Below are 110,859 nucleotides of genomic sequence, written 5' to 3'. Positions count from 1 at the left end.
AGCGCCTCTTCTTTCTTTGATATCCCGCCTTCACGGAAGCCAGGCAGGAAAATAAATTGCTTCCCCTTGGAAGGGCTGGCTATCTAGATGGCTACAGTAAGAGGAAAAAGCTGGACAAGCCTTAGTCTTAATTATTTATTACCCGGGCTGCTGGTGCTTGTGGTTGAAACTGTCAAGACGGCAGCGAAACAATCCCTGGAAACAGATCCTGCTTGCGTTAAAGGGACTCTCCCGCCCTCAAGGACTCATCCGACCAACCTACGGGTTGCCCGCGGGCGAGTTTCAGGTGTTTGGGTCACACAGAGAGACAAAGGCGCTTCTCTTCGCATCTCAGCCTCTTGGGTGCCTTCGCGCCCCGCCCCCGAATTTGGCCTGGAAGAAAGCGCTCGGCCAATGGAGCCGGAGCGGGGCGAAGGCGCACCTCCCCTCCCTTTGCTCAGGTATGTAGGTATTGCGCATGCCCTCTCCGGGCTTGGGTGTGGCGCGCGCGCGATAGCCTGCCTGGGCTGCCGAAGGAGGCGATGCGCCTCTTAAAGAAGTGCGAAACCTCAACAGGTGGCTGGAGCTCCGTGAAGGCGAGGTAAGGTTGCCTTTCAGCGGAGCTGGTGGTCAGGGCTGAGCAGCAATAGAGGCGCTCAGAGGTGAGCGCGTAAAGGGGAGCCCGAGAGGAATTCTTTCCCTGATTGTTTTTGCTCTGAATTGACTCTGGTCTGAGATAAGCGCCCCTGTGCCTGTCGCAGTCGCGCTGACTTTAAGGTTTGGAAAAGTACGTCGGTCCCACCGCCTCTGAGCCGCATAGCTCTGATCTCTCTGGATCAAACTAGTTCGTTCAGGCTTCTCCTAAAGTTGAGCAATAGTGGCCGGAGGATTGGGGGGAGGGGGGAGCCGAAAGGAACGCAGGAATGGAGGGTGGGTGGGTGGAATGTGCCTCGGTTTTCTCTTTTATTTTTCTCCCTAAGTTTCAAGGGATATTTGTTTATCCCTTGATCAGGATCCCTCGGGGATATTTATACCAAGTGACAATCAACTTTATACTTTTGAACTTGGAGGGTACGTTTCAAACAAGCAAACTGCATTCATGATTTAGATTGATATGTGTACTAAGCCTCAGTCTGTCTACTTTTCCTCTGGAAAGAATTTCGGTTAAAGATCCATTTGTGAAGACTTACCCTGTTTCCAAATACCAGCTAGCTACCTTTCTTAGCAAATATAGCTGCATTTCGCAGGTGGCAGAGATGGTTTTTCAAAGTTGGCAAATAAACATCTCTGTAGTTATTCTACTGCTCTCTGTTATTTATTTTCAATGTAAGGCGGGGGGGGGGAGCCAAATAATGAGATATCATGAGAAGTGACAAAAAATCTTACATGTTCCATAGCATTTTATGGTTGAGAAGATTATGCCACATGAAAACCTTGTCAGGAAACATCCAAAATTGTATGCTACCTTAACTTTTGTACTATACCTACTCTACATAAATTTCTTGATAGCAGTTTAAGCATTTGATAAACATAGTACATACAAACTGATTCCATAGCCAGTTTTTAAAGTGCCACTGTTCTCTTCTACTGATACATCTTCTAGTAAAGTTAATGTCTATGTTCCTTTACTATTAATTTGAGTTGTATGTGTGTCCAAATTAAATATATCTTGCAGGTACTTGGATCTTTCTGCTCTTTGCAAATGAAATCATTTTGTATTTTACATTGTACTGTGTTTTGCAGTATATGGTTGTGAACATCTTTAAGTTTACTCTTAAAGTACCAAAGACAAACCTTCAAGAAATTTGCTTTAAAAATGAAGTCTTTACTATTAGGCTGTGTTAACTATAACAACAGCCCCAGCTTCTTGCAGTGTTGCCATTCTGTCCATTAATGTGATTCTTTTAATAATCTTCCTTTAATTTATTCAGATATGTTTTAAGTAAGCACATTTATGGTATTAATACTTTGGTGTATTAATGTAATATAGCAATTTATATGTTATTATCATCCTAGTTCTGGTTCATAGTTGCAAAACATTCTGCGCAGCATTGTTTTTTACTATATTTCATTATTAAAAAAACAACAGGTGTTTTGAGAGCAAGAATATTTTTAAATATTAAACTATTTTTCTATTCTTGAGGTACCCTTAGTAAAAAAAAGTGCATACCTTGTCTGTAGTTTTTTTTTGATTATTACTTTTCTTGAAAGAGGTGAAAATTCGTTTCATTAACAAAAGGAGCATTATGAATGGAGCTTCTTTGTCATTTCCTGCAACTTCCTTACTTATAAAATATGTTCAGAATGTAAAAGTGCAGTTTTTATCTAGACTAAAAAGACTACTTACTATAAAAGCTTTGAGGAAGCGGGATCTGTGATGCATATTTCAGTGGAAGTCTACATATGTTTGAAATAAATGCCAGAGAATGCAGAAGAATTAATCTCCAAATTATACCTCATTTAGGGAACTACCTCATTTAGTGACCATTACAAATGTTGATGAAAAAGTAACCTTGCAACCTATCCTTGCATTTATGGTACAACCTTGGCAGGTGCATAAAGCAAAGGAAGTAAGCTCATGAGCAGAGTTCAGTTTCACTTAGAGACCACTTCACTTATGAAGTGCTGGAATAATTGGTCTCAATTGTGGTCACTGAGTGAGGAGTGCCTGTATTTCTGTAGATTGCATAGTGAATCTAAATAGTTGTCTGTGAATTACCAGAGTAAATTATACAATTAAAAATAGGTAACTCAAAATAGCTGATTGCAATATAGAAAATTAATAATTCACCATGAACTTAATCTTGAAAATTAGCATTTCACATAGTTATTAGTATTTTGTTTCAATTAAGTTAAAATATTAAATAACTTACTGGAATATTTTTCTTTATAGGTAAAAACGTCACAACCCAAGTTCCACTATGTCACCCAGACCTTTTGAGAGTCCTCCACCCTATCGCACAGATGAATTGTAAATATCTATTTCATTTACTATACATAAGTAAAGTACACTACTGTGTTTCCCCCAAAATAAGACAGGGTCTTTTTTCTTTTGACCCCCAAAATAAGCACTTGGCCTTATTTTCAGGGAGGTCTTATTATTTTTGAGGTGCAGGAGATGGCGAGTGTGGTCATCTCATGGCTTCTGCTATGTTGCAATATTTGGGAGGGGGTTATTTTCAGGGGAGGACTTATTTTAGCGCATGTGTTCAAGAGTCCGATTGGGCTTATTATCCGGAGAGGTCTTATTTTCGGGGAAACAGGTATATATATGGATTCTGGCAGTTTTTCCATTGTTGATATAATGTCTTAATTCTTCATAATGACAAAGCTATTAAAATGTATGTATAGTGATTAGTGTATTATATTATGACTAAAGCTAAGATGCACTGTAGCATCTGCTCATTTTGTTAAAAACTTTTATATATTTCCAAAATAGATGAATATTTCACAGCAGGCACACAAATGTTTGGGAGTTTTGAATCTCATGAAATACAAATTTGAGTTGAAAGGGAGGTAAAATGTACTTCCCCGGTGACAGAAATATCACAATAATTGGCCATAGCTTCATTTAACCAAGGTATTTATTTTGATGAAGCAATATTAATAGCTGATCCAAACTGACAGCTCAATTTAATGAATATGTTAATAAAATATATTTTCTGATGCATTTTCTAATTTTCTTCCATATTTCTAAAAAGTACCATTTATGGAAATGACTTCCATCTCACCACAGCTTAATGAGTATTGCACATAATTCCCTACTTCATTAAACCTTTGGTCAGACATTAGCAGCTAAACACCACTTAATGATAAACATTTTTGGGAAGCAGCAAGGAATCTTATGGACTTTCTACATGCATATTGTATTTGATCATGGCAGATTATACATGTGAATATGTAGCATATATAAATATGTTTTGGAGCAGTATAAAGAAGTAAACTTGATGTTTAAATGTATTTGCTTTGATAAAATAGTGTCTAATCGTTCCTTTAATCTTTGTAGCGTACCTTCACACTGTTTACCAAGCAACAATACATTTAGTGGTGAATTCCATTCTCAGCCTATTCACTCTCAACCAGCATATTCTTATTATCCGGAAGATGAAGTGCAACGTTTCTACAAATGGTCCTCCCCACCAGGAATAATCAAGATCATGTCAATTCTCATACTAGTCATGTCTATTGGGGTCTTTGCTTGCGTTGCTTCTACTCTGGCTTGGGATATGGACATGTATGGAACTGGTTTCGGGTATCCTGGCTATGGAGGTTATGGAAGCAGCTATGGAGGTTATGGAAGCAGCTATGGTGGATACCTTGGCGGCAGTAGTTTTGGAAATTATGGTGGCTATAATAGTGGATATGGCCTTGGAGGAAATTATATTGATCCACGAGGAGCAAAAGGCTTTATACTTGCAATGGCAGCTTTTTGCTTTATTTCTGGATTGATAGTTTTTGTGATTGGTGTTACAAAGACTAAGATGGCCAGGACCAGGAAATATTATCTCTTGGTGATAATAGGAAGCGCTATATTGCTCTTCTTGATGTTCATTGCGGCAATCGTATATACACTAGCAGTCAACCCAACTGCACAGTCTTCTGGATCAGCGATGTACAATCAGATTTATATGTTGTGCAGCCAGTTTTACACACCCACAACTACTGGGCTCTACGTGAATCAATACTTATATCACTACTGTGTGGTGGAACCTCAGGAGGTATGTAAATAAATTAGTATCATCCCCAATGCAAACTATTAGTTGTATTTGAAGTAAAAATAGAATTAAAACTTAGTTTTATGCAGAAATGATTTCACTCGTCTGTCCAGGACACAGAATGTTAGCCACCCATTTTTGCAGCAGTATGATTTTTTAAAATTCTTACTATAGGGAAACAACCAAAAAAATGGAAATGTCTTGGTTCTCATTCCTTATAAACAGATTCTCACACAATGCTCACCAGATGTTTGATGTTTTTTGGGGGGGAGGGGGGATATTGGTGCTCTGTAAGCTTGTTTGTTTTCTTGCAGACATTCCATGACCCAAACTAGATAGCATCATCAATGCTCCAACACTGTCGATGTTTTGGGCTACAACACCCATAAAACCTGCCATTATCTATGGGATTATTGAAATTCCAGTACAGTTCATTAGGAGAATACCACCTCCATAGCTACCCAGTTTAGCTAAAAATTAAACTACAAAATGAGATGGAAACTAAAACTTGGTTTATTCTATCATATAAGTGCAGGAAATTCTGTAGATGGATAAGAATTTTAGATATATCTAATGCATTTGTAAGGGCTCAGTGACTAAGTGTAAGTGGCTCAGTGACTAAGACACTGAGCTTGTCAATCAGAAAGGTTGGCAGTTCGGCGGTTCGAATCCCTAGCACTGCGTAATGGAGTGAGCTCCCATTACTTGTCCCAGCTTCTGCCAACCTAGCAGTTCGAAAGCACATAAAAATGCAGGTAAAAAAATAGGAACCACCTTTGGTGGGAAGGTAACAGTGTTCCGTGTGCATTCGTCACTTAGTCATGCCAACTACATGACCACGGAAACATCTTTGGACAGCACTGGCTCTTCAGCTTTGAACTGGAGATGAGCACCGCCCCCTAGAGTTGGGAACGACTAGCAAATATGTGCAAGGGGAACCTTTACCATTAATGCATTTGTGAAGCTTAATTCTTTGTAAGCAAACAAATATGAGTGGGGAATCTGGAATTTTCTGATCATTAAATGGCTTTTTATAATTTTATTGAAAAAAAATAACTTTATTAATATTTTGATACTATATTTAAAATGTATGTATTTGCCTAGAAAAATATACTATAGATTAAACATGGAGAAGATTAGATTCTTCTTTCCAAAAAGCAGTGTTCCACCAGACTGAGTTCAATAAAATAAATATGAGGAACATATTTATTTAGTGCATAAATATTATTGTTAAAATAATTCATGCTGTGGGCATGTAAATAATAATGCTTATTTCTATGTTTAAGAAGCTCTTTCCTAATTTGTTTAGTTTTCCATATAAATCAAAATTTAGTGGCAATTTAGTTTCCAATATAGTGGAAACAGCAGGTTGAATATATTTTTGAATCTTGCATTTTTCAGTTACCATATAATTCCATTTTGTTTATTTGTAATTTGAAAAGACAGACATTCTATTTAAGATTATTTGTGGTTGTAAAAGCAGTAGTCTAAACATACTAATCTGCTTTTTCCCCAGGCTATTGCCATTGTGTTAGGCTTCCTGATTGCTGCAGCTTTGGCTATAATAATATTTTTCGCAGTAAAGACCCGAAGTAAAATAGGTTACTATGGCAAAATGAGTATACTCTGGGATAACACAAAAGGTTATGATGAAACTCCTAATGTAGAAGAATGGGTAAGTTAACTATTTAATGTTTATTTGGGACTGTTGCAGCATTTGTGATTGTTTTATAAATACGTGCCATGCTGAAATATGCTTTGCGGTAATGTGCAGGTGTTGATGCCACTTAAAATCAGGCAGAAATATTTTTATCCCTACTGGCATTACATTATAGCCAATTGTGAATAGCCATCAATTTCAGTGTTTCTTAACCTCAACAACTGTAAGAAGTGTGAACTTCAAGTGCCAGATGGCTGGGGAATGCTGAGATTTAGTCCAGACTGATCTACGTGATAGTTATATAATTGTTGAATTGTTGGAGGAGGTTTGTAGAGAAATAAATGAGAGTGAAAAGAAGAGAATGAGTAAATATGTAAAGAGCTGCAAAGATTGCTGCAGAAAAATGTAGTTGTCTTTAGGATTTGTCTCAGGATCAGCTGTTGCTTTGTGGGAGCATATATGCTGGCTGCCTCCATACTGATTTTGTTAATGGCTAAGTCAAGGCTCTCTCCTTCTCTGCCAATTATATCTTAATGCATCTCTGTTTTTCTCTGCTGGAAGGCAGTTGAGAATGTATCTACATCAATCGGTTTCTATGAGAGAAAGATGAATTGTATATGAATGAATGAATTTTTATTACAGCCTCTGGCCAATCAGGATAATATATGCAAATAAACAATTGCTTTTATAAGTAGAAGTTATGTTATTTTATAGGTAATTCATTTTAATAAGTAGCTATTTAATTTATATTGCATCTTGGCTTTGCCTCTATTGAGAGGAGGAATGTAGGTTTGGGCAAATGTCGACCTATTTATACGTCCATCCAACTGCATGCAAATGTTTCAGCATATCTGGTCAAATTGTCTGTTTCAATGGATTCCTGAGTGAAAAGAAGTTGATACAATTCCACATGACACGAAGTTAAACAGCCCATTTTTTATTGTTTATGTACAGTTTACCTAAATAAGAATAATTAATATGAGAGAACACTTTATCCACTTCATTATTTTATTAAAAAGATAACAGTTATAGAGAATGCTGCTTATTTGGTTGTTTCATATGGAAAGCCACATTTTCAGTTTAAAACATACTGACTTGGTGGCTGAGGGTTTTCAATAATCCACCTGTGAAGTTCTTAAAGGGAAAAAAAATTCAAGGGGCACAAAGGACTAGGAATGCCTCTCACCCTAACCTGTGGTAGCACAGAGGGTGTTGACCACAGGTTAGAGGGTGAGGGCATTCCTGGCACTTTGTGCTGCAACGAATAAAATAATGAAGTTAGCCTTGAACAACTCAAGTATACCAACCAAATGGACTATAGCAATTGAAGCAACATTGGCCTGGCCTGTTAATTTTATCTAATTTTTAAAATGTTAGTGTTATATTAATTGGGTTTGTTTTTTGGATTGTTTCTAATTTCCTTTTAACTTTTGTAATATGTGTTTTTTATGTGTTTTTTAATGCTGTACGCCGCCCTGGGTCCTTTGGGAGAAGGGCGGCATATAAATCCAATAAAACAAACAATAAAACAAAACAAACATTGGCAGGAAAATGTGCCTGGATGTTGTGTTCATGATACCCTGGGCAGTCGGATTTAACAGAGTTGGAAGGGAACTTGCAGGTCATCTAATCCAATCCGCTGCCTAAGCAGGAAACCCTACATCAGGTGTGTCAAATTCAAGGGCAGGGGCTGGATCTGCCCATGGGGTACTTAGATCTGGCCAAAGGGCCCCCCCTGGAAACAGCAAAGGACTGGCCTACGGTGCTTCTGACAGCGAAAACGAGCTCCCAAGCTCCGTTTTCAGCTGCCACAGGCCCCTTCAACTCTGGCAGTGAAAACGGAGCTCAGGAGGGCCACATGTGTCCCTCCCAAGCAACATTTTCACTGGCAGAGGGTTACAGAGGCTGTTGCAGCCGAAAACTGAGCTCAGGAACCTGTTTTTGCTGGAAGAGCGTTTGAGCCACCACATGCACCCCCGACAGGAGTGACGCCGAGCTGGCCATGCCCACCCTGGCCCCTCCACCCCAACCTCCCCCAAGGTCAAATACAACCCTGATGCGGCCCTCAATGAAATAGTTTGACATCCCTGCCCTCCACCATTTCTGCATTTCAGTGCAGTCTCTTCTTGAAAGCTTCCAGTGGTGAAGCTCCCACAACTTCTGAAGGCAAGCTGTTCCATTGGTTGATTGCTGTCACTGTCACAAAATTGCTCCTTATTTCCAGGTTGAATCTCTCCTTGATCAATTTCCATTTATTATTTCTTGTCTGGCCTTCAGGTGCTTTGGAAAATAGCTTGACCCCCTCCTCTCTATAGCAGCCCTGGTATCCAAAACTGATTATTGGCTTAAATAAGGCAAGGTGCCACTGTAGACAAGCTCTTAGGTAAATCCAATTTTTCTTCCATTCCCATGTTATGTCCTGTGCTGCCTCACAACGTCAAAATATAAGAGGCTTCCCTCCCTGGACTTAAAAGATTGCCATTACAACTTTTTCATCTGAAAAGAAATAGGCATTATAGGTTGAAATCAACATTTTTATAGTATTAGAAATAATGAGGTAATTTACTTTCTTAGTTGTCCATTATGTAGAGGACTTGGACACTAAAAATAGTAGCATAAATATATATAAATTGCCTGTTTGTGTTTGTACTATTCACTGCATCCTGGCACCTTATGATTTAACCGGGACGTTGCTTTTGCATTGACCTTTATCAAGAAGCTGATTGTAAAGAGACTGATTACTTCATCTAGAGCTTTAAATGAGACAAAGTGAATGTTTCGGTGAGACAGTTTCAGGGCGTGTACTTTATTAGCTAATGAACTTGTTTACTCATATTTCACCTGATAGAGGAGAGAGTAAAACTGAACAGCAAATCAAATCCTAGTGAATACCTTGTAGCTGTGGTTTTTGTGTTTATCACGGAGCAGTAATTTGTATTTGTGCGTAAGTGTAGACTCTTGAATAGTTCCTCCCTCATATTATGATTTTGGTCTTGGTTGTAGTTTTCTTTCAATTCTGTTGACATTTTTGTTCTTGTTTTGCTTTTTGCTTTACAAAATAAGTAGAGAAGAAAACCACATTCCGGTGATTAACTTTTACTTAAGGTTTATGTGTTTGTCATGGACTAACAATATTTTGTGGAAGTCATAGCAAAGGCTGTGTAAAGAAATGTTTTGGAGAAAATCTGTCCACACAGGAGGCTTGGTGGGAGGAGCACTACGGCTTACAATACAATACAATAGCAGAGTTGGAAGGGACCTTGGAGGTCTTCTAGTCCACCCCCTGCCTAGGCAGGAAACCCTATACCGTTTCAGACAAATGGCTATCCAACATCTTCTTAAAGACTTCCAGTGTTGGGGCATTCACAACTTCTGGAGGCAACTGATTAGTTGTTCTAACTGTCAGGAAATTTCTCCTCAGTTCTAAGTTGCTTCTCTCCTTGATAAGTTTCCACCCATTGCTTCTTGTTCTACCCTCAGGTGCCTTGGGAAATAGTTTACTCCCTCTTCTTTGTGGCAACCCCTGAGATATTGAAACACTGCTATCATGTCTCCCCTAGTCCATCTTTCTATTAAACTAGACATATCCAGTTCCTGCAACCGTTCTTCATATGTTTAGCCTCCAGTCCCCTAATCATCTTGGTTGCCCTTCCCTGCACTCTTTCTAGAGTCTCCACATCTTTTCTACATCGTGGCGACCAAAATTGAATGCAGTATTCCAAGTGTGGCCTTACCAAGGCATTATAAAGTGGTATTAACACTTCTCCTGATCTTGATTCTATCCCTCTGTTGATGCAGCCTAGAACTGTGTTGGCTTTTTTGGCAGCTGCTGCACACTGCTGGCTCATATTTAAATGGTTGTCCACTAGGACTCCAAGATCCCTTTCACAGTTACTACTATTGAGCACGGTACCACCTATACTGTACCTGTGCGTTTCGTTTTTCTTGCCTAAATGTAGAACCTTACTCTTTTCACCATAGAATATCATTTTATTAGATAGTCCCCAATGTTCAAGTTTGTCAAGATCCTTCTGTATCTTTAGCCTGTCTTCTGGAGTGTGGGCTATTCCTGCCACGAATAGCACACAAGTGCTTCTTTGCACTTGTGTTGTCATTTTTTTCCTCTGTTTCTCAGAGGACTTTGAAATGTACATAACAACTTACTCAGAATTACTCAGTATGCAGAGCCATTTATAGGACATTAATCCATTTCTCTTAGATTATAATTGCTAACCAAAATTGCCTGAGGACTAAGCAGAAAACCGCAAGATTGATGTTGTCTTCTTTCTGTCCACTAAATGGCCTTGGTTACAGAGACTAAATACAGTTATTGTAACTGATCAAAACAATAAATGGCTTCAGCAGTGCCGAGTGTGTTGAGCTGTAAAACCTGGGAAGGTGAGCTGTCACAGGATTTGCAGTAGAGATGGTCAAACCCTATAAAGTGCTTTATGTGCATTGCACAAAAGTCATTTCCCACAGTTTGGAGCTGATTATGCCCTTACAGCTTTTGAGCCCCAAAGCAATTGAGGCAGAGCCATGATTTTCAGGTCAATCTGGGTGTTGTGAAGCTGCTGGAAGTTGCTTCTGAAATGTCCCAAATCATTCTGAGCCCCTTAGGCAGGCTGGGTTTTTTGGACATTGTAATTTCTCTATAGCATTTTCAAAGCAGAATGGAGTATCAAAAACAACAACAGAACACTCTCTCATTGAGAGTTGCCAAGCACTGTTGTTTGCCTTAGTTCAAATAAGAATGAGTAGTTTTTACTTGGAAAGGGAAAAAGTTTCTTTGAGGATAAGAGCAAACAATATATTCTTCTATTTTTTTCCTTGCATCCAGTAATGGTAATGCCTTAGTTTATCTAATGCATTCCCTTGGTGCTGAAAAATACCATATGAAACTGAGACTGTTATCTTTACTTGGATTTAGTGAGTCCACAGAGATATAATAATGTATCTATATTTTATGAAGAAGGTACATCCCCCTATCCCAGTGGTTCTCAATCTGTGGGTGGGGATCCCTTGGGGGGGAGGTCAAACGATCCTTTCACAGGGGTCGGCTAAGACCATCTGAGAACACATATTTTCGATGGTCTTAGGAACCGAGACACCAATTTTATGGTTGGGGGTCACCACAACATGAGGAACTGTATTAAAGGGTCGCGGCATTGGGAAGGTTGAGAACCACTGCCCTATCCCCAAATCAAATCTATGTGACCTTATGTTATTTCTTATATATTGTTCTGTCTGTAGCTAATGCCAGAATTAGTGAATCACTATAATGCTAAATTATACAGGGCCAGGTGATGTTGTATGTAAGGCGTGTCCAACTTGTGGCCCAACTTGGGTCGCATGCAGTTCTGGACAGCTAGTAATGTGGCCCCATAAGATCATAATGTATATGAATGGTGTTATTTATATACATTAACTATATTAGATATTTTATGCACGGCCCGAGACAATTTCTTTTAATTCATTGTGGCCCAGGCAAATCATAAAGCTGGACACACCTGAAATAAAAGGATTAGATTAAACCAGGGAGATTTAGATTGAAATTCAGTCTCAAGCATGCTCCTGTGGAGGCAACGTATCTTACAAGGATGTCATTGTTGAACTACCATATACACCATCTTTAAGTTCCAGGGGGGAAGGGTAAGATTTAAATGTAAAAATAGTAGTCTAGCAGTATTTATTCTAATACTACTTATTGACTTAAGTAGTCAATAAGTAGACTACACTAGTAGTCTAGCATTATAAGAAAAAGTCTAGTATTAAACTGAGATATTTTCCTTATTGTACTAAATTAATGCACCACAATTAATTAATGCTTCCTGGTTTGTGACCATCTATAGTTGGTGGTTGTATATTTAACAGAAAAATGTCATTCACCATGTGACAGGATATGTTATTAGAAGCTCTGAGTGGGTGTCCATACAATGATTCCCAGATTGCTAAACCATTGCTTAGTTTATACTATATATGAATGGGCCTTATGTTATTTGGGAACAATCAGAAACATCCACAATTCTTGATTCAGTGTTCCATAAACACCTCCCAAACAATTTAGTTAGAATTCTTTCATGTTATGACAGATAAACTCAGCATAAATTTACACCTAAGCATATAGATAGATCTACCAAGAATAGTTATATGATACTGTGTTCACATTCAGATTTTATATTTTTAAAGTCTAAGTGTTAAAAGGTAATCTACCACATTCTTTCTTTACATGTCTATTCTATCTTTTTCATAATTTGGAGTTTGGGCTATTTGCTTATAGTAACAGTACTCCCACCATAAAGATCAACAACAAAAACACTTATGTATTCTTTTTTTAATTCAGTGTAGAATGCTGGGAACATGGGAAAGACTTATTGCTAGAGAATTCTTTACAATAAAGTAGTTTCCCCCAGCACTATATAGTTAAGGTTTTTTTGTTTTTTTTGAATAATTTCATTTTCACAGAGCAAAAAAGATAAAGCTACCATATTTTTTGGAGTATAAAACGCACCAAGGTTTTGAAGAGAGAAAATTTTTTTAAAAAAGCTTTTGCACTCTGCAAACCTCCCAAAAATGGCCCTTTTTTTGCAAAAACAGGCCCGCTCCCCCCCCCCCAAAAAAGGGCATGAATAGCTCTTAGGAGACTTGTAGAGTGCTCCTGGGGGATGGGCCTCTCAAAAACGAGCAAAAAATGATCCATTTTTTTGCAAAAATGGGTCCACTTTTTTGTCAAAAAAAGGTCATGGACATCCATTAGGAGGCTTATAGAGTGCTCCTAGTGGCTGGTGGGGGAAAATTGAGCGAAAAACGGCCCGTTTTTTGCTCATTTCTGGCCTCCCCAGCCCCCAGGAGCTCTCTGAAAGCTGCCTAAAGGCTATACATGGCCATTTTGGTGAAGGGGGCGGGGTTTCAGGAGTCAAAAAATGCTGTATTCAGTGTACAAGACCCACCCACATTTTCAGCCTCTTTTTTGAGGGGAAAAATGTGTCTTATACTCTGAAAAATACGGTATGTAGTGTGACTTTTCTTCCTCTCACCCCAGTTGAATGTACTTACCTTGTTAATATATTGTTTAACTATAGTTTATTGAAACATTGTGAGCTGCCTCACATATAATGTAATCTATAAAGTACAATTTACAGATCGCATAGTTCATTTTATATATCGCACTAACCCAGAAGCAAACCAAACTTGGAATGCTTTAGCATAATACAAGACCACACCAGAGCTGGCTGCTTCTATCGCTGTGCTCTGGAAATCTGAAATGCTATCCTGTGTATGTGAAACTTGTAGGCTATTAGCAATTCCTTCTCAATTTAAATTTGTCTCAAATCTTTTTGAGATGGCAATGTCACGAAACAAATCAGAGAAGAATGTCAAGCACTTAAAAATACCTTCCCCTTTTTCTTTGAAAAAAACATTTCTAGAAAGCTGCTTAAAAAGCTTGAAAAACCAGTTACACTATCTTTTTTGTTTTCCCTTTCTGTTAGCGGAAATCCTAAAGTGAATCTAGACTGATACTAGTTTGAGAGTTAAGTCTATATAACACTGAATATTAGCTGCAGTTTGGAAATATGCTTTTGTGGTATGTGGTTATGCTTATAACATATACTAGCTTATAAAATATAGTAGGTTAAAGCCATATTCTTAGTGGTCTCTTAGGTCCATGTACATATTAAGCAGGTGTTGAATAATCTTAACCTAACTACTGTTGTCAGCAAGAAATATTTTGCCCTGTTTATAATGTGAGAACACAGTTAACCTTGGTTAGCAAATCTAACTCAGTATACAGTGGTGCTTAAAAGTTTTTGAACTCTATTGAATTTTTAATATTTTTGTATAAGGATGACCTAAAATGTGATCTATTCTCCACACAAGTACTAAAACTAATTAAAGAGACCCCAATTAAACAAACTTGTCAAAATCATTATACTTATTCACTGATTTTAGAGGGAAATGGTCCAAAGCCACATAATTGTGTTTGGTAATGCTCAGTACTGGTTTGCCCACCCATCCCTCCTCTCCTCCCCTGGGTCAGCAATAACAGCAACTAAATGTTTCTGACAACTTGATCAGCCTTGCACATCAGCTTGGAGGCATTTTAGCCTTTACAGAACAGGTCCAACTCAAGGATGTTGATAGGCTTCCTGAAGAACTCAGGCCATTCCACAACATTTTTATAGGTTTAAGGTCAGGACATTGCCTTGGCCATTCCAAAACATTAACTTTCTTCTGCTTGAACCATTTTTTTTTTTTTTGGCCATACAACTTGTGTGGTTTGGGTTGTATGACACATTTTCTCTTGAGCTTCAGTTCATGGATAGATACCGTGACATTCTGCTATAGAATTTGCAGGTACAATGTTTTTAACTCATTTGCTTAATTGGGTTCTCTTTATCTAGTTTTAAGATCGTTCTTAGGCCATATTTATGCAAAAATATTGAGCATTCAAAAGGATTCACAAAATTTTAAGCACCGCTGTACCTTGAAGGAATATATGGATTGCTGTCTTTAGATAGCAGATATTGCTTCAGCCACATTGCCTTCTTAGCTTGCAGTTACAGCACATTATTTATCTGACCATATGTATTTCTGTGATATCTTGCCTTGCAATTAGCATTGTTAATGATTCTTTTAACAAATTCTAATATTTTAGGCTGAACCTTCCTGAATATATAAATGTGTCATTCTTATTTGCTTGGAAATTCTTTTCAAGTATGACTTACTGATCTATCAGTCTATCCAGTCCCCATAAATACTGGAATTGAATCTGTTAAATGGATCCTTAAGTGAAAGGGAAATGTCCTTAAGTTCTGTTTTGAACAATGAGTTAAATAGGTGCAGAATTAGTCTTCTCTGTTTAATGCATTTCAACAGAGTGCATTTCCTGCTGACTCCCTTTTTGTTAGAAAATGTGGCAGCTCTTAAAACCTTTTTTTTCCTCTTCAATTGGCTGATTGGTATATGCGTTAAGCTTTTAAACAAATGACTGTAAGACAAACACTACCTGTGATCCTGGAAAATGTATGCTACCTTAAAAAAACCAGGCAACCATATTTTATCCAAGTACTTGTGTAATTTGCTTCTTTGTTCAAAGCTTTGTATGAACTCAGAGCTTGGGTAACTAATGCACTGTGTAAATTAATCATGTGTAAGTACCTCATACTGATACACAATAGTTCCCATGCTTGTGCAAAGTTAGGAAATCTGTTCTCTAGACATTAATGAATCATAGTGACAAGCCACTGTAAACAGTATGACCAATGGTGAGGACTGAGCGAGTTTTGTTTCAGCAATATGTGTCACTGAATCCCAATCTTTCAGTAATAATCCTTGCATGCAGCTGCTCACACTAAAAACAGAAGTTTTACTAGAAAGTTTTCTTCCTATCAGGTAAAAAAGGAGCAAAACCAAACATTTAGTCTCATTCTTTACCACATAACAGCATGTGAAGCAACAACATCTCAATTAAATCAGTGTAAACAATTAGGGTAAGAAAGCAGCAATCCAACAAAAGCTCAGTCCTCCAGGACACATATGCTAATTAAAAGCATTGTTTAATGTCACTTTAAAGCTATAGCAGCCTCAGAAAAAGTGATTTACAATCACTTGTTTTTTATTTGCACTTACAACTATTGTATCACCCTCATAGTCACATGATCACAATTTGGGCACTTCATAGCCAGCTTGTATGTATGATCAGTTCAGTGTCTAGTTAAATGATCATGATTTATTATCTTTTTGACCAATTTCTGGCAAAAAAAGCCCTTTAAGGAAGCTGGATTCACTTAATGACTGGCAAAAGAACTGTTGTAAAATTGAGTCTGACTCAAGTTATGAGTCCAACAATTTACAGCAGAAATTGTGGTCACAATTGTGATCATAAGTCAAGAATTACTACATGCATTTTTCTAACTAAAGCCCATATGAAAATTCCTCAGATGATATCAGTAAGTACTGCTTCTCCTAGAATAGAGTCTCTAACCCCTTGGCTGCGGCACGCTACTGAGCTGTGTCCTGTTCAAATCAGGGCTGTACAAGTGGAAGGCAAGTGCGCATGCCTGCAGCTTCACTTGCACGAGTGCAGGTACTTGCGATCATGCGTGCCTGCCACTCATGCACAACTACTGCCCCCCCCCCCTGCTGGGCCACCAGTCTGTTCTAGAACAGAGGGGTCAAACTCTATTTCATTCAGGGCCGCATCAGGGTTGTGTTTGACCTCAGGGGGCCAGAGTGGGAATGGCCAGGGAGAACGTCACTCCTGTCAATGGTGTCTGGGGGCCCCCGAATGCTCTGCTGCCGAAAACAGGCTCTCGAGCTTCATTTTCACTGGCAGAGGGTTGCAAGAGGCCATGGCAGCTGAAAACTGAGCCTGAGGGCCTGTTTTTGCTGGCAGAAGCATCGCGGGCCAGTCCTTCACTGTTTCCAGGTAACCCTCTGGATAGGATCCGCCCCCCCCGGGTCTTGAGTTTGACACCCCTGTCCTAGAAGAAATTGTCATGATGGAGGGAAAGCCCATCCAATCCAGTTTGTCACATCATCTCATCAGATGAAAAGTAGAAGTAGACAAGGAGGTTATAGAGATGGCAGTCCAGTGTTCTCCTGTGGCTAGTATTCAGAGCAGTGCTACTTCTGATTCTAGAGATAGTATGTATAGTCATTATGACTGAAGCCATTGTGAATCTTATTCTCCACGAATGTTGAAACTCCATTGGTGGCCAATCCTATCTAGAGTCACATAAAACTGGCTATATTAAACAAACAAACATTCTTTTTTTGTTTATTTCTTCTGCTAAATTGCAGTGATTCCTGTTTATTCTGTTGTACCAAAGAAAACTTAGTGAAAAATTACATTTGGAGCACAGTGGCCTATTACTGGAACCCCATGTTTTTGTTAATGGTGTGCTTCTATTGCAGAAGCTAATACCATATCTGCATTCCAATAAGTTATTTTTATTTGTTTGTTTCCTGATAGTGTTATGTAATATTTAAACATACAAAATCTAACCAATTAAAACCTGAAGTACTAGATTAACAGTATCCCTTTCAATGTTAAACATTTATCTCATGTGTGCTCTTCCAGGTTAAGAATGTAAGCCCAGCAGCAGTTTCCCCAGGGGCTGGCTATCCAGATCGAGTTGCCAGTTCTATGGGATACTCCATTTCTGATACTCCTGCACATCAGATTCCCAAGGACAACTACACAGCTAGTCCGTGAGTAATCATTCACATCTTTCTGCTTGCTTGCTTGCTTGAATGAATGCAGTGTATTTGAAAGACAGGGCAAAAACATGGGTGCAAGCTATATGAGAATTTTCTCCTTCCTAGAGCAATTTATCCTTATTATATTGCTGTTGGTGAAACTTTTAAAATCAGTGTTATTCATTCTAGCTTTATTCAGAGATTTTTTCTGCTACTAATTGATTTACAATTTATCAAATTTACTTTTGCTCTTTTTTCTAATTTTGTAAATCATCCTATTCTTCCTTTATAAGAGCAGCAAATACAGGTAGTCTTCGAGTTGCAATAGTTCGTTTACTGTCCATTCGAAATTACAGTGGCACTGAAAAAAAGCGACTAATGACTGTTTTTCACATTTACAACCATTGCAGCATCCCCATGGTCACATGATCAAAATTCAAGACACTTGGCAACTGTCTCGGATTTATGACAGTGTCCCAGGGTCATATGATCACCTTTTGTGACCTTTTGAAAGCAAAGCCAATGGGGAAGCCAGATTCACACAGCAACCTTGTTACTAACTTAACAACTGTAGTGATTCACTTAACAACAGTGGTAGCAGGGGTGAGTTGCTGCCGGCATTACTGCCGGTTCGGAGCACAAAACATTTTGCTCCACATGCATGCGCAAAATGTTAGAAAAGGGGAAAAAATTAAATTTCTGCAATGACGATTGTTGTGCGTATGCGCAGAACCAAAAATCAAGATAGCGCCGCCGCCAATAGAACCGGTTCGCGGGTGTGGCAGGCCGAGTTACTACCTATTCAGCCGAACTGGTAGGAACTCACCTCTGAGTGGTAGGTCATAAAATGGGGCAAAACTCACTTAATACTTGTCTCATTTAATGATAGAACTTTTGGGCCCCGTGTGGTAGTAAATTAAGGACTACCTGTATTCCACTAAATATTAATATACTTGCACGTGATCAACCCAAATACTTTAACAATCTTAATAACTGGTGCTAATAAAAATACTTTATTTTTTGGAGTATAAGACACTCCGGAGTATAAGACGCACCTTAGTTTTTGGAGAGGAAAACATGAAACAAAATTCTGCCTCTACCTACCAGCATCCATTGGTATTCATCTGGCTATCGTCCTTGCAACAAATATAGAACAGCCAGGTCAGCTTCAGCACATTATTGCGACTGATTCAACATGAGCAGCTAATACCCTCAATCAGCTCTTCCAGGCTGCAGGGATTGCCACAGACCATCGCCACCTCCGTACCCCATGTTTTTGGCCTCTGCGCCTCGCATTTTCAGCCCCCGAACGCTCTGCTTCAGACCCGTTCAAGGCTGCAGAGATCGACAGAGCACATTGCTACCAATCGCCACCTCCACACATTGTGTTTTGGGCCTCCACATGCCCCGTTTTTGGCCTCTGCGCATTTTCGGGTGGTTCCAGGCAGTGGGGAGCGGCTGCAGCGATGTGCTCTGGCAATCCGCACAGCCTTGAATGGGTCTGAAGCGGAGCATTTGGAGGCTGAAAACACGAGGCACAGAGGCCAAAAATGTGAGGCATGGAGGCGGCGATGTTCTGTGATAATCCCTGCACCCTGGAATAGGTCTAAAATGCGATGCACAGAGGCCGAAAATGGCCAAAGCGTGGGGGCAGGTGGGCGGAGCTACATTTGGTGTATAAGATGCACCAAATTTTCACTCTCTTTTAGGGGGGAAAGTGCGACTTTTACTCTGAAAAATACTGTAAATGTGAGGTATTAATTGGCCCCAATTATTTCTAGAATGAGAGGCTTCCAAGATTTGCCAGACTGTAGTTAGACTGGAAAGTCTAAAACCAACCCCAAAATTATGAATTTTGTAATGTTTTCTAAGGAGAAAACATGGGCATCTCCACATTCACCCGGAATCAAGTTTGCCCTGAAGACTCGTCTTTTTTGTTTGCTTGTTTAAATCAAACACTTGTGCTTGATTTATTAACTGTAGTAAGTCCATAAATTGAGTTTATACATGGTATTCTACAAGCATATTCAATACACTGAAAAGTTATAGGTTATGCAGACCTAATGACCAAGAATTTTTTAAAAGTTCTAAAGAGGGGCTGGGGGTACTGCAGTCTGTTCAAATGTAGTTTTGTATTAATGAAATGATTGTCTTATATGTATGTTCCAGTTCTAATCTTTATTTGTATAAGATAGCCATTGTTTGGATAAGAATAGTCAATTTGCCTTTTGATAACGTAGTATATAAATACACAATTACAGCGAACCCTGTGCTCTGTGAGTCTCCCAGGGCTAGGTAACAAAGTAGAGCTGAGACAGGCAGCCTTGCGATCTGGGATCACATAAGCTCTTTTGGAAGTCTTGGGTGCAGCAGCTAGAACTTCCCAGAGTTTGTCACACAGTGGTAAATGATTAAATTTCATGTTTCCCCCCTGGCTTTAATTTTTGCTTAAGTTGCTTTCTGGAACCCCAGTCTTTCCATAAGTTATGCCGTCATGATATTGTCTTTGTTTCTTGTAGTATTTTCTACTACAACATCGCCTTTGTGTTGCAGTTTAGATGGAATAATATGATTAAAGGAAGCTATGCTGAAAGTTACAATGAGAAGAAGGCATGAAGCCAATATTTCTGGGCAATTAATCTACTTTGGCTTCCTGATTGGCAGTAATATTAACTTTTCCTTCATTTGTCTATACTTAATGGAAAGATTATCTGTGAATTGAGAATGTCGTCCTGATTTGTTGTTTGCAACTATATGCTTGCCAGATTTGACTTGCTCTTTAATCCTTAACAAGATGTTCTATCTTACAGTATTTTTTTCCTGTCCGGTTATATCTTCCCATCTCGTCCCATCATTTCCACTCAATTTTGTCTCCTCCCTTTGCACTGCTTTCCTTCCAAATACAGCAACCTTTACTTCTCCCAGCTCTACCCTGTTTTTTACCTCCTTTATACTGTTTCTGCTGGAAAGAGGAGAGAAGGATGTCAGAGAGTGTGTGCTTGTGTATTTTTGCAGAGGAGGCTGATTTGTATGTGAGAGAGGCAGAGGTTCTTTGGTGCAGAGGCCAATTAGTTTTCTAAATGAGATCATTTGAATCACCAGTAGTTAATACAAGTTAACCCTTGAGTTAACAGCCCTGTTTAGTGGACTTTGGATACTATGAATAAAATCTGTAGCTTTCTTTCAAATATGTAGAATCCTATTTGCCATTTTATGCATGCATTAAAACCTATTTCCTACTGTATGCATATATAACTGCTTGAAATATTCATGCTTAAAATGAATAAAGTATGCATGTGTAAAATCGTATTCCCATGCATAAAACATTCACGTTTAAAGTATTATTTGGATTTAACGGTCATTCTTATCTTGGATACTATTTTCTCATGTTACTACCGTGTTTCCCCGAAAATATGACATGTCCTGAAAATAAGGCCATACCACATTTTTTGGGTGGACAAAAATGTAAGCCCTCCCCTGAAAATAAGCCCCCCTGGACAGCCACCCTCCCCCTCTGTCCAGGCAGAGTGCCGCTCACTGACCTAGCGGTGTCCTGAAGGCACCAAGCTGTAGGAACGAGGTGGGGGGCAAAGGCTCACGTTGCTTGATGCCTTTGGGATGCTGCTACGTCGGTGAGCGGTGCTGTGCCCAGCTGGAGAGGGGGGTTGCCGGGCAGCTGCTCTCTTGCGAGCGGGCTCCTGAAGAGCCAGGCACAGCCTCACAATCGAACAGCTGTGTTGCGCTGGCGCAGCAGCACTACACAGCAACCATGAGGTGACCATGCTCACGAGCAGCCGCCCAGCAACCATGAGGTGACCATGCTCACGAGCAGCCGCCCAGCAACCATGAGGTGACCATGCTCACGAGCAGCCGCCCAGCAACCCTCCTTTCCAGCCGGGCACAGCACCATTCACTGACCTAGGGGTATCGCCAAGCCACGTGAGCGCCTTTGGAATGCCCATAGGTCAGTGAATGGGGCTCTGCATGGCTGGAGAGGAGGGTTGCGTTCCCCACTCGCATGACTCCTAGGCTCACAATGCCCTTGCCTAACTCTCCCTGCAGAGCCAGGGTGTCTCTGCTGCCGCCGCCGCATGGCTTTTTCTGCAGCTTTCAAAGCACGGAGGTAGGATGCCGAGTCTTCTGGCACTTGCCGCTGTGGGAGTACGCTCTATGGTGGTAGGTGGCTGCCGGCGGAGCGTACTCCCAGAGCAGCTGCCCAGCAACCCCAAAACAAGAAGCCTTTCCCTGATAATAAGGCCCAAGCCATATTTTGTGGGTCAAAAGAAAATAAGACCCTGTCTGATTTTCGGGGAAACATGGTATGCTAAATCCAGGATTTAGTTGTAATTCAATTTATGCTCCCCCCCCCCACTAGCTCTTCTTTTTGGGGTGATAGGCTTTTGACAAGTGTGTGAGTGTGTGCATGCATGCAATATATAAATGCATGCATGTATATATGTTTAAACACATACACACACATGCATTGTGCAGATGCAAGTGTTTCACTTCATTTTTTACAGAAAAAGATTCCAGAATTGGTTTCAGTGGGACGTGGTGACCCTAAATTAGTAAAGGGGAGCAAAACCGATAATGCACAGTATTTTTAATCTAAATAAATATTTCTTTCTGTTTACTTTTCCATTAGATAGGGAGGTGAATTTGTTGTCCTTTGGTATAAATATGATAATGTTAGAAAGATTCTTTCAGTTCATTTTCTCCCATGTTTTTAACAAAATAATATTTTTGCAAGAGCGCTATATGAGAAACATCCGTAATTTAGATTATTGGAGAGACACAGGGCATTTCAAAGAGGTATATTGAGATATTTCCTTTTGTTTACAAGCCTGGTTTGCTTTTTATTACTTCCATTATTGGCTTCCCAGTTCCCATGCTATACGGCCAAGAGGCATCTATACAAGTTTGCTTTCTGATAAAGAAGTATTTCGAGAGTACCATGGAGCTATTTTGTAAACAGAAAGCCCTGCTACTTGTCCTACCAGTTTTTAGAGTGCCCTTCAACACTTTAAAATTTTCAGATTTGCATACTGATCTTGAAGATTCCTGGTTTGTTGCACCATTTTCATCAGGGATGTGCAATTTAGATATATGTTTGATAGAGTTGTCAGGTCTTGTCATGTGCTACACTGTAGCTGGTGTAGCTGATGTGTCAAGGTTCCAAGTAAAATGTCCCCAGAATGAAAGTCCAACTTTCTTCAAAGTCTGTTTATTAGGAACATATCATGTTGGCAAGGTCTTGGTGCAATTCCGACTCTGGCCAGACTTCGGAATTACACCCAGGAAAAAGCAAAAGTTTTAAACTCCCCCCCCCCTCCCGCACATAGTCACAATCCCCAACCAATTCTCAGTCCATAGTCCATAGTCCGATGACTCCAAACTCCACCCTCCTCCAGCTGCAGGCACCATCTCAGTTCCTACGAGGAGGAATACCACCTAGCCGTAACATTCCCGCTTTATCTCTGCAACCCTCCTTCCTGCTGCTAGAATGTAGAACCTGAAGCACCGCTAAATTCCTTTGCAGAAAACCTGAAAAAGCTAAGAAAAGACTAGACAGAAAAGAATAGACAAAGGCTACCACTAAAATACGGCTACACATATGTCAGCTTCGGGGTCGACACAATGTCCATTTTGAGAAGGTTTTAAGGGATGAAATAGGTAACTGAAGAATTTTAAAAACTTAAAGCACCGAATTTGCTTTTTTCAAACCCACGTACTATAGATGCTCCAAATTTTTGATGCACATGGGGGGGAGGGCATGGTCACATTTTGTCTCCCTTGATCTACATCAGTGTTTCTCAAACTTGGCGACTTTAAGTCCTGTGGACTTCAACTCCCAGAATTCCCCAGCCAGCTATGCTGGCTGGGGGATTCTGGGAGTTGAAGTCCACAGGACTTAAAGTTGCCAAGTTTGAGAAACACTGATCTACATGATACAGGGGAAGATTGAGATTTGCTTTTCAGATGGTAGGTTGTCCAAAACACTTGGACAGGGTGACTTGAATAGTAGAAAATAAGCAATTCCTTAGCTTTTACAGTGTGTAGCTAGATAAAGAAGCATTATTGTTGTTTCTCTAGAGAAGAGAAAAAGACCAGAGTCTAACTAACCGGGGTTTACAATTAAACCATTTTTCAAGTAAGGATTAAGTTGTACTTCAAAGGATTGTAACTTGGAGACCGTTCCTTGGTTCATGTCATTCATTAGCTTATAAATAATTCACAAAGAAAGACAACAAAGAAAAGTGAGAGAAGTAGTAATGGGGAGAGTAGGCAATAATTTATTAGCTTCAGAAAGTGGTCATTGTATGCCAGTTTTTTCAAACTTGACAACTTTATGATGGTGGGCTTAAACTTCCAGAATTCTGGGAGTTGAAGTTTATACTATATATCTTAAAGTCACCAAGTTTGACAACTGTAGGCTTTGTAGACTGGCCATTGTGTAATGGGCAACAATTGTATTTAGCCATTCAGATTCTGGAAGTGACTTACCCAGTCATTAATGCCAAGTAATTACGCTTCAATTTTGTAGAAGCCTATAATAATCAGTTAGTTATAATAATCACCTAGTGTTTTTTCATTCTATTTCAGTGTTCCAAAATATAAATATTTCCAATACAAATATAATTCATATTCACAATTCAATACATTGTTTTGCTTTTCTTTTTATTATTAGGTAATTACAGAGGAATAATTTAAACTATGGGCTAATGTATAATTGCAGTTCTAATTATTAGATATACAACTAATAATTTATTTATTATTTGTGCCTTTGGAAAAGGATATCAGCTTATACCCGTGATGGTGAACCTGTGCCCCGCAGAGTCATTTGTTAGGGCATACGAGGCGTTGCCCTGTCAGCTCCAGCACACATACACGCGCTGGCTAGCTGACTTTGGCCTTCTTTTGAGGACGTTTTTCACCCTCTGGAGCCTTCCTTGAAGCCTCTGGAGCGCAAAAAACTGGCCCTACAGGCAAACCGTAAGTTCAGGAGCAGACTTTCTGTTTGCTCATAGAGCCATTTTTTGCCCTCCTGAGCCTTCAGAGGGCAAAAAATGGCTTCCCTGAAGGCTCCAGAGGGCAAAAAATGGCTCTATGGCCAAACCAGAAGTCACCATTCTCGAACTTCCGGGTTCCCCATAGGTCCGTTTTTTCATCCTCCAGAGGCTTCAGGGAAGCTCCCAGGGCCTCCGAGGGGGGGCTGTTTTCACCCTCCCCAGATTCCCAGAAAGCCTGGGGAGGATGAAAAAACCACGCCAAAAGCGGGGTGCGCACATGGCATTATGGGTGTGGCATGCCCATGCACGACCCCCCTGCGCTCCCCTCGCTTTTGGCACGGGAGCCAAAAAAAGGTTAGACATCAGTGGCTTATACCAGTGATGGTGAACCTTTTTTGGCTCGCGTGCCACAAGTGGGGGAAGCGCAGGGGGGTCGAGTGCTGGCGTGCCGCACCCATAATGCAACGCACGACCCCCCCAGTGCGCATGCGTGCACAATGCGCGACCCCCCCATTTTTACATTTTTTTTGCCCTCCCCTGGCTCCAGGGGCTTTATAGGAGCCTGGGGAGGGCGAAAAGAGCCTCCCCCACCCCCCCGGAGGCTTCAGGGACCGTCCCTGAAGCCTTCGGAACACTTAAAACGACCCTCCGAGCAAACCGGACTTCCGGTTTGCTCGGAGGGTGGTTTTAAGCGTTCCGAAGGCTTCAGGGACGGTCCCTGAAGCCTCTGGGGGGGGCGGGGGGGGCTCTTTTCGCCCTCCCCAGGCTCCTATAAAGCCTCTGGAGCCTGGGGAAGGCGAAAAATAGCTTTTAAAAAGGTGAACTCAGCTGGCCAGCGCACGCATGCCCTCTTGCCAGCTGACAGGGCAGCGCCCCGCGTGCCCTGACAAATGGCTCGGCGTGCCACAGGTTCGCCATCACGGGCTTATACCATAAAATGGAATATAAACAATACAGATAACAAGACTATTACAATAAATTACAATACAATACAATACAATAGCAGAGTTGGAAGGGACCTTGGAGGTCTTCTAGTCCAACCCCCTGCCTAGGCAGGAAACCCTATACCGTTTCAGACAGATGGCTATCCAACATCTTCTTAAAGACTTCCAGTGTTGGGGCATTCACAACTTCTGGAGGCAAGCTGTTCCACTGATTAATTGTTCTAACTGTCAGGAAATTTCTCCTCAGTTCTAAGTTGCTTCTTTCCTTGATTAGTTTCCACCCATTGCTTCTTGTTCTACCCTCAGGTGCCTTGGAAAATAGTTTGACTCCCTCTTCTTTGTGGCAACCCCTGAGATATTGGAACACTGCTATCATGTCTCCCCTAGTCCTTCTTTCTCTTAAGCTAAATATACCCAGTTCCTGCAACCGTTCTTCATATGTTTTAGCCTCCAGTCCCCTAATCATCTTTGTTGCTCTTCTCTGCACTCTTTCTAGAGTCTCCACATCTTTTTTACATTGTGGCGACCAGAACTGAATGCAGTATTCCAAGTGTGGCCTTACCAAGGCATTACAAAGTGGTATTAACACTTCACCTGATCTTGATTCTATCCCTCTGTTGATGCAGCCTAGAACTGTGTTGGCTTTTTTGTCAGCTGCTGCACACTGCCGGCTCATTTTTAAATGGTTGTCCACTAGGACTCCAAGATCCCTTTCACAGTTACTACTGTTGAGCAAGGTACCGCCTGTACCAGCGATGGCGAACCTTTTTTGGCTCACATGCCACAAGTGGGGGGAGCGCAGGGGGGTCGTGTGCGGGTGTGCCGCACCCATAATGCAATGTGCGACACCCCCCCAGTGCACATGCACGCACAACAGGCGCGACCCCCCCATTTTACTTGCTTTTTTCCCCAGGCTCCAGAGGCTTTATAGGAGCCTGGGGAGGGCGAGCCTGGGGAGGGCGAAAAGAGCCTCCCACGACCCCCCCGGAGGCCCTCCGGAGGCTTCAGGATCATCCCGAGGCTTCCCTGACGCATTTGGAGCGCTCAAAACGACCCTCCGAGCAAACCGGAAGTCACTTCCAGATTGCTTGGAGGGTCGTTTTAAGCGTTCCAAAGGCTTCAGGGACCGGCCGGAGGCTTCCCTGACGCATTCGGAGAGCTTAATACAAGCATCTGAGCAAACTGGAAGTCACTTCCGGATTGCTAGGAGGGTCGTTTTAAGTGTTCCGAAGGCTTCAGGGACCGTCCGGAGGCTTCCCTGATGCATTCGGAGCGCTTAAAATGACTCTCCGAGCAAACCGGAAGTCACTTCCGGTTTGCTCGGAGGGTCGTTTTAAACGTTCCGAAGGCTTCAGGGAAGCCTCCGGACAGTCCCTGAAGCCTCCGGAGGGCCTCCGGTGGGGGGCGGGGGGGCTCTTTTCGCCCTCCCCAGGCTCCTATAAAGCCTCTGGAGCCTGGGGAGGGCGAAAAATGGCTTTTAAAACGGGTGAAATCAGCTGGCCAGCGCATGCATGCGCTCTGGCCAGCTGACAGGGCAGCGCCTCGCGTGCCGTGACAAATGGTGGCACGCGTGCCATAGGTTCGCCATCACTGGCCTATACTGTACCTGTGCATTTCGTTTTTGTTGCCTAAATGTAGAACCTTACCGTTTTCACCATTGAATTTCATTTCATTAGATAGTGCCCAATGTTCAAGTTTGTCAAGATTCTTCTGTATCTTAAGCCTATCTTCTGGAGTGTTGGCTAATCCTGCCAGCTTGGTGTCATCTGCAAATTTGATGAGTTCCCCAAAACAGAGCCTTGGGATACCCCACTGCATACTTCCCTCCATGTAGATGCAGTTCCATCGAGGACTACAGGTTGAATGCGGTTGGTCAACTAGTTACGAATCCAAATGGCGTAATGCATAATTCGCATTATGCCATTTGCCATTGAAAAATTTCATGTTGTCCATCTATAAATCCATGTAACATAGTTCTTTTATACCATTTTTCACTGCATAATCCAATTAGCCCCCTGTATTGATGATGTTTTTGGCATGAACCTGAGAACTAATTATCTTTACTTTTTAACAGGGTACCTGAAGTTGTGGCTCCCTTAACAAAAGACCTAAAACAGTCCCAGTATCTGAACGCCAGCAGTAACAATGGATCCGCTAAGGAGTCCCAACAGAAAAAGAAAAGAGGAAGAACAAGAAGAGCCAACAATGATAATTATGATGCTGATTATACCACAGGTGGCGAATCTTGTGATGAACTGGATGAGAACTGGGACAGGTATTGGCTACTCCACCTATTTGGCTGTTGTTATAGCACTAATAGCCAGTGAGGTCTATAGGGTAGTACAAGATTTTAGTTCTAGCAATATCTGTAACTGTATCACAGTTGATGATGATGATGTTGATTTAAAGGTATATGCTGCCTGTTTCCCAGCAACTCTGGGAGATGTTTATGTACTATGGAAAGAAGGAATACAAATCGGGGCTCAGTCTCACATTAGGAATCATCAGCTAATATTTTGACAAAAATGGATGAAATACCTTTCCTGTTACTAAGAAAAATACTAATCCTATCTACGATTGAAATGAAGCTCATGCATTTTATGAAAGCAGGTGCACAATAATTTAAGGTTTTGGAATTCAGTAGAAGTGAGATATGGTAAGTGTAGCTGCTGTATTAATAGTGTGTCAGAGTGTGCACAGTGTGACTATTTTGAGACGGAGCAAAATACAGTAAACAGAAGTTTGTCTTTCAAACAGTGATTTATCTACAAGGAATATATACATACATGTACTAGGCAAAGTCAGACAATCAGGAATCAACTGTAGCATGGAAGCACACACGGAGAGAGAGAGAGACACCCTCACAGGACCTCTCTTAGATATACAGCCTCTTAAAGTAGTGTCAGCCCAAAAATCTTGTTGACTCATTCCCTGCCTTATATCATTGTAGCAGCTGATCAGCACTTAAAGTATTTCCCTGACATAGTGTCATTTGATATCAACCTATAACTATTTGTGTGTAAGTGTAAAACAGTGAAGAGAAATGCAGCCAAATATTATATACTGAAGCGCATATAAGACCATCAACTTTATCTTGAGATGTTACTTGTATGTATCAATATTATAACATTATGATAATTCCCTCCCTTGAAGTTTCAGTCTGCCCCTTCGGCACTTTTTTTAAAATCTAAATTTTAAAAATTCAACCACAGAATCTGCATTTTAAAAAAATCTATTACACTATGTCTTTATAATTATTATAATTAAGTGATTTTTCTTTTTTACTATATAATTTTTTGAAATGATGTTTGACAGATTATATCTGGAGTTTGTTTCTGGTTGAGCTTTATGAGAAATCAGTCTGGGTTAACTGGGAGTGTTTAGTGTATGAATATAGTAAATAAATAAAAGAAGTGGACCAAATTGTTTAAGCCAAAATATAACAACATCAGTTTTTTTAAAGGAAAGCCATAACTGCTCTACATTTTAGAAATATATCTGTTCACATTTTAATATTTGTTTAGTTTTGCAGTTACCTGAAACAGTATGTTCATTCGTACTAAGTATTTATCTAGTTCATTATCTTTCCATACATTTTTTTTTAAATCACCCACACAAAATGTGACTATAAAAATAGAAACTTAAGGAAACCTTTCATCAGCATTAACTAGCCCACATGTCAACATTTTTAAAAATAGGTTTGCTGGGTTGGGTTAAGAAAGAGTGCAATCTGAGTATAAAATGTTGCTTTATTTTGTAGAAATCATTTTCAACCACAAATGTCTAAGCCAAGATGAGAATTTCCTGTAGAAAATCAAATTAATCATTATATTTTGCTGTTTGGTCACCATGCTACTCATTGTGTATAGTACATTGAAAAAAGGATGCAAAGAATATAGCCTGTCAAGTACATTTCAAGAATTGGTGGAATTTGGGGCAAATTTGGAGTGTTTTAGGAACAAATGCAAATGTCTTCCTTTAAAACCCAGACATTTTTTGTTTAGATACATTTTGCGTAATTTCAGTGTAGCTCTCCAGCTAATGGAAGCTTTGCCTCCATTATAATATGTGGAATTGCAAATTGTTATTATAAAACGCCATGTTTGTACTTATGTGAGTACTAATACAAAAGAGTATTCAATTAAGTGTAAGTGTTATACATATATTGAAGAGCAAAGATGAAAGGTGAATTTAACTCATATGTTAATATACTCTTTTTTTTGCAAACGTAAATCGGTTTATTTTGAGTATAATCTGACCAGTTATGGATCCAAATCATTTTACAAAATCCATTTTAAATTACTTGTCATCTAGAGAGTATCCATCTGTATCATCAGACCAGCAAAGACAAGCGTACAAGCGAGATTTTGATGCAGGATTACAAGAATACAAACAATTGCAAGCAGAACTCGATGAGATCAGTAAAGAACTCTCTCGCCTTGACAAAGACCTGGATGACTACATCGAAGGCAGTGAAGAATATAAGGTAGCCTCTTTATTTAAACCAGTGTTTCTCATCCTTCCCAATGCTGCGACCCTTTAATACAGTTCCTCATGTTGTGGTGACCCCCAACCATAAAATGGGTGTCTCGGTTCCTAAGACCATTGAAAATATGTGTTTTCCGATGGTCTTATGCGACCCCTGCGAAAGGGTCGTTCAACCCTCAAAGGGGTCCCGACCCACAGGTTGAGAACCACTGATTTAAACTGATGTAAACGGATAATTTATGTATTTTCCAGTTTAAATTATATGAAAAAGATTATTATGTTTGTAGTTCATGTTGGTCCTAAAGTTATCCAAAACGTTAGTAGTAGAGTTGATCCTAGACTTAAGGGTGTTGCAACTGCTTTTTATTTAGGTCATATCCAGAAAATAGGTTGAAGTAATTTGCAATAATTACTCAAACCTTTTTCAGCTGTCTCACTGAGTGAATCACCTTCAGACTCATTTAACATGACCAGGATTGCTTCACAGTTTCCTATTTTTGTTTTTTGAAATGTTCTAAAACATGAAGCAATATATACTTTTGCAAAATCAATAATAGAGTTAAAGACTATTACCTTATTTTGTTTTCAGATGTTTATAGGATACTGAAGAATTAAGATGAAAAAAATCATTTATAAACAGGATCCAGGGAAAAAGCACATTATCATTTATAATCACTATACATTTGTTTCCTAGAAATTAGACTTATCATACTTTAAAAGGCTTACAAGCATTTTTCTGTTTACGAATTTCACAGAACAGTGGAGTTTATCTAACCAATAAGTCTGCCTGTGATTGAAAGCCTTTCCTTTTTGAGCAGTGGAATGGGTAGCAATCTCTGAACAAGTTAGCAATTGCTGATTGAAGCTGATGGGAGTTGGAGTCTGTCAGCATTTGATATAAACTCTGCTTTGCTGATTTAGAGGAAATGGCATTTTGAGGAAACTTTTAAAACTTAAACTGTTCAGACAATAAGGTCCATTTGCTATGATAATTAAAAAAGTAAAAAGTATTCAGTAGTTCAGCTTTCACGTGAGGAAGGTTTGTTTTTCAATACTCATTGCTTTTTCCTCCCTGACACATTAAAATCTTAACCTTCTTAAAGACCAACTTTATATTCTGAAGTTAGTCTGAGAATATTGAAGTCTCTTTTCACTATTTGTTTAGTTTAGACATCTTTCCATTCTATTTAACAATGGTTAAGAAAAATGCTTTGGGCTCCTTTTAAAAGTGTAGTTTTTCTAGTTCCCTCTCTGCTAATCATCTTTTTGGTGTTCCTCCCCATACAAACACAACTGAGATGAGAATTTCATTTGTAAGTCATTGTAGTTGTTAAGCGAGACAGCCACATGACTCCTTCAATCATTGACTACAATTTCAGCGCTCATAGTAGTGGTTTAAGCAATTGCATGAGTGGTTAAGTGGAGTGCCGGAGTGCTTCAAGTACAGTGTAAGAACACAGTAAAGCAGTAGGAAGAAGCACTGGGTCAAGCTTGAAGTAGTGGCCTAGGGCCTTCAGCAGTTTCAGCCAGCTGAAAGTGATTTCTTCAGGCTTGCAAGAAAGCTAGGCTTGCAAAAAAAAGGCATGCTTGCTCTAAAGAGTTCTGCATGTTTTAACGTATTTGTACATATTTCAAATATTTTAAATGTAAACAGCTATCAGTAATTTGCCTTTAAATGCATTGGGTTTCAACTCGGTGGGTAAACTACCTGAAATTAGGTAAAAGTGGTTTTTCTTTGGCTAATGACAAACTCCTTACCCAATTTAAAGAAGGATTTTCTTATTAGTTTTAAACAGGATTGTTTGATAAGCTATTTGGGTAATGAAAGAAAAGGATTGGGAAGTCATGAATTATTACATGATTGTCTAATTTGACACTGGGTCTTTCTCCCCCCCTCTTCCCCCATAGGCTGCAGCTGATGAATACAACAGATTGAAGGATATCAAATCAGTAAGTGGTTTTAAGAACTAGGGTGGCAAGACTCGGTTATAACTTTAAATGTTCATTGTTCTTTTCAGGTCCCTCATTTACATTTCAAATTGTTTAATTTATTTTCTTTTTTCCTTACTCATTCTTCATCTCCAGGCTGCTATGTGAGCTGCTCATCATAACTCTTGTTTAATAGCAGCTGCCCATTTCCCAAACACTCCAGATAGATAGGACCATTGAAATGTCTTTGAATATTGTAGCTCAGGTTGGTAGTTACGTTGTTAGTTTGAACTCGGCAATTTGATTGCAAACGTTTTGTCCCCATTCAAGGAGACATCTTCAGTGCACTTTGAATTGTACTTGTCTGGGGGAACATTGGCCTTTAAATACCTTTCTGAGTCCTGATCTGATTTTGGGTTGTGTTGGCTGGTTGTAGTTGCTGAGTTGCTGCTACCACCAACACTAATTTACATCACACAGATGGTACTTAAAACCAAGGACTGTGACTCAGTTACTACAGCCAGTCAATAACACAACCCAAAATCAGACCAGGACTCAGAAAGATATTTAAAGGCCATTGCTCCCCCCAGACAAGCACAATCCAAAGCGCATTAAGATGTCTCCTTGAATGGAGATGAAATTTTTGCAACCAAATTGCCAGACTTGGAGTTCAAACCAACAACAGATAGGACCATCTTGTGGGAACAGTCTTTGGACTGGCCAAAGAAGGCAGAGACCCCAGAGCCAATCCTCTGTCTATTAGGGCTTTATGACATTAAATCTTAAGAAATAAGTCAGTGAAGAAAGAGGTATATAGTAGTCAAATTTACAATAATCACAGTGATTCAAGATCTAAGAGTGCATAGACTGATCACAGCAAATCTTATATAGGTTCAGAGAGAAAGGGCACCAGAACAATTTGCTCTTCTCATAGAAAGAATTTGCAACTACCAGTAGTAGGAAATGTAGATGGGTTGCCTTAGGAATCCTGACTGTTGGGGGAAAGAATATTCTTATTTCTAGAGCACTTTGCTTAACAATAATACAATTGTCATGCTAATTGCTCTGTGTTGTTATTTTAAGAATTGACCCTCAATCCATCTTAGATAGGGAAAGCTGGAAGGCATTCGCTATCTGCATCCTTAAGGGGACAGTAGTTGTAAAGACCATCAAAGCCTTTATAGCTAAGGGAGGACATGCCTAAGGTAGATTATTTAAATGTATAGAAAAAGCTGCCACAGTTAAAGCAATTGTGATAGAACTTGTAACACCAGAAACAGAAGACAGGACATAAATTCAAAGGTTCAAGTGATGGTACTAATTCTAATAAAGGATAGAAATATAGGATCAATATGTGTACCAACTTATAAAATTAAAAAGGGGCCAACTTTGCCTGTGTATAATGCTAAACATAAAATTAGCTCCATATTCAGTACAATAGTTAACAGTATAGTCTTTCTTGAAGATACCAGCATATCAGCACAGCTTGGTCTTTTCAATTTCTGATATCAGAACCACAGCACACAGATACTTCTCTTTTTTGTTTATCTATGTCCCTAATAAATGTTGAGATTTCTTAATGCCTGGCCTGGCTGACAAAACACAAATTAGTCACAAGAAAACACAAGTTCATACAGATCTGTAATAGTAGTAAGCAGATTTTTGGTTTGTAAGATCTATCAGAACCAGATTTCAGGGACATAAATTAGAATTAAAAGATGAGAAATTATCAGAACTAGATGGCACTGCAAGTATTTTAAACACAAATTCAATTCTGTTTACTCTAAGTCTTTCTGATTTCGGTAATGTAATATGAGTCAATTTCTAAATCTAATAGAACCTGGCCTGGCTTCATCCCACTGTTGATTTATAAATCCCAGAGAGCATATTTGGTCCATTGTGATGGAGTGCTATCCCATTAATAAAAGAGCACTGTGCTTTATTTAATATAGCTGCTCAGTTTGATTTTTAAACTGCAATTCTGGATCTGTTTACTTAATAATTCCATAAAAACAAGCAGGAATTACTTATCAGGTTGTAATGTGTAAGACTGTAAAATTCTAAAAATTGTAATGACTCTTCCTGGACGATGCAAATTACTCACGCAAATTGTAATGACTCTTTAGATGATGCAAATTAACTCACACATTTTGTAAGAACTGAGCATAGTTAGAGATATTTTTTTGCTTTTTTAAAGGCAGTAAATTGTTTGGATTCAATTTGGAAAAAGTGTTTCACAATGCTCAAGAGCACAAATAAGACTTATTAAAATAACTGAAGTGGGATTGCCCAGATCTAGAAATAGACCCAAATTGCTTCAATAATTCACAGCACATGCTGCTTTCAGGTTTCTCTGCATTCTGAAGCATCTAAGCCAAATGTAAAGACAAACAGTTTTAGTTTGTTCAGCACATTGTCATCTAAGTACCTTTTGTGCTATTATGGCTGTAGGAACTATAATTTCTTAATTTTGAAATATAGAACAATTTAATTTTATTACTATTCATTACTCTTGTGAAATAAATAGCCTTTTTCAAGTCAAACTTCATTCCTGGCAATTTGTTGGGTGCATAAATGTTGTTTTCTTGACCTCAAAATAGTGATTTTTCATTGTGTTCTTTGGGATGTTTTATGATTTCCCAGAAGCCCTGGGATGTCTCGGTTGTTTCTTTCTTTTTCCCCATGTTTTATTTACTTTATTTGAATAACATATAAAAATTCCATTTCAATTAAACTGTGTTTTCTGGGTACAGTTGTTTTTAGGTAATCGTAATCAAAATGTTTACAATTACATTCATCACAATAACATTGATACTATAATAATAATATTTTGTTTATCTATTTTATCACATTTCCTTTTTAACATTTATCCTTTTTATGTTCCTGCATTTCTAACTTCTGTTTTTATTTTCTAACCATTGGTAAAACAAGTTCCATTTCAAAAAGTATTCAGTTTCTTCTTTGTCCTTACTAGTAAGTCCTCGTGGTCTCTTAAATCAGGTCCCGCTTCGCTTCTTTACAATCAGCTAAAATTGGCTAGCTACTGCCATCTGCTGTGATTATTTTTATGGATTAAAATAGGAGTATTAGTTACATTAGCATTGTATTCTTAACATTAACTTTTAATAAGTTTGACATTAATACTGCTTTGTACGTTGTCCTTAGTCCGCAGATTATAAGAACCGAAAAGCACACTGCAAGATGCTGAAGAGTAAACTGTCCCACATCAAAAGGATGGTCAGTGATTATGACAGTCGGAAGTCATAACAAGAAGGAAACAAATCAGGTTGCATAAGAATGCCAATTTTCATTCAGCTGGAATACCTTTGTGTTGGACAATAGTGGGAGAGATGCTTTGTATACTTTTATATACTTCATAATATTTGTGCCATCTTTACCATGAAATAAGAATTCAATATATGGGATCTTTTACAGTTTCCCTGAGTCAAGGAATTTTACCACCTATGTTTTCAGGATCAACAATGGACATCTTGAGCTATTGCTTTCCTTGTTTTTGCTAATTCATTCCATTTTTCTCAGTAAATTGCAATCTTAATTTCCGAAAAAAATGCTAAATGTTTTTCATTACATCCTATATAAGCTATTTTATCCAAAACGCCTGTCTTCCTCTTATTGTTAACCAATTTTATATATATAGGTGACTTGTAAATAAAAAAAATAGCAGGCTTTACTTTTAAATGGCATCTACATGGACCCATTGTTGATCAGCCAGTATAATATATTTTTATTGACAATATGAAACTGATGTAAATTTATTCTGTTAAAATCTCAACTTGTACTTTAAATATCATTTTATTACAGAATTATAATTTTTAGTACTAGTGTTTTTGACTTGACCGTCCAATTTGTAACTCTTCTAAAAATGCCTGTATATTTTATTTGACTATATACTATATACTATACTATATACAGCTACAATTCTATACAAACTTAATGGGAGGTCCCAAATCAATGGAGTTTATTTCTGATATTGTATGCACAATAACCAATCCTTTTAAATTGCCAAAAAAAATCTAGACTATTCTGTAAAGACATATGATACCATGGCAAATGACAAAACAGAAGTAAAAGCAAATGTATTCACATTATGCGTAATCCTTGTGTAACAGCCACTCATTCAACAACTGCTTGACGTTACAGTGGTGCTGAACAAGTGATACTTTTGACCAGTCCTTGAAGTTTTGGCTGTCCCAACACCCCTATAGTCATGTGATTGCAATCTGAGTGATTGCCAAATGGCTCACCCACTTAAATGGTTGCAGTATCTTGCAGTCATGGGATCACCATTTGAAACCTTCCCTGCCAGTTTCCCACAGGCAAGTCAATGGGGAAGCCAACAGAGAAGGTTACAAGTTTTCCTGGTAGGTTGCTCATGTCCTCCCCCACCCGGCAGAAACTACCTCTGGCCCTGCCATGTTCAAACCATATGCCCTCCCTGTCTGCTTTCAAACTGTCTGGAACTTACTTAATGACTCTTCATCCTCGCTTATCAACACCAATGGGGGAGTGTTGTAAGGAAGTGATGTGGTCACATGACATTGCGCTTTACAACTACAGTGGTTAGCAATAAGAATTCTGGTCCGAATCCTCATTGTTAACCAATGACTACCTGTAACATATTTAATGTCGTAATGCAATAATAATATTGAAACATTAAATAATATTAAATAATATAAATTTTACATGAAAACAAGTACCATAAAGCAAGAGAACTTAACTTTTATACTAATTCTAATTCTCTGTTAGTTTATCTCTGTTAGTGGGCACTCATGTGACAATTATCTCTGGTGATAATTGATTGAACACTGGTGCTGATATCAAACCTTGCAGGTGATGGAAAAATTATAAGCACTGAATTGAAAAAAACAGATGCATTCATTTTGGACGTGTTCCAGTGTTGTACCTCATGAATGGAACCACAGAATTTGTTTTCTTTGGTGGTTCCCCTGAAACTGCCCGATTTTAGGTTTCTGACAGTGGCTGCATCCAGAATTAGAGGTGGGGAGAGATGATGGGGAATAAAAGGAATGCATGCCATACAATTAGCAGAGGTATATGATGAGTCTAAACTATGGGATTGCAAACAAGTTTGATTGTAGAGCCATAGAGTTGGAAAGGACACCAGAAGTTATGCAGTCCGAGAGTCTGTTGGACTCTGTTGTGGGATCTGTTGAACCATGTTTTTAAAACTCAATTAAGACCAGTAGGATTCTGTCATGACTAATAAGTCCCACACATCAAAATGTGACTGTTTGGATCCATCTACTGTACATTTATGTAAACACTGTAATAATTTTTGTTTTTAAAAAATCACTTTTTTTAAATAATGGAAAGTGTGTTTAAAATATGTACCTAGAATGCAATATCTACATATTGAAAGACTGGATTTCATTTGGTAATTTGTGATATAGTGTCAATAAAATTCAACTTTGTCAATGTATAAACAATCAAATCAACTGTTTTGCTTCATATATGTGTAGGAACATTAGATTTAGTTTCATTTCTGGACTATCTCGAGTTTCTTCATGAATGATCAAATTAGAGAGTTAGAAAAATTCATCAATCCTTTTCTCTGTGAAAAATAACCAAGAGTGTGTTCAGAACCATTATCTTGGGGAACAAATACCGTAAATTGTAGGAGATGATAAGGTTGAGCCCAAGGGAAGGGTCAGGCACATAATCACTTTCTTTCATACCCACAAGAGATCTAAGTCCAGCCTTCCTTGAATGTTGTTGACTCTTATCTACTGCCAATTTGCCTTGACCATTAGTAGCTCAGATTTTTGTACAACGATACCATGGAGTAAACTTGTAATCATTTGGACAACCTGGGTTTCCGATTTCTTGCACTTGCAGAAATGTCCTTGAAATATTTACCTGCCAAATTGGAAATGCAATACTCAGACAAATTTGGTAGCACAGCTTGGGATTCTATTATTGGTAACCCTAATATGTATATTAATCTACTCATTTGATAATCAATAGGTATTGAAGTTGATCCCTGGAGATAAAATTGAATTAAAGAACTATTTAAAAGAATTTTAAAAAAGATACTGCATTAGATGCCACTTGCCAATGTGTTTAGATGTAATAAAGTATGGACACATGTCATATATCAGTGCCTTCCTTGTAGCATCACCTACTCTCTGGTTTGTTCCCCTTCAAGATCAAGGTGGCCTCTATTTTGTTATTGTTTAAAATGGTCTAGAAGACCTGACACCCAGGCCTTTAGTGAGATAAAGAGATCCCTCACTTCATTTTCTCTGGTCACTTGCAATCTTTTCTTGATTTTATTGTAATTTCTGAGTTAATAAAATTTAGTAGTTGTCTACTGTACAAAGATGGTTTTTAAAATTGTATGTATATTGCACAAGGAGGGAAGAAAAAAACTTCTAAGTATATATCTTGTATGCATTAAATGTAAGCCAAGAGATTGTTTGTTTCAGTTTCAGTCCGTTGATACAGTCAGCAATATAAATGAACTGAATATTGTTATTTCATTTTTTGTAAGTTGTTTGCAACTTATATATAACTTGATAGCAGTCTACCATCTCTTTAAAACTAATGGGAACAGGCTATATAAGGAGAATAAAGCTCAGTAACTCAAGCTTAAATTTACACTAATCACATGCACCATAACAAATATTTTAGTATTTTGTATATCCAGTCCATTTCTTTTTTTTTATTAAAAGTTTTAGTAAATTTTACAAATGTTTCCCCTTCCCTCCCTCCACCTCCAACCATACCCCCCCTCCAACCCTCCCTCCCCCCAACCTCCCGGAGCAAAATACAGGGTATAAACATTTAACAATCATACGCTAACATAAGCTAACTGACTTTAACATCCTACCTCCTCTTGTGCTTTAATTCCCCTTTTGTTAAACTAACTTTAGATAAATTGTAACATTCCTTGTGCCTTCACTCATAAGCTAATTGAAATTTTTTAGTCCGATATTTATTTTGAATATAGTCAATCCATCTTCTCCATTCCAACTCATTTCTATTAAGCATTTGAGTGTCGGCAATAAGATACTTACCTTAATGCAAATCTAGTTATTTTTAAAGATCTACCATATTGCATGTCAAATAGTTTATTTCTGCTCTTGTGGAGTCTTGGGATCTGCACATTTATCCATGATGTATATTTGTGTATTTCCATTAGCTCAAAAAGGTGTCTTTAAGATTTCCTGAACAAACGAAGTAAATGAGAAATACGTTAGAAGTCTAAACATTAGAATCACAAGCTATTCTGATTCACAAACTCATCCAAACGTGTCCCTTCAGGTGTTGCAAGAAATTATCTCCTGCTAGAAGAATGTTTTGTTAAAAGCATTAAGTTGGAAACTTATCTGATTAAGAGTAATGTTTGATGCTCCTGTTTTGAATTGAGATATGTAAATACCTGGATCTGCCCTTTACCACAGGGAAGGAATTTCCAAAGCAGCAAAAAAGGAACATAAACGGTTCACACCAAGTTACAATTTTAGTTAAGAAAAAAAAGCTGTGGGTGTGGAACCATGGATTGCAATCAAATGTTTCATATGCCATTTTCATTAACATTTTATAGATTCTATTAATTGACTCAAAATAAATAGATGAAAATATCTGTATTCTTTCTGAAGAGTAATGCAAGAACCATGGAATCTGAAGGGCAATCTCATTAAAATTATGAAACAACTTCAGGGTGTTGATCTTAAAATATATGTGTAATTGCATGTATTTGTTTCATATGGGAGTGTACTACTTACAAGAACACATTGTGAAGTTTGTGAAGTATATGTAAATTATAAGCTATTAATAGAACTAAACGTATCTTAAGCTTTAAACATAAAATATATATCCAATACTGTTCTTTGACTGAAGTATTACAGCTAATCCTCAATTTATAACCACTCATTTAGCGACGTTCAAGGTTGCAAGGCACTAAAAAAAGAACTTGTGTCTGGTCCTCACACCTACAACTGTTGCAGCATTCCCATGGCCATGTGATTAAAATTTGGCAACTGGCATATATTTACAATGGTTGCAGCATCCTAGGGTCACATGATCATTTGCAACATTCCCAGCTGGTTTCCAGCATGCAAAGTCAATATGGAACAACTGCAGTGATTCACTTAATAAAACTGACAAAAAGCACAAAAGAATTGGGCATGAGTCACTTAACAGTTGCCATGGAAATTATGGTCCCAATTGTGATTGGGATTACAATCTACCTGTATTGAGAACTACCTGTATTGAAATAAAAAAAAAATTAAATTGCTTCAGTTTTGTACTTGGAATCCTACATTTTTTCTTCCCTTCCTCCATCTCTTAAATTTTTATGCTACTTCAACTGACAAAAACCTAGATATCTTACAAATAAAACAGCATAACAAACAGATATCATAATATAAATTAACCTATCCATTCATGCATAAATTCTGACTCATAAAACCACAATAGTATCATGCACATGCAAAGCACCTTTTTACCACTATCCTAATCCCTGAATGTGCACTTTAATAGCAATGTTTTCAACAGCTTTGTGAATGCTAATAATGTTGCAATTATTTCTAAAAATAACTGGCTTCACGGGAGTATGAACAGAGAATATTAATCTCCGAGTATCCTTTTGCCATAACTCATGGCAAGAAATAGGATATAGCCTTTCCTACAAGTGCTATCAGAAGGGGAGATGTTACCCAAAGCAAGCAATCTTGTTTTTTTAAAATAGTATGCTTTTATAAAAGCTATGAATAGTTGTTAAAAATGTGCAGGTTTGGTAGCAATATTTAGAGGGTATCCAGATATTCCTACATGTTTGTAGTATAATGGTCACCATTTCAAAAGTGTAAAATCATAGTGGAAAAAGTATTTTCTTGTCAGATTAATATCCCTTGATGAGAGCACCTGATCATGTTGCTTGAAATCAATATTGCATTTCATAGGCAATTTGGTATACACTGAGCAACAGTTGTTTTTAAGCATGCCTAGTGGAATTTTATCTCAGAAAATGGCAGGATTTTATGTAGCTCCCTTAAAAAAATCTGTTACCCCTTTCCCTATGCAAATATATATATATTAAAACAGCATTACTTATGAAAGTCCAACTATAGTGTAGCTTATGTTTCCAAACTGCAAGTTGCAGGTGCAAAGTTGAGCAAGCTAAGGCTGAGAAAGTGTGATTTATTACGATTTTCCAGTGTTAATGGTACAGATCATAGTAAGAAGCAAATAGTATCTTTTGAACCAAACCCTTCCTATGCATACCCATATAAATGTATGCAGGGGCGTGCATAAGTGCACCAGTGTGCCCAACGTCCCTGTCCTACTGTCCCCATTTATTTGTATCCATTTCCTGTGTTCTTATTCATGTTTATTCTTACTCCTGTTATCTTGTACGAGTGACAAAATAATAAATAAGTAAATAAATAAATAAATCTATCATCTATCAATCATCTATCTATCTATCTATCTATCTATCTATCTATCTATCTATCTATCATCTATCTATCTATCTATCTATCTTAAATTGGCCCCTCTGTGTCAGGACAATTCAATCCAACAATCAGTTGCATCTGCAGAAACCAGCGGTGCTCTTGATGTAAAATGTCCATTTTTACACAAACTACATGTGGGTATATTATATACTCTGATGATGTCTTTTCCCCCTAACTAATAGAAAGGATTCAAATTGAGCCCTTCCTCCTCTTTTGCTATAACTTGTACCTGTGTAGCAAGTTGGAGCGGGGATACACTGATATTCAATCATAATTGCACTGCAATCTATGATCTGCATCTTCTCCCATCCTTTTTATAGATTGCTCTCACCCAAGGTCTAATGATACCGTACGCCTAACTATTGCACATAAAAACGATACAGAGAATGATGTGGTTGTTAGGGTGTGAATTTCGCCCTGAATTAAGGAGGTGTGGATCTTGGCATCCCTTGTAACATACTTTTGAATAAGCGAAAATAAACCCGAAACAAGATCTAATAAAAACATTTTTAATATAAAATAAAATAAAAATACAAAAGTGCTAACTCAATTAACTACATTTTGGCAAGAGCTATGTGCCTGCCTCCTGGCAAGCGAATGGAAGATCAGAAGAGAAAGTAAAGGAATGTGAAGGAGTATGCGTACTAAATCACTTGCAGATAAGAACTGGAGCATCTTCAATAAATTTCAGCACAGCTAAGGAAACCAATTAACACAGTGACACCCCTTCTTTTGCTAGTTGAGCTGATGTCATCAAATCATCAAATAAGGCACATCTTCTTCCGCAGATACTCTGGAAGCGGTTTGTTGAGCATGTCAGCAATTTGATCATGTGTAGATACATATTGCAATTTAACAAAACCTTGTTTAATTAATTGCTTTGTGTTTTGATAACGAATGGCAATGTGTCTGGACCTAGAACCTGTGAAATGTGACTCAGAAATATAAACCACCGATTCATTATCTTCCATCACGGTGATTGGTCGAATCGGACATGTCCAGATATCTGCGATCAAAGCATCAAACCATGTTAGAGAATTACATGCATCCGAAACACAAGCATATTGAGCTTCAGCAGATGAACACGAAACAAAACTCTGTTTTCACACTTGTCAGTAAACAGGACATCCATTCAGGAACATCATGTAACCTGAAGTACTTTTGCGTGATTTCTTATCATTTGCCCAATCAGAATCTGCATAACAACATAATTCTGCATAATCAGTATGTGTTGGTTCTAGCAATAACTTCGTGTGTTTAGTGTGTTTCAGGTATTTCAATAACTTCTTAACGCATGTCCAATGAAATTGTGTTGCCTTACCTATGTGTCGTGATAAGAGATTAACACTAAGTGCAATGTCGGGTCTGGTCCAACTACTAATGTACAACAGTGACCCAATGACTGGACGATAAAGTGTTTGATCCTCGAACTCAGGACTTGGTTCATGTGTTAAGTTGTGAAAATCTGTTTGCATGGGTGTCTTTGTTGTGCTAGCATCTTTCATGTTGCAATGATGCAAAATGTGGTCAATTTTCTCCTCTTGTGAAAGACTAAACCCCTTCTGTGTTTTGTCAATCTGAACACCTAAATAAGTGCTAATATGACCTAAAGATTTCAATGTGAAGTATCTCTGCAAACTTTTAGCAAAAAACTCACTCATTTTCTTATTTGGACCAATATAAACAATATCATCAACATAAACAAGAATTATCTCATATGCATTGTTAGATCTTTTTGTGAACACGCATTCATCAGTTTCGGACTTAATAAAGCCCATTGAATTTAGTTTGTCAGTAAGACATAAGTACCACATCAAACCTGACTGTTTCAGACCATAAAGACTTTTGTTTCTACCCAATATCAAGTTCACATCGCCAGAATCCAGAGTGACCGTGGTGCAGAATTCATGTCTCAGCGTTTCCAGGACTGGATGCGTAAGAATGGAATTCTTCATCAGACATCCGCTCCATACACACCGGCTCATAATGGAGTCGCAGAACAAAGACAAGGGGTTCTACAAACCATGATCCGTTGTCTCCTAGAAGATGCCAATCTCAGTAACATATACTGGGGTGAAGCTATCAAATATGCAAATTACATTGTCAACCGTACTTGGAGCAGTGTAATAAATCAAACCCCTTTCTTCATGATGTATGGCTACAAGCCTGATCTCAAGAACCTCCACATTTTTGGTTCATACGCTATGGTGAACATTCCCTTAGCTCAAAGAAGAAAAGGAGATCCAATAGCAGTAAATTTTCAGCGCAGCTAGCAAACCAATTAACGCAGTGACAGTGGTGTTGATCCGGAAGGGAATAAAATCCAAAGCTCAAGAATTGGGTTTTATCTTTGATATACTCAAAACAACTTGTTTTCGATTCAGCAGAACTCTTCCTCTATCAAGAAGAAGGTACCTTAGAAAGTCTCCTCCAGAAGGGAGGAGCACAAGGGCGTACATAAGCGCACCAGCCTGCTTACTGTCCCTGTCCTAAATGGAGATGCATTTATTCGTACTCATTTACTGTGTTTACGTTTATAGTGGTACCTGTTGTTGTTGTTTTTTAACATATTTGACTAAATAAATAAATAAAGTCCCCTTTCAAGGAGGAAGCCTCTCTAAGCCATTGCCTAATAACAAGAATAATATTTATTCTGCATTTATGGCATTCCGCCCCCCCCCCCCCGCCTCGATCTCGAGCTTTTTCTTCGTCGGAACTATGCTGCACCGCTTTCGCGCTGCGCCCGGAGTGTTTAAAGAAGGGAACGCAATAAGAGAGGAGGCGGTGTTTGGTTGGGTTGCTGCCGGTTCTTTCAGGGAAGGGGTGGGTGGGTGGGTGTACTTTTGTTTGTCTCCTGGTTTTTCCAGACAGATTTTTGACGAAGAAAAAGGAGAGTTGATAAATCCCTCCCGTTCCGAGTTTTTTTTTAAAAAAACTCTTTCTGTCAGCTGAGAAACGCTGTGAGTGCGAAATGCTTTTCTCTTACAATTTCTTCTGCTGCTCCAGGATCCACATCAGACATGATAGAGGCTGGCTGTTCTTCGACTGTAGCAGTCAAAGTTTGGTCGAAGTTTTGGGTCTCGTGTTTTTGTGTTACTGTTTTCCGTTTCTGAAGTTAATCTTACAGCCTGCTGTACGATTGTCATGTCTTTACCTCTCTAATCAATCATATTTTCAGATTACTGGCTATATATTACTGGTTATATATTCTTTATTTTTTGCGTTATATTTTACCAACTTATCTGAATAAATAGATGTGTCAAAAAACGTATAGCACATTACTCTAAGTTACATAAATTCCAAGGATATACTTGTAAAAAGTATTTTTGCCCTTATGTACACAGTAAAGATTTAGGGACAACAGCTTAAAAATGAGGCTGAAATTTATGATTATTCACAAATTGGTCCCTTTGATAGTGAATTAAATCAAATGTCCAAGATGCATAATAATAGTGATGTTAACCTAAGTGGATCAGAATGTAATTTAGAAAACAAGGAAATGGGCTGATTTCCCACAGAAGGAATAGAAAAAGGATGTGGAAGTGCCTTGGAATAATTACCGGTAACAGATTTGCAGAATTCTAAAGAAAGGATATGAAAGCTGATGGTGAACTTTGTGGCCTCAATTAAATCTTAGCTGGATGTTTTTTTCATGTAGCAGATATACACTAAACTGTTTTTCAGAATTGAGGGGAGCACAGATACATAAATTTAGTCTGAACACAATTCAGGGATGTGATTATATTGGGTTTCTACTGTTTCATGTATGCATTGTGTGTAAATATGTGCATCTGTGTGGCTACTAGAACAGTGTTTTAAAATATTTTATTAGATTGTGATAATTATTTTTGTTACTTAACTAGGAAAACATTGACTCAAAGAAATGGATGATGAACCTGAAAGAACCAAACGGTGGGAAGGGGGTTATGAGAGAACATGGTAAGCTTGCTTTTTCAGCACTTAAGTTTCCCTCATTTTTTAAAAAATGTGACATTCTGCTGTAAGTACATTACAGAATGCTTACTCTTTTTTGTTTCTTTTGTTTCTAGGGAAGTTCTTAAAGAAGATGAATCTGGATCATTAAAAGCGAGTATAGAAGATATTCTCTTTAAGGCCAAGAGAAAAAGGTAAGTGTTTATTGAGTATGGTGTAGAGTACATTATATTGATATAATTTTATAAGAAATGGGTAAATTTAAAGGTAATTAATTCAATTCCATTTGGATGTGGATATTCAGCTCTCCCTTGTTTGAAGTTATATTCAGTCAGATAAGTGAAATATAGCACTGTTCTTATCTTTAGTCCTTTATTATAAAATTCCAAAATATGCCCTAGTAATATTTGTTTATTTATTTAAATATTTTACTTCATTGTTCAGCTGAAAATACTGAGAGTGGTTTTAAAATTAAGCAGGTACGATATTTAATGCTAATATTAAATAAGTAGGAAGTCACATGTCAAAAAAGGAAAAAGATTTAGACTGAGAAGGTAAAAATGGAATTCAAGCAAACTTTGTAGATAGCATAATCATATAACAACCAGTTAAAATGACATGTTAATATTAGTTAACAAATATTTGTGATTTGTTTAACAATTGTGATTCAAATGTCAGTTGAATGTGATAGGATTTATATCTCAGTAAACATAAAACTATAGATGTAATGTGATGTTCTTAAGATAGATAAAATAACATTTATTGTCATTTTTGTGTGAGCACACTGGCACATTAAAAATAAAATGCTCTCAAGAGAAAGTATATATCTATCTAAACACATACATAATACACATATACACATGGTACATACTTATACCTGCACTCACACACACACACACACACACACACGTATTAATTACTGTCCATTTTGAATACATAATGGAAAGAGGAAACTTGTGAGTTCACAAGGTTGATGCTGTATGTTCTTGATTTCATTATAATTGAAAATTAAGGTACAATTTGTTTATACATTTTTATATAAATATAGTAGTACAAATAATGGAACACAGCCTGATAGAGTTATTCAATTTGTTTTTACTATCATAAAAGTTTAACTATTCATGTAAATTGTGTAATAATTTTTTTCTGCAAATTAATTTTATAGATTTCTAGATTCTGCTTTAACTCTCAACGTTTATTTTTAACAATTTCTAATTTTGCTGTTCATTTGGTTTAGAATTCCAGTTTATTAAACCTTGTGTCTTTTCCTAGAATAGGAAGCTTTTCTCACAATAATTTATATGCTAGACACCAGGTGACTAGATACTGAAATGTGTCTGGCCTTGAAGACTACTCAGAAGCTATAACTAGTTCAGAATGCTGTGGTGTGAGTAGGTATGGGTGCACATCAGTACAGCAATATAACGTTATGTCATGAGATGCACTATTTTATCAGTATGCTTCAAGGAGCTTCTGGTCATCGATAAAGTCCTTCATAGTACTTGGGCTGGATATTTGCAAGATTGCTTCTCCAGATACCAGGAAAGCTTGGTATCCTCCAGGTCCAATCACTTAAACAATGGCACTTTATAGGACCCAGGGGACATGCCTTCTCTGTTGCCATATGTGTCCTATAAAGCAATATATAGCTTCTGAGATTTTGTGGCTCTCACCTTGCTGATCTTTAGGAAGGAATATGTCCTGTGAATTACTTTTATACTATATAATGTTCTCCTAAGCACCATAAATGTAATATATCTGATTTGTTCCTCAGGTATGGTTGGTTTTTTATTGTTTTAATCCTTTGTAAATTGCTCAGAATCATCAATGAGTAGGCAGCCTAAGAATAAAAAACCCATAATTTATAGCAATTAAATTATTTTTAATTAATTTAATTTAATTAACAAATAAGCAATTAAAAAAAAGCCAGTAACTGAAACCTTAGGGCAGAATATGGTTGTTAGTATGTTAGGAGATGCGCCTGTTTTCCAAGGCGTGGAGCAGCAGCGAGACAGTCTTCTGCTTGCCAATCAGAAGGGAGGGCCGTGGGAGGGCCGCATTTACACAGAGCAGGGAGGGCTGTTAGAGGGCCGTATTAAACCGCCCCCCGGGCCGCAAATGGCCCACGGACCGGACTTTGGACATGCCTGAACTAGGCGCTACGCCACATAAGGCTTTTTAGGCCTCCACTGCTTTAAATTGAGCTGTTAGCCTGTGCAGTAATTTCAGAAGCATTATCCTACATGAGCCGATTAACCCTGTTGTCATGTTATTTTGGACTAGTTGTAGGTTCCTGTTAATATCCAAAGGTTACATAGAATGTGTTACAGTCATCCTGGTAGGTAATGATCAATGCATGAATTACATGGATTATACCTTGTAGAAAATGTACAAAATGAAATATATAAGCAGCTTACCTACAGATCATGAACATTACAACAATTATTTCTTATTTTATAGAACTTTTGAACATCATGGACAAGTTCGACTTGGGATGGTACACTTTCATTTTCTCATTTTGCTTCAAATAAAATTGCTTAAATTAGACTTAGGTATTAAATGAAGTAGGACGAAGTGGATTACAGCTTCTTGCCTGGGTTTCGGTGTGGGAGGCTCAGTGATTAAAGTACAAGGCTAGAAATCATGAGACTCTGAGTTTTAGTACTGTTTTAGGCATGGAAGTCAGATGGGTAACTTTGGGCCAGTCACTCTCTCACTTCAGTTCACCTCGAAGGGTCGTTGTGGGAAAATAGGAGGAGGAAGGAGTATTAGGTATGTTCGCCACCTTATTTATAAAAAATAAAGGCAAGATAATAAATGAACATATTATAAATCCATTTATCTTTAATTGCGGTAAATAATAAATTACTTGGACTAGTTCAAGTATATTTTATAATGTTTCCGGCAAAGAGATTAGGGTGAAGCCTCAAAAAAATCTGATACCTGCAGACTCTCCAGTTATGTATAATTTGATTTCAGTGAATCTTAAACAAGATGCACGTTTGCAATTTGTAATTCTACATTAAAGCAATGATAGATTATTTTTTTTAGTTCATAAAAAACTTTGTCATTTTAGTTTAAGTTGCATATAAAAGTAATATTTAATGCCATTTCTGAATACAATGATATAATATTCACTTTATGTTTTTTAATCTTTGTAGATGCGCCATCTGTATGTCGTAGTAGATGGATCAAGAACAATGGAAGATCAAGATTTAAAACCTAATAGATTAACATGTACCTTAAAGGTGATTATTTTTTAAATAATTCAAAAGTGCTCCAAATCTGCATAGCAAATATAATGTGGGATTTGTATAGGAGACTCAAATTCTTATTGTTGACCATACACCAGTGATCATTTCTTAATTTAATGAACTTGCACAATTATTCTAATAGAAGATAGTAGGAAATAACAAGATATCACTGGAAAAGTGAAATATATAAATATAGTACATTGTTCACTAAAGTATTTATATTGTAGCAGTTTTCCATTATGTGAGTTATTGGTATGTATTAACCTGCTTTGTTTCAGTGAATTAGCATGCAATTTAATCCCAAACACATTAGCAACCTCTGATTTCATTGTGAATTAATCCCTAGAAAATGTGTTCCAGAGTGCAGATAATTACAAACACATCAATTCAATTTCAAGTCCTGCTAAACACTACAAGTGTCAGGTCAAAAGATGTACGTAGATTCCACTTACAATTGTTTTAAACCAAATATGTGCGCTGTGCAGAACTGAGATCATCATTTTTGAAAAGAAGCTGACCTTGAAGTATGCTTATTTACATAAATATAATGATCAGATTTCATAGTATTTTTTGCTATTAACTCCTAGATATATTTTTAAACCACTATAGTTGAGAAATTAGTTTGAAGAGCATTTTTCTAAAGAGATGCAAAGAATTCAATACATTTGTCCAATATAAAATAGTATTTGATACATTGTTTTAATGTTTCTCATTTTGTAGCTACTGGAATATTTTGTTGAGGAATATTTTGATCAAAATCCTATAAGCCAGGTATGTGCACTGTTGAAAACAATAAAGTTTCACAGTTGTTGCTTAAAGTTCATCTGTTTAAATATACAATTCCTCTTGAAATGTTGATGGTAGTAATAAATTATTTTGAAGTTTGAAGTCCTGGAAAAAGATTTTAGTGTCTAAGCAATATTTTGTTGTAGAAAAGTAGGTTAAAAACCACCAGCATAACTTTCATTTCTGTCCTAGGAAAAATCATAGCGCCAGTGCATATTAATCCTGTACTAACACTTTGTTATTGGGTAAGGCAGCATGAAATAGATAATGGAAGATAAAGGATTATATAGAATTTGAAATTTCTTTTTTCCCCAGTTGTCGCAAGTGGATTCTTGGCATGGTTTTAGAATGAGTAAAGCCATAAATGTAATTAATCTTTGTTTGTTTGGATTATAGAGAAAGAGCGCACGATAATCCTGAAGCTCTAACTTTTAGAACTGTCATTTGCTTCACTCCCGGGCTTCTGATTTCATCAGGCAGCATCCATCAAGCCTGTTTTGTAGCCAAATAAATTAGAAACTTTTAAAAAATAGTGGAGAGGGGAGATCAATGATTCCTAGCATTTGGAAATCTGCATTATCAGATTCCATGGTTTTACAGCACAATTAAGCAATAATGAACTCCTTTATGTAACTTAGTTAAGATACAGACTACAAAATGTTTCCTAAAGCATTTTGTACCAGAAAATATTTTGCAATAACTGTTTTGACTAAGTCTTTTTCCCAGCAAAATCTGTGGTAACACAAAGAGAAGCAATAGGATTTGTTTGCAGAGCTACCCTACCCTTTCTATTATGTAAATATAGCCATATTTTTTTCTGAGCTATAATTTTCATTGCTCAATGAATCCTATTAATGGCAAACAAATTTCCTGCAGGTTGGTGTCGTTGTAACTAAGAGTAAAAGAGCTGAAAAACTGACTGAACTTTCAGGTAGTGATTCTCTGTTTCCTCAGTTCTTGTTTCTTCCTGAAATGGCCATTGTTTTTGATACAAATATTTTTATATGTATTTGATCTTGTAAACATGTTCATTAAAATGCATTTTTAATTTTCTAAAGGCAGAAAGAATAACAACCAAATACAATTCTTAAGGGAGTATTTTGCATAACCTGGGAGTGAGCTAGGACACTTAATATGTGATGACAGGTTAATTTCTTTTCATAGGGAATCCAAGGAAACATATAACGGCTCTGAAAAAAGCTGTAGATATGACCTGCCTAGGAGAGCCTTCTCTATATAATGCCTTAAACTTAGCCTCCCAGACATTAAAGTAAGTATATGTTGGAAATGTAAGTGATTTTTAAATTTTTTATTTTAAAATAACAGTAAGCAATTTCATTAATTAAAAGAGCAAAGAAATTGACAGGGCAATTTAATAATTTTTGAATCTGAATACATATTTTTGTCTCATGCTCTGGTCTTTTTCTTGACTTTATTTCCACATAAAATCTTGTCAATTTCTTGTTAAATCTGAATAAATCTATGCCTTGCCTGCATGCCAAACTGGCTGCCTTAATTTGTTCTTCCAATCATTTTGAAATATAAGAATCCTAGAATGGCTTTTCCATTCCTGTTTCCTCTAGCTCTGTTGGATTTCAACATGCAGAAATCCTGGTAACTTTTGTTGCTGGAAGGTGTGTAGTCTTGCATGATTACTGAACTAAGTTAAGACTGTGTTAGAATAATAGCTTTATCAAATTGGTCTTGTTATTATTGATTTTGGAAAATTGTACAGTCTTGATGTTTTTTTCATTTGTGCTCTTTGTCTATTATTACAATCAAAGTAAACTTTGCATTTGTATATAGCCACACTTTTTCAAACTAATATATATAAATTTGTCTATGTGTATCAGAAACTTGGTTTCTTTCAGTAATAAATGATTTAATAAAACAGATATTCATCTGTTTGTAATTGAAGGTTCAAACAGACTTTACATATTCAATATAATCATAAATATATTTGGAACTTGTTCTTGTAACTGTTAGAAGTGAATATTTTATTGTCTTTAGGCATATGCCAGGACATACAAGCCGAGAAGTTTTAGTAATACTCAGCAGCCTAACAACATGTGATCCCTCAAATATATATGATCTAATAAAGGTACAGAATTTATTCTGTTTTATTATTTAATTGTCATATTGGGCTAGTTTGATAATTAAATAATTAATTGGGGTGTTATGAAATATTGGGAGTTTCTTTCCTTTTATAATTTTAGTGTTTTTTAAAAAAAAATTGTCTTTTTTTCATCCAAAGTCCTTAAAATCAGCTAAGATCAGAGTGTCTGTTATTGGTCTTTCTGCTGAAGTTCGAGTATGCACTGTGCTTGCCAGAGAAACTGGTGGTATGTATATTTATATACATAAAATGAATTCATAAATATGCACGTGGATTTTTACCAAAGAAAGTGATGCACAAGGATCATAATTTTATAGAAAGTTTTTATATATATTTTACAGTTCTCTGTTTTTCCTGACCATGCAATATAAAGATTTTTTATTTGTAACCATTCTCTAATATATCTTTAATATGCTTCTGGTTGTGTTCAATAACCATTGTAAAATGTTGAAGTCTTTGTTGCCTGGAAAACATTCACAGTACCAATTCCTCCTTTCTGTCGTGCATTTGAAGCATGGCTAAGAAATCTTTTGATGGTTGTGGGCGACACTAAAGATGTAATGAGTCTCTGACAACTGCAGGGTGATAGTGAAAGGAAGTTGATAATGTGATTTTAATGGAGTTATTTCCTTTCATTTTAGAGGGAAATGATGGACTTGTTCTGATTTAAATTATGTTAGCTATTTTAATGTTTATATTCCAGAGTTCTTTTTAAAAGTGTATTCTGCTTCAAAATGATAAAAAAAACCATGCTACAAAGAGGGCTTTGGGAGCAGATTTCATCCCTGGGCCTCTGGTAGTTTATTGCTGCCTAGAGAGACAGAGGACACTGACACAACAGCAACAGCATGATGGGAAATGTGTTTAGTGTAGCTGCAAGAAATTTAAAAATATTTTTGAAACAATCGCCTTGTAGCAAATTTAAATTATTGATGTATTTTCTTTTTTAATAATCATCATCTTCATTTAACAATCAAGATTACCTTGCGGGGTGAAGACTGGGCAAATGAATGGAGCTAGCAGAGTGTTTTCATGGCTAGATGCCCTTCCTGTTGTCAATGCAGACTTTTGTTCAGCAGATATATTTTCAGTGTGCCCAGAGAGAGAAATATCTGCCTCTACCTAGGATTGAACTCACAGCCTCCTGATTGTGAGGCGAGAGCTCCACCTCTAGGCCACTGCACCACTCCTATTTTCTGTTTTAATAACACAAGAAAATAAATTAGGAGCATATGGTAACGTAAATAAAGTGGAAAAAAAGGTGAAAATTCCTTTCTTATAAATTGTGTATCTTACAATCAGAATTGACCAGATCTTTCTGACTCTTAGATTGCAATAGAATTTGATCTAAGTATTTTATTCAAAATTAAATTATTACAATTGTTACATTGCAATAGGTGCAATGTAATGTAATCAATGCTTATATTTTTTTAAACCAGCCTTACAAAAATTCAAAGTTATGTGCATAAGTGGTTTCACTGTTCATGCTATGTTCTGTTCTCTATGCATGGGGTGGACCAGGCTCCCCAATCCCCGGTTCGTGTCCTGGTACCAGTCTGTGGCCCATTGGGAACTGGGCCAGGCAAGTGGTGGGTGAACGTGGAAAGCTCAATTTGCGCATGTGTGGGATTAGGTTATGTACACAAATCATCCTTCTCCCAGCCACCGCCACTGCTGGTCCGCGGAGCCTGGAAATTTGGGGATTGCTGGGCTAAACCAAAAAAGGCAACAATACCTTTTTAGGGAACTTCTTTACTTGTGAAGGGTCATTTTTTAAGTCTTCAGGACACTTTTCATTCTTCCCACACAATCAAGCAGCTACCTTTTGATACATACGCTGCCAGTGATTGCAACTTCTATTGTATTATTTTCTATGTGGCAGGAACGTACCATGTTATTTTAGACGAAAGCCATTATAAGGAACTCCTGATGCATCATGTCAGTCCACCACCAGCCAGTTCTAGTTCTGAAAGTTCTCTTATTCGAATGGGTAAGATTTTCTTACTTTTAACAGAACACATAGCATTTCTGTAAATGTTCTATGCATTTCTTTTTATGCCGTTCTTTAAACATGAGAAAGGCAAGTCATTTTATGGACACTCAGAGGTAAAATTCCACCGTCTTTTTTGTTTCTAGATTCAGCATGCAATGTTTTAAGAGTAGCTCTTTTTACCATATGTAATGTGTGATCATGTGCACCAAGGGTAGTCCTTTTGTTAGGAAACAGCTGTGCTGAAAGAAGTTGCATGCTGGTGTTCATTGAGAATTTGCACAGATTGGAACATTTTTGGATATAATGTCCCATATCTTGCCTGAATGAAAACTTTGACCACATCAAACTTTCTAAGTATTTTTTTTTTCTTACATAGGCTTTCCTCAGCACACAATTGCACAAATGGCTGACCAGGATGCAAAACCATCTTTTAGCATGGCGTAAGTAATATGTGATTGTGTATTAGATATTTCATTTCCTAGGCACAATCTTAAGGTATGTCTGATCATTCAGTAGCTTGTGATACGTTTTCTACATCTTCTCTGTAAATGTAGGCAAACTTAGTCTTGCTTTTTCACCCACCAGAAATAAGGAGTGATGCATTGAAAACTACAAATACATTTTTGATGCAATCCTTTTCTGCATATTTTAAATTTTTAATCAACATTAGCTTTCACCAACACCTCCTTTTGTTCATTCTAAAAGTATTAACTGATCTTTTTAGATGTACTAATTGCCAATAATTCAATTGCTATTTTGTAAGTGAAAATAATCCTGATACATTTTTAGCATTTTATCCATTGTAGGACATTAACTTTTTCTCTATAAAATGTAGCATAATTGCTGGAAAAATATATTATAAAATAGAAGCATTTAATAGTCATGATTTCTTTGATGTATGGCAATTTCTGTAAGAATTAATCATAATATTACTTGTAGAAGCTCAACATTTTTAATTTTGTTTAAATAATTGAAGCACATTTAGTACAAGTATTGAGGAAGCAATATGTTTCTATACAGACATCTGGAAAACAGCAATGATCCAGGCCTTACACTAGGAGGATATTTCTGTCCCCAGTGTAGAGCCAAATATTGTGAACTCCCTGTGGAATGCAAAGTGTGTGGTGAGTATCAGGGCATTTTTACTTGTCTACTATAAATGGAGCATATTCTCCTTTTTCATTCTTATAGTTAAAAACAAGAAGGGATAAAACCTTGTTCCCACAAAGTAGTTACAGCATTTCTACTATGGTTAAATGACACTTCCTCCATCTTTCATAAATGATCTATATTTCTTTTGCTTCAATTGTGTCACATTCCCTATAAAATTGTAGGGAACTATGGTTAAATGACACTTCCTCCATCTTTCATAAATGATCTATATCTCTTTTGCTTCAATTGTGTCACATTCCCTATAAAATTGTACCTTTAAGGTGTTACATCACTCCCAAGTAGGCTGCTATTATTGTGACTTACTTAGCAATTTAAAAATCCAACTCAAATATAGTTAATCTACTGGAGTCTGAACAGTGGTTAAAGATTTGTTGCAGTTTAAGATAGAAGGAATATTATAGATTGAATACAAAATAGTTTCAAGTAAGCTATAATTAGAAGTACTACTTCTATTACAAGAAATTAACAGTGTGGAACTGATTAAAGTTTTCTCCTGTACTTAAAATTGCAGTTAGTTTATCTGATGTGTCATTAATGAGTATCTTAATGCTTAAAGCATTCCTAGATTAATTTTTTGCAGTTTAGCTCATTGCTAGATTTGAATACAAGTATATTTTGAGATAGCTGAATGAACTTTTATAGTTTTAGAATTATAATTTTATTGTCCTGCTTTTTATGTCCTGAGTTGAGATTATGACTTAATAGTAATATACATCTCTGTGTAAGTATTTTAAATAATACTTTAAAATTGTTGCTGGTCTATTAAAAAGATAGGTTTACTGGAATGAGAAGTCCACATGCACTTGTATCTGCCATGTTTCATTAGAAAGTTAATTCCATTCCTGTGTGCAGGACATTCCTATTTGATAACACCTGAATGAATTAATGCCACAATTCACTAGGACTGACATTAGACTCAGCTATAACTCATGATAATTAATCACAGATGTTGGATTGGCTGTGGCTATTCTGTTAGGATTAGACTTCCCTATCCATATGCTCATTATCATACTTTTACTTCAACCCTGTTAGGAAATTAGAATAAGCTTATTCACTTTCAATGTTACATGGCTAAAAATGAACGTGAAACTTTTATATACTGGACGTACTATTTTGGAATGAGGAACAGAGGTTTGAAAATTAACAGAATCTATTTTATGCAGGGCTTACACTAGTGTCTGCACCACATCTGGCTCGATCATACCATCACCTATTTCCTTTGGATGCCTTTGAGGAAGTTCCAGTGGAGCAATATATGGGGGAAAAGTATGTAAAAGGATTGTCAATCCAAAATTTCAGGAATTTTGTTTTTCAGCTAACTGGTGTATACTTTAATGTTTCTAGTTATGTTGTCTAAAATACAACATATTCATTACTAAGTAAATATTTCCAAATTATTATTTTTAGTTTATGAAAATATTTCTTTTGATTCTTTACTTTACTTTACTTTATTTCAAACTTTTATACCGCCCCCTCTCCCAAAAGGGACTTGGGGCGGTGTACAGTCAGATTAAAACACATAAATACATAGGAATAAATACAAACATAAATAAATACTAAATACTTAAAAGAGGAGGCTGTAAAAACTGTACCTAAAGTAAAGCAATTAAAACAATGTTTAAAATAACCCCTAAAAATACCCAATTAAAAATATCTGCCAGGAGGTAAGATAAGACTATGAATGGGCCAAGCCGGCTAAACGAAACAGGTGAGTCTTCAGTTTTTGTCGAAAGGAGCGGAAGTCGGTGGTGGTTCTGATATCGGGGGGGGGAAGTCATTCCAGAGGGTTGGGCCCATCACAGAGAAGGCTCTACTCCTAGGCGCCGCCCGTTGGCATTGCTTAGTGGACTGCACCAGGAGGAGTCCCTCCCTGTGAGAGCGAATTGGTCGCAGGGAAGTATGCAGTAGGATGCGATCCCGCAAGTAGCTAGGTTTATTAGTTTATTTATTACTTACTGTTTCTAGAGTAATTTAAGGTTTGAGGCAAAGTTCCAACTTTTTGATACACAAAGGAGGGCCTTTTCCTACCTTCATCTCAGGCAGATGAATACTATTCCTTGGACAGTGTGAATCCCTAAAGAAAACTGTGTTAAAGTTTTCTTTATGGAAACCATTGTATTCTGTTTCTTTATTTTAAATAAAGGGATTATATGGCATTTACAGTGGCGCCATCAATGTTCTTCTAATTCTGGTAATAAATTGGAACAAAAAGATTAATACACATTTCCTAGTTCAACTTTGCAAATATTTTTAAACAGGTACTGTCAGGGATGTCAGGGAGAAATCAGAGATCATCATGTAAGTATTCATTAAATTTAAATTGTAAACAATTTCATATTTTATGTCCCTGCAAATAAATTTATATATATATATATATATATATATATATATATATATATATGTGTGTGTGTGTGTGTGTGTGTGTGTGTGTGTGTGTGTGTGTGTGTGTGTGTGTGTGTGTGTGTGTGTGTGTGTGTGTGTATAAATAAAACACATTAGATTCTGGGCCTTGAAAATAATTATTAGAAACATCATGTATGTATGTGTACATGTATGTATATGTATGTATGTGTATATGTATGTATGTGTGTGTGTGTGTGTGTAAAATTATTGCTTATATTAATAAGGTATTATCATTTGCTTAGCAAAATTTTAAAAAGTGTATGAGGACATTATGTGATGATGTGCTAAGATGTAACTTTTAACTTTTATTTTCCCTCCTCAGGTCTACATTTGTAAAGTATGTCATAGTGCATTTTGTGTTGAATGTGATCTTTTTGCTCATGATACCTTGCACTGCTGTCCAGGTTGCATTCACAGCCATCCTGGTCCTCCCTGAATTTGATGCCTCTGATTAAATATTACTTCTTGTACATTCTTCTGAGCAGAGAATCCTCACCAGTTATTGAACATTGTCAATAAATTAAGTTAAAGAGAAAGATAAGGAAGATGAGTCAGCTGGAGGCATATCTAAATATGAATTTGCACACCCATTCTATGATGTATTTAATGGAGACATAATTCTCTGTGTTACATGTATTTGTGTTTGCTAATGTTCTTTTGTAATAATATGGAATAATGTGCCAAATATATCCTGAAAGTATTAAACTGGATCTATGCACTTAAAATATGAATCTTATTTATATATTGCTTTTTTAAAATATAATTTCTGAAATTATAAAGGTTATAATCTGACACTTAATTGGAAATACTTAATGGCATTTATTTTTAAGTACCTGTGTATTATGTTTATGGGACACGGTGGCTCAGTGGCTAAGATGCTGAGCTTGTCGATCATAAAGTTGACAGTTCAGCAGTTCGAATCCCTAGCGCCGCATATTGGAGTGAGCTCCCATTACTTGTTCTGCCTTCTACCAACCTAGCAGTTTGAAAGCACATTAAAAAATGGAAGTAGAACAATAGGGACCACTTCATTGGGAAGCTAACAGTGCTCTGTGCGCCTTCGGCGTTTAGTCATGACCATGAAGACGTCTTCAGTTAGTGCTGGCTCCTCAGCTTAGAAAGGGAAATGAGCACCACCCCTAGAGCTGGAAATGACTAGCACACATGTGCAGGGGAACATTTACCTTTATATTATGTCTGGATTTACAGAACATGAAGCTTCTTTTCTGTGATAGCCCGCTGTGTATCTTAGCTTCCTTTGTTCCATTAAGTGTAGGGAAAAGTTGAGATTGATTCCAGATAATTAGTATGCTTCCGTGTCAATAATTTTAAAGTACTATGTATTTTACTGTGACATTGTTTACAATTTAGAGATGAAAATTTACAAATGTCCAACTCTTCTTTAGCTTCTGAGCAGAAGAGAAAGCTACCCCTCTAAAAGCGTAAGATCTATTTAAAGTGATTTTTCTATGCAGAATCCTTTATTAGAGATTGTGATTGTAATTAGTGAGACTGGGAATATAATTTTAAAAATTACTCCTAAATCTTTTAACAAGTTCTGCGTAAGGTTGACTCTCCAAAGACATCCAAAGCAACTCATGATGATACTAAAATGATGACAGACGTGATTATGTAATTATTACGCATAATGTCAACTCAAGGTGAATGTACTTAATAATCCTGCCTCTTTATTTTCCCTACAATAACCCTGTTGGGCTGAGAGAAAGTGACTGGCCCTAAGGCAGGTCTAGAACTCATCGTCTCCTAGGTTCTAAGGCAACACCTTAATCACTACATCAAACCTGTCTCTCATGAAAATTATGTATTTATATATTCACATCGAACATCTGGGCTTAAGTATGTAAATTGAGGCAGTTGCCTTATTACATTCCTGCAAATGTAATTTGCTCCTCTACCTGCAGACACTATTGTTGCTTTGTTTTAGTCATTTCTTTGGCTATAGTTTTAGCAGCAAGGCAGATGATTATTTGCAGAAATGCGTCCTCTAATGTTTTTATTGTAATGTATCTAATTATATGTTCTGAATATAAATAATAAAACTTAAATATGTGTTCTTTTCATTTGGCATATCGGAGTATGCTGCCAGTCACTGTTAAAATCCTGGCTTTTATTTTCCGAGTACATAAGTAGTTTCCAGCTCCAGTGATTTAGCAATAAATAAATCAAGCAGGATATTATCGTTGACGCTCTCAATAAATATTGGGAGACTTAAGAGTCTCCCAAAAAGGTTTACTCTTACCTCCCAGGACTTAATGAAGGCCATTCACCAGAATGATCAGACTGTTTTTATCCCATGCCCTGAGCTGAATCCCAACTGAAAAGGATCTAGATTAGGGTTTTTGAAACAGCACTCCAAGGAGCTTGGGGTTTCACAAAGACTTAAACAGGTTCCACAGCTATAAGGGGAGGAAAACCCGTTTGCAAGAGACGAAGAAGAAAAAACTAAGAACATTCTTGACCACCTCAGTGCTACTCTTCCCCTCTCACTTGCCTCAGCACTGGCTTTTGGGAACGCTCTATGCAGGAGACAACCGGCTGCCTTTCCCACACCATATGTGTGCATACAAAACTTGATTCTCTGCCTGCCACCAAATTCTGACATACATTCCTAACTGCATAAGAGCAATTGCAGGAGTCCTTCCGTCTTCACTTTCCAAATTGTAAACTACATTCTTTGTGTCTGTGAGTTTATAAGTCCCCAAGAGGCCCATTTGATTATCATACTTGACATTTTGTGCACACCTATTTAGGTGTAAGGCTTATTGAGCTGTGGGGGAAATTTAACGAGATTTGCAAAGACAAGAGGAAGATGGGTGCTTATGTGGCTTCAGCTAGACATTCACATTCCATTAATCGCCATCCTAAAAATGCTCCTAAGGCAATGATGGCTGATCTTTTTGTCATTGCGTGCCAAAGGCGCACGCACCCAATAGTGCGTGCACCTGAACCCATAATGCAATGTGCACACGACCCCCCCGGTGTGCCCTACCCCCTGCATATGTGTGCTCAACCCCCTGTGAGCCCTGCCCCACATGCAAGTGCACATGACCCCTCGTGTGACCCCTGCCCCATGCATGTGCATGGAACGCCCCCATCCTCCCCCACATGTGCATGTGACTCCCCCACGCACTATTTGGGGCCTAGTAGGCCTCCTGGAAGCACAAATGGGCCATGGGGGGGTCGCACCTCACTCCATTTTGGGCTAGTAGGCCTCCTGGGAGTAGAAATGGACTGCGGGGGGCTGTGCCACGCCCCTGTGCATGTGCACTCACCATGCATGCGCATACATGTCCTGTATGCGTTCCGCACAAGTGCAACAGACCTGAAAACCATCTGGCTGGTGGAAAGTGCGCATGTATGCGCGGTGAATTTGAGCTGGGGCGACAGCTCGTGTCCATAGGTTCACCATCATGGCTCTAAGATATATGTATATATTTTTATTTTGTTTTTCTAATATCTATTTAAAATGAACATTTTTTTTCAGTTATAGATAATTGGCTACCAGACTGGAACAATATCAGATAGTATACAAAAAAGGTGAAAATAAAAGAAAAAACAAATTCCTGGGCTGCTGATATTGCTGCTTCTGGCACATTTTCAGAAATTAAATTTGACTGATTTTATTAACAATTCTTTCTTCAGAATGTATGAATGTCTGAGTATAGCTTTTTTTTAAAAAAAATACCCAAAATGTTTACTCAAGCATTGAAATATGTGATATTTTTGTTAGACTTATCTATATGCAGCAATAAAAAATGAGTCTAGAAGTAAGCTAAATCTAGATTACATTATTGTTCCTTACCTTCAACTTTTATCCAAGAAAAGCAATTACATTGTAATCATTAAAACGAAGTTATTTGTTTAAAGCAATTAACACACCTTTTAATAACTGAAATTCAACTTTGGTTTTTGTTTTTGGCATGTACAATAAGCAGTTTACTTTTTATTTTATTAGCAAATTTGCATCATCAACAGTATAACTTTTGATCGGGGTTCCAGGAATTTTTTTTAACAAGTTCCGTGGCTTGGAAATATGTGAAAACTCCTGATGTAGATAATCTAGTTCAACTCTGTATTCTCAACCCCACCCCCACCCCAGCAATAAAGTCATTTCTCCCCCCCCCCCTTGAGACTTTGCTACAGAAACTGTTCCGCCCTTGTTTCACTTTCCACGGATACATTTCTCAATTGAGGAAAGTCCATTTTTCTTACTTCCTCTTTCCTGTAAAGGAAGAGTTTTCTTTTGGTATGTGGGCTGAGAGATCCTTTTCCCCCTGAAGCAACTCATTTCAACTCTCTGTGAATCAGGACCTGGAAACAGGTAAGTCCCAGTGATTGATACTGAATTATCCATAAAGAAAGAAATCTGTAGCTCAGGGTTGAAAGAAGAGATCCTAGGTGCTCTCAGAGCTTGCTTGTTTTCTTGCAGATGTTTCTGATGATGTTACCTAGTTTGGGTAATGAAATGTCTGCAACGAAACTCAACTATATTTGAGAATGAATTTGACATTATTTAATATACGATGTCAAAGAATACAGTGACCATATAAAACAGAAATATGCATTCCTATTTCCTCCTATCTTTTTTCTCTGTGTTCCATTCCGTGTCAGTTTAGTGTTTTTTTTTTTAAAGGAAGCAGTTGCTGCTATTTGGTTCAATTGCAATGTCACACATCTGTCCCAGCCCGTTGTTTGCCCTCATTAAGTTTCAACTTTAATTGAGCTCGTGTACAGTGGGTGTCAGGCATGCCTCATTCAGTAGCCAAGAAAGAAAGCCCCCAACTCCATTTGAGTAGAGATAAAGGTACTTTTACTGGACATGAAATGAAAACAGCTAAAGTGAAGCAAGAGCTGAAGCAAAAAAGTGAAATAATAATAATAATAATAATAATAATAATAATAATAATAATAATAATAATAATAATAATAATAATAATAATAATAATAATAATAATAATTTATTTGTTAGCCGCACCCTCTCCCGAAGGACTCGGGGCGGCGGTGTACATATCAAATGTTTGTCCAAGACCCTCCCCCCAGTTACCCCAACCCAATGTCCCAACTCCCAAAGGTGTCATGTGGGGTGCATCTTCAAGTGGCCTCATTCATCTTGTATGCAGAGACGGTTGACCTTGACCAAGCCCAAACACGAGCCATCAGCATGCGCATAAGATGGTAATAATAAAACTCCCTACATGATAACTCCTCCAGTACCTAGTAATTTCCCCCAAATACCACGAGCCCCCACCCTCCCCATTACTATGGCAGCTGATAGCAAGCAAGCAAAGTGGAGGCTGACAGTGGGTTTTTACAAGACTATGAAGTTCAAACTCAAAGACAAAGACAGGCGATGTTAATTTGAAGTGTTTCCTGTAGGTATTGAGAAATAGTGAATAGTGCATTGTTGAGAATAAAGATTTCTTTTAATGCCAGAATCGTTACTTTATTAGTATCACAGCAAGGAGCCCAAAGATTGTTGTGATTTCTGATTTGGATTTGGGCTCTCTTCATTTCTAAGCCATTCACACAAATTTGAACTGCAAGTGGCATTTCATCTTCACGCATAAGAAAATGTCCTGGAAATTAGTTTTTGCATTGAACAAGTAACAAGAAAAAATGGTGAGGGAACAAGCATACATACCATGTGCACAAAATCTACCTCTATATCAATGAACCGTAAGTTCTTTTTAAAAGAAATTTCATTGAAGTTTCTTCTATTAGGGTTGTTTAAATTTTTCCCCGCTATATCTACATTGCTGGGACATACTAGACCACAGAGGTGTCAAACTCGATTTCATTGAGGGCTGCATCAGGGTTGTATTTGACCTCAGAAGGACAGAGTAAGCCTGGCCAGCATGACATCACTTGTGTTGGCTGCCTGTGGCGGCCCGAGTGCTCTGCCAGAGAAAATCGGCTCCTAAGCTCCATTTTCGGCTTCCATGGCCTCCTGCAACCTTCTGCCAGTGAAAACAGGGTTGCAGGAGGCCGTGGAAGCTGAAAACGGAGCTCAGGAGCCCATTTTTGCTGGCAGAAGCACTGCGGGCTGATCCTTCGCTGTTTCCAGGGCGGCCCTGTGGGCCAGATCTAAGTACCCCAGATCTTGAGTTTGTCACCTCTGTACTAGACTCATACTACAAAAAGGAGGCACAGGAGTTTTCATATGGGTTTCTGTAATCGCTCGAAAAGTGCCAGGAAAGGAAGAGGAGGAAGTAACCTGTAAATCCCTTTTAGCAGAAACTGACTTCAGATTACCATAATAATTGACATCCTGCCTATGATTTTGTTTCTACGGCCTGGCGGAGGAACTCGAAGGCCATCTTCCACCAAGTGAATGTTCATAATACGCCAGGATAAGCAAAATCTTGAGCAATTTTGTGGTTTTGGATGAGTTTATAAAGTCTGTGAATGAATCCTGTCCTTTTCCTCCTAGACTGATAGACTCAGGGACTGAGGATGGATACAAGCTGGAGGGTAGATGCTCTCCTGATATTCCTTGGAAACCCTCCTTCATGCCTGTAATCCATCCTCCAGGATAATCCTGAACACAGTTCTAGTGTGCTTTTCAAAAATTGCTAAATTGTGTTTCCAAAAATGACCCAGCTGTCATGTTGCAACAGTAAAGGATGAACATTATGAAACAGAAAGCAAGCTCATTGGAAAGACAATTTGTCGCATATTCAGAAATAGTCTCGCTCACAAACTGGAGGCAGGAAGCACTTCTGATCCTGCAGCCTGCTAGATACGCAACTTGATAATTGGCTAAACCCAACATTCATTCTCTTGTCAACCTAGCAGTTCAAAAACATGCAGATGCAAGTTGATAAATAGGTACCACTTTGGTGGGAAGGTCACATTATTTCATGTACCTCAGGGTACAGTCCAGAGTGGGTTACTCCCGGCTTGGCCCGGATCGGGCGAACCGGTTGTAGGGGCAACAGGAGCATGGCCAAACCGGTAGAAAAATAAATTGGCAACCCACCACTTGTACAGTCATGCTGGCCATATGACCACAGAATTGTCTTCAGACAACACTGGCTCCCTCGGCTAAGAAACAGACATAAGCACTAGCCCCCTAGAGTTGGAGTTGACTAGATGGGAAATCTGTATCCTTACCTTCATTCACCTAGACACTCTTTAGCAGATATTATGGGTAGAGATGAGTAGTAGTTTTTTCATCTAGCAGTTGAAGCTCAGTCGGAGGGGAAGGAAACCAGCCAGTTGTCTTCCGTAACTTCTCCTGAATTAAAACTATAAGACAGCACCCATTACCATCCTGGAAATAGGACTTAGCTGTTAGAGCAGCAAATTTTAGACCAGTCAGATGTATGCCACCTCAAGGACTGTTGAATTACACTATACTTTAACCTTGTTCTCTGGCTATCTCATTTAGAGTGGCAATGAGTGTATCATTGGAAGACTTGAAAGAAAAGGTTAAGGTTAGACCATCATGGAGAAAATCAATCTCTCCGGTTGCTAGCAGTAAAAAATGTCTTGATTAATCAATTTGGCTGGGCACTAAAAATGTAATAAGTAATGCTCTAAAAAAATTAGCAAAATGTACTCCTTGGGATAGCACTACTTTCTATTGACTCCTTGGAAAAAAGCAAACACCGTAATTATTATTACCGGTACTCTGTGCAATGAAGAATGTAATTTCAGAGCCCAGATCATTTATGATGTATTGACTTACAATTTTGTTTTGTTTTTAATACTGTAGAATGGCTGACCAAGAGACTTCTGCAGATATCAATGACATTACAGAGCTGGATTCTACTTATATTGAGAGTTTTTACCCTCAGGCAAATTTTAATTTTAGCAAAATGATGGAAGAAATGGAGCAAGAATACCGGCAAATTCGCAAGCAACTGCAAAGAGGGTTTAATCCTACAATGAGAAGTGAAGCCAAAAGGTTAAAAACTTTCCTCCCCCTGCCTAATGGTTGTAAATCAGCCTGGGCGCCCTCAGAAATGGCTGCAGCTGGCTTCCATTGCACCGGTGTTAAGACTGCAATACAGTGTTTTTGCTGTGGATTAGTTTTGCTTGCACGAAGTCTTGAAAGGACTCCTTTTGAGGAACATCAAAAGCGATGGTCCAGCTGCGAATTTATTTTAGGCAAAGAGGTTGGTAACATCTCTAAATATGACACTCGAGTACAGAATCCAGAGAATGCTTCCCCAGAAGTAAAAGATAAGCACAAAGACATGGAGTCAAGACTTGAATCCTTCACCAACTGGCCATTTTATTGCAAAGAGATACAGCCTGCTTTACTGGCTAATGCTGGATTTTTCTTTACAGGTAATCCCAAAGCATATTTATTTTCTAATTTCTAAAATCTCCACGCTGCAAAGAGAACATAAAACGTTACAGGTTTTTGGTTGAGATGCAAAATTTGGCTAATGGGCTGCTAAACAATACTGCCACAATTTGCTGTCCTATAATTGTACCACATTTTCAACACTCTTTGCTGTTGAGAAATATTACCATTTTTATGTTGATCAGTGGCACTATTCCAGTGGTAGGATTCAATTATTTTTACTACTGGTTCGGTGGGTGTGGTGTGGGCGTGGGGTGGCTTTGTGGGCATGGCTTTGTGGGTGTGGCAGGGGAAGGATACTGCAAAATCCCCATTCCCTCTCCATCCAACTAACCTACTTTCCAGCTCCGTTCTCCTGTTCAGGGCAACAAAAGAAGATCGGCGGGGAGGCAGCAGGGGCGGGGCCAGCCTATTTGCCGGTTCTCCGAACTACTCAAAATTTCTGCTACCGGTTCTCCAGAACCAGTCAGAACTGGCTGAATACTACCTCTGCACTATTCCTACTGTACACCAAACCACAAACCCAAATAAGCCGTTTTACTGGTGTTTCTGGCAGCTCATTCATATTAATTGGGCTTTTTGGCAATGCAGGATTCTTATTCATTTTCTCCAGGAGGTGCCTGGACCGTAAGCCCATGGATCAAAAGAATTGCCTGGGACACCAGGAAAGTTGTTGTTGTTGTTTTAAATGGTTGTATTTTTTATGATTTTGACTGCTGCTTGTAAGTCACCCAGTGTTGTTCTATGTAAGATAGGCAGCAATGCAAGTCCAATAAACAAGCAGTCCTGGTATTTGAGCCCTGGTGGAGCAGAATGCAGAATTGCAGGCTAACTCTGCCCACAGCCTGGAGTTCAATCCTCAAGGTTGATTCAGCCTTCCATCCTTCTGAGGTCAATAAAATGAGGACCCAGATTGTTGAGGGCAATATACTGACATTATAAACTGTCCAGAAAGTGCTGTAAAGCACTATGGGGCAGTATGTAAGTCTAAGTAGTATTACTATTGCTATTTTTCCTTGGCCAGCCAAGTAGAGGCTTACATGTTTTGCTCTATAGGCATCCAGTAGAAGCTACAATTAAGTCTATAAATTCAATATAGCATTTTGTATATCTACTATCGATATGCATATAGGATGAATCTATTGAGTTTTATAAACAAGGATGATTAATATAACTTTCCCTATTAATACAGTCCTCTGCTTGTTTGACATTCTTATTGTACTGGTTTGTCTTCCAGAAGCATAGCTTCAAAGTACCCAGAGTCAGATGAGTAGCTGACCTCTGTGTAATTGTCTTTCATGCAGGCATAAAAGATACAGTTCAGTGTTTTGCCTGCTCTGGGTGTTTGGGAAATTGGGAAGAAGGTGATGATCCATGGAAAGAACATGCAAAATGGTTTCCTGAGTGAGTAATACACGAGACAATTTCACAATCTCTTTATATTCCTGGTTCTAATATTGAAGATAGCAGTACTGTAGTTATATTCCCAGCAGCTGAGATTCCACTACCAGATCCCTTGAAGCAAATCCAAGATAGCCAAATGTACAGAAGAGCCTTCTTTGATCTGCGACCACCAACCACAAGCTTCTTTGCTGACCATGTCTCCAGATTATCCTTGAAGAAAAGGACCAATCATTGTAGGGTGATAGTAATATAGCCTCATAACAACATAATTCAATATTCATACACCACAGGGCCATTGCAGTATTCTTTTTTGGTTACTTGTATAGAAATGCCTTCCATATGCATTCTCAGTTGTAAAAGTGTTGTTAGAATGTCTTTGTTGCTCTGTGTCTGTGAAACACTCTCCTTTTGGAAATGAAATTGAATTTTATCCACCCTGCATCCTGGAAGAATGTCTTTTAAATGTACATTTCAAACAATTTTAATAGTTTTTAAAATATTTACTTACATAGGTTTATGTTAATATAAACTGCCATCATTTTTTATTTGAACAATGCTATGTATTGCTTTAGAAATATTCATAATAAGTTGTGTGTATAAACTAAATCCCCATCATGGTTGGATTTATAAACCCTGATCCAACCCTATATCTTAAATATCAGTAACAAACAACGATGACATTTATGCCATTACATAAACATATTACCGTAGAAGTAAACACAAAGGAATTCTGAATGAGAAAACATACTATAGGTAGACTGAAGGGGTGCTTGGAAGCCTTAGGCTATCCTGACCTATTCCTGCCCTTCCAGGGTGCTGATTGGCACCTTATTCCATACAACAAATGACTCTCTCTGGATTGCTTGGGATGAACAGGTAGAAGAAACAACTCTTTTCACCATCAACAGCCCCAACCTATCACTGTTCCATCTTCCAACACCACCATTCTGAAAATTGGAATGGTAGTCAGATTTCAATATAGTAGTTTTGTTATTAGAAATACAATGCAAATATTATGAATAGATACATTTATGCATTAATTTCTAGTGGGTAAAATTCCAACCTGATATCCTCAAGATATCTTGGATTGTAATAATCATTGCCAGCTAGCATTACAAATAACCTACTACAGCAGATAGTGGAATTTATAATCCAACATTTTTGGCAGGCACCAGCTAGAAGAACCTTGCTCTTGGATATTTGTATGCTAGTTCTAAAGCAAATAAGTGTAAGAATCCTGACAATAAAAACTAGAACAACACATCCTTCTTATTTCATAATATGAAACTCAATTTGCTCATTGTAGAAAATCTCCACAATACATCATACCCATTACTACATATTTACATTTGTGCTTCAAGCTTTTGGTCAAATGCCAGGACAGACTGAAATTTTATTAATTGTTTATATCTGTTGTGATAACCAAAAATATATAAATGACCATTATATTATTTTATAGGTGTGAATTTCTTCAAATGAAGAAGTCTAGAAATGAAATTAAACAGTATATTGAAAGTTATTGTGGATTTTTTGGCACTACGGTATTGTTTTTTCATTTTTATTTTATTGAAACATTAGCCTATGTTTGTTTAAGGAGATACTCTTAATGAGATAATCCTCAAAATCTTAATTTTTGTGTTGCAAAATCTAACTAAACCTCCTGCAAAGTATTTCTCTAGTTTCTCTTTCTTCACAAAATTAAAAGTTAGAATGTTTGAATATTGTGGGAAATTTAAACAGTGGTTACCTAATGCTGAGATGGGCAGGGGGGGGGGGGAGAGAAAGAGTCCAGAACAATCCTAATTGGAGGACTACAAAGGGGGGGGGAGAACTGCACCTGTTCAAGACATAGTTATTTGTCAAAGTTTAAACTCATGGCACATCAAAGAAAGATTACTTGAACAAAACTGTTCAATGGAGTCTTTATAGCAATTTATGTGCAGTATTTATAAACTGAATTCAAAGCATCAGTAGAACTTATTATCAAAATAATGGAAGAAATAGAAGCATGGATAAAACTAATTCTAACGTTGTGTTTTGTTTAGGGGAAGCATTTTGCAGCATCTGCCAGGAAATGTTTACCTTCTGACCCAGGTACAGTAATGGAAATAGAATTCTAGGCCTGTGATTTAAATCACAAGGAAGCAGCATAGATATTTTGGATGTTCAAGCTTGACCATTGGTCTCATTGCCTGGCTCTTATGGATCTTGTTATCAAAAACATCTGAAGAATGTGAGATTGCAAGACTATGCTAATGGTCATGAGGTCCAGAATGTCATATGATCTGCATTATGAGTTCCCTTTTCCTATTGTAGCCTGCTAAAACTAATTTTTAGTGTTCATAGACCAGTGATGGAAAACCTTTTCAGCAATACATATATATATCAGTTCAGTGCAGGCAGGGCAAAAATTGATTGCAACAGATAAGATTATCCAGTTAATTGTTTTGTCAAAGCTTTGAAACATTTCAAAAGCTGCTGAGTTTTATTTATTTACTTAGCCCTGTGTTTATTTTAAACACTTTTCATTAAGAACTCACGATGGAGTACAATTTAACTCAGAATCATTTTCTTCTCTAATCCCATCCTGTGCATAAATAGTGAAAGCCGTATAAATGTTTCTGTACACATGAAAAAAAAGACATCCAGTGAAATGATGATTTACAGTTGACAGACATAAATCATGAAAATATGTCTCATTGACAATATCTCAGGTATTTGTTCCTAAACTTTATGATATTTTTGGTTGCAAAAGAGGACCTAGAACCCTTTTTGAACATCTATAAGGACGAAGAGATTCGCCTGGAATCCTTCAAAACGTGGCCACAAGATGCACATGCTGACCCAGCAATTCTGGCTAAAGTTGGTTTCTTCTATACAGGTAAGTCCTTTTTTGCTCCCCCCTCCCAATAATCTTACCCTTATTTACCAATGTTTGCAAAGTGTTATTGGAGTTTGATTAAAATTTTCTTATTTGCATTCAGTTCTAATTAATAATCACCTTTTCTTTCTAATTGCATATCTTTGTATTCGTTTGCTGTTTTAAATAATGTTTTGAAAACATTTGTACATTATTTTAAGTCAAATCAAAAGGCAGGTTTTGGCAGTGGTGGGATTCAAACATTTTTATTACCGGTTCTGGTGTGGCTTGGTGGGCGTGGCAGGGGAAGGATACTGCAAAATCCCCATTCCCTCCCGATCAGCTAGGGAGGCGGAGAATTGATGGGGGTGGGGCCAGTCAGAGTGGTATTTACCGGTTCTCCGAACTAATCAAAATTTTTGCTACCAGTTCTCCAGAACTGATCAGAACCTGCTGAATAACACCTCTGGGTTTTTGAAATGATGTCTATATTAAAGTAATTTTAATTCCGTCACCTAGGAAACTTGTTTTTAATTTTTTTTAAATTCCTTGTATATAAAGCAGTGTTTCTCAAGTTTGGTGGCTTTAAGATGTGTACTCTTCAATGCCCAGGGTTCCTGGAATTCTGAAAGTTTAAGTTCACATATCTTAAAATTGCTAAGATTGAGAAACACTGATGGAGAATTAAACATTAACCACATTACTCTAAATACTTAATCTTACTACTGTTTGATGAAAACAGTAATGGAAAATAACTCGGAGGAGAATAACTTCAGCTTTGAATAGGTGTGAACACAGTAGTTTTGTGGTACTCATTAAAGCAGCTCAAGTTTTTTCAATTTTTATGAAAGCCTCAACAAAGGAGCAGTTACTTTAAGAGACACTTTGTTAGATCGGGTAATGGAAAAGCACACTCAGGCTTAGGCAACAACAGCTCTTTATTGTAACATAACAAGTATGTACAATCCAGCGAAGGTTGAATCTGACAGCAGCCCTTTTATAGGGAGCTGTCAGACCCTTCGACCAATGAGATTAAACTTCTGTTCCCGCCAGAACAGAGGACCTTGGTGAAAATCACTATAGCTGAAGCTAGTATCTAACACACTTCAACTTTAAATAATGTATTTCTTAAAGTGTCAGCATGTTTTTTCAGGCTTTTGTAGGCTGTTCATTAAAATCAAGAAATTATACTTGGTTGAGGGCTTAGCTCTATGTATGTTGTATTTAAGTGTTTAAGGAAGCATGTACAAAGGTATCAAAAAAAGGAGATGGGAATTTAACATAAATGATACATCTTGATATATATACATTTCCTTGAATTGGTATTTGGCCTAATGAAGACCTAGCTCTTCACCCACTCACTGGAGTAAAGTGATAGGAGCCTTGGAATGTTGTCAAGGCATTCTACGATGACTAAGGAATCTAGTTTTTAGCTTTTAGCATTGTATTTTTCATGGTTTTATGTTTTTATAATTTTATTGTTGTGAGCTGTTCAGAGGCTCTTGTGTGTTTAATCACACTTGGCTTCTATTCCATTCTATTTTATTCTATTCTATTGCATTCCATTCCATTCCATTATTGGAATCCACGTAGCCTCATAGCTGCGCACCTATCTTTCTCAGTCCTTTACTGCATAAGATTGATGAAAGAACATTGGGAAGATGTTAATTGTTAATGGTGTGGTTTTTAATGATTATTATTTTTTCTACATTATAAGTCAACATTGGTGTCCCAAGTCTCTGTGGCCTTAATATATTCATTCTGTTCTGTAAAATTACCCCATAAAGTCTTCCTAGACACACTTCTTATAGCTCTCAGTCCCAAAATCATAAAGGGTATCCCAGGACCAAAAACTGTTGGCTCCTTGTATTAGGTCCTCAAGTCATTTAATTTATTTTCAAGAAAAGCTACACGTTTAAAATTGAGAAGAGGATCTTCCATTTAAGTATGCCAAAGTCAATCAGGACAAAACTTGCACTGATCCTACCTGATATATGGGCCAAACAATGGCATTCCAATCCCCATTTCCTGGCAAACTAGGTGTCATCATCTGTTCATATTGTCTGACAAGTTAGTCCTTCCAGGTAGCAGCCAAGTTCTCATAATCACTCTCATGTATCACCCTCCCTTACACTATCAATAATTCTCCTCATCTTACCCCAAAAGGACCAATTCTATGCGTTCTAATAGATGTTCCCTTCCTTCTACCTATAAGTAACAGAGCGCAGACCAGTGACGTGCGGTGAGGTTTATGGCTGGTGAGGCTGGTGATGTCATCAGGAAGGAGGGGAATGAGACCATGTGTGCAGGAGGCTGAGGCAGCCTCAGCCTCCTGGACACGTGGTCCCATTCCCCACCTTCCTGAGTCAACATGAAGGGGTCCATGAAGCGCGAACTGGTGGAACGCGCTCTGCGGTCCCCTTCATGTTGACTCAGGAAGACAGGGAATCGGACCACGTGTGCCTTTTCCTTTTCCCCCTTTTTTTTCTTTTCATGATGAGAGTGGTGAGGCTCTGCCTCCCCTGATCGCATGTCCCTGGTGCAGACTTTGGTTTTCTGATTTTCATTTAATATTATATTTAATGATCTTGATGTAGTGTTAACAAGTCAACTGAAACAAAAGGGAGTATTACAGATTTCTGATAAAAATTAAAGAAAAAGATTGATCAAACATTGATGACAGCATTCTTCTCTCTATATCTCTCTGTCTCTGTCTCTGTCTCTCTCTGTCTCTGTGTGTGTGTGTGTCTGTGTGTGTTTGTTTGTTTGTGTATATACCATGTGTATACACCTGCCCCACAATGTTGAACTGCTATTGCCTTTTTTGTAGGGAAAAATGATACTGTACAGTGTTTTTGCTGTAATGGGTGTTTGAATAACTGGGAAGAAACTGATGATCCTTGGCAAGAACATGTGAAATTTTTCCCCCAGTAAGTGAAGATTGTACTGAACTATCTGATTACAATGTAATTTATAAAAATGGTATAACTTTGTTTATAAGTTACAAATACTTGCCACTCTTGTAGAAATGAATAAAATAATAATAAAAAATAGATATTTTGATAAATACGTATGTTTTACCATAGTTGGTTGATTTAATTACTCTCTAAATTGTACTGAGTGGGGCCTCCTAGGGAGTTTGTTCCAACCCCAGTAAAACATTTTCCACACTGTGGGTCCATCATGATAAAAAAATGAATTCAATATAGAAGTCAAACAAAACATGGCAAGATAAGCAGGATGTCTTCCAATCTTCCACTGAGAAAAGTTAGAAGGACTGTACATGAATAAGTTGTCCTATGGATAGCTTTAAGCACCATTGTGAGTTCCTTAACTTCAATGCTAAGAACTGGCAACCAGTAATAATGTATAATAATGTAGGACTTCACAGATTCAAACTCTCCAGAATATGGCAATATGATGGTGAGAAGCACCACTCACCACTCACCCATATTGCCACTTTTGGGCTAACTTTAATTTTCTAATTATATTAAAGAATTGCTTCATGACCAGATTGTAACAATCCTGTCTTAAAGTTTTGGTGCACCAATCACTCTTCCCTCCAAATAGTATAGAAGTCTCTTTTTTTTATCAAACAGACAGCTATTAAATGTGGATATCTGGTTGGATTCAGCAGGACTCTTAAGCTATAAATGCAACTATAAAGAAGAATGCCCTCCCCCAGAGCAGATGTATTTTCTTAATCTTGAATTAGCAACAGCGCTATTTAATTTGCATTCAACTTCAATTTATTTTCTCCTACACCTAGTCCCTAATGTCTGGAGATATACAGAAGCCTTGTAAACTTCCAAATTGGAGTTTGCAGAAAAGAAGTGTAGGTGCTTGTCACATGTATCAGATTATTATTATGAGCCGTGGTGGCACAGTGCTTAGAGTACTGCAGGCTACTTCTGCTGACTCGTGATTGCCAGCAGTTCAGCAGTTCAAATCTCACTGGCTCAAGGTTGACTCAGCCTTCCATCCTTCTTATATTAAAATGAGGATCCAGCTTGTTGGGGGCAATATGCTGACTCTGCAAACCACTTAGGGCTGTAAAGCACTATGAAGTAGTATATGTCTAAGTGCTAGTCCTATTATTTCTATCATCTTAATTAGCAAAACATGCAGATAGCTAGGATTGGTGACGATTATAGTTCAGCCATCACAAGTGGTTCTAGATTGGAGTAGACCACATAGTCTATTGATGGATCCTAGGCTGTGGTATAGGTATAGAGGTATAGTTTTATCTGTTTGAAAAAAGAAAGCAACTTAAGGCAAACAGACTGGTTGGTGCCAGCTAGAACATACAAATAAAATAGCAAGATTCAATTATTCAATGGTGCACTCTCTAAGTGCGCTAACAAATACTAGTGGTATCTCATACGGTTCATTTTGTTGATCTCGGTTAACACAGCTATTCTTTAAAAATGCATTCCAGTTGTAAGCGATCAAATCCAGAAAGAGGGATATCATCGGAAAATAGCAAAATGCAACCAGAGGCCAAGTCACAGCATGAAAAGGTAAAACAGAGGGTAGGATTTGATAGATTAACTTTTTCATAATAGAACTTAATTTCCATTTGTACAGGTGGAAGGGTCAGAGGAAAAAAAACAAGAATTGTTACTGCTTTTGTGTAACATTCTAAGAAATTGTCCCTGGTATGCACATATTTTAGATTTTGGTCAGAAATTCAGGGTGCCACTATAGACCCACACAAGAATGAGCTTCACTGAATAGGAGGTGATTGCTTTTAAAAACGATAATAGAATCTCAGAAAATAAAAGGATACTACATTTCTTATCTAGCTGGTATAATTAGCTTACATCTTATATAGTACAATACCTCCTTTACATATTACGCAACATCTATTGGTTGTGCTGGATCTTTATATAATTTTTAGTACCATTAATTATAAATGGGTGAAATAGAAGAAGGTTCGGTACCATAATGGCCATGTTACTTCTTAGAGGTTGATGGTGAGGTAGTGGGGGTAGTTCAGTGGTGGGTTTCAAAGTTTTTTAGAACCTCTTCTGTAGGTGTGGCCTGCTTTGTGGGAGTGGCTTGCTGGCCATGTGACCGGGTGGGAATAGTTTGCCAGCCATGTGACTGAGTGGGAGTGGCTTGGCAGTCATGTGACTGGGTGAGCGTGGCCAACTTGTAAAATGTGGTGAAACTCACTTAACAACGTCATGCTTAGCAACCCAAATGTTGGCTCAGAAACTCTGGCATTTGAAGCACGCAAGTCTTAAAGCTGTCAAGTTACAAGACCCTTGCACCCCTAACCCTTTAGAAAAAAACCCCCAGGGGTGTTCAAACTTGAGAGTTTTAAGACTTTAAGGTTTAGATAGGACTCTTCGAGGCGGGTGGGGCGATTGGTGAGCCAGCCAATCAGTGAGCGGCGGGTGGGGCAAGCGTGGTGCGGATGGGCAGGGGGAGGGAGCTGAAACCGGTTCTAAACGGCATGGTAGATTTGTGGAAGCTCTTCTATAGAAGAGGTTAGAACTGGCAGGAACCCACCCCTGGGGTAGTTCTAGATTTGTTGTCAGCAACTGTGCCCCAAGTGAATCATGTTATCAATGTGTGCAATACCTATAGTAGCAACTTAATCTGCAAATATGGAAGAGCAATGCCAGTAGAGTAAATATTTTCATATTACAATGTTCCATAAGATTCTGTCTTGTCATCCAAAATGAAATAATGGTCTACATGAAATTAATGGGATAGATTGTAGTTGGTGCCACCAACTATTCTGAAGGCCAAGTGTGTCTTCAAAATCTACTCTAATAGACTAAATAGAACGAACAGAAATTTAATAAAGTAAAATAAAGTGTCCTTCTCAGTGCTATATAGGACAGAACCTTAATATGCTTCTTTTTTTGTTTAGCAAACATATTACAATGAGAATTCAAATGAAATAGAAGCTGTCAGCTCAGCCATGACCAGTAAGTATTTTACCACATGCAATGAGATGGATCACTGAGATTTTGCCTTAAATTTTAAGATAAGAATGTGAAGTGTTCAGTTTATTCAGGGTCTAATAACCTTGCACTAAAACACCTGTATAGCATTTGTATGCAGTTCACTGAGTCAACAGGTTTTTTAAAGGATTTCATTTGTATTAGCATACCTAAGCTTTCAGGCCAAATGAGGGGCAGACAGTCAACTGCATTGAACCACTGGAAATCAAGAGAGATGCCTTATGTAGATGTTAAATTATAGTATACTGTAAACCAGGGGTGTCCAAACTTGAGAACTTTAAGACTTGTGGACTTCAACTCCTAAAATTCTGGAAGTTGAAATCCACAAGTCTTAAAGTTCCCAAGTTTGGACACCCCTGCTGTAAACCAAACCTGATAAGTGTAAAGTCACTGGTCTAAAATAAAATATTAAACAACAACAACAACAACAACAACAACAACAACAACAACAACAACAACAATAATAATAATAATAATAATAATAATAATAATAATAATAATACACACGTATATTACAAAAATACGTTACGATGTCCTAGGCTCCTGGGTTGGGCCCGACTAGTAATCAATGCCAAATCCGGTGAAACAACTGACCGCTGTGATACAATTGTATAATAATAATAATGATAATGATAATGATAATGATAATGATAATGATAATGATAATGATGATGATGATAATAATAATAATAATAATAATAATAATAATAATAATAATAATAATATAATGGGCTGCCTTTGAGCCAATTTTGACTCATGATGAATGCTTAGATAAGACCCTGCAGTTTTCTTGGCAAAGTTTTTCTTTTGGGAATTGGCTTGCCCTTCCCTCTTTCCTAGGGATGAGAGACTTATAGTCTCCTGATTTCTAGCCTGGTGCTTAATCACTATCTTTTTCTCTCTCTCACTCTCATACACACTCACATGAATTTACATACATAGGAGTTATCATAATTATCTTTATTAAACATTTTAAGTTTACAGAATTATTTTATTTATTTACCATATTTTTTGGACTATACTAAGGCGTCCCAGAGTATAAGACGCACCATGATTTTGAAGAGGTAAATAAATAAATAAAAGTTTTTGCACTCTCCAGGCCTCCCAAACCCTCTGCACAGCTCCTTTTTTTGGGGGAAAAAAGGGCATGCAGAGCTTTGGGAGGCTTGTAGAATGCTCCTGGGGGCTGGGGGGAGGAGTCCAAAAATGAGCAAAAAACGGTCAGCTTTTCACACAAAAAAGGGCATGCAGAGCTTTGGGAGGCTTGTAGAATGCTCCTGGGGGCTGGGGAGACTAAAAATGAGCCAAAAAGGCCCATTTTTCACTGATTTTTGCAGGCCTCCCAAACCCTCTGCACGACCATTTTTGCAAAGGGGGTGGAGTTTCGTAGGCCAAAAATGCCGCATTCAGTGTATAAGACACACCCAACGGTGCGTGTCCAACAGGAGAACAGTCAAATAAATGGAAATGAACAATTACAAATAACAGTTACAGTTAAAATATGTCAAATCAACTTCATGAAGGCAAATATCTCATTTCTGCTTTTACAGACATTGCTCTGGATGAATACGAATGGCTGCAAAGAAAGCTCTCAGAGGCTTATAATGATCTCAGTTTCAGGAAAACGTTTTCTTTTGGGGATCACACTCATTTTGCCATTGACTTGAAATTGCTTTACGGGGATGTGGCCATTGTCTCCAAGGACATCAGTAACCAACCACAGCAGCAGCTGACATTGCCGGATGTCCTGGAGAGCTTGTATTCCATTACAGTAATAGAAGGAGAGGCAGGTAGTGGAAAGACTGCTTTGCTTCGGAAAATAGCAATTCTTTGGGCCTCTGGATGTTGTCCCATGCTCAGCAGATTCAAGTTAGTTTTTTATTTGTCCCTGAATTCTGGGGAACGTGACCAAAGTCTGGCCAACCTTATCTGCAGTCAGGTAATAGGGCTTAAAGGGACCTTGACTGAAGATTCTCTGAAGAACATATGTCAAAGTTTAACTAGTGAGGCCCTGTTCCTTTTGGATGAGTTTGACAAGACGAATGGGCTTCCCTGTGCAATTGAAGATTTGATTCAAAAGAACTATTTGAACAAACACTGCTTGGCCATTGCAGTTCGTCCTCACCAAGTTAGAGGAATTCGTCAACATGCAAACACCCTTCTCAGTATTTTGGAATTTCCATTATGTAGCACCCTCTATCTGTTAAGAAAACTATTTTCGTACAACGTTCGGCTTTTGGGAGACTTTTTTATTCAATTGTCCTACGAAGAGACTATGCGTTCCATGCTGAAGACTCCTCTTTTTGTTGCAGCCCTTGCCTCATACTGGGCTCAGAATCCCAGTGGCGATATATTCACTGGTACGGTCATTTTAAAAGCCTACAAGCTGTACAGCTTGTTGAAATATCCTCAAGAAGTCGATCGCATGACAGCCGTGATGTCTGCTTGTGGTGAATTAGCTTTACAAGGTCTCTTCAAATCCCTTTTTAACTTCAGTGAAAAAGACCTGTCTGAAGTTGGAGTTAACGGGGAGGACGCGCTCTACTTTGGATTGCTGAGCAAGTTTACTGCCCAAAGGCTCCAGCCACTCTATAAGTTCTTCCACCTTTCCTTCCAAGAATTTCTTGCAGGGCAAAAAATGAGTGAGCTCCTGGCTTCAGATGTGCAGGCAGATATAAATAAAGGCCTGGAATACTTGCAGCAAATCGACACATTTGTGAAAATTAATGGGCGCTACCAATATATTTTGAGATATGCTTGCAGTGAACCATCCAAAGCAGTACCCATAATAATATCCCACCTACTGAACTTACTCAGTTGCAAGAAGCCACCTGAAAGCCATTCAGATAATACTATTTATTTGCAGCAAACTCCAGACCTTAATTTAATGAAATATCAGCTTATCAGCGCCGCTTCTAATTTGATTCCAGAATATCATCACTCACAATTCACTGAAACTGTATTGGCATTTGCTATTGAGTTAGCCTATCAAAGCAATATGGTTTCCGGTTGTGCACCCTTGATTTTAGAGTTTCTGACTGGAAAAGAGCTTCCGTTATATTTGTTGAAAAGTGGATCCATCCGTAAATTATGTCTGGATTATCCAGAAAGTTTGTTCTTACCAAGTAGATTTGTGCAAATGCTTGCAGGCAGAGAGGAATCGATAGATATGGCTGCAGCAGAAAGTGCTTTTTTCAACTTGAAGGCCCCATCGGTTGAACCAATATACACTCAAGCTTTTCAACTCTTCAGTAATGTTACTCAGCAACTAAAAGAAAACTTAGATAATATTAATAATTTTAAGACCTATACATGCAGAGAGATTCCGGATTCCATAATAACTCCATTTCTCTGTGGGAAAAGCCATGAGAAGATTCCATATCTGACATTTGTTGTCAGACATATGACTTCCCTTAAAGCCCCTGATGTTGCAAATTTAAAATTGCTCTTCTCATTTTTTGATAATATTGAACTGAAGTTGCAAAATTGCAAAGGCCTCCTTGAGAATATCAAGACGGCTATTGAAGAGAACTTGAAGTCTTTTAAAATCTGCAGCTTAGATAATACTGAACTGAATGAGCTGGAAGAAAACCTACTTCTTTCAATGTCTTCACTTGAATCCCTTGACATTAAGTGGAGCGCTTCAGCACCAGGTACTTCTACCTATTTTGCTTTTAAATTATAATGCAATATTCAATATTGCTGGATCTTCCAAGATTCCTGGTGGAAATATTACAAAAAGATTTTTAATAAATAAATCAGGAAATACTGGAGGATTAGGAGTAACGTAAATGGTTACCAAGAACCATGGGAGAAAACTGTTTGATTTTGCTTGATTTATTTGAGCATTTCCTTAATAATAAGTATCATTAAGTCTGACAAGCATGTCAAACCAATTTGCCATAAAACACACTAAATACTGTGTTCTCAGTAAGCATGCACAGGATATCATGATGAACCCGAGTAATGCAATTTACATATTAATAAATAAATGTATTGATTATCTATTTGCCTTATAAGTTTCAGAAACACTCTTTGCCAATTTGGACAAATACACGTTTTTAAAGGAACTCTCGTTGAATCTATCTGGCTGCCAGAATATGTCTGGTACCATCCCAGAGGGCTTCAAAAATCTTCACAACATTGAGAAATTGATTCTCTGCAATGTTCAGTTCAAAGAAAGTTCTGCCTGGCTTGGTAAGTGCTATGTGTATAAAATTCAAGAGTACTTTCAATTGACAACTGGTTGCATATGGATGAAAAACTAAGAGGTTTAATGCTTTTATCCTTTCCCCCTAAGATAACACCCATTCTTTAAAAATGTGTTTCTTTTAAGTAATATTAGAACTGAGAATTCTTGTCCTGTTTCTGAATGTAGTAAGTCCAGATCAGAGGACTCTTAAATGGAACAGATCAGGGGTGGGTTTTTGACGGCGTTACTGCCGGTTTGGTGCATATGCATATGTGTAGTTGCTTGTAAATAGGTCTGCACATGCGCAGAATATTAAAAATGTCAAAAAAAAAACATGTCACAGTGACCAGGGAACTGGTACGGGGTTTGTGGTGAGCTTGCTGTCCCTACCAGTTCGGCGACCCACTCGCAACTTCTACTACTGGTTGACCTGAACTGGTGCGAACTGGTAGCAACCCACCTCTGGAACAGATAGTCTTTTCGTGAAGAAGGATTCACTGGGGCTTTAGGTAGTCACAACCACGTGATAGTAATCTCAGTGTGTAACTAAGAGCAGTGACATCAAGTTGTGTATTGCATTGTTCCAAACTGTTTAATATTGTACATCACCCAGAGCTGTGATGCTGTTAGGCAGTCTACGCATTTAATAAATAAACAAATAGACCCACCAACCAATCTAGGCAAAATGCTGACTGCAGCATTGGGATGCAACCCCAATCACTTTTGTGCATGCATTGGTGGGGCATGGACATACAAATGGCTGGGGACTCAAGCGAAATGTTGCAATTGTCTTTTGTGTCTATTTTGACCCCCCTCTAATGGGAAGCACTAATTGGGTTAAATGCTTCAAAACAAAGTGAGGATTTTAATAAAGTCACTGTGTTTCATTCTTAAATTTTATTTTTAAATGCCATACTCATACCGTTAATTGTATAATCATTAAGATTATATCAGTATTGCCACAAAATTCTGGGGCACTAAATAAGAAAAAAATATATATACAAAAAGTACATATGCTACAATGCACATAAAATGTTTGTGCATAGCTTTCCTTCATATCCACATCATAGATTGATGTGGAAATCCGACTGGAAGAAACTTGCAATTCATATCATGAGGAACTAGCAGAAAATGAAACTGGCAGGTTTGTTCATGCCTAGGGTAAAAAGGAATAGAAGTGAAATATACGCTTATGTAGAATAGATTCTTAACTAACATGCAGTAAATCTACTGTACGTCTGACACTACTAAAGTCAATAGTAGCTGAAAAACCTTCACATTACATTATGTTTTTTCTTTTTCTCTTACAGTTGAACTCATACGGAACTTTCCAAATCTCTCTCTCTTCCATTTGCAAAACTCAACTTTCTTTGGTATGGGAGCTCTTATGAATGCAATGTCTTCCTGCAAGAAGCTCACTGAAATTCTACTCCATGACTTGAATGTTGGAGATGACGATCTGTATGCCCTTGGTAAGAAAAATTTAATGGACAACTTTTGCAGTATTAATACCAAATTACACTTTTGCTTAATAACAAACAAGTGACAATTCAAAGGCCATGAAGTTCTTAATTTAAAATATATCGCAGAGATTAGAGCCTTCTGTGCTGACCTGAACATATTTGGGAAATGATGTATCTGGTTTGTTTTTCCCCTCTGTTCTTATACACATGTTGCTATGAAATAAGAGTGCTGGATATGCAGGGGTGGGCTGCTGGGGGTTCACATGGGTTTGGGTGATCCTCTAGCTAGAATTCTGCCCAGTTCAGCGAACCCCAATGCCAACCCTGGCTGGCCATCGGGTGGGTTCCTGCAAGTTCTAACCTCTTCTATAGAAGAGGTTCCACAAATCTACAGTGCTGTTTAGAACCAGTTCCAGCTCCCTCCCCCCCACCCGTCCGCACATCATTAAGATGAAGAGCGAGAAGAGGAATTCTGGGAGTTGAAGTCCACAGGTCTCAAAGCTGTCAAGTTTGAACTTTCCTGTTTTTTTCCCCTAAAGGGTTAGGGGTGCAAGGGTCTTGTAACTTGACAGCTTTAAGAGTTGCATGCTTCAAATGCCAAAGTTTCTGAGCCAACATTTTGGTTGCTAAGCAAGAGCGTTGTTAAGTGAGTTTCACCACATTTTACAAGTTGGTCACGCCCACCCAATCATATGTCTGGCAAGCCATTCCCACCTAGTCACATGGCGGGCAAGCCACTCCCACAAAGCAGGCCACACCTACAGAAGAGATTCTAAAAAAATTTGAAACCCACCACTGCTGGCCATGTCCACCTCACCCCTCCCACCCTCTCCTCCCCAGAGTTTCCATGCGGCCTGTTCATCATGCCAGGTAAGTGCAGGGACCGCGTGGAGGCTCATGGAGGGTGAAAAACGAGCCTACTGGAAGTTCCAGAAGTCTAGAAACAGGCCTGTTTCTGGCCTCTGGAGGGCCTCCGGAGCCCAGAAGCAGCTGTTTTTGCCTTCCCGGAGGCTCAAACGAAACCTCCAGAACCTGGGGAGGGGGAAAATCCCCCCTGCTGTGGTGCAGGAGGTCAACTAGGCTACACCCACCATGGCCACACCCAACCAGCAACAGGGCAGCGAACCCGTTGCTGCAATTTTTGAAGCTCACCCCTGTGGATATGCTGTTATATTTGTAATCAGAAAAACAATAAAAGGTTGCCTGCAGTGGACAGGATGAATGACCCTGAGGAAAAGGAGGAAGAACTAGGGAGAACGAGGCAGACAGGGACTGAGGCAAGGCAGGTTGAAGCTAACACAACCTTTATTTAAACAGTGACAACAGCTCAGAAGTACGGCAAATCTCAGATAGGCAAACAGCAAGCAATTGACAGCTGACAGCTCTTTTATAGTCGAGCTGTCAGGCGATAGACCAATCAGGTGGCTGGATTCCCCCCCCGCCAGCTGGCTGGTGCGTCTTGGCCAATCAGTAGCGACCAATGTAAGTCTATGGCAGGAGAGCTTAATTCACAACAGAACTGATAACCAAGACAACGTTTGAATAAAAGAAACTTGAGTCAAGGCAGTACTGTAACCTGAGAAAACAAGAGATATTTCTTTTGTCTGTTTTGGCAATGGCTTTTCCTTCTGCTACTCAAGGTCATTCCTTCTTCTAACTTCATTCCCACAAACAATCCAATTTCCTTTTCATGTAGCAAGAGGTCCTATGAACTGGAAGATTCAGAAGTGTCTATGTCAAAATCTGCAAGATGGTGACTGTGGTATTATGATCAAAGCCAACTCTTTTATACATAGGTTGATACTACATTCATATACAAAAGAGTAGAGTGTCAGGCCTGTAGTTATGTTCCTTTTAGGATCTTTGGCCTGCCACACTTTCTATTATTTCACTATGTTGTTTCATTAGTATAGTAATTGGGAGCGGGGAATAGAAAGGAGTAGAGTTGTGGAATGTGTTGTTGTCATTCCTTTATAGAAGCCAAGGTCATCTTTTGTCTCCACACCTCTGCACCTGACCGGAACCAGCTGGGTGGAGATGCCAGCGTGGCCGAGGAAGATTGGACCATGTGAAGGATTTATGGATGTGGGGAAAAGATCATGAACTTTCAACTGAGTGGAATCCCAGGAAGTTTTCAGATTTGGGATTCCACAGATGTGCCAACATGTCTGTCTTATTAAATTGGAACTTTAAGGATAGCTCTGCCTTGGACTCTGATTCAATTCTGCATGATATTTATAATGCTGACATAGAGCTTACCATAGATTGCGGTGACACACCCATCATCTTGCAGATTTTGGCCATAAAAACCTCAGATAAATGGATTACAAAAAGATTAAAGAGTGATGAAAAGCATTTTATTATTGTAAAAGTATTGGTGAAACTTTAATCATATCATCTGTTGATTTGAATTGCAGGCAGTTATTTGTAGTTGTTCATTTATGCTGATATTTATTTTTATATGTTGCAGCTGCTGTTTTGCCAAATTTTACAGCATTAAAGATACTGAATCTCTCAAGATTGCATTTGGAAAACAAGGAAGCATGCAGAGCGCTGGGTATGGTTTAACTTTTCATTCTTTATGAATATGTTCTGAGCTATGGTATAGTGCTGGTCTAGAAAATTCAGCATTTATGATGTTGCATTTTCTTGAATAGGTTATATAGTCTATCTGGACAATACAGTTTCTTGGGAGACACCCAATTACTACATGTTTTTTTTTTACTTTGCAGCATTAGCTTTACGTTCTCTTCTGAATTTGGAAGAACTTGTTCTACCGAATGGAGAAGGAATAAGGCATGCAGCTAAATTGATTATTCAACAATGTTTCCATTTTCCAAATCTTCGTAAGTTGGAGTTTACTTTGTATTTAAGTGCTGAAGGCCTGTTGGAAATAGGTAAGTTTTTAAAACAGATAATTTCTATACAATTTTTCAGCATAGGCCCATACTCTGTTCATCATCCAGTTGATAGATTTGGCCTGGCCTATCTTATCCCTCATATGAGCATGGAGCTGACAAACACATTTTAAAACCTCTTAGAGCAACTTTTGACACATAAAACCCTGTCAGGTTAACTGACATAAATAATGTAATGTTCATGTTGGCATGCAGATATTGCAAATGATATAATTTGTTTGAACTACATGATGTGACTAAGTACATAATTTCCTTCAACTGAAAGATAAGGTAATGCAAATGATATCTCTTGCAAATGATATCTCTTGCTATGGATACTCATGAAATAAAGTGTGCGGTAAAAGCCACAGTGATATCCCATGCATTATTGTGCAAACGATGAACATTTTGTAATTCTTTAATGTATGAAGTAATTACTAATTCTTGCAACTGATGTTAATACCATAAATTACATTCTTTTTACAATGACAATCTGATGCATGTAACCCATTTCTCTTCTTGCAAATGCCCTTGAAGACAATGGTTTGTGTGATGGCTTCTGTGATGGTTTCATTTAAATTTGGTCATTGCCTAAATGGCCCATCCAACTTTGTCAGACATTAGGGAAACCAGAGGTGGTATTCAGCCAGTTCTAACAGGTTCTGGAGAACCGGTAGCGGAAAAATTTGAATTCGGAGAACCAGCATATAGGCTGGCCCTGCCTGCACTGCCTCCCAGCTGATCTTTGTTGCCCTGAACAGGAGAATGGAGCTGGAAAGCAGGGGTGGGAAGGGAATGGGGATTATATAGGAACTTTCCCCCAGGAGTGGGGAGGGAATGGGGATTTTGAAGTATCCTTCCCTGCCACGCCCACAAAGTCACACCCACAGAACCTGTAGCAAAAAAAATTGAATCCCACCACTGAATGAAACCTCTTTTTGTCAAGTGTTTGCTACCATGGAATAACATTATGCCATGTTGAGGAAAGAACTAATGCTTTAAAATATTACAAGTCAATATTTTATGTTCAAATGAATCCTAAGTTTCATTCCTTTTTTATTATAAAGAGGAAGCTCCTTTTTATGCTAATTTACTATTTCTCAACTTTAGCAACTTTAAGATGTGTGGCTTTTAATTCCCCAAATTTCCTAGCCATCATGCTACCTGCACTGATTCTTTGCTGATTGTATTCATGACTTGAATTTATTTCAAAATAATTTTATTTCTTTATTCATTGTTTTTGTTTCAGCAAAAGTAGCTGCTGATGGAGGTTTTCAAAAACTTGCATTTCTATGCCTCTCAGTCAACCATAAAATTACTGAAGAGACTTGGAGGAATTTCTTTCAAACGCTGTCCAACATGCCAGACTTACAAAGTATGGATTTCAGTCGCCTTGTTACACATCAAATCAAATGCCAAGCAGCAACCGTGAAGTCTTTTGTCCAATGTGTTTCTCGACTGCCCAGCCTCAAGACAATCAACATGATTGGCTGGTTGTTCGATGAGAAGGATCTCAACATGTTTGAGATTATGAAAGAACAACATCCCCAGTCAAAAGACTTAAGCTTAACTTGGAAATTTATATTGCCATTTGCACCTATTATTAATGAATAAAGAAGTGGAATGTACCGTATTTTTCGGAGTATAAGATGTTCCGAAGATGCACCTAGATTTTGGGGAGGAAAACAAGGGAAAAATATCTGCCTGTGCCTCCCAGAAATTTGCCTCCTTGCAACAAACAGTACAGACAATATAGTTTATAATGTTATATTTCAGACTATACTTGTACAGATGCTGTTAAAATTGATGTGCTTTCTGGAAGTGTAGTTATTCTCTGCTATTTAAAAGAATAGCACTTTTTAAAACAATAGCACTTGGCCTCTTCAGATCAAGGATTTATTTTTAAAAGCTTCATTTATTAAATTGTCTAGAATAATAAAACAGTCTTTAAAAAATAAGTCTAATAATTTGAACATTCTATAGGCATTTATAGTTGTTGACTTACCTCTTTGCAGCAGCCAGCCTGATTAGCACAAGAAAAAAAAATCTGCCTCCCAGCAATTTGCTACATGGAGCAAACAGCAAGTTTCACTTTCAATTTCTCCCGATCATCAGCTGTTACAGGCTGTAGGGATTGCTATAGCTTACTGAAGCCTCCACAAGCCTCTTGCTGCAAAGTGGTAAATTGCTGGGAGGCTGACGCCAAGGGATTGGGACTGGTGGATGGGGCTACATTCAGTGTATAAGACACACCCAAATTTTCACCCTCTTTTGGGGGGGGGGGGGAGGTGCGTCTTATACTCCAAAAATGGTAGTTCACTGAACCGTATTAACCTTAGTACGCCTTATACATATTCTCATCATTTATTGACTTATTTTAAAATTTATTCCAGTGTCATCCTATAATTTTCTTTTTTCCACAACCAGATTCCCATTTTTCTGAAAGCTCTTCCCCATCAGTATTGGTACCAGTTCCTGATTGGTGCCACACCCCTCTGATTCCATGGCAGAGTTAGCATGGGCAGCTGAGATAATTTACTTAAAAGTTCAACTGTAGCTGAACACCACTTGCAATTCTGTATATTGCTGAAACTTTTGGTTTTAGGCCAGTTTTCCCATTGATGGGAAAGCTGTAGTAGTCCAAATTCGGACACAATTATAAATGGATGGAATAGTAACCGGCATGTAATTGGAGACACCATCCTAAGCCTATCTGGGAAGAATTACTACTATTTTAATCTTTTTTCTCACATCTATCAGCATTTCCCCCCATGTTACAGCATTTTTTTTTCCTGATTGAGATATATCTACTTTCATTCCATGTAGTATTTAGCCTACTTGCATAATTATTTTTTCTTTCTCCTTTGCTCCACTCAACTGGTAGATCATTTATGCTGATGTGTTAAGATGTCTATTCTTGTACGGTAATAATTTTACAATTGTTATTTTATCTTTTTATGTGTTTTTCTGCTGTTTTTTCAAAATATAATAAGCTTACAGGATAAGGCCATGATGTTGTTCAAGATATCTAAATCTCAGTTCACAACTTGGGCATGCTTTACCTCCTTTAGGCTTGTGTTCCTGATCAAAAGTTATCCCAATGCATGTTAGAAAACCCTGTTGAATTTCTGTGTCTGATTATCTATTAAGCAAGGAAACCGAAGTATAACCTTAATAAATGTAATGTAATATATATTATGCATGTTATTAGGTATGCTGCTAGCCAATAAACATACATCAAATTAGTAAAAAAGATTCATATGGTTCATATGTAGTCCTGTAACTGCTAATGTGTGTTCAAAATACAATTAATTATCATGCAAACAATAAAAGGAGACATGGTATGAGATGAAAAATAGGCTCTTCTGCTATTCTGCATTTTCCGTGTTTTGTTGGGAGGATATATAACCATCTGCGTATAATCCACAGAAGACTCCACAAAAGGAAACATGACCATGGTGTTAAAAATGCTTTATATATATTCTAGATATCAGTAAGCTTAATAAAAAAGAAAATCAATTGCAAAAGTTAATTTTATTGACCAGTATTTCAAATCAGTTGAGTGATAGTAAGCAACTATCCCCTTAACTGACAGAAGACTTGTTCTAGTCCTGGATCCTGGATAGTCCATGCTTGAATAGAGTTTTTCACTTAGGTCATTACTGTTGTCCACAACTACAACATGGAATACATCAAAATAATGTTGCTGTGGAGTTAGCAGTGAAGATTAGTCTTCGTGTTGTTGACTCTAAGTTGACCCCAAGAATCAGCATGTCAGAATTTATCTGAATATTATTCAATTTGTGCAGAATAAGCTCCTAAAAATGAACACAAGATAACAACAGCAACCGTATCAGTATCTTGCCAGCAGTGAAGATAAATGTAGACAAATGCATTAATGGCAAATTTTCATCTCTGAGCATTATCTGTCATACGTGAAATTCCTCTGCTAGCAAGGGTTGAGGGGGAAACTCTTTCTTTCTGAGAGACTGTCAAAAACATCATGTGGGAAAGCAAATTCACTTGGGAACCTTTGCTAATACTATTATGATATATTCCAGGTTTGCGATGGTGGCAAATGTCTGTGGGTTGGTATAGATGAGGGTGGAGATTTGTTTTCCAAGCTCGTGGATTGGTTTCTGAACATTTCATTACCAGGCTAGCTTACAGTATATCTTCAGAAGGGTTATGGGGATGTCAGAGTTAGTATTCCTCTGTTTATAAGGGCTTCGTGTGGTCCAGGGCTTTATAAGTGTAGTGTTCCTCTGTTCCATACAAAGCCTTTATAAACAGAGGAAACTAACCCTGATGTTCCCTAAACTTAGCTGAAGATGTTACCTAGCCTGGTAATGAAACGTTTGGAAAGAAACCTACAAGCTCAGAGAAAGAACCTCTACCCTTATTCCAGATTACTTATAACTGCTAGAAATCTGATGCTTAAATATTTATTCTTCTTGTGTATGTAAAATATGATATAAATAATATAAATTGTAAAAGCTACTCCCAATGATTTTATCAACTCATCCCTCTGCAGCAATTTTGGATTCAGTTATTCTATGAGTTCTACATGTTACTAACAATTGCCACCAGACATGCTATTTTGAAGTGATATTTGGTCAGGGGCCCATCTTCATACATTCAAAGGAATATCTTCCACTGCACAATTAATACCAATAAGATACAATACTTACCAGACTTACTTCAAGTGACTGTGTTTTCCCAGGGTAGCTTCCACTCGGCCCTGCTTTAAACCCTATGCAATGTAATATACAGTTTGAAGTTAAAGGTTAATACATTTTGCAGTCCTGTAAGAAACAGGTAATACAAATACAAATTCAAGCTAAATTAATCTAAGTTTTTTCATAGGAAAACGCCACTTATAAAACTACCCTGCAAAAAGGGATCAAAAAGGGCTTCCACAATGAAAGATATTAACATTTTATGTGCAATTCCATGAGCTACAAAGCTCATTTTTTCCCTTTCAAAATGATAACAAAATGATTCCAAAGCAAATAGGTTTGTTTTCAAGCTTAGTTTATGATAAAACAGAAAAGTGGTAATTTTAATCCAAACTATTCCTGCCATCTGGAATGCCATTATTTTCCATGTCTCTTTTACAAGTTGTGCTTTATAAAAGTTTTAAGACCTTGGCTTGATTTTCTTGTTTGTACATTTACTCAACAAATGGGCATTTCAATATTTACTTTTGTTTACCACTTTGATTCTTCTTTTTTGACTTGATATAAACCTCTTGTCATCATCCCATTTCACATTTTTAGCTGCAAGATTTTGTTGCTGAAATTTCTAGAGCATCATCAATGGTGTTTAGAGGAGTTCTTATAGATATTCTCTCATTTCCCCCCACAAATGTGTTTGCAATAAACATATCAGAATAATATGAAAAATATTTCATATTTTCTGACCAGAAGATTTTGATGTGATCATGTCTTTATCACTGACATTTTTGACACTTGTGGAAAAAATTAAGCTGAGTGAAATTAGTTGTGATAGAAAATGCATTTGCCTTTTAAAAAATCTTAAGAACTGCCAGAATTGTTTTTTTGGCCCAATGCACTTTGAAATATGGATGAAGCATATGAAAAAAGAGGAACTGAACAGCTCAGGTAGTGAAAAGATTACATTATAGAGCTTAGTACAATCCAACCTAGAACAGATCCATGTAGACAATTTAACTAGAAGCCATCATCAATGAGGATCCCTTTCCCCTTTCGTGTAGGCTGGAACTTACGAGCAGGAAGTGTCTTACTATTATTTTTTAAATGAAGTTATGGGAATCTTTTGATTGAAGAAAAGAGTAATTATAAATAATATTGTCACTATTAGGCAGTACTACAAACTAGTAGTATTAGTACTAACCTAAAATTACTGCTGTATATCTTTAAAGCTATAACCCAGAGAAGCAGATAGCCAAGATCTACTTATAAGCACCTATTACTTATTATAATTAAACAGAAATAGAAAACCAAAATACAAATAGAAAATAGAATATAAAAAGATGACATTGCGAGCCTGACAAATGAAGAACTCTGCCTTTAAACTACATGGTTTAATATTTACATTAAGTTTTTATCTATAACAATCTCTGTATATAGGACATTTCTTTCAAAAAAGCCATGTTATCATAAATCATATTTTTATTTTATTTTTAGCAGCAATAAATCTGATAAGGTAGGCAGTTTGCCTTTTGATATTGAAAAAAAAGATGTCTCACCAGGTAATAGCCAGTGTGGTAGCCACTCATATACCAAGCTATTAACATACTTCCTAAAGCTTCATCATCATCAGGTGAATCCGAACTAAGAAGTGGAGGAGGTGGTATCAACTAGAAAAATAATGGACAAATTTATCAGCTAGCTTTAATTTGCAATAGTATTTTTCAAGGCTGGCTGGATAAAACTGGGAGTTGAAATTTACGTATCTCTAGCCAAGGTAGATAAGCATTAGTTTGTACGAACAAAGAGGAAAGCACTCCTCTTAGAAACAACAGTGACATTTTAACTAGCTAAAACTATAATATACAAGTTCAGGATTAGTCACTTCGAATTATACATTTTTCTTACTGCTTATTAAATTCAGACAAATCCTTAACGCAAAGTTAATCGAATTAGTGAAATAATTTTTTTAGAAGAACATTGTCATTTCATGACAATTCTCAACTAGAAACTCAACAACAAAGTTTATTTCTCATAACTATGATGTGCCTTTTATTGCCTATCATCACTCACCGGTGGTCCTGATGGAAATGGTGGAGACCAGCCCGATAAGAAAGGTGGAGGCCCAGAGAATTTCCTTCCATCCTAGAGCAGCAAAGCATACGTAATCAGTTATACTACCATATTCATGAATGTCTCAACAACCCATAACACAAGCCTGGAGAAACATCAATGTGCTTTTGGGCAAACCTGCTATGAGCATCAATCAAACTTTATTAAGGTCAAGCACTAGCATAAGTAGGATGGAGCACAGTAAAAAAAAAAACCACCTATTTGATTCACTGACAATAAAGGTTGGTATCTTAGCTATATAGTCCAATTGCTGCTCTGTGTCTGATACACACTGTTTCATGAATGCTTTGGCCCGATTTGGAGGAAAGCCTGAGAGTGAGATTTAGTTTCCATGTGGACTGAAAACCATCCCTCATAATTAGTGGGGCAAGACCAAGAGGAAAAAAGGCAATAGTTGAGTACTGCAACTCACACTCTAGCCTTTACTTTCTTGAGACCTGTTTCTAGTCTTATGGTGCCATTTGGGGACTTGAACAGTCGATCTTAGAAATTTGGACTGAACAAATTCTAATGGTGCAAAACTAGAGAATGGGCATAAAAAAGTTGTGCTATCGGTTTGGCTTCAAATAATTTGAGTGCTACTGTTCTGACCCAGCCTTAGCAGAAGCAAGAAACAGACTTCTTGTAAAAAAAAAAACCTTTATTTTCCTCTTGTGAATTAATTGTATTCACCTACTGAAAAGTCCATGCAAGAGTACTGCAAGGAGTTAACTATAGCAACAGACCTTATCAGTTCCTGTGATAATTTCAAGGCCATGAGCTCCCAGCCGAAAGGCTGCAAATTAAGTTCCGGCAAGCAGCCTTTGACACACGAAACACAATGAGAAAAATTTCCAGAAATACAAACTGTTGTCTCCTATGACAACTACTCCCCTTTCCTTCTATTTATTCCCCAGCCAGGGAGGGGCCATTCACATTTGCTTTGATTCCCAAGTCAACTCTTTGTCCTCCATTGTTCACCTCTCCTAACTGCTCTGCGCATATGTGCATCTGGAACAGGCCCCAGCTGTTCTTCTTCCTCACTCATTTCAGCCTCCAAAGGCATCTTCTTCTCTGGTGGCTGGGAAATATCTCTGTGTCGGACGCTGTGCATCCATCCCCAGGCTCCAGAATTGGCCCAAGTTCTTCCCCAACTTCCTCATCGTCTGAGTCTGCCACCAGATCCACTGGCAGGCCACAACAGCTGTAGGAATGTAGTGGCCACCTTTTGTTTTGGCTAGTAAAAGTTTGTGTTGAGGAGATAGCTCACCATGTAGTTGATATGCAAGCTGGAGTTAAAATACAGTAGAACGATTCATTGATTCTGGAGCCAGATAGATAGGGTTAGGAGGAATGCATTGTCTCCAGAGTTGTGGGAAGGGCACTTGTGCTGTGTGTAGAGGATGTGGTGCACGGGCATCAATGTTTTTCTTAGCGAACAATGTTTTATTTTTCCTTCTTACCCATGAATCCCATTTTTACCCAGTGATTTTCTAATGGTGGTGTGGCTTTAGCCAAAGTGGAGAAGAATGCGATTCCAGATATTTCTGGTAAGTATTTTGTGTCTTCCTAGTTTATTAGTTTGTTTTATTAACAATGTTCTCTTGGACTGATTTTATGAGAATAGCCACTCTAAAGAACATTCATTTTTCTCCAAAATCTCTATTTTAAGGCAATGTTTATGGATGTTAACTGAACCACAAAGCTTTAGAAATATTTCTATAACTTTATTCAAAAGAATAGGCTAATTTTCTAAAATCCTCAGAAATGTCTTCTGAATGGGACATGAAGAAGAGTCAAATTTGTGAGATTTATGTAACGTAGATTTAGTCTAAATCAATTGGTTTAATGAAACACTTACACCCTAGTCCAGCGATGGCGAACCTTTTTTGGCTCGCGTGCCACAAGTGGGGGGAGCGCGGGGGGGGGTCGTGTGCGGGCGTGCCGCACCCATAATGCAACTCGCGACCCCTGTGTGCATGCGTGCACAACGCGCGACCCCATTTTTACATGCTTTTTTAGCCCTCCCCAGGGTCCAGAGGCTTTATAGAGTTTGGGGAGGGCGAAAAGAGCCCCCCCGCCGCCCCGGAGGCCCTCCGGAGGCTTCAGGGACCGTCCGGAGGCTTCCCTGAAGCCTTTGGAATGCTTAAAACCACCCTCCGAGCAAACCGGAAGTCTTCCGGGTTGCTCGGAGGGTGGTTTTAAGCACTCCGAAGGCGTCAGGGAAGCCTCCGGACGGTCCCTGAAGCCTTCAGAACGTTTAAAACGACCCTCCGAGCAACCCGGAAGTCACTTCCGGTTTGCTCGGAGGGTCGTTTTAAGTGCTCCGAAGGCATCAGGGAAGCCTCTGGACAGTCCCTGAAGCCTCTGGAGGGCCTCCAGGGGGGCGGGGGAGGCTCTTTTCGCCCTCCCCAGGCTCCTATAAAGCCTCTAAAGCCTGGGGAGGGCGAAAAATGGCTTTTAAAAAGGTGAACTCAGCTGGGCAGTCCGTGCATGCGCGCTGGCCAGCTGACAAGGCAGCACCTCGCGTGCCCTGACAAATGGCTCCGCGTGCCACTTGTGGCATGCGTGCCATAGGTTCACCATCACGGCCCTAGTCATTCTTTTAACTGAACTGCATGAAGTAGAGAGACAATTAGGGTTTCACACTGTTTCAACTGTTTCAACACTACTTGTTGGATGATTTTGTTTATGCACAAAAAAGTAGATGTTTATTTTTTCAGATTCTCTTTAACACATCAATACAATTCGCACAAAGTTCTGTTCAGATAATGTTCAGTATCAAGGATTAAAAAATCAGAAAATCTGAGAGGACCAAAAACTTTTTCAGACAACCGTGTTTATTCATCTTTAAAATAACCTACTCATTTGCAGTGGGACTATACAGACTCTGATGGGAGTCTTTCCATCCAATATGAACAACCCAGTATTAAACTAAAGCAAATTGTGTTTGAATAGTTTCTAATATGTCCTTCCTCATAAAATTAGTTTCAATGCGGCACCTTAACTTTTAATATAACAACTATAATTTAATTTTGTGGATATCATTGCCTAGTAAAGTAAAAGCTTTCAAACTTGCTTATAAACTTACCCTTTCTGGGCCTTGTGCTGAAGGTGATGGTGGAAGAGGAAAGTGGGAGTTCCACTGCGCTGGTTTTGTAGGGTTGTGTTTGCTTTGAGGTGACCGGAAGGAAAAGTCACTTTCATCTGTTGAATATTGAGTCTCGTTTTCATTCTAGAAAAAAAATATAAGTTTTATGAATGTGCAGCAGGTATTTAAAACTACAAAATATATACTGTACTTTTTATTTTCATTTTATTCTCTGTAAAATATACTGTTTTAAATACAACTGTTAAAATAATCCCTATTTCAAAATAACCAGTATAAATGTCATTATTGATGATAATAACCACAAAGTAGCTGGAATAGACCATGGTCACTAAATGAGGACAGGATGCATTTTTTTAGTTATATTTTTCCTATTTGGTGTAAAGTTGTTACATTTGTCTTACCTCAGCAGCACTTTTCTCTTCATTAGTTCCCTCGGCATCCATCGGTGGTAGAAGATCTGACAACTTCTGCTCTTCCCTATTACCATATCCAGTATAAACAACTACACAAGTTCCTTTCTTCCAATTAACTGAGGTAATAGTTGCTTGGTATACATTGCCATCTTCAGACCAAATTGCGCTACATGCATCATTAACTCTCCACTGCATTGAAAAGAAAATATTACATTAATGACGCTTCAAATCAATTATTTCCTCACCTTACTGTATATTTATTAGCTAGCTCCTGGCATAAAGGTGTGGCATTATTTTTATACAGCAAGCATTCCAAACAGTTAAAGTGGATCTGAATTTAATAATGGATTGATGGAAGGATAAAAAAGTAAATCTCATTAAAGTGGAAGCTTTGGAAGTGGAAGTTTTGTCCTGGTTTGGGATCTGATAGTAAACCAGATCAGCTCAAATTATACCAGTTTTAAAGAACTGTATTGTTTTAAAGATAAATGTGAGGTAAATACTTCGTCCCTTACAAATATATATCCTATAATGTTTCGCTCTGGGATTGCTCCAATTATTTGCTTGAACTTGTACCATGTAATTTATAAAAGAAAAATATAGCTTTAATAGACTAGAAACAGAGATTCAAATAATACGAGATGTAAAAGTCTTTATAAACACACACTTTTATAACAACAGTTATAAATAATATAACTTTTAATAATTGAAAAACAACTAACCTACCAAAAAAGCTTAAATCTTGGCAAATACCAGATATCTCAATTTCTCTAATTTCATGTGAAACAGAATTAAATAATTGAAACTTTGCCTCCTCTGTTTCATGCCAGGAACAATTTTTGTCTTTTTATTTTAGAGTTTTAATTCCTTTTTGAAGTCCATTTAAAAAGGCTCATCTTTATTTATTTTAAATACATTATTCTACCGTACAACCGACAACAACAACCTGTTTCTGTGTTGTAGCATTATTTTTCTTTCTACTCTTATTCTTTTTATTGTTTTTTCTTTTTGTTCCAGCATTTTGCTCAGTTTTGTCCAAAGGGTCTGAACAGTCACCATTCTTCAAGGCATTCTGTGGGAGAAAATAAAGAAATTAGTAAAAATAGACATTTGTTCAAGTTGAGCTTGATTGCTGATGGCTACATGGCTATATTTTTCTTGGCAACTGGCTTTTCATTTCCTAGTCCAACCTACACCCTCAGGATTCCTGATAGACTTTCAGTAAAATGTTAATTAGATGCGACTCCCTTAATTTTCAAGTTCATTGGTTCTGCAACCAACTGCTTATATATTCAAACCCACTATAAAACCTCATTTTATAACTACTAGTCTTTTAACTGTATTGTGAGTTTTTAAACTCAAAAGACATATTTTAAACAATTTGAAATAATTATGTAACATATGGAATGTAACAAAAAAAAAAAAGAAACCTCTCAGGATCGTACAAGCAATCCTTCAATGACTAAGGTTGATGATGTACTTGAATATCATACAGGCAGATGGATTGGTTGTTTCTCTATCAAACTGTGGTTTCTAAAATGTAGTTTTTAAGAACTTCTGTAAGCTTTCAAGTGATATGTAATTCTCAGAAAATGAGAATGTAACATATTGGTTCAAATTTAGTTTGCTTGCTTCTACATAAATACACATGCATAAAGATGCTGCTGCATTCGAACAAGAGTTCAGGCAAAAAACAAACAATTGTAATTTTGGCTATTTAACTAGAATATATTATTAAATAATAAAGGTGTCTTGGAGAGCCCGAAACGTAGCCAACCTTGGGGCTTAGTCCTGGCACATGGTTCATTTTTCCTCTCAAGATAAATACCAAGTAAAATTTAGAAAATAAAATGCCTTTGTAGATATATAAGCATGTTCTTTCTGAAATGGTTTGCATTTTGAGCGCAAGTGCTTTTGTACTTTTGATTACATCTCTGCATTAGGGAAAATCATTTCTTCAGAATTTTCTATTTGGTTCCTAGCTAGTTTAATGTTTAAGAATCAAACAATATATGATGTATATATATATATATACAGGAAAAACAATCCTTTTGCATAGCGAGCGCAAAATTCCATTGTGCGTTTTACCTTAAAAGATGCAACTGCTTTGTCGTAGGCTTTTATCAATGCTGTATCATCCCATATATCAGAATCATCACTCTGTGAAAAGCAGAATACAAAAAAACCCTGCATATTTCTGAAGAAGTTAAAAACAACAACAACACAACAGTCACCACAACGAACCATGCAATGTGAATAATCTTGACTTTCACCGGACATCACTATTTCTTTGTTTCAGGAATAACTTATGTTTTTATTTATTTATCGTGTCATGCTTATGTGGAGTGTATATTAGAGGCGGAGGAGACCCTTTGAGAGCTTTATTGCAAGGAAATTTCATTTTAATGTAGTGTACATTCAAAGTGACAAATAGTGACTCTAAGTCAGAGGTCTTCAAACTTGGCCACTTTAAGACTTGTGGACTTCAACTCCACAAGTTGATGTCCACAAGTCTTAAAGTGGCCAAGTTTGGGGACCTCTGCTCTTAAGTCGAAGTCTAACTTAATTGGCGTGTTGGATTCTCTGGCGTGGAGTGGGAAAAAACGGCAACTTTACACACGTCCCTGCCCTGCAACAGGACCAAACTCCGGGCTCTGAAATTCCGCCAAAACTTCCAGCGGTTTTGCTTGGCGCTTCTTCTCCGCCTTTCGGGAAGTCCGGACGCCCCTCAGACCAGCGCCCCTCCCCCCCGGCTCCCACGCGCCCCCTTTAAAAGAAGGGCTTTATCTCAACCCCCCCCCTTTCCTTTCCTTTGCTCCCACGCGGGGCAGCTTCAGAGCCACCGGCCAGCCTCAGCGGCCGTGGTTATGGCGAAGGACCTCGAAGAGACGCCTAGAACCGTACCTGCCCGGCCCCCCGCCTGAACAGGACCGCGTCGTCCCCTTCGCGGGAAGCCATGTGAACTTCCGAGCCAGAGGGAAACAAGCGGAAAGCGTCCGGAGCGAAGCGTCTCTCCCGAAGGCCACTTCGCGGGCTACCGCCTGCCTCCTTCGCTAAGCATCGCCTGGGGAGAGCTCCGGCCAACGAGGCTTCCACAAGAGCAGGCCGGCTGCGCGGCGCCGACGCGGTACCGCCCCCTACCGGTCGGAAGGCCCGGCGTCTTCCTTCGCTAGGTGATCGTCGCTCCGTTGGCAACGGCCACCAACCCCCGGCTTTCTCAGCTGGAGGCGGCGCAACGGCTCAGCGTTTTCCAACAGGGGCGCTCCGGGAGGAAGGCCACGCCCTACCAAATTCCCAGCCAACTGGGAAAACAGTGAGTGATTTGGGGAGGCGTAATCTACAGAAAGCAGCAGGCTGGGTATCAAAATCCTCAGCTGATTTTCAAGAATGATTCTATAAACCACATTATGTCCCCTTTTCAATTCCTATCTCCAACGGACTGCCAGAATCCTTTGGCACAGCCCATACATTTAATCAATCTGACAATCCTTTACCCACCGTCGTCTGACCCATTTTCCTTTCTGCCTCAGATTTGTACCTCATTTTGCCTAATGTCAAGCCAGAAAACAAATGGGTACTAATGTAATACTGAATTTGCCATGAATTAAAAGGTCTTCCATTTTTATACTTAAAATTAAGGAACCATTCTGCCCAAGTGATTTGATTTCATTTGATGCTGCTGTATTATTCGTTCCTGTCTTACTGCATTTAAAATGGCAATGCATTTTTCAGTAATCTACCTGTTGCATTAGTTTTGAAAATGTCAAAAATATATTTGAAAAATTATTAACATCTATAAAATGTACCCAAGAGTTTGAATTTATTAGAATGATTAAGAGATCTTTGTAAAATTGGATGGCTCTAGTAATCTGCCATAGAATCCATTTACCACAAAATAGCCTTTTGGACCAAATACCTCACCCAGTGCTTCTTCCATATTTATACAATTCAGTCTACATTAACACACGTTTCATTTGAATCTTGGTACTATCATTAACAAAGCATTGCAATTTTCTCGACAATACAAAAAATAATTTGCCACTGCCTTATTATGGAAAGTTTGTCAATTTCCTTGTTTGCATTGATTTTTGAAGTAGTTTTCCTAATCTGACTCTTTTTTTAACCCAGAAAAAGTTAGCCATGCACTGCCATCTACAGACAATGCACAATGCATTCTAGTACATGGAATGAATTTAATCTCATAAATCAGATGCCTACTTAATTATGATTATACTGTTAAATTTTAGAGAATTAAATATACTACCCCTAAATTCTTTACACAGAATATTTAAAACAAGAATACTGAGCCTGATCAACTCAAATGATTAATGATAAAGACTGTGACAAAAACTCTAATACAGTAACTATATTGCTTGAAAAAAATAATTTAAATGGATTTTTGTAAGTACTCTATCATCTTTCCCACAGCTCTATTTCCACTGATTACAGTGCAAAGAGCAGAAAAGAGGGCAAATGTATGAGAAATGGGGTGGGGGTTATTACAAAAATCCAGATGATTTCTAGATGGCAGTAAAGATATCTCATCTCTTTCACTTTTTGTTGTTAGCCAGCGATTGTCCAAATTTTAGCAACCCTGTAATCCTATTGATGAAGACAAAACCCATACTTATCATAAATACAAATTGACTATAAATTGTTAGGAATATTTCTTCATTCTCAACCATTTTAGTTGCCATATGTTCTAAAGCAACTGTCTGGAACTGAATCTGAATAACTATAATCTACACATTATTTTTAATCCAGAAGGCCAATTTTTACCTAAAATTCAGGTCAGTCTTATCTAAAATCCAACTATTTTTAAATCCCACGCAATTGAAATTTAGTAACATCACAGAAAGGACACAAGGTTATCTCTACTTTAAGTTTTATACCAACATATCACATTTAAGTCACAACTGTATTTGTTTTAAAATTAAATCATGGCTAACAGCCATTTTCAAAATACCTATTTCGTTGCAAGAATTGCTTATTCCATGAAACCTCTGACCTAAGAAACTCTGAATTATATGTACCTTTCAAACAATGCAGTTAGTTCTTTGTATGCTCTAGCGCAGTCTTTGAAATGTTCAGAATTAAGTTAAGGTCACCCTATTATCCTCTTCCCATTGACAAATATGCTAATAAAATTTCATTGTTCAGAAGAAGTTGCTGTTCTCAGAAGATTCTCTTGACCTAATTCTAGGTCAGTCTGGTTCTGTCACAAGCTGAAACACAATTATGCATATAAAAGTAATTGTTCAAATAAGGTCCTTATCAACTGTCATGGAATTAATCTTGCACATCAATAAAGTTAAGCAGCCCATTCCCTGATTGCTGCACTTACAACCAAACCAAGTTTTAATCAAAAGATAATATAGTTTATATTTTAATTCAAATTCGATTTTAATTGCAATTTTACATAGAGAGAATCTTGGTTTTCAATGACTGAAGAATGGTATTAAATACTCAGATTGAAGTTAGAACACATGATGAAAGGCAAGTTATTTGTGCTAAATGTGACAAAGGATTCTCTAAATTATGTCGTATTTCCAGCAATAACTGAAAATCTATTGGAGCTTCTTGAGTACCCAATTCTGACAATATGTCATGCAGTATTTTTATTGTAAAAATAATTTATGATTAACTTTACAGCTGACCTTTTACAAAGTGGAAAGCAAGTACAGATACCTATCCTTTTAAAATATTATTTCTGAATGTAAGAGTGCTGCCATATATATTTTCCAGCTCACTTGCATATATAACTGGTATAATCACACAAGCAATTTATTGAGCAAACATTTTAACAATAAAATACATTTTGGCTATTGCTACTGTTACTACCAGACATGCAAAGGGGAAATACAACCTTAAAATCCAATTTTATTGGACCAGATTCTAGTAATTCAATCAAAGCCAAGTCAGCTGCAAATACACTATACTAGCCATACATTCTAAAATAAATGCATACTGGACAAGCAAGCAAGTAGAAGATAAACATTAACCATTTAATGGCTGGCTACTTTACAAATATGTCTTTTTTTAGGCCCTATATTTTGAGATGCTGCAGCATTATTAGGTCCTCTCTGTAGCCACATATTATTTTGCTCCTGCCTGATGAGTCTTCTTCTCATCTGCTGCTTTTTGCTTCTGCTGCATAATTTCAGAATCTCTGTAAAAAGAGAAAGAATAAGGAGGTCAGTTTGTGGTGCCAATTTTTACAGAATCAGAACATCACAAATAAATCTCAGGTACTTGGCTGAACTCATCAATTTAATATCAATAAATGCAAAAGGGCAGAACTTCTATCTTTTCTGAGCACAGAAAAACTTTACGCTGGACTTGTACTATATACAGGTAGTCCTTGACTTAGGACAGCAATTGAGCACAAAATTTCTGTTGCTAAGTGAGACATTTTTAAAGTGAGTTTTGCCCCATTTTACAACTTTTCTTGCCAAGTTAGGTGAATCACTGCAGTTATTAAATTAGTAACCACAGTTAAGATCTGGGTTCCCCATTGACTTTGCTTATCAGAAAGTCCCAAAGGTGCTTTTTCAAGAGGCAACTGGACTTTTGGGGTTTTTCTTTGAAGACATTTCACTTCTCATCCAAGAACCTTCTTCAGATCTGACTGGATGTTGAGAAATGGAAGGATTTATACTCCTTGCAGACAGCTGGTCATTTGCATTCTTTTAGCAAATTGTTAAGGGCACCTGAAGGTTTATCTGTCATCAGTGTCACCTGAGTGGTACAAATGTGTGTGGAGCCTTTTTGGAACTGCTGAAAAGACTGTTGTAGTCAGGAGATAGAAGATGTCCTATCCCTCCCCCTCTGTTGAGAGAGGGATGTTCAATTTTGACATACATGGCCTTTGAACCCTTTCAAACCAGTGGTCCTCTCTGTCCAAAATGTGGACTTTGCTGTTTTCAAGAGTGGTCTTTGTCTTTTAAATGCAGATGGGTTGCTGAATCTGGTCATGAGTTTGTTTTTCTAAGTTGTGCCATGCATTTATGAAGTGGTTGTTTTGTTTCCCTGTGTGTACAAATTTGCACATGGCTCACTGCATTGTACTGCATATACCACGTTACTCAGTTTGTTTCTGGGTGTTTTATCCTTGAGGTGGACAAGCTTCTGCATTAGTGTATCCTTTAAAGTGTGCACATATGTTGTGTGGGCTAAAGATCCTCTTGAACTTTTTCAATATTCCTGCAATATATGGAATGGCAATTGTTTTTTGTTCTCTGTGTTATCTACTATAGAAGAGTTCATGTAGGGTCTTTTTTGAGATTTGATGAAGGCCCACTTGGAAGCCACACACTCTGAAGGCTTCCTTGATGAATTGTAGTTTTTTCTTTCCCATCTTTGCTGGTAGGCAGGCCTTCAGTTTGGTGGTGTAGGGTTCTGATGACTCCCATTTTGTGCTCCAATGGGTGGTGAGAATCAAAATGTAAATATTGCTCTGTGTGTGTATGTCATTTTTTTCCTGTAAACTGCAATGTTAGGGCTTCTGTCCTCTTTAATGTGTACTGCAGAGTCCAGGAAGGCTAGATTTATTTCCTTATCATCTTCCTGTGTGAATTGGATGTATCTGTCCAGAGAGTTGATATGTTTGGTAAATGCTTCTAATTCCTGTGTTCTGATCTTGATCCAAGTATCATCCACATACCTATACCAGTGAGTGGGTGGAATTCCTGTGAAGGAGTCTAGGCCTTATACCAGCTATCTGCAAGGAATATAAATCCTTCCATTCCCCACCATCCAGTCAGAAAAACCAGAAAGTCCAGTTGCCTCTTGAAAAAGCACCTTTGGGACAACAATGACTTGGATGACTGAGAATCTCCATAGACATTTATCAGAAAGTCACAAAAAGTGATCCCATGACCCCAGGACACTGCAGGAATCATAAATATGGATCAGTTGCCAAGCATCTGAATTTTGATCATATGTTCAAAATGTGTGCTTGGGTGAAAAATGGTCATAAGTCACTTTTTTCAGTGCTGTTGTAATTTTGATCACTAAATGAAGTGTTGTAAATCAAGGACTACTTGTATTCATGAGATATGAAAGATGTCACAGATTATGCAAATATACCTCTGTTTCCTTTGAGAAGCTGATAAAGCGTCCTCTTTTCTTTTCCCTTTGCTCTGTTCTTGGTTTTTCTTCATATTCTTCTGGCGGGAAAGTTCACGCTGGTTCCCACCTGTAAAAGAGTCCAGGTTTTAGGATAATTATTGATAATTACATTTTCTATACAACCTACAATATCAAATCCAGTTACCAGTGTGGCATTAAAAAGAATATCCTGGGTTCAAGGATGTCTTTTCCATGCCAAAATTATTTAAACTATAAAACTAAGTTTTGAATATTTAGGAGCTGCAAACTCTTAGCAGTTGTTCTTATGAACCTATTATGCTTTTTACCCAGTTTTTTTTATAGCAGTCTGAAATGCATTTAAAAACAAAAGATGTCTTTAAAAATTATAAAATGGAAGTCTTGCTCAAATAACAAAAATAGGAAAGAATGAATTTTGGCTAAATATATGCAACCAATTGATAAAATAATATATGCAAAAGACTATGAAAAACAGAGAAAATATTAAAACAAATATCTTAGACTTAGAATAACTTTATTGTCACTTTAAATGTAATATTTAAATTAAACATATCTGCAGATTCATTTGGAATAGGAACCCAACCAGAAGTCACTAGGATACTAATGATGGGAATATTAAAGATATCAGAAAAAAATAAGGAAAAAGCAGGGAAACTGAATGTAATTGAAGGCTGTATAATTACTTTATATTGTTATCTATGTTTTGTTTTTTATTTTGTTGTTGTGTTTTTCTTTGTTTTTAAGGTAAATATTTTTAATAAAAACTATTTTTTTAAAAAAATGAATTACTTCCTTCTGTCTTCATTACTGAGAAACAGAACAGATGCCAATTCTGAACTGGTGGAATGAATTGAGATATTCCATAAACATGATTAAAACAAAGACGAACCAACTTAATTAAATCAACACATGCCCAAATGATATCCACTTAAGAACTTTTAAAAGAAATGGATCTGTTCACAAATGATCTTAAACATCTTCATGTCTTTCACAGGACTAAAATAGCTGGAGTGACCCTTTTAAAGGAATGATAAACTGTAGGCCAATTATCCAAACATTTATTGCAGTTGAAATATTTAAATTAAAAATAATCACACATATAGAATGAAATAATTGTGTTGTACTGCCTCTTTTTATATTCCATATAAATAAAGGGGCATTTGCTTAAGTCACTTTCCAATGTTACCTTGTTTCTCTGGACTTAAAATATGTTTTAGTCTTTTTTGCCTAAGTAATATTTCTTGTGTATTTCCATCAAAACATTTCCCTTGCTCTCTACATAAAACAACACTAAAGTAAGCTATCTGGCAAGGAAGCATATGGAAAAAACGAGGGCAAGGTTTGACATGACAAACCTTGTACAATAATACATTGGAAAAAGTCAGAAAATTTTCTTACAATGTTAAAATTCAAAGTTGAATCTAAATAGTGAGATTCTAGAGACTGACAGAAATACGTTATTATTAAAAGCATAATATATGTTTGGAATTTGCTGCCCACAGTGAGAATAGGTAGCACATTTGGATGTTTTAAAAGGAGGCTAGAAAGTTCATGTACTATCAGGCTATCAGTGGCGATGAATAGCACATCTATTGCCAGAATGCAACAGTGGAATATGGCTATTGCCTCCTAGGTCAGGCTTGGGAATTTGTCAAATACATTCAGTTGGCCACAGTGATGCAGAATGTGAGATTAGATAGGTTTATGATTTGATTCAGCAAATCTTATGTCTGTAAGCAAAATATAAACATTTTGAAAATGCTGAACACATGAAAAATTATTGTATACTCAACATAAAATATATTGTAGTTTTAAAGTTTTATCTGTCATTATATTTAGGAAAACCATATGCTTATTTGCGGAATTTGTTTGGTGATTATGAATTTGAAACTTTAAAAATGTATAATAGTTCAATCCTACACATTGTGATATTAGAAGCAAATGTTTCAAGTTTGAAGTACATTTTAACTGGGATGTGCTTTTTTATTTTGATCTACTTTTACAATATCATATTGTTAGAAATCAGTCTTGAAAATAAGATCTTTTTCAATTCTATTAATTCCAGTTTTGGCCAGTGCTTCTTGTAACTCTTAAAATGTTTTTTAAAGTCTTAGAAAAAAAAAGGGGGGGGACACACACAATACTTTCTAGGCATACTTAATTTTGGGCAAAGCTAAATTCTATCCATTTAAATAACAATTTTCTGAATTTAAAACCAATAAAACACATCAAATAAACATACTACTACAGAGAAATCTTGCAATCATTTTTATTTCTAAGCGCATTTTAGAAAAACACCCTAAAAGACAAAACTAAATTAAGTTTCTCTCTTAGCCTAACCTATTTTATAGCACTGGTGAAAGGATAAACAAGTTACACAGGCAACAACCATGTATATAAATTTTAGTTCCTTAAGTGAAGAGGCACTATAATCATAAGGTATATCTGTACCAAGTTTAAAAATGTGGGTCCCTAGACCCCCCCCCCCCAAGATATCAGTTCATTCAGTAAGGACTATGCATTCTGTATTTCCAAACCAGAAGATCTAAATGTACAGTATGGCACAGAAACTGCAGCTTTTTGTTATGAAAGTTTCTATGTAAAAACAACCCCCCCTCCCCCCCCCAGGAATCAAATTACTGGGTTAGCTGTGATATCCACGAAGCAATTGAGTGGTCTAGATATAACGGTTCATCGAGGTGCAGCCCTAAACGCATTACTTCTCAGACTTTCAGCTACAATTTAGTGGGCATGTTTTATTTACCCAATTTGTTTATGGATAACTGTTAGATTTTTAAGTTTTTGAAGCAGATCACACTGAACTATCCAGAAGCCCACATCAGTTCAGTCATAATTGTTATACATTCAATCGCCAACAGCTGCTTAAGGAGACAAGCTAAGGGGTTCTTTCAAATACCATACACTAGTGCAGGGGTCTCCAACCTTGGCAACTTTAAGCTTGGCGGACTTAACTCCCAGAATTCCCCAGCCAGCAAAGCTGACTGGGGGATCCTGGGAGTTGAAGTCCCCCCAGACTTAAAAGTTGCCAAGGTTGGAGTCCCCTGCAACTAGAGGACGGTTACTCAGTTTCTTAATAAAACAGCTATTTCCAAACAGGTTCTGAAGCACACCGAGCGCAAGGCGAATTACCGGGCAGTTTTTCAGAGCTACTTTTATGAGCCACAAGCAGATGTGTGTGTAAATTGGGTGGGAAAGGTCAGTTCCCCTCGCCGACTTAAACGAGGGCGGATAAAAAAAAACCGCGGAAACGAAAAATCAAAGCTGCCCTCTTTTCCATGTAAAAAAATAAAAGCCAAACATTTGTAGGTTTGTTTGTTAACCGCCGGCGACCGTAACAAAATCCCCAAAGCAAGCGACGATTGCGACGCACCTCGCAACGGCTTCCACTTTTATTAAATAGGTGGCTGACCCCAAGATCGCCGCCCACCACGGAGATGCCACGAACAACAGGCAGAGAGAGGCGCCTCCCTCTCCGGCCTACGGCCTCCGCAAGGCCCCGTGAAACTGTCTCTCTCGGCCCCTTAACGGGCCCCGACCCAGCCTTGCCTTCCTGGTGGTGGGAGAGAGCGGTCGCGTCGAATACTTACGGGCCATGGCAAAACAATAACCCCAGCGACAACAACCGTTACGCTCGCGAGCTCCAACTCCCCACCAACCGCTCCAACTACCAGAACCTTCTCCTTGCCCCGCCCGCCCAAGTTTTTATTAAGTAAGGGACCGCCCCCGTGACGTCACGCCGCCCAGCTCTCTGTCCCGAACGGAGCTGTGCAGTGACGCCCTGACGCTTATTGCGCTTGCGCAACTCTAGAAAAAAGGCCTCCTTTGTTTGGGTGGTGACGTCTGCTTCAGCAGCTGATTCAAGTTGTAGTCCTTCGCCTGGGTCTGAACTAGTAGCTTCCAAGTTAGCGGTCACCAGTCAGGTTTCTCTCTCTCTCTCTTTTGCTAACAGAGTCAATAATCCACGGTTGTTTCCCTTAAAAAAAAGCTAAATGCATATTATGTTGGTCACCCAGGTATTTAACCTGGATTTGGCATTTTTATTCGCCGATCCTAGTCCTTCCCATTATTATTATCTGTTCACAACAATTGGAAGTCACAGCTGTCAATTTTTAGCTGCTATTGGTTTTTATAAGCATTGAGTTTGTCTCAAGAACCTAAAACATTACATATTGGTGTAGTTATGTGTGGGTCCCAGCATTGTGGTCTTTTGCAACTGACACCTCTAAGTGCCACCACAATTTTTTAGGTATTGGCACCCAGTGGATAGATAACTAAAGGAACCCAAGAGCTGCTTTATGTCATATCTTTCAGTTTTGATTTTTAGATCTTGATACTTAAGATCTCCAATTCTTTGTTTTCTATTTTACTGTCCCCTGGTATTGCCACATTAGTTATCCATATTTTCTTTTTTTAAAACAATAGTTACGTCTTGTGTATTATCAGCCAACTTTATCAGCCAACTTTATCAGTCTGTATTCAGAAATCCCATCATATATTAACCACCTGCTTTTTCAACCATGTTCCCACAAACTTTTGCCAGTTTGGTCTAGTGGTTAAAGAATCAAGCTAGAAAGTGGGAGATGTGAGTTCAAGTTCCGCCCTTAGCCATGAAAGCCAGCTTTGGGCCAGTCATGTTCTCTCAATTCAACCCACCCCACGGGGTTTTTGTTGTGAATAAAGTATGTCTTGGATATGCGCTCTACCGTTATTTGAAAATAATAACGATGGGATACAAATAAATAATTTTTCATTACTGATACATGATAATTTTTACAGATGTTCCTATGAATTATTTTGGTGACTGTTATATGATTAATTTGGTCTAGAAAAATGCACTATTGTTCAAAAAGAATAGTGAGAAATTGGAAGTAGCTGGCTATAAGATTGTAAGAGGTTTGGAAATCAAGTTCTATGTGTGAAATGATGCATTTAAACTGAAGCTTGACCAAATTAAAAGGCTATATATGTATTTAGCCTACAAAAATGAAGATTGAGATAAGGAAACAATCTTTAACTATCTGAATGATTGTCACATGAGAGTGGATTTACTCTCTATTGCATCAGACTTTTATAGTAATGCGTTTGAAGTCACTAAGATACTTTCAAAAATCCTTGGACTCAAGAGGCACTTATGTTCTTATCTCACACAATCTCTATAACAATGGTGCTTTACAGGTTTTTTTTTTATAATCTTGTGACTCAGTGTAAAATTCTGGAAATTACAGTCCCTTCTTTTCTAATTAATGGAACTATAGGGTAATACATTCTTTTGTAATGTTTTTGAATCCACCTTAGAATCTGATAAATCCAATGAAACTCTGAACACAAGGCTACTGATAATCAGTTTTTATTTTCTGCAGAAAGCAAAAAGACTTGATGGCATTTTTGTCTCCCACCTTAACAGAGCAGGCAGAGAGGGAGAAAAAACAGGCATAAGCCTCACCGTTGTGGTGGTGGTGAAAAAAAAAACTTTTTGTCAAACTTCTTATAGTCTTACACAGCTTGCACAGCTTGTCATAGTATTAGAAACATTATTTCATGTTACGCAAACCTCAGATTTTTCTCAGTGCTCTAAAGACAATAGACCTTAGAAGAGGAAATAAATACATTTTCTGGCATATAAAACAGAGCTTTGTTAGGGAATGCTGAACACACATTTCAAATTGCAAGCAAGGTTACTTGGCATAATCCTTTGCTAGGCTAAGTTTAGCAATTCACCTAGAAAGTTTTATCTATGCAGTTGGCATGTCAGGTTACAATGGAGCTTCCCTCAAGAGCAATTTAACAAAAGTTGAATTAGGTTACATTCTGTGTATGCTCTAATCCTTCAGAGATGCTTCCATTCCTCCCTTTTTAAGGCAATATAATTCTTTCTATTGCTTGAACAATGGTGAATATTGCTTGGGTACTGGTGTCAAATCTTGGCAGGCTTGTCCTGTCTTCCTGAAGCCACAACTGTTATTCCAGAAATTGTGTGAGTAACCATTGATCTTATTACAGGCATCAAACAAGATAATATCATCAATCCTCCAAAGGCCAGAGCTATGAGGAACAAAATTCTCTTCCAATCTCCAAACATTCCCTCAAACCATCCAGAGGTGTCTTAAGATTCCATCCCAGGTTTGAACAGGAATGTGGGCAAGCTTCCTCATAGAGTCTGTGATTTCTTAAATTGCTTTTCCGTTATCATCTATCTGGATACAGCAATTGGGTTAGATTAAATTTTCCACAGACTCTTCCTTCTTTGGTTAGAAGGCAATCTAGAGCCAATCTATTTTGGTAAATAGCAGTCCTCATTTGAGTATTAGTTTTAGCCAGCAAAAGGGCTGAAGAAGTTTCATTAGTAATTATTTCTAAAGCTACTTTCAACCTAATAATTCTATTTAACATATAAACTGGGGTCTGGTAACCCCAGCTACCATCTTTGGCCCAAACCGCTTGGTCGTACACCTGAATGATCCTTTCAGGAGGCCACTTCTTCTCCCTCTCCCAATCACCTATACCACCAGATATTTCTTGTTTTGCTTGTCCCAGCTCATCATATACTGCAACTCCAAGTTTTTCTCCTTGTTTAAGGGGTAACAAGAAGAAGCTGGGATTAATGGTTCCTAAAATACAGGCTCTTGCGCAATTTAAAAGTAGCTGAGCATATGCCCATCTTCCACAGATCCAATACCAATGGTCGGGTGCAATCCACGGGAGGGAGGGATTCCCAGGATCACTCCATATTTGATACAATAATTCCTGTGTTGATGAATTAAAAGGATTGGAACTTGACAAATTCTGGTTGGACCACCAGGAACACTTTGTAGGTGTGTCAGGTTTACATAACCATCCAGAGACACAGGCTAACTCTCCCATTGGTTCAAGATATGGAGAACAAGGTGTTCGAACAAAACACCTTTCTCTTACCACATCACTTTGTAGAGTCCATTGTGTTGGTCTTTTGCTGGTCCTCCCATGTGAAGCTCTATGAGGAAACATTGGCAATGGACATTTCTTTAGCTTCCCAAGGCCATTGCTCTCCCATTTGGTTCCTCCACAAACATAAGTTTGTTACATTTAAGCCTGCACCAATCCTCTCAGCTAAAGCAATAAACAATTTTTTGCTGACTGGAGGTATCTCAATCTTTTATTTCATGGTTTCCCATAAGATAGTATGGACCTGATAGGTTTTAGGTGTCTCCTGTACTTGGACAGTTCTTACAATAATCTTTCCATAAGGGTCTTTTCCTGGTCCTGATACTCCAAGTTCAAACACCTGAGACTTTGTGGGTGGATCTCTAACATGTAGGCAAATAGGGGTACAGTCAGACTTGGAAACATTTTCAGTCATGTTAAACCAAATTTGATCGGAAGTGGGATCGACGCTGGGTCCTCTCATCATCTTTATGTCGGATGTGTACCAATAAGCACGACCCCTTTTAATCTCATGTATGTATTTTCTTTTAACAATAGAGGATCTTTCCCAATTCAAGGAACCACAACGGATTCCAGTGACCACATTGTCCCTGCCTTGGCTTATTGCTTCACAAGCATCAAGACAAATAGTCATTTCTGGGTTTTGCCCAAGTATAGTGTGGTTATAAGCCAACAGTTGGGTGTAATGATCATTTCCTCCCACAAATGCATACACCCATCCCTTAGTGGTGAACCTTACTCCCTGTGGAGTGTGACAGACCACTTGGCTACCTTTGGAACAGGTGGCATATTGTATCTGGTTATGTGTGCAGGTGGATTTTATTCCCTGACAGGTGTAATCTTTATTTATTTATTTATTATTTATTTATTCTTCGCGCTTCTAGACCGCCCCCTCTCCCAAAAAGGACTCGGGGCGGTGTACAGTCCACACAGCAAATAACAGATAATAAATACAAATATAAATATAAATATACATATGGAGGTGGTTAAAAAATTAAAAGAACTGTACAGAAGAATATGAATATGGCTCTAAAAGCCCTAAAATCAGTTAGATTTAAAACAATACCCTTAAAATACCAGTTGAGAGTATATTTCCAGGAGGTAGCAGTTGTAACAATTATAATTATGCCAGGCCAGCTAATCGAAACAGGTGAGTCTTCAATTTTTGTCGGAAGGAGCGGAAGTCCGTGGTGGTTCTAATGTCGGGGGGGAGGTCATTCCAGAGGGTTGGGCCCATCACAGAGAAGGCCCTATTCCTTGGCGCCGCCCGCTGGCATTGCCTAG

General features: G+C 37.9%; 5 protein-coding genes across 10 annotated transcripts; 3 read left to right on the top strand and 2 right to left on the bottom strand.

The window, feature by feature from the left end:
- Nucleotides 1-291: 291 nt before the first annotated feature.
- Nucleotides 292-37,400, top strand: OCLN (occludin). Of its 3 annotated transcripts, none has more exons than XM_081945199.1 (9): nucleotides 292-440; nucleotides 2,873-2,950; nucleotides 3,986-4,697; nucleotides 6,211-6,369; nucleotides 17,438-17,568; nucleotides 27,585-27,785; nucleotides 29,825-29,996; nucleotides 31,907-31,948; nucleotides 35,093-37,400. In XM_081945199.1, exons 2-9 carry the CDS (start codon nucleotides 2,901-2,903, stop codon nucleotides 35,192-35,194), a joined length of 1,569 nt encoding a protein of 522 aa, XP_081801325.1. In that variant the 5' UTR covers nucleotides 292-440; nucleotides 2,873-2,900; the 3' UTR covers nucleotides 35,195-37,400. The 3 variants fall into 3 exon arrangements, with proteins under 3 accessions (XP_081801325.1, XP_081801323.1, XP_081801324.1); XM_081945197.1 differs by lacking the exon at nucleotides 292-440 and adding an exon at nucleotides 450-580; XM_081945198.1 differs by lacking the exon at nucleotides 292-440 and adding an exon at nucleotides 513-641.
- A 6,836-nt stretch (nucleotides 37,401-44,236) lies between these two features.
- On the top strand, nucleotides 44,237-59,170 carry GTF2H2 (general transcription factor IIH subunit 2). Of its 2 annotated transcripts, none has more exons than XM_081942750.1 (16): nucleotides 44,237-44,387; nucleotides 45,291-45,366; nucleotides 45,477-45,554; nucleotides 47,821-47,857; nucleotides 48,522-48,608; nucleotides 49,335-49,385; nucleotides 50,277-50,331; nucleotides 50,565-50,670; nucleotides 51,411-51,501; nucleotides 51,655-51,742; nucleotides 53,399-53,506; nucleotides 53,886-53,949; nucleotides 54,530-54,633; nucleotides 55,846-55,948; nucleotides 56,941-56,980; nucleotides 57,408-59,170. In XM_081942750.1, exons 2-16 carry the CDS (start codon nucleotides 45,311-45,313, stop codon nucleotides 57,519-57,521), a joined length of 1,182 nt encoding a protein of 393 aa, XP_081798876.1. In that variant the 5' UTR covers nucleotides 44,237-44,387; nucleotides 45,291-45,310; the 3' UTR covers nucleotides 57,522-59,170. The 2 variants fall into 2 exon arrangements, with proteins under 2 accessions (XP_081798876.1, XP_081798877.1); XM_081942751.1 differs by having other exon boundaries at nucleotides 44,268-44,325.
- Nucleotides 59,171-61,334: 2,164 nt separating this feature from the next.
- On the top strand, nucleotides 61,335-87,570 carry NAIP (NLR family apoptosis inhibitory protein). 2 transcript variants are annotated; one of them, XM_081944681.1, is made up of 15 exons: nucleotides 61,335-61,427; nucleotides 64,824-65,401; nucleotides 66,725-66,824; nucleotides 68,284-68,365; nucleotides 68,870-68,918; nucleotides 69,580-69,705; nucleotides 72,515-72,614; nucleotides 74,123-74,204; nucleotides 75,569-75,626; nucleotides 77,213-79,315; nucleotides 79,683-79,859; nucleotides 81,165-81,326; nucleotides 83,788-83,874; nucleotides 84,050-84,214; nucleotides 85,464-87,570. In XM_081944681.1, the coding sequence occupies exons 2-15, from the start codon at nucleotides 64,825-64,827 to the stop codon at nucleotides 85,826-85,828; spliced, it is 4,233 nt and encodes a 1,410-aa protein (XP_081800807.1). In that variant the 5' UTR covers nucleotides 61,335-61,427; nucleotide 64,824; the 3' UTR covers nucleotides 85,829-87,570. The 2 variants fall into 2 exon arrangements, with proteins under 2 accessions (XP_081800807.1, XP_081800808.1); XM_081944682.1 differs by lacking the exon at nucleotides 61,335-61,427 and adding an exon at nucleotides 62,655-62,782.
- A 159-nt stretch (nucleotides 87,571-87,729) lies between these two features.
- On the bottom strand, nucleotides 87,730-97,714 carry LOC309387821 (survival motor neuron protein-like). Of its 2 annotated transcripts, none has more exons than XM_081944683.1 (9): nucleotides 97,429-97,714; nucleotides 96,613-96,684; nucleotides 95,471-95,596; nucleotides 94,513-94,713; nucleotides 94,091-94,234; nucleotides 90,961-91,032; nucleotides 90,447-90,557; nucleotides 88,915-88,967; nucleotides 87,730-88,032 (listed from the first exon to the last, which is right to left on the bottom strand). In XM_081944683.1, the coding sequence occupies exons 1-9, from the start codon at nucleotides 97,480-97,482 to the stop codon at nucleotides 88,011-88,013; spliced, it is 855 nt and encodes a 284-aa protein (XP_081800809.1). In that variant the 5' UTR covers nucleotides 97,483-97,714; the 3' UTR covers nucleotides 87,730-88,010. The 2 variants fall into 2 exon arrangements, with proteins under 2 accessions (XP_081800809.1, XP_081800810.1); XM_081944684.1 differs by having other exon boundaries at nucleotides 88,906-88,967; nucleotides 97,429-97,711.
- Nucleotides 97,715-100,283: 2,569 nt separating this feature from the next.
- Nucleotides 100,284-106,390, bottom strand: SERF1B (small EDRK-rich factor 1B). Its single transcript, XM_081941152.1, has 3 exons — nucleotides 106,242-106,390; nucleotides 102,613-102,721; nucleotides 100,284-100,693 (listed from the first exon to the last, which is right to left on the bottom strand). The coding sequence occupies exons 1-3, from the start codon at nucleotides 106,246-106,248 to the stop codon at nucleotides 100,621-100,623; spliced, it is 189 nt and encodes a 62-aa protein (XP_081797278.1). The 5' UTR covers nucleotides 106,249-106,390; the 3' UTR covers nucleotides 100,284-100,620.
- Nucleotides 106,391-110,859: the final 4,469 nt, after the last annotated feature.

This window comes from Natrix helvetica (assembly GCF_964273705.1).
Source record: "Natrix helvetica genome assembly, chromosome: 2".
Classification (NCBI taxonomy): Eukaryota; Metazoa; Chordata; class Lepidosauria; order Squamata; family Natricidae; genus Natrix; species Natrix helvetica.
Note: the sequence above shows the minus strand (reverse complement) of the source record. Positions and strands in the feature narration are given on the sequence as shown.

Coding starts and splice junctions, on each gene's coding strand:
- OCLN (XM_081945199.1), top strand. CDS start 2,901: ATGTCACCCAGACCTTTTGAGAGTCCTCCACCCTATCGCACAGATGAA. Junction 2,951..3,985: donor CCCTATCGCACAGATGAATT/GTAAATATCTAT, acceptor TAATCTTTGTAG/CGTACCTTCACACTGTTTAC. Junction 29,997..31,906: donor AAGGCAGTGAAGAATATAAG/GTAGCCTCTTTA, acceptor CTTCCCCCATAG/GCTGCAGCTGATGAATACAA.
- GTF2H2 (XM_081942750.1), top strand. CDS start 45,311: ATGGATGATGAACCTGAAAGAACCAAACGGTGGGAAGGGGGTTATGAG. Junction 53,950..54,529: donor AAACCATCTTTTAGCATGGC/GTAAGTAATATG, acceptor GTTTCTATACAG/ACATCTGGAAAACAGCAATG. Junction 54,634..55,845: donor TGTGGAATGCAAAGTGTGTG/GTGAGTATCAGG, acceptor TATTTTATGCAG/GGCTTACACTAGTGTCTGCA.
- NAIP (XM_081944681.1), top strand. CDS start 64,825: ATGGCTGACCAAGAGACTTCTGCAGATATCAATGACATTACAGAGCTG. Junction 65,402..66,724: donor TGCTGGATTTTTCTTTACAG/GTAATCCCAAAG, acceptor TCTTTCATGCAG/GCATAAAAGATACAGTTCAG. Junction 68,919..69,579: donor ATGTTTACCTTCTGACCCAG/GTACAGTAATGG, acceptor TGGTTGCAAAAG/AGGACCTAGAACCCTTTTTG.
- LOC309387821 (XM_081944683.1), bottom strand. CDS start 97,482: ATGGCTTCCCGCGAAGGGGACGACGCGGTCCTGTTCAGGCGGGGGGCC. Junction 94,235..94,512: donor AAGAGAAAAGTGCTGCTGAG/GTAAGACAAATG, acceptor TTTTTTTTCTAG/AATGAAAACGAGACTCAATA. Junction 90,558..90,960: donor CATTTCCATCAGGACCACCG/GTGAGTGATGAT, acceptor TTATTTTTCTAG/TTGATACCACCTCCTCCACT.
- SERF1B (XM_081941152.1), bottom strand. Junction 100,694..102,612: donor GCTTCTCAAAGGAAACAGAG/GTATATTTGCAT, acceptor CTCTTTTTACAG/AGATTCTGAAATTATGCAGC.